The sequence below is a fragment of the Mus musculus genome, chromosome 11 (genome assembly GCF_000001635.26).
Source record: "Mus musculus strain C57BL/6J chromosome 11, GRCm38.p6 C57BL/6J".
NCBI classification, from domain to species: Eukaryota; Metazoa; Chordata; class Mammalia; order Rodentia; family Muridae; genus Mus; species Mus musculus.
In genome coordinates, this window is record NC_000077.6 from 11,927,642 (window position 1) to 12,050,000 (window position 122,359).

Below are 122,359 nucleotides of genomic sequence, written 5' to 3' on the forward strand. Positions count from 1 at the left end.
AACCACTGAGCCATCTCTGTAGCCCCAGGAGTTTGGACTTTCAAGGAGACTTTTTTTTTTTAATAGAACTTGGACTTTTACAGTGTTACAGACTTTATAAAGTTCTGCTTTGTTTTATTTTGTGATATTAACATGGATCCTTAGGGACAAACAAGAAAGGAAAGTTTATGGTTTAATAGTGATGAGGTTGTGTATCAAGGTGAAAAGAAAGTCAATTGGCTAATGTTTTGTCAACTTGATACAAAGTCATCCGAGAAGGAACTTCAAATTAAGAAAACGCCTCTGTCACACTGTAGGCCAGTCTGTGGGCTGTGTGGTGTCTTCTTGATTGATGCAGGCAGTGCCGTCTATGGGCAAGTGGTTCTGGCACAGGTAAGGATGCACACTGAGCGAGCTAGAAGTTAGACAGTGAGGAGGTCCTCCATGGCTTTTGAGTCAGTTCCTGCCTTGAGTTCCTGCCCTGGCTTCCCTTCCAAATGGACAACTGTAAAATGAAATAAACCCTTAACTCCCCGAGTTGACTTTGGTTATGGTGTTTTATCACCATAATAGAAAACACACTGAGACAAACCTGATAGTGTCCATGAAGCATTTTCCATCCTGTTCCCGATCTTTTTTTTTAAAGATTTATTTATTATGTTAGTATAGTACACTGTAGCTGTCTTTAGACACACCAGAAGAAGGAGTCAGATCTCATTATGGATGGTTGTGAGCCACCATGTGGTTGCTGGAATTTGAACTCAGGACCTTCAGAAGAGCAGTCAGTGCTCTTAACCGCTGAGTCATCTCACCAGCCCTGTTCCCAATCTTTAAGAGTGAGGTCTAAGTGCAAATGTACAAAGTCGTGTGATTGAATCTTCTACTTTAGTGTTTTCATGATCACTGAAAAGATAACCTTTGAAACAGAGTCTCAGATAGTCTAAGCTGGCTTCAGGCCTCTATTGCTAAGGTCAGTCTTGACAGAACTGTCCTCCTGCCTCTGCCGCCCAAGTGTTGGAATTAAAGGATTATAGTTATATGCACTGCTTGGCACAGAAGATATACTTTAACCACTTATGAAGCAGTGATATCAAGGTTCACATTGTGCTCAGAGCATTTTTTTCTTCTTCCCACATGTGCTGTTTTGTTTGGCTTCTGTTGGCCTATTTGGAGTGACCAAAGTACATTTGGAACTGTGGTCTGGCCATGCCATCACGGCCTTGGCTCTCACTATGACCTGTGAAGCAGTGCTGTGTCATGATGGGATGGAGGTGTGGTGCATCATTGCCCTGCCTCTGAGATTTGCTTGTTTTTGTGAGGGGACAGATTCACAGTGTGTGTGGTGTGCATGTCAAGGCCTGAAGTAGACATCGGTTGTCTTCTTTGGAGACCCTCTACTTAAATGTGCTGAAACTGTGCCTCTCACAGAACCCAAGGCTCACCAGTTCTGGCTAGTTTGGCTAGCCTGCTTGTCGTACAGACTGTTGCCTTACATGAGAGGACTGCAGAGCTGCCACACTTGCCTGACTTTTATTTAAGTTCTGGAGACCCAAACTCTGGTTCCCCATGCTGACACAGCAAGCATTTTGTCCACTGAATCATCTCCATAGTCTAGGGACTCCTGCTCTAAAACTACATGAACTAGTCTTCCAAACATTGCAGGTGACAGGGGTAGGTTGTGAAGGAGGCATGAAGACAGAGAGCCCTCCAGTGAGGGCTTATGATAGCAATGGCCAGCGTGTCCATTTTCTTAATTTGCCAATTCCTTTCAATAGTAGTATATTCTAGTTTGTGTGTATAAATGTTTTGTTCCCATATACGTGTGCCATTTATATGCCTGGTGCCCGAGATGACCAGAAAAGGGCATCTGATTTCCTGGAACTATAATTAACAGGTGGTTGTGAGTTGTCTTGTCAATGCTAGGACCAAACTAGAAGAGCAGCTGGTGCCCTTAATTGCTGAGCTGTCTTTATAAGACCCCTTAGTTTCTGATTTGGCAAGAATAGCCCAGATCCTTGATGTTTTAATACCTTGTCAAATGTGAAGGTCTGATTTTGGAGGCGTTTATTAAACTTCGTGGATATCTGATTCTCTGAAACCCTCCAAGTTCTGTGATTCCTTATGCATGCCTGTACATAGTCCTGGGTATAGAGGTGTCCATGAACAGAATGCTCCTGCTTGTGTGGAGGCCACCGGTTTAACCTTGGGTGTCATTCCCCAGGTGCTATCCACTTTGTTTTGTGAGACAGGTTCTTTGATTTGATTCAGAGCTTATCAATTAGGCTGGGTGCCAGAGAGCCCCGAGGTCAGGTTTTGTCCTTAGCACTGGGATTATGAGTGTGTGCTACCACTGGTTTCCCTGGGGGCTCTGGCTTTTTTCCCCTTTCTTTTCTTTCTTTCTCTTTCTTTCTTTCTTTCTTTCTTTCTTTCTTTCTTTCTTTCTTTCTTTCTTTCTTTCTTTCTTTCTTTCTTTCTTTCTTTCTTTCTTCCTTCCTTCCTTCCTTCCTTCCTTCCTTCCTTTCTTTCTCCAAGACAGATTTCTACTCAAAGTCAGAGATCTGCCTGCCTCTGCCACCTGAGTGCTGGGGTTAAAAGCATGTGCCACCACTACCCGGTTGTAACACATATCTTTATCTTGTGTTGCAAGCATTTTACCATCTGAGCCATCTCTCTCCAGCCCAGGCCTGTGATTCTTGGCCAAGGTTGTCTTGGCATAACTGAACTGGCTCCACACCTTGTCTAATTTCCACAGGTACTGGGGATCTGAAATCTGTTTCTCCTGTGCTCGCAGCAGGCAGGCACTCCTACCCTCTGAACTTACCCGCCCCAAGCCCAGTTTATAGATATCGGCGCAAGCATTAAAAAAAAAACACGACAGGACACCAAGAACGCTTTATTAATGTTTATTTCTAATAACAAGAAACAGAACATCAGTCCCTTATTTGTACAAAAATACCTGAAAGTTTACAATTAGGTTCACGAGCCAAAGAGCTATATAGCACAAGGTGAAGCAAAGCACGCGGGATAAAGGTTTTGTCTATTAGTTAACACCCTCTGCATTCCCTGAAAACGGTTACATGTCAGGTCATTTTACCGGTCACTGCAGTTTGCACTATGACATCACAAATCTACGATGAGCTAGAAGCGCCCTCGGAGGCACAGCGATCGAACAGGCTGTCAGGTATTTAAGTGCAGAAAGGGGAAGACAAAACATCTAAGCTGAGGCACATATTTCTTCAAAGTTTAAGCAAACAATAAAAGAAAAAAGAAAACACGTTTGGAAACTCTTAACACCTAATAATAGAACAGAGTCTACCTATTAAAACCCTAAAAACCCAAAGCATTTGGCAGTTTCCTTCTCAACTTAGTCCAGGTGGTTACACGGAGTCGTCATTTAGAAAAGAAAATCACAGGCAGAGATTACAAAGTCAAACAGGCTCCAAAACAACCCTGAGCTGTCCCCTTTACATTCATGTCAATTAAATACAAAAATAAAAGTCAATTGTCCTTCAGTCTCTGATTAGGGGGGCTGGGAACCCGCTAACCTAGGGACCAGCTGTTTCAGGTGGAATTCCCAGCTGCCTGTGCAAAGGGCTGGCGATCTCGGGGCCACTGAAGTCTGCTACACTCAAGGTGGGTGGGTTGCAGCCTTCAACAATTCACTTCGGCAAGGGAAGTACAAAGTTCTACGTCAAACCAGCTACGTACGAAATTGTGAACCAGAGTCAAGCCTATACTTCCTCTTAAATAAAATGCATACTTATAAATATGAGATCCACATCCTAGTTGTCTACTGTTGAGACGAAAGAGAAATGGATTCTGCACTGTGGGGACCGGTCTGTGTAAACTGGAAAAAGAAACCCTAGGGTTGTTTGTTGTCTGTAAAAGTTCTGACCTTAAGTCAGCAAAAAGAAATGAGCACGGTAAAACTGAAATGTCTGTTATCTGTCTGTAAGGGGAAGATCAGTGGGAGCCTGCTGCCAGGTATGAACTTGAGAATTCTCTCATTGTCAACTTAACGATTAACTAGTTTCGAAAGAAAGAGAAATGCATTTGAGCACTTATGCATAAAAAATGGTTAACTAAAAAAAAGTCAAAAAAGATTAAAATGAAAAAAAAGGAAAAAAATTCTTCATTTGTTGTAATAACATCTCGTGGAAACACGGTTGCATGGTCTGTGAACTACAGTGTTTCTCTACTGTGGGCCAGCTTGCCACTGGCCTGCTTTACAAAGCGCTGTCATATCTATCTTCCACTATGCTGTCAACCATGGCAAATCAGAAGTGGCTCCCTGGGGAGCACTTCAATGAGTCGGGACAGGCAATCTAGTGGCTAACTCAGGTATGTAGCAGACTTTCTGGGTGGTATCAAGAAAGGGAAATGTGTTCACCACCGTTGTTGTCTGTGTGTTTCTCAAGGCAATCCTGTCTGCTACTCTCATGCCTGATAAATCATCAAGGGGACAACAGAGGGTCCTTCATGGAGCTCAGGGGACCCAATGATAACTCCGGCCACCTTCTGACTCCTCTCTCTCTCTGACTCCTCTCTCTCGGAGGAGGCAAACATCATGCTCCTAAAATCTGTCCAATGTTCACATCCATTGTGAGGTACTTCTCACCCTAAGCCAGCAGAGGCAAAGCCTCTGCATACCCTGCTCCTGCTGGCTTAGGGGGTTTTCAGTAGGGTGCAGAGGCCATCAAGCTTTCAAAGACTCAAAGCCAGCTTATGCTTGTGCCTCTGCAGCGTTTCCTTCTCTTTATCACCATAGATGCTCAGAGTGACAGAGCACAAGGCCAACAAGTTGGCGTTTTTTTCTCTTTCGATCCTTTAACCCCACCCCTACCCCACCCCTGTGGGAGAAGTGAAATGACTGAGGGTACTGCAGAGGGTAAAGGCAGCGATTATTCTACAACAGTGGGCGGCTGTGAAAATGGGAGGCACAGGGCACCCCAGATGGACTGTGTGGCATCCACAATGAATAGCAATGTGTTCCAAGAAGGCTGGCTGACATCAGTCTGAAGCTGAGGTCATGCAGCTGTGCTGTGCTGGGGAACAGTGAGTTTTCCAAAGTAATGAGGTCTCCAGCACCGTGGAGAACGAGACACACTAATAATACATGACCAGACGTCAGCACAACAACAACGATGACCAGACTGTGGCAGCTTGACTGCGTCCACAAAACATGCTAGGTGTCAACTGCGGTTGTCACCTTTTATCTTATTATTTTATTTAAAAAAAAAAAAAAAGCTTTTCAAGTATAATGGGAAGGACTGGAGCCAAACCCACACTGCCGCAACCTGCAGAGAGCAGGATGTTATCTAGAAAACTTGGGGGACCCATTTGTAGGCTAAAGCCTGCCAATTCAAAAATTCTTTGTCTGATCTGAGTTGCAAAGCCACATCCTCTCCTACCATAGGCTGAGTACAACATCGACAACGAAGAAGGAGTGCAAAAAAGTGATCAATACAAAAAGTAAACATCGCGGTTTGAATTGTCAAGGTTATTCCAGGGCAAGAGTTCATTTCCAATCATTTTTCTGCGGTTTTCACCCTACGTGGCCTAATCAAAATCGTCATTCCAGTTTCTTCCCACACTTGCACTGGATCTCTTCCCTCCCCCAATTTTAAATGGCTGACGCAGAGGGAGGTGGTCCTGTTTGATCCACAGCGGCAAATCTTTGTGAAGTCCAATAACTAATTGATGTAGGTCGGTTGGTACCGATCAAAAAGCCATGTTGTTCTGAGTCCTTGGGTGGGAGTAGGTGTGTGTTCTCACCCTCATGCAGATCTCTCTTCTCCGTTCCAGTGTCGCTGCCTCCAGCCTCTGTGAGTGGGCAAGGAGGTCATAAGGCCACGCGGATGCAGTGGTGTTTCAGCTTGCAGGGCAGAACACCTTTGTTGAGCTGGTAGAAGTCGACCAGCTGGATCAGATCGGAGAACTTGGTGTTCCCATCATCCAGAGTGAAGAAGGTCTGCCCATCATCCTCGCACTGTGGGGACACAGAAAACATTTGCCATGTTAGACAGTGTGACCTTGGGGGACAACCTGTGGCCCTGCAGGCAGGGAGAGTCAGACTATATCGGCCAGTCTCATAATTTCCATGCTTTTAAAAAGGAAAGCAAAGGGGATGAGAAAGGTGTTCTCTAATGGCACAGTGGAATGGACCAAGGGTAGAACTGTTTCGTGATCCAATGACCAAGTAGGCAGAAGAACATAAGCTCCCCTTGGGAGCCACTTAGCCATCAGCAAGTTCCTTTTAGAATTCTGAGAATTCTGAGCAGCCACGAGACATATCTACTCAGGTCAGACCATTCCTGTGCTGAAAAGAGCCAATGTCAAATCTGCTGTAAGAGTCCAGGAGACCTAGATATTCCTACCTAGCTAGCTACACATAAGCTGAGGTCTCAGGGCAACAGCAGCCTCAGCAACATTCCCTCTTGGAGTCTCTTGAGAACTGCTTCCCCAGACTTGAGGCCATTGGTGCTTATCTATAAGCTTATGTTTAAATTGAAAACTGCACTAGAAACAGAACCAGGGGACTCGGAAGGGCGGGCTGATTTGAAGGCATCGGTACTTACAGGTAAGATCTGGAAGTTTTTAATCTTCTGGTGATGGCACAGTGTCAGTACGAACGCCTTTGGATTACTCTGGCTGTCACGAAGGAGGAACAGCCTGGGGAGTGGAAAACCAGCAATTTATAATTGATTCCTTTTAAAATCTAAAATGAATTGTCTATATATGAGCATCCATGTATGCATGTGTACACCAGCTGGAAGTGACTGAGAAAAATGGGCTTGCAGCCATGATACTTTGGTGTTCTGGCACATGAGTGCTAGTACCTGAGTGACTTTCAGTGGCTACAGGGGATGCAGCACCCAGAAAGTAGTCTAGAATGTCATCCAACATTGAAAGGAACCTGGGCCCTGAGAATATGGCTGATTCTGGTGAGGCAGGGAAACAATAAAGATGGAACTGAAATGTTCTGTGTTCTCTAATGTCAGAATGTCAGAAAGTGTTCAAGGATTGACAGGGAATTGCCAAAATTATCCAACAAGAGAAGCTTTTCCCTAGAGAAGATGCTGAGCACACAAGGGAGGAGTGGAAGACTAGATAGAAAGTGTCTATCTGGGGATAGAAGCATGAAAAGAAACAGTATTTCCCAGTGCCTTACTCTTGATATTTACTCTTTACAAAAGGGAAAATACTAGCTTGATGGTACAGGAATAAGACTGAGACCATCTTTATCCAGTGTTAGATCCCCACCATGGGGATAGGACACACAGTCCTCAGATGTCTCCAGCCTGGATACACTGGGGAGGCTACTGCGCCATTTCCTGTGTACTCCTGCCCCAGATATAGGAGCCGACTCTAGCCATGGGGCACTGCCTGGGTGGGGTAAATCCAGACACCACTTGTCAGGTCTGCTGTCTGCTCACAACAGGAGCCAACTATAACGCCTGTGAGGATGTTGGACGCAGCACGCGAGGTTGTGGACTTTTCCTTTTGTTATGAAGCATACAATGAGGGCTACGCCAAAACTTTAAATGTGTAAGTGGCAACTGTATCAGCGTTGGCTTCCTGGCTTTTACAATGCCACTGTGGTTATGTAAAACCACATAAAGCTTCCACTCAGAAATCACTAGGACTGAAAGGACACTGAGCTATAATTTACTTTAAATGATTAAAATAAATAAACAATGGCAGAGTGAACGTGCTGTCTTGTTAACCACTGGTCCCCGGTAAAGTTATATACTAGAGCTGACTGCATTTCTCCTAAAACTTTTCTACAACTTCTAAACAATTATAAAATAAAGTTTAAAACCGAATAGCACAAAGAAGCCTAAACTCATGCCTTCCCATACCTTCAACCCATTAGGAAGGAAGGAAGTTTCTAAGCCCTACTTGGCATTATGAATTAGAATGTCTTGAGACATTAGACCAAACTACCACCAACAGTGGTGTCATCAGCTTGTACGGTGTGATATTTGAACAGAAGGCAGTTAAATAGGACCAGGAAATCCACACCAGCATATTATTTCATGGCTTGTTTTAGCCAGGCTTATAGGGAGAATGCTTTCCTGGACCTAAGGTATGTTGCATGCTTTCCTCATATTCGGAATCCATACTTAACTATGTATCTTTATCTGTATCTACAGGGACCACATGAAATCAATGAAAGTAGGAGGCACCTACTTGGAGTCCTATTTGGTAGGGAGGAGAGGGACTAGTGGAAGACTAGTGACAAGGAAGGTAAGAAGGGAAAAATATGGAAAAAGTACAATAGCAGGTATATATTTAAAACTATGTAGTGGAGCCCATTGTTTTGCAAACCACTTTTTTTGGGGGGTGGTAGGGGACATCATCATGAGCACTATTGTTATGGAACTGCAGGCAAGATGGCATGACAAGAACATGGTTGGCTATTCACTCACTGGAACCTGGGAGCTTAGAGTGTTCCTTTCTGATCAGAGACAAGATGGTGGTTTCTGTCTCAGTCATTTATCTACCTACTATTTTTGTCTGTAGATAGGGTGCTGGGACAAGATGAAGGCAAGGGCTGAAGAGGCCACTGGGATAACAGCGCTGTGACACAGCTTGCACCCTGAGGTTCAAACTCTTGCTGGCTCTGGTTACCTTGCTAATGATGTGGATGCTTGTAGGGCAGTCTGCTACAACATGCATTCAGTCATCTAGTCACCTTGGCCAATGGCGGCCATCATCCACATCCTCTGTTGTCCAGAGTGGTTAGTAGTGAGACAACCACAGCCATCTGAGGCTGCTCTTCTAAAGTGTATAGATGAAAAGGTGTTTAATTTCTTTTTTCTCGTTGTTTACTGCCTTAAAAAGTAAAAGCCAGTCTTGTTCTTTTCTACTGACATTTCAGTGAAGAGGTAGAGGGCACATATGCATATAGCTGGAAATAACTTCTGCCCTTAACTTGGCAAGGCCATCATACGTTGCCTCTGAGCTGCAGGGAATTGTGTGTGTGTGAGCTCTGTTGCTGCAGGGAATTGTGAGTCTTCCTGTGCGGCAGAGCATGTGTTCAGCACAGCGAGACCTCAATAGGTCATAGATTCAGTTAGTGCAGTTTTCTTACCCGTCCACGAGACCTTGTTGCTTGATGATCCTGTGAGACTCCTCGCGGGAGATACGTCCATGGAACCAATGCTGAGTCCTGTGAATCACTGCAGGAGAGACGAGGAACGGACGGTAAGACGTGGCTCCTCTACAGAGACCCTCAAGAGCCCAGAAAGCAACTTTGATAAACTTGGAGCTCAACTCCAGTAGCATGGTACAGGGGTAGCTCTGCCTGTGCATTATGCACAACTTAGAGAGGCCCAGAGAGCAGGGTGCTTCTTTGCCTTTACAGATGTGCTTACCTGCATTCAGGGTAGAAGGATGCAGTGGGCTTTGGCTGCTTAGGATATTCATCCGTGTGCTCCGCTTCTGCAAAAGAAATGCTTAACGTCAGCAAAGATGAGACGTTGACATACCAAGTCACCCACTGTCCAGGACAGGGTGGCTGAGCATTGTCCCCTAACCCTTAGCCTCCAGTGACACTACCTGACTATGGAGAACAAAGAGGCTACTGGCCAAAATGGTAAATAGAATCCATGTTGGTTATGTCTAGCCAACTGAGGCTGTAGTAACATGTTTCTTATCCAGAGTACTAAGGATGCAAATCCTGGAGACTCAGCAGAGCAGCCCAGGTTAGCACTTAAAGCTCTGACAGTTCTCAGATCACTGACTGCTCTCCTGAGTCCCTGTACTGAAGACTTTTGCTCCTTTCCCACACTATGGATGAAGGACTGGGAATGTCTTCTAAGCAGAGCTCCGGGCAGGTGTTCTGCACATGGTCTTTAAATTTCAGGGAAACCTGAGATGTGAGATAATCTTTCCATCTGCAGATTCAGCACTTGAGCTTAGAGAGAACTGTTCCCCGTGGAGTCCTCACATGAACATCTGGCCCCGTGCCCTCTACAAACAGCCACTATTAACTTATCAGCAGGAACAGCTCAGGATAGACTGGTGTGGAGGGCTGACAATATGGTGGACCTTTGGGGCCAGCTGCTTCCTGCACTTACTCCCATACTCCCTTCCACCAACACCAGGAGAGCCATTCTCCTGGTATAACTTGGGTATATGTGTGTAAACAGTTTCAACCAGACTGGGGTTAGTGCCTTACACGCCAGGCATGGCCCTCTTCCAGGGCAGCACTCTGGGCTTCAGCCGGGTTATCGATCACTCTTCCGATTTGTCCAGAAAAATCCATGGCCACAAGAGAATTCTCAGAAACACTGCGCTGCAAAGCAAAGGCCACAGATTCTAAGATACAGGGGAATCAGCCAGGGCAACGTGTCAGAGACCACCCTCCCGCCATGAAACAATCATAAAACACCAGGAAGGGTGCTACAGAATTCTCTGTTTTAGGCTGAGTTATCTAAATGGATCCGCACTAAAAATGGCTTTGGGCTTTGTTTAAAAACAAGGAAAGAAGGAAGGTTGATCATCTCCAGCTCTTCACTGAAGACCATGCTTAGGGGAGCAGACACAAGACTCTTCTACAATATAGCTTGCTCTCTTTCCTGGGGATAAGTACCAAGGAGTCTTTAGAATCGCACTTTGATAATAAAGTGTACCTCTGTGCTTCTGGGGAGCAGGAGTGGTTATACTCTCAGTATCTTCACTAGAGAATGACTTTAGCATCCATGGGTTCCAAAACAAAAGCCAAAAGCAAGGCATGCTGCAATGAGGTTCCCACAGCCTTGACTGTTAAGGGTCCACTTACCATAGGTGCGTTGAAAGGAGGGGGCAGACCCTTCCTCTGTGGGATGCGATAGTTTTGGTACAGGAGCATTCCGTACTGAAGAGGAAAGACTAGGGTCAGTACCAGCACCCGAGGGCTCCCCCAGCCCCAGCCCACAGCAAACCCCACAGCTGGGAGGGCAGTGCTGATACACAAGAGCCAAGTACTCTGTCAAAGGTCCCCCACCCCACCCCCCAGGAGTGTAACAGGCTGAAGATGGTGCACATCTGTTCAGTTCTGCCTCAGAACTTCTATCTTGGGAGAGAGGGGAGCTGAAGGGAGAGGGAAACAAACAGGGCAACAACACAGTTCATAATACCAAGGTCAAGAATAATTGCCTTTCCTGAGTTCTGTATGAGTCAAATAGTTACTACCTATTTTAATGATCGATACACTATCATCAGCCCCACTTTACAGATAATGGCACAGAAACACAAAGGAAGGAAGCAAGTGATTCAAAGTGACAAGAATAAGCATTGAGAACCTGGTGCACACAGCCAGTTCTAAAGCTGATCTCCAGAGGACAGAGGTTTCATATACTTTAAACAGCCCTCAAACCATTGATTCAGAACACCAAATTAGAAAATTATGATAGCAAGCGAGCAGGCACCAAGAAGAGGAAATAAAGTCATGAAGTGGGTACACCATCCTCTTGACCTTCCTTCATGAGACACAAGCTTTCTTGTAGCTTTTGGTCCTATAGGAACACTCCTCCCTAAAGTACAAACATGTACAACATGACAAAACTATGAGTGTAAGTCTTCTCCTGGGAGAGGAGAAGAGAGAGGACAAGCTAAGACAAGTGTTTGAAGTGAAAATCACCAAGAATTCCTTCTGATTGCTGAGAAGATACCAAACTATAGAGTCAAGAATATATAAATCAGACACATCACGAGAAAACTGCTAAAAAACAGAAAAAAAAATCAAAACAAAAATGGTTGACATTTTTACATAAATGAGAGCCACAAGACAAAGGATAGTGAGAAATTACTGCTACTAGTGAGCTGTTCGTTCAATAATGTAGGCAGGACCAAGAGTTTCTAGGGTTCATATTATAGCTTGAGTTCATCTAGTTCCAGAAAAGAATACATGTTCAGGGGAAAATTTATAGTGCAAATATACAGATGATTAAAATAAAATCTGAAAATACAAAGCACAGCAAAAGGTTGTCTTAGGGATTTAACTATGCAGAGAATGATTATCCACAACATGAACATTTCAGATAGGGCACGGAGAAAACTCTTATGTCAGCCTGACTGTGGTGAAGGGATCAAGTAACATGGCTTTTTAGTAAGTTAAAGATGCATGTTGCTGTGCTGGGCTACCCACTGGAGAGCAGTGGCCTCTGAGTCATAAGAATGGCCAGACTGATAATACGTGCTTAACTGGGGCCCTAGGCCAGACCACAAAGTCTATGTTAAGAATGTGACTCATGCTGCCTCTGGGGCCATGCTAGGGACTAAGGCCAGCCACATAAACGATGGGCCTATATGGCCAACAATGCATGGAAATTGGGGTCTACCCTAAGACTTGGGTGAGCTTCCCTGGTCAGTAAAGCTTTGGGTAAACTATCATACATTTTTGTCAGTAGGTTCAAGTAGTGTGTGTGTGTGTGTGTGTATAATTCTATATATACATACACCTGACTCCTCTCTTCTGGATTACATTCAGGCCGTTAACTCACACCTATTTTCCCTTTCACTGTAATAATGCATAAGAGCTTTGCTGAATTTGTAACCGTAGCTCATTAATGGGGGGTGGGGGTGGGGGTGGGGATCTAGAGTGACACTCCAACTAAGAAACTCTAAAATATGTACTCTTTTAAGTAACAATACAGCATCTCAAGTAGAAAACCCCAAATTTGATTTTAGGATTGAATGATAGGCCTGTGTTAAAACCTAGGCAAGTGTGTAAAATTACTCCAGGCCATGTGCAAGATATATGCATGAAACAAATGTATCTCATGTTTAGACAAACATTCCTGGGTCAGCAAAAGCCAAAGTGTGCCTGGTGCCAAGTACTTTGGAGAAGGGCCTTTCCATCTGGGACTATACAAGTTTGGGAGTATAATACTCTTCAATTTCCCGTTCTCTTGCCATGTCCCTTCCTTGTTACTTGGCTTGAATGCTGTTTTCAAGACACTTAGTTCACTGACTTGAAGCTGTATTTCTTTTTTCTTTTAAAACACGTACTCAACATTAAAAATTTGTCTCCGAAATTCTGCTGTAATTTCAATCTGTGGTACTTTTATAACTCAACTGACATATCTTCTGATTTTCTTTTGCCTTCTCTCCTTGACCTATGAATTATTTTAAATAGATCGTTTCTATAAGTAGGTATAAAATTATACTTTATTTGCATTGGATTTTTAACGCATTTTTTAAAATCTCAGTTACTAAGGAAGTAGACTGTTTTCACATTTATTGTTTTTAAAGACTACAAATTCACACTTTGTACTTAAGACTATAAGGCCCTACATGGTGGTAGTTGTATTCACACACCCTCTTTAAGTTGTTAAGCCATTAGCCATTTATGTACCAGCTGTCTATAGAGTTCCCTTCTTTCATTTCCCTTTTATTTTAGTTGACTGGGCTTTAAAGATACATGTATAGTCCAATTAATGTTATTTCCTTTGTGTGCCCTAACAATGTTTCCTGCTTCATTGCCATGTAGCCTTTCACTTCCTATTCACATCAAACTAAATGTGACTCTCCCAAACAGCCGAGGATTAAGGTGACAGTGGACTGTTTTGTTTCTTTGTGTAAAGAGACAACAGCCATGTCTCCACATTCAGAACTTGCCGTGTTAAGAAATATCTTTCTGGGCTGGCGAGACGCCTTCGAGAGTAAAGGTACTTGTCACCAAGCCTGAATCTGGTCCCCAGAACCCACATGGTGAAGGAGAAGACTACCCCAAGTTGTCCTCTGACCTCCATACACATGACCACACACATTCCCCTAAGGAAACTAATTAATAAATTAACATAATAAAGAACCATAAGCACATCAATAAAGTTCACAGGAGTTTAACATTACAAATGGGGTTGAGTTTGGGGATCTAATGAAAGGAATCCATTTGCTTTGTGAATCTATTGTGCATTGACAGATTTCCTTTATTACCTAGCTTCCATTCTACCCATTAACCCTGGAAGACCCAAAACCTTGAATAAAGGGACAGATTTTTCCTTACTAACTCAGTGAGACACATGGGTTCTTAAGTGAGGTGGTAGGCAAGTTTACTGCTTTATGCAAGGGTAACAAAAGGTTTAGAATCCCGGTCAAAGAGTGCTTCAGAGAATGCACCTCAACTCCAGGAATGCAAGACAAATTTCAAGAGAGTTCTTAAACAGAAGGGAACTGTAATCTCATGGGAGGCATACCCTATTTAGCATAGATGTTGACCAGAAGCAATCTATGAAGTACAACTATGCTCAACCATTCCACTGGCCCTGGGATTAGATGGCTCATGTTCCCAGTTCAGAAGTGGCAAAAGTCATTATAGGCTTGAACATTTAACAGGGGCTGTGAGACGGTAGTCTTATCCCTTCTTCAGGTCATGGAAACCCAGTATGTAGCTACTTTCCTTGCCAAGTCCTAGCAGGCCAAGGGTAAGAAGTAAGTCTTTGCTGTTACAAGCCAATGAGACTGGAGATGCCTCCTAATTTATAATACTCTAATACGTCACATTTAAAAAAAAAGGCCTTTTATTTGCTTGTTATATTGGGCAGTTACAGATTCTGCCCTGAAATGGGGAAAAATTCTGCTATAAAAATCTTTGAAAAACACTAGCATTGGCCTCTTTTGGGGGAAAAAATGCAAGGAAAGGCCTAAACCCACAATGCTTACATTTTAGATATGACAAAGAAATACCTTTGGGGGAGGGGAAAACCTCCAGCTGCATAAGGTTTGCACAACTGATTTACCAAATTAAGATAACTACCATGTATGCACAAAAATTACCTGAAACCTTCCACTTGGTCCCAATAAGTTATAAAACAAAGGATATTTTAACCTTTAGGTAAGGAGCCGTCAGCTCAGACTGAAGGACTGCAAAGCTGTACTTTCCCTATGAGCACAAGTGGCTTGAAGTCCAATTCATCCTACCAGCCTTATCTTTTATGTTTGCCATGGACAAGAGACACCTCCTTTCAGCAGCTGAGACTGCCTTCGTGGAACCTGGGAAAAAGTGCTTGCACCCCAGGGGAGATCTCTTAAGGAGAGGCAGAGGACACTAAGCTACCCAAGTCATTCTGTGGTTCTTAGTCTGCACTCTCCCTAGCAGTTTTCGTGTTGGGCGGGCTAGGCAGGGCAAGGCTTCTCTGACCTCTTTACACCCAGTGCAGTCTTTTGTTCTACATAACCTTCTCACTGCTGAGAGGACTTTGATCCCTGCATTTAGCTGCTTCAGAGCACTGCCCTGAATTTCTTCTTTGTTTCCAACATGCTGGTCCTACTGTCAAAGTGCTTTTGCAGAGGAGGCTCCTCATGCCTCTTGGTGGTCTGCTGTCTTGCAGAACATGAACCTAATTGCCTTTTCAGGGTAGGTAATTTAAAACCAAAGCAACCACAATGACAGGCTCTTTTGCTGACTCAGCAAGACATTTTTGTGGGGGGAATTTTTACATCAGTTTAAGAAACTTTCAGAAAAGGAGGGAGAATAGGAGAAGTAGGTAACTGTTACAACTTTCTAACCCTCTAGTACAGTCCTGTGTCCAAGAAATGGCGAAGAACAAAATCTGACCCTACGTCCTGCTTTGTCCACTAAGTAAATCTGTACCACTCAGTACAGCAATGCTTTTCTCCTACACAAAAATGAAGGACATCCTAATATTGTTATATACTTATTTTTTAACTAATCGTTTTTCTAGAACATTGATCAACTTTGTATTTATTCTTACTTTTCTTTTTTAAAGAAAGGGTTTCTGTGTAAAGTCTGAGCTGGCCTGAAACTCAACAGTCTTCTTCCCTCTAACTGCTGGGACTCTAGGCATGCGTACCACACCTAGAAATCTCATTATTTTAACACATTCAAAGTATTCCTTTCACGGCTGGCTTATACCCTGCCAGTCTGATGACAGACTTTGAACAGGCTTAGAACTGAGAGTTGTCTACTGAAGGGGAAATTTCTTACCCTTTGATGTTAGAGGACATTTGGAAACATCTAGAGGCATTTTTGACTGTCTCCACTGATTGGGGGCATCTTGTAGGAGAGACCTACAATGCACAGAGCTCCGTCTTTAGCCAAAAAAGAATCGGTTTCCATCAATACTTGATATTGCTCAAGTTGGAAAACCTGGTTCTACCCTTTCTGAGATCTTAGATATGAAGAATATACAACTACAATTGATAAATCACATTTGGTAGAAATGCCATAGGATTTTTGTGTCAGGATAGACCCACATCCAGCTGCTTGCTCTGCATGTGGTGCAGCCAACTGCAGCCTTGAGTCCTCTACCTTGAGCAGTCTGAAGGCAGTCATCCAGCAAGTACGGATCTGCTCATCTTCGGCACAGAGCAGACGAAGCTCCTTCATCTCGGTCTTCGCTTTGTTTGGCTACAGGAGAAACAGAAAGCGACCAGTGAAACAGTGCGAACTCATACACTCATGTGAGAGAAGGCTGTCCTCAAGCCTCAGAAGCAGGCCACCACGGTGAGATCCAAATACAACTAGTCACTGGTTATCTGTGCAAAGGCAAGGAAGCTGATCTAGCTACCACCTCCCAGGTATCCATGAAGATTCAGTAAATGACAGTGACTATAAAAAGATAACAGGTCATAAATAGGAGTTCAGGAGACAGTAGTCACCACTATGATCAACACTGCCACAATCTCACCAAGAGGAAAATTAACATGATCTTGGCTGTGGTGTATGTGCATGTATGTGCAAGCATGCATTGCTTGTACCTATGTACACATTGACATCTGTGTGTTCTGACTATAGGCATACATCTCTATCAATGTGTCAGTGTTCTCATAAATACACATAGTGGGTAGGGAGTATTGTGGTCAACCCTCATGACACACAGACAGTACACTCAGTAGTTGCAAACAATCAGATGTCAGGTCAGGAGTTCCCTCCTTCCCCTTCTTAACCAGCTTCTGCCTCTCCTTATTATGACCAGGTAAAAGCTGTAGCTGGTGCAGGAGGCTAATGGCTACCTGGCCTTAAGTCACTGAGGCCTTTTAGTGTTCCGGGGCTATTTAAAAAGAACAACAACAACAGCAACAACAACAAAACAACCCACATCAAATCATAAGCACACAATGAGGCCAGTGTGAAAAAGAAAAAAAAAAAAAAGGTTTCTGTTTAGAGTAGAAGGATCTACAACCAAATAGATACTGGCCAGGAGAAAACTCCTCTGCACAACTCCCAGTCCCAGCTCAAGTACCTTGATGCACATCCCATGTTCATTCGGCGCGTTGTACTGCTTCTTTCCAGCAATCAGGTAGAAGATGCTGCTTTCTTCCAGGTCAGCCAGCAGCTGCAGGTGTCTGGGTTCCTGCAAAACAGCAGTTAAGTGAACTGTGAGGTCACATTTTCTGGAAAAAAAAAAGTCTGTAGTGCTATAAGCTCACTTTTTCCCCCTGGTCACACACACCGAACTGAAAGGACATCATGAAATCTCAACAGCATAAACCACAAATGCCAGCTTTGTGTTACAATAGACTCACTTTGTTTTTATGAACTATGCAATTCTTAAAATTTGCTCCAGTAGAGTGAAAACCATATTTTGCTTATGAATACAGGACAACAATCCAGCACCTATCCTATGGCAGGTAGGATCTAATTTCCAAATTATGAAAACCAAGTATGCCCCTGCATTGACTGAGTCATCCAGGAGGGTCTATATTCAGCCCACAGTAGGGATCCAGGGCTGACCATCCTAGAAGCTGCCTTGCGTTTCCATCCAATTTTTGATAGACCAGTACACTGGTCCCTGTGTGTACAGTTATTATATAAATTGACTATTAATTAGTTAAAAGAGGTTCAGGGGCTTTTAAAAATTAAGCCCAAGTCCACAGCAAGAACACCTAGTACAGGGAAAGGTGGAGTGTTCTAAAACTTACTTTTGAAGTCCCCTTGGTGGAGTAATAGAGGCCAGATCTGCGCAGGCACACATACAGCTTCTTCCAAGACTTGCGTCCTACCTCTTTCACCTGCAAGAACCCCTGGATCTCAGGGCAGCTGCTGGTGTTCAGAAAATTCTGTGAAGGAATAAATTTTTAAAATTAGGCAATATGCACATAAAATAATGAAAGCAGATAACTTATTACATATAACTGAGATTTTCTGAATCATTAAAATACTTTGGGGAAGCTTAGGCAAAATGTTCTTCCTTCAAACTTCTTAAAATCCCAACAGAACTGGTATTGTGTAGAACATAGCAATGTTGGAATAGAAAGAAGCAAATGGCTCCCACTACGGTGTAGTAGGAATGCTGCTACTTTCCTTAGAAGATGGAGCATTTTGGGCATCTGCTCCTTGTCAACTTTCCAGCAAGTTTGTTTCAGCAAGAATGCAGTGTTTGCTTAGTACCTGCAGAAGCTGCGCCTGGCCACCGTTGGACTGCTGGCACCAATTGACCATCTGATCCGGGAAGAAGTTCTGAGAAACAAGGAGAAACAAGGGTATTATAGACACATGTCTGCCAATATTAAAATTTTTCCAGGTATGATAATGATCCATTTGTATTTTAGATAACAGTCCTTCTCACTCTTTTATCAAAACTTGTACATAAGAAAACCAAAAGCAAGTGAATAAATAACAGCATGGTGATGGTAGTTCTTCTGAATTACCTAGAACTATTACATTTCTTTCTTTCCAAGAAAACAGTGAAGCAGAACCAGAACCAGAAGTGGACACTGGTCTCCCCTAGCTGACGGTCAGTCTGCTTGGTGACTCAGGAAAAGACCAAAGGCTCAGAAGTCATGAATGCCCCTTTCCTACTGTGTCACCTGACAGGCACCTCCCCACAAAGGGAAACAAAATTAAGGCGTTGATGTCAGCATACCAACATACAATGAAGAAAGTGTCTGGTATTTGCTGATTATTTGATTAATTTGTTCTAGTGTTACCATCTCTACCCTTGTAGGAAGGAGACGGTCGCCATGACATCTGGTGATGATTGGGTTGTGAGGCCTGTTTAATTAAATAGTGACTCAGCTTCTTAAACCCACGTACCCATAAGTCTCAGCTTGTCACCTGACAATCAGGTTTTATTCAACCCAAGTATAAACTCCAAGATTTCAGGAGACTTACCACTGGATTCTTAAAGAACTCGTACTTCGCATAATTCTTTCTGAATAAGAATTTGCTCTCACTTGGCATGGTACTCTCCACTTGGACCACGATCTCATGGTCCTCCAGGCACCTCTCTGTAGGGAGAACCATCACATGTGAGGTGTGACAGAACCTTCAAGGCCATTTCACAAGGTCAAGAGCTGTTTTTAAGCACCAGGAACAACACTAAATTTTACTCTTTTTAATTTGCTGATGGGTATCTAAAAGAGGTCTTAAAATTCACTAAAATGCAAAGTTCAGGTTAGTACTGGCATGTAAGTATTTCTTTTACAATTGGAATTGACACAACATTAATGAGAGAGTACAAATGATTTTGCCCTTACACTACAAAATCTCATCTCTCATTTAAAGGCAAAGGAAAGGCAAAGACAGCAAGCAGGTAAGGAGAACCTGCAAGAGGCAGGGCAGATAGGACCACTGGGCATACAGGTGGTAAGACCAGGGAGACACCATAAGCAATGGGATATACAAGGTACTCATTGTTTATACCTAGCTAGTCAGCACTGGCCATATCGTGGAACGAAGGCAGCAGCTGGATTTTTCACCTCTTGCCTTCACCAGGTAGATTATACACACTTCTTAGAACACCTTATGTAAGGATCCCGAAAGGCTGGCTAGTCCCTTTTCTAGTCTGCTTTTACAAGGAGCATGAAGGACTCAGCCTGCTCCCTGCTGATATTCAGAGGAGAATGTGCCTTTCTTCTGTGGAATGGAGATCGGAGTTCCTCCTACAGAGCTTCTGAAAAGCCATAATGGAGGTGGTAGTGACACAAAACTAACCACACCAAACAACAGGATAAACTGTATCGACAAGTCCACCCCAGGCTACATGTGTGACCTGATGCCAGCTAGGCATTCACAGTTTAAGTGAACATGGGCATTCTCTATCTTGAGTCCCTACTATCTCTCATGAAGCCAGGGCTGAATATCTAGAAAAATCTCATCTTTGAAGGAAGGGAGACCCTTAGGAAAAGCCACTTTAAAGGGTCACAGGATTGGTAGAGAGAATTTCAGGTTACAAAGGAGAACTGTGGCTACAGGCACTGCTCTGCGAGGACCGTTCCCAAGAGCAGTTTCTGAGCCAACACATCTTAGCTTCCATTTTGATACTGCGAGAAGGGGACATCTTGGCAGAAACATATTTAAAAGCAAGATCTGTTCCCACTGGCAGTTACAAATCTCATAGGGCGTAAAAAGCCATGCTTGATGCAAACCTAGAATAGTTTCCATTTACTTCTATCTGGGAGAATTCTCCCTGGAACACATGAACGATTATGTTTATACAAGGGTTATATTTCCTCAAGACATATGCGAACAACCACATATAACTTAAGCATTGACTAAAAACTGATGCATGGTTTAAAAAAAACAGCCAGGCTTAAGTTCATTCATTTTAAACAGACTTCCTCGTCCAAAAACACATCAGCGAATTCCATCAGGAGCTTTACTCAGAGAAAACATTCTAAAAGAACTTAGCAAAGCTCAACAACCAGGTAACCTGGAGGTGGTGGTTTTACAGGAGAAAATATTTTCACCATTTAAAAAACAGTAAAACAGAGAGGTAGCAGCCACCCTAGTAAGAACGCAGTGGCTAGCTCTAAATCAAAAAGTGTTGTGTTTTCTAAAGGACCCTGAGGAGGCACAAGGACCCTGTGGGGAGCTTTCTAGCTAAGGCCAATGCTGTGGTCTCTACAGCTCTGATCCTTAACAGCAGCTGCCCGGGAGAGGTCCCGGGGAAGCTGCACATATACTGCACGTACACAGGGGAGGGCTTGCTGCCCGGGAAGGAGGCAGGGGAAACTGGGCCCCACTGTGGTTTCAGGTATCCAGCGACTGCCAAGCTAGCCCATACAGCCCTGAAGGATCATGCTTTCCCCCTGCTCGTCTGTGGACCCCAGAGGGGCCTCACTGTGGCTCCTCATGCAAACCAGCTGCAACATCCACTCCAGTTTCCTTCCCCAGGAAGCTGGGAAATGGTGGAGAAACCAAGCGGTACAAGGAAGACAGGGCAAGAACACTTCTGTCACTGCTTCTCCATCAGTCCACAGTAACCACAGTAGGTCATTACAGACTCTTCTAGTGAAAAGGGAGCTGGGTCACACGAGCGCAACTGTGTCTACCTAAAAGACTTTAACTTCTGGGTAAGTTTCCAGTAGATCAGCTGCTAAAATCAGCATAGTAATTGTTTTGAAGACCTTAATTTGAGGTCACCTATGAACTAAAACTATCAGAATACTATCCTTATGCTCCCATTTGTCACAGTTTTGGGTCATAATTTGTTTTAGAATTAGCCTGAAAGACTTGCACATTGTGCTATTTCCCTGTGTGTCCTCCTCCCTAATAAGAAGGCTCAATATAGAATTGCCCAAGAGAGTTATCTCCATGGAGACGGTGAGTCCCAGGAATGTAGGGCAGGGTGGTGCTACACTGAGTATAGGTGAGGCCCCACGCCTCAGGCCAGGACCCAGAAACTCACCCTAGAGCAACATCCATTACAAAGAGCCTTCCACAGACCTGTGGTTCAGCCCTCAGTAGCAGGGCGGCTGATTCTGAGGAGGGCTTTCTGAGAGGAACCACAGAGTGAGCGCCACATCTCTTCACTAGTAGGACCCTGACAAGAGACCACTGTGCAACCTTGGCAGAAACAGGGTTTCCTTTTAAAGAGCTAATTAGCTATATTCCTTGTTTTAATTAAATGATAGGTTGAATCACCACCACCACTACCACACACACTAGCCTAGGTGGTGAGTGTTTTACTGTCAGTAACAAGAGAGGAACCAGTGTGGAAAAGACACCAGAGGGAAACCGTCTAAACACATATGCAGTTCTTCTAGATTCTGGCTTTGTGAGGCTCATTAATTTCTTTTTTGTCAAAATTTAACCCAAAGGTTCCTGTTTCTTTTAAAATAATTTCATTTATTCTTTCTTTTATATTTTCCCCATTTTAGTTTGACTTCAAAATAAAATACTATTAGTTTTAAAGTACACTAGTATACTTTTAAAATGACTGAGAAAAGAACAAAGAAAGGGACAGAAATATTGCCATCAGAAGGCTATATATGCATGGGTGTCCTCTTTTCTACTTCCTCAAATAAGGCGCTCTTGTTCTAGTTCTTTTCAAAGCCTTACTATCTAGTTTATGCACTGTATGGTGGTTCCACATCAAGGGCTCTAATCAGAAACCCTTGAATTGAGTGCAATGTCCAGGCTGTCCCTGTACAGTAAGACCTCTGTGTGTATCTGTACTGATTTTCTCAGTGCATGCCATTATACCCACAGACTGTACACCACAAGTACCTGTCACAGTGCAGTTCAGTCATTATGGAGCAGGTGAAGGAATATGGCAGAAGGTAGGTAGTGGCAATGGGAAAGGCTCAGTTGTCACACACATAGGTAGTAGATGGGAAAGATGAATGTGATGGTTAAACTTCATGTCAGTATGGCTGGATTTAGAGTCATTTAAGAAACATGCCTTTGGGAACAATGTGTGAAGGGGTTTCCAGAGGGGTTTGAGCCAGGAAGAGGAGACCCACAGTCTATATGGAGAGCTCCTATTCTGAATGTGGGCAGCACCAGGCCATAGACTAGGTCCAGAACTCAAAGGAAGCAAGGTGACCTAGCAGCCATCCCTATCTGCCTCTTCTCTGTAGATGAAATGTAATCCTGCTGTCATGACCTGTCCTATCCTAGACTAAATCCTCAAACTGCAAGCCCCCTCTCCCACCCCATAGCCCCCCCCCCCACAAACTTTCCTGTTGTAGTCATTGGAAAAGTAACGGAAACCACCCACTAGAGTTCTGTGTGCTTGCAGCAAAGCATTACTGGTATCTGGAAGTCCAAAGAGAGGTGGAAAAATCGTGGCTCAAGCTCACATCACATTATCTATGCTTAAAAACTGTATACTATCTGCTGGAAGAGTGCCAATCAATTCAACAAATATTCTAAGCCAAGAGGTTGCAATCCACTTTACTAATCTTTCAAAAGGGTTATAAGCAGAATTTAAAACTGTGAAATTTAGTATTTCTCTCTTAAGACATGGTAGACATGGGAAAATTATAGCTTAATTGAGTGAAAATTCTGTTTTTAAATACCTGCTCATGATTTTGCAGGCTTCAGACTTCATGCAAATAAGATTTTAAGCAAAAGTCTGACAAGCTTCTTTACCTGAGATGAACCAACTGAGCACAGAAAAGGGACCTTCAAATGTTCTACAGACTAAAATATACTCTTGTTCCACAGACAAGATACAGACATGTACGTGCCTGTGCACATGTGCGCACACAGTGCAGGTGCCATCTCACAAAGACACTATGTAAGCATTATACGTCTATGAGAGGCCTCTGTAATAGTATCCTGACTCCTGTTCCCTACCACAAAGGAATCATGACTCCCTTCTTCCTATCATCAGAGTGAGCTACTCTCTGATTTGGGCAGCTGTAATCCAGTGGTCAATGGGCTCTAACACACAGGTGGGCAGCAAGCTCCCTCAGGGCTTTGGACATCTAGAAGAACCTTTGACCCAGGCTAAGCCTTTGGGAAGTTATTGCTCTGAGAGCTCAAGAAGAAATTCTCAGAGTATCAGAGGGAGAGGACTTAGAAGGAAGAAAAGTGCAATTTAGGAGAAAAGAAGCGGCCAGAAGGAATGGAGAGCAACTACTGACCACCAGCCAATGTGGCAGGAAATGACACATTTACATTTGGCTGTGGCGTACCCATTTGATCACACACTGAAGTCCCCAGGTGGTATTCCCAAGCTAGGAAACCAGTCCCCTACCTAATCCCAGTTGTGGGTGGTGTTCCACCAGAGTCCAGCTGTTGTCATCCACACAGTGACTTTTGTAAACCAGCAGCTGGCACAGGTCCCTGGCTGTCATGTCGGTTAGAATCTCCACCACTTTGCTGGTCCCATCTTCACTAAAGACTTTGACATCCTGCAACACACAAACGGGACAAGAACATATGAAGCAACTCGGCAATTACATAAAGGAAAAACAGACAAGATAAAACAAAAATACACAAGTGTCTCAACACACGGACAAGTGGGGTTTCTGGCTCCACAGATGTAGGTCAAGGGCTATGGGATCCCCTTTCCTCTCTTTGGAGGAACCAGGGAACCTCATAGGCACGACAGTACACAGCCAAGCTGCCAGTCTAGCTTAGGGAGTAACTCACTAAAACACTACAGGTGGTCCCAGGTTAGACAGCTTAGACTTTTATAAACTTAGCAAATATCTGGGTTGACCCTCCTGTCCTGAATTGTGGTGACTCTTTTCTCTTTATCCCCAGAGCCCAAAGGGTCTGCAACTCCTGTTAGCTCTATACTGTTCATAGCTCCTGAGAGACAGGAGGAAGCTGAGATAAATGAATTAGGGATACACTAATATTTAGACTGATGAAAAGGGGCATGGAAGAATTTAGTCATTAAATTGCTTGATCTTTCTCCTCCAAGATTGAAAATAAGCTATAGTTTCCAGGTCCTATTCAAATCCACAAAAACCAAATAGTTCCTGGGGAAAAGGCATAGAAATCTTGGGAGATTAAGAAAAAAAAAAAATCTACCTTCTCCAGTTGATGGGGATGCAGTCTTTAGGAGATGTATTTAAACAAACAAAAACAACAACTATAACAACCCCCAACAGCAACAACAACTATCTGCCAAGGACCTTATCCCAACAGCATGGAATAGGCAGTCAGAAGGACACAGTGACAGTTTGAACTGTGACTGCCTACTGCCTGTAGATTGTTCCTGGTGTTTCCCTACCTGCTCTGAGTCTGGGCTCACTGTTTAGTAAAAGCTGCCTCTGCCTGCCTGCCATCTTACTCGACCCTGTGGTAGGAATCAATCACTTCAATAGCCTATTTCTGCCCTTGCTAGCACTGATATAACCACCTGTGGGCTTTCGTCCCTCACTTCTCTGCAGGGGGACCTGGGGCTGAGGCTGATGAGACTGGTGACACCAGCAATGACACAGCATGACTGCAAAAATCCTTGGGTGGTGAAACCCTAGTAGGCTACTCAGGCTGGAGGCTCTCTGCATTCTGACCAACCTCCTACTAATCTTTGTCCCCAACTGCCCCATCAGTGGCAACTTTAGTGCTGAGTCTGCCATCAGCTGACTATTGATTGTCCTGATAAACTCCCTCCAGGTGCCCAGTTCTCTGGTCCTGTCTCCAGTTTATGTGGTTAGAAGGATGGCTCTATGAAAGAGTCAAGCCAGCACTATAGAGGGTACTATGGCCCTGTGGGTAGGACCTATGTCTACATCATCTTGTAGAAAAGGTCCCTACTGCTGAAGGACAAGGTAGCACGAGGCTGGGTAGAGGAAGGCCATATTCCTCTGGCCTTTGAACTCAAGAAAAGTTGGGGTAGAGGTGCTTCAGGGGTTTCAGGAAGGATCCTTCTCTATGCAAGACAAGCTGGGGAACCCAAAGGGCCTCTCTACTCCTGCTACTCCCTGACTAAGAAAAATTTTAGGGTTTGCTTTCAAACTCTCTTTCACGTTTAAAGAAAAATACCACTCCCTCTTTTGGAATTTATGTCTCCGTGAAAGTTTGCCTTGACCAGCTCAAATGACTGACTCCGTCTAGGAACTAACACTTAATTCAAATCAAGAAAATATGTCTGTGGTCTCTAGGCAAGAACATTCTTTCTAAAATGCTTTAACATAAAAGAAACAGAAATTTGGAAAGTATAAATGCATTTGATATTCTGGTTTGCAGTGTACAGGGCCTCCTAAGTCAGTGAAGCTTTCCACCCCCCAGAATGCTCTCCGAATGCTCTTCCTTTCCTAAGCTTTGAAACATTTATGTGGTTACAGCAAACACTGTCTCCTCCAGGAAAGTTATGTGGCGGTGAAGTATGTGTCTCATGTCTCCCCAAGTCTACTCGCCACTTTTCCTGCCCAGATCAGCCGTGGCTCCACGCTTCAAAGTCTGTTTTCAGCCCACTGCATTTTTCTTTAAACTCTTTCTTTTTCCCTCAAATGCTCCACAGCCAACCGCTCTCCCTGATCTATATATAGTCTGGGCAGTACAAACTAACACGTACTCTGTCACAGGTTTATCGCCATTGCTTTGAGATTCCTGCAAAAAGCCAGGTTGGCAGGACAGGGCAGTACGTGATGGGCAAATAGCTAAGCCTTGCCTCCCCCTGAACCCCAAAGCCTGTGACAGGGAACAGACAGAAAAGTACACACCTCCCGTTATAGACTCTAACTGACACACCATTCTTTGGCTATTTCCCCAAACTCCACAGGGCTTGCTGCCCACAAGCCAAACAACCTCCAAGACAGAACTCTGGAAAAACCATTACACATACCAGCAGTGTTGATCTGGGTAAATGCTGGAAGCTACAGAAGGGACGTTTTGTAGCAAATATATAAGGCACAAAGCTAATGCTGTGTGCAGCTCCAACGTCCTTCCATGGAATCTTTTAAAGGAGGGTTCTAGGTGAAGCATTTTGTGCCACACTGTCATCTGTCTCTTTAGCAGACCTCTGAGCTGTGCTGGGGCTCATTAAGGAATCAAGTAAGGGTTGTATATTTCATAGGTCTGTGCAAGATCCTGGGCCAAGAGCTCCTGGGAGCAGCCTGGGCCTCTTAGGCACACTGAATGCTCTCATTTCTTACCCAGGGTGGATACAGAAGGTTTTCTCAACGAGAGCAAGGTTCTGGGCCCCGAGCGACTCATATTTCAGCAGGGTGAGAGCCATAACCCTGGCAGCTATTTTCCATGGGAGAATTGTCCAGGGCATACATGAATCTATATAGTACTGGAAGGGGTGGAAAGCTGGACAGCCATAACTTCATCCTGAAATCTAGGTAGCTACCTTAGCCTCACCTTCCTCATCTGAACCCTGAAGCATTGTTTTGACGTAAGTGGGACACACAGAGCCTGATGCTCCATGTATGTAACTTTGGCAATGGCAAGAAGTTTTGGCATGACAGTTAGGGCTGGTACTAAGCAGCAATTCTAGAATCAGAGGGAGCCACAACTCCCTTCACAAGTTACCCCACCTTTCTGAGCCTCAGCTTCTCCATCTGTGAAGTGGGCATCCGTGCCACTGGATTCACAGTGTCGGTTGGACACTGGTTCTTAGGTTGTTTCTTTGAAAATCTCGCAGTGGTCTTTGTCCACAGACCTGGACGGGTGAGTTTCGACAGCTGAAAGCCTGGAGGGAACTTGGTAGAGAGATGGGGAGGGCTCTAAATACCTGTTCACCAGTACTCCCAATTCTTAGAAAGCAGACCTCAACTGGTTAAGATGCAACGGGAAAGCATCACAAACAAACGAACCAAATACTTAATTGCTTTAAAAATAAAACAGTAATGTGAAAAAGACAGGGTACAATCACATCAACAGTATAAAACTTTTCAAGAGGGATGGAGGTGCTTTTTGCTGAATTTGCCCACTACACACTCTGCTATAAGGGCCCCATGAGGTAATAAAATGTTCCATTGTTCCCTGACTTTCTGTTGTCATTTCTTATACATTCACCATATAGAGGAAGGAACAAAAGCCCCTTTCTTTGCAGACTTAAAGGAAGGTGTTTAGTAAGAAGTGGTGTTCTGGCCTTTTGTCTTCATGGTCCCAGCAGGTGAACAGTATGGGGGTCTTTCCGGCTTCTTTGCTCCCAGTCTTGGCATAGATTCTTACCACAGCTTCCTGTAATGGGCCTTGCTGCTGCTGACCGGGACCTAAGGAATCTTGTTACTGAATTGAAAAGATCTTCTGACTTTGGTGCCAGAGGCCCACCTTATCAAAATAGAAAACAGGACACTCGAAGCTCTGTGCCTCTCTGGCCCCCCTCACCATCTGTCTGCAGTGCAAGACGTCCCTAAGTAGACGGCCTGGTCCCTGGGGGTGTACAGGCTGGTACCCCAGCATCAAGATGGTCCATTCTTCCCAGACACTGCACAGTAACTGCAGCAGGGGTAGGCGTCTGAAAGAAAAGCTTTTGGACCCTGAGTTGTCTCTGTTTAAATGATTCCTATATCAAGAGATCTTGTAGGGTCATGGCTGGATGTAATCAGAAGGCCAGAGGGGTTCTGGGGAGGGCATGCATGGGATACTCAGGGAATCCTTTACTAAGCCTCTGAGCAGTGACTGTTTTATTGTGAAACTGCAGGACCTAGAAGGATAAAGGCAGTACAGTCATGCTGAGGCAGGTAGAGGAAGCTAGCCTAAGGCAGGTGTCACACCAGCCTCATCAGAAGCTTTTCTGCAGGCAGCAGGGCTTTCCCAGTGACAAAAATAGTTAGTCCTGGGGTAAGGATTTGAATAAAGAGCTCTCTGCTCTAGCTGGCCTTTTTTCCTCCACCAACCAGCTGCTACTCAGCACTTTGAATCCTTCTTGTCACAGAGGCTCCAAGATTTTGTTTCAAATAACCAAAAATAGAGGGGGTGGCTGCCTCATGCCTTGAAATTTCAGGATGAATTGGATGGGCTAAATTAATTTTAGTAAAAAAAAATTAATTGAAATTTGAGTCTTCTTGAGGTCAGTTTTAAATCACAGCCCTGGTTTGTCTCTAAGATCTGAGGCTGAAGCCCAGGGTTCAGCGACATGGACGTGGTGGCTCTTCGTCCATAAGAACAGGCAACCCTGCTTGGCTGGTAACTTCTGCTTGCTTTCAAAGTCTATGCAGTTTCATAGAATCTTACCAAGTACACTTTTCAATAAAGTTTGGAAATATTTTAAGTCCTTGGAAACCCTTTATAAATGAGACAGTTTTAACTATCACTAAAAATAGATCTCAAAAACAGGGCTCTTGGGAGCCTTCTCTACAGTGAAAGGGTCTCAGTGTCCGAGACGGCGCTGCCCTGGTTCTGTTTCACCAGACAGGCTTATCTGGGTGAATAGATTTTGCTTTACTTATCTGTGTATTTAACTCATCTGAGATGCATAAACTCTATCTTGACAAAACTGATTTTTATATTTTGGTACCAAGTCATATCAAATAAAACTGAAAGCTACTTAGGAAAAAGAATCTGTTAGTGACCCAAAGACAAATTAGAACAAGGCTCCCTCACCTTCGTGGCCCCCAGAGCTGCCTGGGACAAAGGAGAGCACTATAAGCTACATGAGTTTTTCTATAATTGTGTGCCTGTGATAAAAGTTCATTTACAGACATGGTACGAAATTAACAGCTCATAATAACAAACACTAACAGCTCATAATAAAACAAAACAATTCTGAGGATGTACAGTGGTAAAAGTTATTCGAGTAATTCATTGCTCTTAAAAACATTTGATTTATCTTACTTACCTTGTCAGATAAGGAAAGTATTTTACAGCGTCTCTGTCACTTCCAAGTGGCCAGGTCACTGCTATTGGGCTTTAGAACGCTTATTAAATAAGACAAGGGTTGCCTGAACTCAAGAATTATGATATCAAAATAGACAGTCACGTTTGCACATGAATATACCTATACAATAGCAATATGCACACATATCCAAATACAGACATATGCATAAAACTGATGTATAAAGACAAATACATATGTTAGCTTTATGTAGATATGACGTGATTCCCATATCAAACTGGAAAAATACAGTAAGGAACACAGGGGAAATAAACTCAGCTAATCACCAACACTTCACAGACTCACTGTGACAACATTCTTCTGCCCAGATATTTATAAATAGAAACCCTGACAGAATTGTAATCATACTGCACACACACTTTTAAGCTGGGCTGTAGAGCTTCACATTACATCATAAACACTTCACCATGTCATCATGTTTCTTTGTTGCTTCAGAGCTTTCAAGGCATCACAAATGAAGACTTCTCCCACGCTGCCTACTGCCCCCCTGCTTTTTATTCTTATTATAGAATTATTAGGATGGTCTTCAAATATATATTTTAGTGCATATGTTTATTTTCTTAAGATAAATTGCTTGACATCATGCCTTGCTAAGACAGCTCTCTATTAAGCTCAAACATTTCTCAAGGACTTAGTTGGCCAGACATTTTGGGCAAAATGCTTAATCTGTTGAGGAACAAGTAACTTAGCGGACAAACCCACCTGCCATCTCCAGATCTTCCGTTTCCCATTTCCCCGGGTATTTTCCCCTGGTATCCACTTCTCACATCTGCCACACTAGACAGAAATTGTGGTTCAGTGTGGACTTTTAGCCCACATGTCCTAGACATGTTCCTACCTGCTGCATGCATCAACCCCTGTGATTGGATGTTCTTAGCACTACAATTAGGATGGTTCAACACACAGGATGTCATACAAGCAGTGTATGAAAGCACCTCAAAAAGAGCTTGCACTCACTAAGTCATTCCCAACATCCACTGAATGTTTTAATCAATACCACACACACCCTCTCAGATGGCTGTTTCTAGACTAAAACTCCAGCAGTCCAAGCAAAACTTGCTACGGAGGACACCACTGACACCATTTTCTGGCCTGCTCGGCAGATGAATCTGCTGGGGAGCAAGGAAGAAACTCAAACCAGGAAATAACTGTGTGTGCTAATTCCTTTAAACCAAGGGAATAGGGGTCTGTTGAGCAGAGCCTTAGGAGGTCCAATCTCAAGATGGACATGGACACAAAACTAATGGTACACTTTTTACTTTCTTCTTTCAAATGGTTGGTATTCTCAGAGTCAAAGAGGTTTCCAGGACAGATACAAAAGCAAATGACACTGCCTCAGATCTCTTGATTTGAGGCTGTGGGTTTTTTTTTTTTTTTTTTTTTTTTTTTGGTTTTGTTGTTTTGTTTTTTTTTGTTTTTGGACAGGAGTGGGAAGAGGTCTCCTGACTGAATACAAATGGAAGTTATCTATATGAAAAGAGCTAGACTCTAGTGGATTTATTTTATCTGAGGCCCATTCCCCAGTGAGTAGGTGGCTCTTAAAAGACCCACAGATCATTCCTAAGTGTCATGTACAAAGCCTTATCGTGCTGGGCTCTTATGGGTTCCTTCACTGGGCCTGGCCAGTGTCAGCAGTACAGACATGACTGCGGAGGTGACAGGGTGGAGCATGGGGTACATATGTCCATGAATGGAAGACAGCTCTTTGTAATGCATAGTATAACTCTAGTACAGCTGCCTTTACTAATAATCTCAGCAAATGAGAGTGAATTAAAAAAATCATGTAGCAACTTCCAACTGCTAGACTGAAACACTGCCTGAAGTTGTGGCATAACACTTTTATAACCTAGAAATCCCATCAAAGAACTCAGCAATACAGAACTACAAGTATGATTTATAACATTTCTTTTCCAAAAAAGAGGCATTTTTTTATTTGAAGTTTACTAGACTTATCATAAAACAAATCTAAAATGTAATTTAAAACTTTTTAAAAGATTTGAGTTGGACTGTGTGAAAATTTGCAAGTTATTTCAGGTCCATTTGCAGGGGATGAAGTGAGAAGTGCATTCTAAAACGGATTCCCTCAGCTGATACTCCCTAAGAACCTATTCAGTGCCAGGCATGAAGATTCTATGGATTTGCCCCCTCTAATAAATGTCTTTGGTAGATGAAGCTTCATTTAAGTGGAGGAGAGGCAGACAACAGAGGCAAAAACCAGGGGTGTCAGATGTTAGAAGGTGAAGGGGGTTAAAGACAGTGAGAAGATGTATGTGTGTATGCATTCAGGCTAGAATGGAAAGTCACTCTGCAAAGGGTTGATGGGTCCTGGGTGGGGACTTATTGCTGAGCTAGAGGTTTTCATAATGCTCCAGGCAAGCAAAATGACTTGGCCTTGAATCTGGAAGGAAATTAATATAAACATCAAAAATTCAAAGATAACCTTCTTGTAGATGCAAAGAATTTTGGTGGCCTGCTCTGGTGATGTCTGTCACCTTGTGTGTAGACAGGGCATAGTTTTGGTTTTATACAGAGGGCTTTTTGTTATTTTTATTTTTTATTTTTGGTTGAACATCTTATTTTGTAATACTTTGACACTTGCACAGATGTTTAAGTAGTATAGATTTCTGTATGTGCTTCATCAGGGTTCCCTAATAGCAGCCTCTGGCCTCATTTACTTGCTCATCTTTCCATTCTCTTCTCTGTCTACTGGGGTCTGCTAGACTATGTGATTTTTTTTAAACTGGAAACATTCTTATATAACTCTAGTTCAATGATCAACAGCAGGGAATTCTCAGTGGCCCACATGACTGTCTAATTCATGGGCCCCGCTTGGACAGAGCTGTACCCCATTAGGTCTCTTACTCTGTAGGTCTTTATTTCCTGGGACTTTTCTATGGTCTAAAAAGTCCTGAAGAGCTCTGGCTGTTCAGTAGAACATATCCAGGACCTGGTTCAGGGCAGGCAATACCACTGAAGAGATGCTGAGATCCCTTTGGGTCACCAGGTCTGCTGTGCCCCACTCCTGGAGATGTCTATTGGGACCACACACTCAAGGCTTCCTGATCTCCATCTTCCTTCCTTTTTCTGCTCTTCCAGCGGCCTCCTCCATCCTCGTTATACCTTGCCTTTACTATTTAAAAAACTTTATTCCTTTTACTGGGGAGCATGTTTAGAAACCAAAAACAGAGAGAAAGTGCCTACTGTCTTACTATTACAGTTTGAGCTGAGTGTCTGCAAAGGTCCATGTGTCCGGGACTTGGTCCCTAGCCTGGTGAAGTTTGGAAGAGTGGGAGCTTTGGGTGGTTCTTCAGCCCCTGTGGGCCCCTGTGGGCAGCCCCTGTGGGCCTGCCTGTCAAGGAGACATTGTGGCATTGAGCTCTTCCTCTCTGTGCCTCACTTGACAGCAGCACCCCCACTCCAAGGAGGGCCCTTTATAACTCTGAGTCAAAAGAACCTTTTTATCCTTACGGGTTGGTGCCTCAGATCTATTTTGCTGCAGTGGTGGCAAGCTTGTTAAAACACTGTTTTGTTGTGACTCAATGCTCAGAATTCATATTTATATTCCAGAGTTAAATGAAAAAGGAAAAACTGTCGCTTCCCCTTTCAAATATTTATGATATTGCTGCCGCTGATCTGGTTCCCTTCCAGGGCTTGGTGGGGAAAGTGGGGACGGTGTGAACAGAAACACTTTCAGGGATAAAAGCCCAGGAATGAACTGCACATATAAATGAATCCAAGATGCCAGAATACTATAAAACCGTTAGGAACCTACTGCTTTGATTTAGCACGGAATGTCTGCGGATACAATTACAAGAAGGAAACTACTTTGAGGTAAGGTGAAAGATAAACAAGTAGTCATTTGCATGTAGTTCTCTAGAGAATCTGAAGGCATGTAATTATTAACCTTTCCAGATGAGGTCAACATCTGTACTCTCTTTCCTAGAAATGTAGCAACTTGGCACTCGTGGTCACAGGAGAGGAGGGTGTTTACCCCATTTCCCTGCTGAAGACACTCAAAATACCCTCACTCGCTTCCCTCCAGGGAGTCTTTATCGTTTTTATGTTTGTCCTGACTCACTCAGCCTAGCTAAGAGAGTGAGGTGAATGTCTGGGAGACAAGTACCCAGACATGAAAGAGGGAGGAGGGAGGTGCCATGCTGGGCAAAAAGCACAGGCACAGACGTGAACAAGGCAGCTCAGCCGGCAAGGAAGGCAGTTTTATACTCAGACTAATGCCTGCTACGAGAGTGAAGAGGCTAAGATTTAAGGCTTGGTAGTGTCGGTGAACATTTTCCAGTTGTATGGAATACCCTCAGCTAAGACAAAAAGCTTTCAACTTTATAATTTCATGAGACACCTCTGTTCTAAACCAGTAGGACCATCAGAGGTATGGAGTGTGGGGGGAAAATCCACCCTCTCAGTTGCTCATAGATCAAGTGTGGCCTACCTTAAATGTTTGTGATTTTAAGTTTCTTCAGTCTGGGGACTATCTGCATTTACCCAATGAGGTTAACTGGGGAGGAAACCAAGTCTAAACCTAAAGTTTATGTTTCAAGAGTGGACTAATCCTTAGGGTGACGGTTCTTTTGTATAATAAAACAATAATTTTAATACGTTAATAGTTTAATGAAGTAGCAAAGGTGGAGTCTTCTACTTGTGGCCTCATGTTGGAGTCTGAAGCATTTCAGATTTCACTTTTGTGTGAGTAATGTACAGGCTGCAGCTATGAAGAGCAGACATTTTCGTGTTGTGGGTGTAACAAGCTGCTTTCCCTACAAGGTGAACTGTGGATGCAAACACAGGGAAGAGTGCTGCTTGAGTTGGCAAGCCAAGCCATCGCAAAAGGGATGCTAGCCTGTTTTCTGATGCTGAGATAGAACACTGACCAAAAGCAACTTGGTGGGAAAGGGCTACTTGACTTATAATGTCTAGGTCCCAGCCTATCACTGTGGAAAGTCAGGCAAGGGTTCAGTATGGGAACAACAGGAAAATTCACACAGCCAGCTTCCCTTATATAGCTAAGACTCGCTTACCTCTGCATGGGGTTGCCTAGGCGTGGGCTGGGCCTTCTACATCAGTCAGGACAGTCTCACACAGACATGGCCACAGGCCAATCTGATCTGGGCAATCTCTGAACTGAGCCTTGTTCAGATGACTCTGGGCTGTGTCAATCTGACAGCTGAAGCTAACTAGGACAGAAGCTAATCAGGTAAAAAGTTCACTAGCTGGCGACCTTCCCATTTTCTAATGAAATTTAAAGCTGAACCATCAAGTAAGAATTCGCAAATCAATTTTCCTAGGAAAATGATTTCTGGTTTCTAGCAAAGTCAGAGGCTTTTTTTTTTTTTTTGAATCATCAATATTCAAAAAATAAGCCCTTCCCCTTGCTGGTCACTGACTCTGCAGAAGGATCTTATCACCTTGGTCCATGTGCAGGGAAGGCACAGACTCATTCCTTGTAGCTAAAGGCTGGTGGTTCTTTCTACAAGATAAAATTTAAAGGTTCATGTTTGCAGTACTTTTTCAAGATAAGAGAGATCTGAGGCTATAGTAATCAGCTAGGCGTCTCAAATTTATAGAATTTATATAAGATATTTATAGTGTAGAGAAACACTAGGCTGGGATTTCACATGAGATTCCTGGGATGGTTTCCTGTCTCATTTTTAGCCAAGCACATGGTCGGCTCTAGGTCACGACTCCCTGCTGTGATTGCATCATTTGTTCAGAGTTGAACAGAGACATGAAGGTACTGTCACGTCGTCCAAGCAAGAGGATTATGCTCTGGCTCCAGAGGCTGTAATGCTCGGGGCTCTGAGCACTTAGTAACACCACCAATCAACTGTGACAGTCAGGGGCAGCCTTCACTTTTATCTTGGGCAATTTAGCACCATATTCAAAGTAGGCTCAGTGGGAACTGTTTTTATGTATTTTTATAATATGTAATATCTAATAAATACTTAAAATATGTAAAGTTTTTTTAATTCCTTCAAAAATTTCTAGATTAATTTGAGTTTTCTTTGTTCACTTTTTCAGGTCTTCTAAGATCAAGTAGGAAATGTGAATTCCCAAGAACGTGGGGGAAAATGCAAAATTTCCCAAACTATGGAATAAACATGTTTCCTAACCTACAGCCTTGTACTTGCTAGACAAATGCTGCACCACAGAACTATACCCCCAGCCCAAGCTAGTGGTTTTGCCTGGCTGCTTTTGGAAAACTCACAAGGGTACTCCTAATGAGATGGTATACGAATGTTCAGTTTCCTCAGGGGTGTTCTGCTACTTGGGATTTGCTGTGGCACCTTGCTTCAACAAAGGTCTTACATGTGAGTGATCTCAGATACAGATTCTATTCTTTTGACATTTTAGTTACTGACTCTGCAAAGTGGCCTTGCCCTTCTTGGGTCTTGGCTGCTGTTTGAGCAAGTCTCTGGTGGTCTGTTCTATTCCACAAGAGAAGAGGGTAAAATAAGCACCCACAGTGGCAGCTGTGGCGTTAGGTCTTGTATCAAATATAGGAAGCAGCTGCACTGTGCCTACATTTTCCTATGTGCTGAATTAATGTCACCACTGGTCTGAGAGGCTAGGGTCAGTGACACCAGCCTCCTCAGACAGATAGGGAACTGAGATGCTGCTGCTCTGAAGGGGCCACCAGCCCTGCCTTACTGCATGAGCCTGGGCTCACCCTCTACACACTGGGCTTGCCTCTTACAGAGGAGACAGGCAACCAGGCAGGGCCTCCCTGGAGAGATGTGAGTGAGTAGGAGGTCAGAGGAGAAAGGGGTGGTGCCAAGCAGAGGGTTTTATCTTTTGACACAGGATGAGCTGATATATCTTACGCTGGGCTGTCACGGGATACTGGCATTGTCTCTGTCTCACTGGGCATCCCCGTCTCATTTCTAGCTACAGTCCAGGGACTTCTCTAAACAGCCACAATTTGCCTCAAGCTGGGATCCCAGAACTCAAGTTAAACCTCGGCTAGATCTAGGTCTCCATACTTCAGATCTCAAAAGGCAGCAGAAAAGATGACACACCTAGCTGTGAAGGCACCGAAAGCAGGAGGACTAGTAAATGTATGGCTGAGGCCTTCGGGCAGAGGAGAGTCTACTCTGCACATAGTAGCCGGGATTAGATTTTCCCACTATACAGAGGTCTCGAGTGGCAGTGCATTCACAGAAGAGCAGGTTAAGCCTAGGCAGACCCCGGAGGTCATCAGTAAGCGCAGAAGTAGAATCCTGCTTAAGGCCATCAATTCAGTTCCAGAAAATTAATGTTTAAAATGAAGCAAAGAGAAAAGAACTGTTTGGAGTTGAGGCAGTATTTATGCACCATTAATGATGGGGCACAAAAAATTATGAGAGTAATTGTGTTTAAATAGCAAAGGGAAAAACATGCTCTAAGGAGTCAATGTGTGGTCTGCCATTGCTGAGCTTGTTATGAATTCAGAAAAGGTCCCATCTACAGCACTACCTAGCATGAATCAGACCTCCTCTCCTATAGCACTACCTAGCATGAATCAGACCTCCTCTCCTATAGCACTACCTAGCATGAATCAGACCTCCTCTCCCGAGTTCCCTTGATCCCCCCAATGTCTTAGAAGCTCTGCCCTTGAACAGTACAAGTCAGCAATGGCTATGTCTGGTGCTATGTCTGGTGTGTCAGCATACTCCAGATAGGACCTCAGTTTCCCTTGTCACCACTGCATGTGTTCAAGCCCCTGGTTCGCCTACTGAGGTGGAAAGGTTGTGTTTAATGACAGGCCCAACTTTGGTCACACTTGCTCTGCCTACAGAGATAGTGTCTAAGTTCCACAACAGGGAACAAGGTCAGGGCAGCTTCTGCTTTCTGCCCCAGATATCCTACTCCATGAAAGTTAAGTGTCCTCATGAAGGAAGCCAGCCAGGTTTGGTTTTCTGCAGCTAAATATATCCTGACAGTGGCTGAGACAACTTGGAAATGCATACAACCGGTAGCCATTTTAGTGCCATTGTCATGTGTAACTATGTCAGTCCTCAGTGAAATGGGGTCCCTCACACCCTTCCCAATTAAGGCTGTCCCACCAGGCTGCTGAGTACACAGACCTCCAGACAAACTGTACTCAGGGCAGTGTTTGTTGGATGGTAGCAAGCGGGATTTAGCTCACTTTACACTATCGGCATAGCCCCTGTACGGGATGACTTTCTTCAGTGGTGTAGCCATTAATAAGTTGCTCATGCTTGGTAAATAACCTTGACCCTCAGTAAAACTCAGTGGATCAGAACAAAACCAAAAAGGCTGGTGAGATGGCTCTGCATATCTGAGCACCTGGGTACTACTCTGATTTGAGCCATGGATCTATATGAGAGAAGAGAACTGAGTCCTTAATTAATTGCCCTTTGATGTCCATACTCACTGTACTGCATGTGTGCCCCCCACTAAATAAATAGATATTGATCAGAATATATAATTTACATGTATGATGTTATCAAAGAATAAATACACAATAAAACTAAAAACAGCCACAAAGAACAGCAGCCTTCCACAAGTGAGAAACACCTTCCCTGCTCTCACTGGTCCCAGTTGGCTTGAGGAATCTGACGACAAACACGCCAGTGCACTGTTCTCATGAAGAGCCAACTCTGATCCCAAGAAAAACACGAGCAGGCAAAATTCCCGGGTTTCCTTATTCTTACAAATTTGGACAATCGGTGGGGAGGAGGCTCATTTTCTTGCTAGCCAAGGCGAGGGCCAGACAGTACTTTTGTGGTCTACTTCAGGACAGGAAACTTGTAAACAACCTCGGGGACAAACCATGCACGATCATCAGGATCCTTACTCAAGGCAGAAGGTCACCAGGGAGGTAGACAGCCCAGATGCACTTCAGCATGTGACCCTGTGCAGAAGCCAGGACAGTGCTGGCTCCGAGACAAGGGACACTGACCTCACCTTCTAAGTCTGACAGTGCTGTAATTCGGGCGGCTCGAGAGGCACTCATGGGGAGCAGTGTTCCAAAGCCAGCAGAGTATTAGAAAAAAGCCTACTGCTGGAGAGCCTGGTGCTGTATGCCACTAGACTGCAGAGAATGGGACTGGCTGGCTCCGCCGTGTTAGAGAACAGCAGAGGTGGGCAAGTGGAAAAAAATGGGTCTAGTGGGAAAACACAGAATCTTCTAAATTGCAAGTTTTAAAGAGGCAGCTAAGGTAGCAGGAAGCCTGTGAGGACTCTAGGCCGAAACACTAGGTCAGACACAACTGTATGCTGACACCAGCCTCACTTTACTGTAGGTGACTGACATCTGTACTGACTTACAGCAGTAAGTGAGTGAGCACCACAGCAGCCCATGCGCTGCACAGAGCAGAGCCTCCATGTAAAGTCACTGTCTATGTTCTACTCCCTGCAGCAGGCAGGGTGTGGTATGCTGCTGAGCCCTGGGCCATCTTGTTCCTAGCTCACTGCTAAAGGGAGTTTGAGATGCCACGATTCCCCTGCTCATGTCTCTGATAAGCTGAATGGCTGTCACTGGGGAGTTTCTCACATGGGGGCAGTGACTAGCTCTCTACTTCATAGTACCACTTCAAATGAGAAACAAGTTTTAAAAGGGCAGTTATTATCTCCTGAGTCAAGTGGCCATTCTTTGGCCTTGAGCAGGCTGCATTTGAAGTCAAGACCTCAAGATGGAAGCTCTGATTGTATCCCATACTGAAGAGTGCCTGCACAGGAAGGCCCAGCGGTGTGCCATAGCAGAAAGGCTGATTGACCCGGATGACCTGGTCACACAACTTCTTTAAAAGAGCTAAAATCATCCTTAAACATCAAATCATTAATTAAAAAACAACAGCAGCAGCAAGAACAACAATAAATAACAACAACAACAACAAAACAATCAAAAGATTCTTTGAACACAGTGATGCATTCCTCAGTCTGGTGAGAGGCTAAAGACACTTGGGTGACAAGCCCGAGGACCTGAGTTCAATCCTCCAGGACCCGTATGGTGTAAAGAGAACTGACTTATGAAAATTGTTCTTTAATTTTTTTTTTGTTTTGTTTTTCGAGACATGGTTTCTCTGTGTAGCCCTGGCTGCCCTGGAACTCACTCTGTAGACCAGGCTGGCCTCGAACTCAGAAATTCACCTGCCTCTGCCTCCCAAGTGCTGGGATTAAAGGCGTGTGCCACCATGCCCAGCTGTTCTTTAATTATATATATGCATCATAGCACACATGTTGTCCTCAGGAATAAATAAATAAATAAATAAATAAATGATACATAAGTGCATAGTTAATGTTTTGTTTTTTGTTTTTGTTTTGTTTGTTTGTTTGTTTGTTTGTTTTTTTTTTTTTGCAAAATTACCCTGATACATTCCTAACTTAGTAAATTGAATTTTGGCCAACACATTAAAAGAACTCATGAAAAAAAAGTTCAGTATCAACCCAAAGAGGCTATCTTAGAACTTCTGTCCTTTTTCCACAAAGAAATGCATCATTGTGTTGTAGTCAGGGACCACTTACATGCTTGGCAGGTGGCTGGCTCGGAGGAGGAGGTAAGGAGCTAGGAGCAACCGAAGGAGGGCTCCCAGGGGCCGCACCAGTGAGCTCCGGAAATGGGTTGGGGATGGCCGGAAGAGATGCAGTTCTTAACTGCTGGTCTTCCTCCTGAAGGCGCCTATAAGGAAGGAGTCAAAAACTAGTTTGCCATCCTAGCACACACCTGCTGGGTCTACGCCCCAGAGAAGGAAATGCTGGGTTTCTGTGGATGCTGGTACAACCATGTTCATGACAGCCTTATTCACAGTGGCCCAAATCAGGAAGCAGCCTAATTGTCCAACCGTGAATGGGTGATGAAATATCATGTAGCCTTAAAAAGAAAATTATCCAGACAATAAGGGAAGGGAATTCTGACCTATGCTATAAATCCAGTAGCAGAAGGACACACACTGGCAGACTCCATTGTACAGGGCATACAAAACAGTTGAATTCAGAACGTAGAATGGCAGGGGCAGAGGAAAGAGAGGGGGGAGCTGCTATTAAAGAGTTCAGTTTCTGTTCTCTAAGATGAGAATATTTTGGGGATTGGCCATTAATCCCGAGTGTTCGCTAACACTTTAAAAGGTGGCTACTATGCAACATATGCTCTGACTTTTAAGATACCAGCTCTCTCAAGGAATGAAGGGAATCTGTGTTGTGATACGTGAGGAAGTCGTTCCTATACCAGTCTGATGATGTGGCAGAAAGCTCATTTTTTACTGTTAACAAATCCTGGTCTTCCTGTAGCAGTTTCAGCTTCACCATCTTTGATCTACAGAACCAGACAGGGCTGTTTCTGATGTTCCAGCAGCCCACAGAATCCTCCTTCTTTATTAGGGTGTATTGAAAATTTATAAATTATTTCCATTTTTAACCTCATTAATTTTTTTAATGCTATAACATTTCACAGACACTGCCCAGAAGTGTAATTAAGGGGCATTATGAAAAGATGAAAGCAATCCCTGTTACAGAGGCTCACATCAAAAGAGGCTGTCCCTGAAGCTGCAAAATGAAAGTGTCTGTGGAGAGGACCCAGGACCCAGAGATATCAAGATGGCTACAAAACTGCTAGGACCTGGGAGGTGGAGGTGTCTGTGCTTCCAAAACCTTGCCTGGTTCATCCACTTGAAAATAATTCTCTCCCTCGCCAAAGTCCTCCTCCTGCTCCATCATTTAGCCTGTGGGATGTCTGGGCCTCCTGCAGACTTTTCCTTTATATCTTCCTCCACTTAGCTCACCCAGCCTGTTGTAATCACCGGGAGCCCCTCAGCAGTGTGAACCCAGCACCCACATCCTGGGAAAGGACACCTAGGGGAGCTGGTTACTGAGGCTGAAGAAGATTTAATGTCAGACCATAAAGAACCCTTTTAGACGGTTCTGGAAGCAGGGAGGAGCAGAACGTCCCAGAATAGGCAGTGCTGAGAAAGTACAACCGCTGGAACTCCAGCTGGACAGAGGCTGGGCAACAATCCCAAGCATAGTCGACTGCACACACATCTGTGAATTCCCAGCGAGGCAGGGGCAAGCTTGTATTAAGAGCTCATGATCCTTGCTCGGTCATGCAAGCCTGTAACTCATGGGATCCTGAGAAGGAGCCAGACAAAGGCAGTGCTCCTCAAGCACTCCTTTTCTCAGCTTGCTTTTATAAACCAGAGATGACTATAGGCTCCACATCTTCCTCTCAACAAAACTATTATCTACTGAACACTCTTAACTATGCTGTTTGCTTTTGTTCAACACAACCCAGCCGCTCTCCTATTCTTCTGTGCTCTCTAACTCCACATAAATGTCACATACTCGCAGAGCGTGACTGCTTCTTGCTCTGCAGTGCTGTCACCTAACTGCATCTTTCTTCATATCGGGGCCCCATCACTTGCAGGCCTGTAGGTTCTTCAGATGGCTTTCATGTCACGACATACTCTGCAGCCATGTTGCTCTCTCTTTCCTGCCCCTTAACTCTCCAAGTCAGAATTGCACTACCTAAACCAAAATCTATCCTTTCTTATATGTTCTAATCTTCTCCTTGCCTCCACTCTCCAACCTTCCACTTTCTGACTAGCTTGAACTCAGATCAGAGATCTGTCACCTCCCAGGAAGTTCTCTCAAGGTTCCAGGACTCTCCTTTTGCTAACACAGCTATGCATTTCTGTTCAGTTTCCTAGGGATAAGAACAAAACAGAACCACTCTGGGGACTGTACATTTTTGAGTAGGCCCTGGAGGACACTGTAGCTGGTCTATAGACAATACTCTGAGGAACATGAACCTGGAGCATGGTTAAGGAATCTGCTGTGAATCAGGAGCTCAGGAAAAGGTATAGCTGCTAAGCCAGGCAGCAAGTTCACACCAAACGCTGAAATGTTACACAGCATACCCAAAGCCATTGAGAGCTGCACTTTTAGTTCTTTGAGGTCAGCTGGCAGAGGCATGACTTGAAAATTCTGATGACATAGCCACAGATGGTCAACAGCAGCCTTGTGTATCACAACAACTATCCCACTTTCTTCCTTCCATCTTACCACTTTGTGTCACTTCACTATCACAACAGGAAGGATAGAACTCACTCATATGACTTCATTAGCATTATAATTGTTCTTTTGTACTATTAATTATTGTTGTACATATTATAGTGTCTAATTAATAAGCCAAAATTCACCATTGTTCTGTGTGTGTAGGGAAAACTACAGTAAACAAGGGTAGGGGGCAGGACTGTGCTTTGGCTTTAGGACTGCGGGTCGGCTTCCTCAAGATTATAGGGCAACAACTGTAGCTGCTATTAAGAGAACAAACTCATCTAACTTGATTTTACAGTCACTGCCCATCACCATTTGGAGAGCAGAGCGCATTGTCTGTGCAGACAGCACATGTTCTGGCCCACCTGAGAATGTGCACAGGCTGCGAGCGTTGCATTTTCTGCCTCGGGGACGCCTGTGGCTGTCCCCGGGAGCTAGATGCTGCTCCCTGGTTGCTGGCATGCTGGCCATCCTCAAGAAGTGGTGCAGTATCAGTATCAGACTGCATGTTGCAAGCTGAGTTAAGGCTTTCCACGGACGAGTTAATATCGTTGTTCATTAGTACTTGAAGCCCAAGACCATGCTCTGTACATAAAAAATGGCAAGAGAAGAAAAAAATGTCAGTGAGGGTATAGAGTTCCACCAAAATGGTTATCTTTGGATGATCAGGCTCCTAAACCAAATAGTATTTTAATATTACTATGAAATCATATTAGTAACATACAATACAAGTTAAGTCTGTGTGTATACATACTACATGTATAGTTCAAAATGAAGTTATTCCATTTGGGATGGCAATGCTTCCTGAAAAAGCTATATATTATCAAATAAGCATGAAAAAAATCTTTTGGGTTGTTCATCAGGGGAGTCCAAGACACCCTCAGAATAATACAGCTATTGCAGCTGCTATTGGTTGCTTCTGGAAGCTGAAGGTACGTCCTTATTGCTAAAGATACCATGAAGTTTAGACATAAGATCTGGAACACCCAAGCAGGATCTGACTTGAAAATCTCCTCCCTTAGGAGTAGCTTTCAGAAGACCAAAAGGTCCTATGAAAGCTATGAAGCGAACATGGTGACCAACAGTCCTACCAGCTATAACACCCATGAATCACAACAGTGACCAGCATGGCAAGACAGTAACAGTGCAATAGTGGCACCCATATCTTGGTGGCAACCAATGATTTCTCTAATTTGACTTAAGACCAGTGCTGGAAACCTACCCAATTTCCCAGTACAAGTTAGTCATGGATATTAGAGATTTTTTTTTTAAAATATCACTTTAATAAACCAGCATAGCTTCTAATTGGATTCAACTCATCCTTACACCTACAGATAACTATAGCTCTCACCTCTTTGCAACAAATAGAAACCATTACAGAAAGCTAGCTAGACAAAATATAAAGAACTGATCATGGGGTGCTCAGTCTCTACGGATACATCTACAATACAACTCTTGTTCTTAAGGGAGCATTGAGGAAGAAGGGGTGGAAAGATGGTAAGAGCCTGAATAGCAGAAGTTGGCTGTGAAGGTGTTTCCAAAAGTGTCAACTTAACAATAGGGTAAGAAGTGACCTAAGCTGATTGTATCATAGCATTTCACAAGTTGTAAGATATGGCCAGGTGTGACAACCCCAAACAAGGTTGTCACAGTATGCAAGACAATCACTCTCACAGAGGTCAATGCCTCCAAAGTATAGTAAGAAATAAGAGAAGGCATTTTGAACCTGCTTGTCATGCCCAGATTGCTTTTACAGCTTCCATGCCCAGGACAACATACCAGAGGTTTTGGTTAGAAGTCTCTTCAAGTATAATACAGAGTTAGCAATATATCCATCACCCAGGGGACTGTTTTATAATAGAGTCTGATACAGAATAAGCAGCTCCATTTCACTTGTTCTTCAGAAAAACAACACAAACAAGCAACTGGTCTACCAGCCAAGGAAGCATGTTTAAGGAATGAAGTTACTTGCTCCCCCCACCCCCCAAAACCTTAAGCAGTAGAAAGCATCTTGGATTTGATAATAGATTTAGATGCTTGTTTGACCTGGGCTATGAGCAACAAATGGGCTCAAGGATCTTTCTAGATCTAGCTGGGCCACTAATCCACTAATTCTGTGGTAGTGTCCTTGCCTAGGATTTTGTTCTTCAGCACTACGATGTCTTAGGTGGCCTTTCTTTCTCTCTTGTTTCTTAAGACTAAAGGATGTGACAACAAAAGATACTAAAACCCACTAAAGAATACCTGGCTTGGTGTAAGAAATAGAAAGAAACTGTCCATTCCAGGGATTAGTACTTCTCTGGTGGGTGAAGGAACAGAGCACAATTATGGGAATATACAGGCAGAAGCAGAACATTGAATGGCCCCGGTTTGGCGATATAAGAGAGAACATTATGGAAACTGAATAGCGGAAGTGACCCATGGTGCATCTAGGCAGTTCAGGTTCCAAGGTCATTAGGAGAGTCAAGGTAGCAGGTTGCTGAAAATAGTGGTGACTGGTATAGTCACTGCTGCAATAAGAGCAGACACCATGTGTAAGAGATGCTGACAAGGAGGGAGGGAGCAGTGGGCTGTGGCCCAAGAGAGAAGTAGTTAGGTGCACACAAGCATTCGGATTGGTAATGAAGTCAAGGACCTGTATATAGATAAAGCAAGGAGGGGAAAGAGGATCTTGATACAGCAAAGGTTCTGAGTAGTCACATATTAACCCTATAGTCAGGTACTAAATGGACAAAAGTGATGAACTGATGAACTGGTAATTAATAATGACCAAAAAACTAAGTATCACAAAGGGAATTGCTGAGGGTCAAAGCAGAGCACTTGCCCAGCTAGGGGTTGCCTAGGTAACAAGGATCTAAGACTCTAGTAGGGCGGGTAGGGGTTACACTTTCAGGTTCTGCTGTCTTCCGAAGGGACATGCCTCTTAAAGGCCTCACCAGATATAGTAGTGGAGCAGCATTTAGTTCACTTATGAAAGGAGGGAACCAGAGGATGGCTAAGGAGAAGACCTCAGTGGGAACAGAAGTTACATTAGAGTTCATAAGTCTGGCACTGACAGGACAGTTCCAGAATCTGTGCCTGACACATCTACATTCAGGGTTAATTAACATATTTAAATTATTTTGTCCCCCAAACAATTATTTTGTTAACAATGAACCATTAAGAATTACCCATGCTTCTACTCAAAAGTAAGCATTTCTATGATGACAGATCATTTTGGAAGCAACACAGGGTGAAACGCAAAGTTCACTATACTAAAGAGTGTGTGTGTGTGTGAGAGAGAGAGAGAGAGGTCCATTCACTGACTAAAAGAACCAAGTTTTGCTCCATGCAGAGCTACTTCCTAAGCGTTTAGACAGAAAAGAGCCTTGTAAGACACCGAGCCCTCCCTATTTCTACTGCTCTATTCCTAGAGAAACCCACTGGCAACACAGTTCCTGGTCCGACAGCGCTCCCAGCCTCTGAGAAAATGAAATGGCTTGGTTCGTGCTGGCAGATTATCATTCATGGCTATTTTTCCCTGGGCTTGCTGTAGTCTTTGGCTGTGCCGACCCCTGGTGGCAGTCCCTGGTGTCTCCTGTCCTATTTCTTTTTTGGGGAACAGGTAAATTCCTGGGTTGGTTCTCTGTAGTAAAGCCAAAGCCAAAGCAATTCTGATACTATTCAAATATTATTCATATAAAGCAGGTAGATTCTAGAAGAGACAACACGTTCAGATTGCTGTCCTCTCCTCTGGAGTGGGTAATTTCTTCATCTGAATATACTGTACTGGGTGGTCTTTGAAAGGATACCAGGCTAATCTGAGAACATCCAATTACCAGGTTACGGTCTTCACTAATCAAATATAGCTGCTATGCTCAGATCCTCCAAATCTTTAAGCTTTTCAGAGCTGTCAAAATGAAAGTAAAGCCTCAAAGTTCTACAATGGTTTACTCAAAAACCAACTTTAATATGTCCTATGAGGACAATTACTAAGTTATATGTTCGGATTTTTTTTTTTTTTACAATTACTGATAAGACTTTACTTGAAGTTCCTAAAATTCAAATGTAGACTAAAAATGAAATCTTCTAAATTATGTTTAAACAGCTGATTCTTAAGGGTCTACACTAATTTTATTTTTTAAGTACTGGAGTTAGATATAATAAAATTATATTAGATTTTTTTTTAGAAAATTATAATATTTACTTATGGCAAGGCATGAATCACAGCAGTTGGGTGCTGGATAGAGGACAACGTCTAGGTTGATTTTCTCCTTCTAATTACAATGTGGGTCTGGGATTAAACTCAGGTTGTCAAGCTTGGAGGTGTCTTTCCCCGCTGACCTATCTTACCAGCCTCACTTTCAGTTCTTGTAAATGTTCTACAAGCTTATATTTTTCTCAGTGAGGACCTTGTGTGTCTTTTCTACCCGTGTGGCTAACTGCTAAACTGTTTTGTACTCCCGTGAACCTGAGCAGAGCTATCATAAACCATTTGGAAAAGGCTTTCTTCCAGTGAACAGAAGTGGAAGAAGGAGACAGACTGATATGCTCTGATGAAACAAGTTCCACAAGGGTACCTCTTCAGAAAGAATGCTAGGAAAGAAAAGAAAAATGGCTTCATAAAGGCAATTTCACCTCCAATGAATTTGTAAGAATGTGTTTCCTGAACAAACATGGCTGCCAAATAAAACTCTTAGTAGCTGTCTCCCTTCCATAAAGAGCCAAGTTGCAACTGGGCATGGACTTTGCCCCAAATATTTGAGGTCATCTGATCTAAAATTCACATCTCTTCTTGCTTCACTGTCATTAACAAACTCAAGGCTAGTTCTGTTTGGAAATATTGGAAATACATATAAATTTAGTTAAATAAATTCTTATTTGGCTCATAAGCCATGACTGGCAAATATCTCCCCCAAGTCAAGTGAGGTGTGCTGATCTGGAAAGGGTACGGAGAGGGGAGAGGTACAAGCAGAGGAGGCTCTCCCCGCCCGGGCATGCGGGCGTGCGTACCTTAGTACCTTAGCAAATAACACACTTCTTGGTTCATAGCACCATCTAGTGTCTTTTCTACGTGAACTGGAGCTTAACGGTGGTTCTGGGTTTTCTTCGCTACATTATTTTGTCTTAAAGACATTTGCATTATGCATGTGATGTATCCATTGTGGTGGCCCAATCTTCACAGTAAGCCCCCCTCCACGCCCCCCAGGAACACTCACCACCTTCCTTGTTTGCCCTGGCTGTACATCTCTTGGGAAATGAAGAGCTATAGGCAAGCTTGTGTGTCTATGTGACTTAATGACAGGGAAGGAAGAATTAAAAAGCATGTCTACCTGAGAAATTTCTGGTACTTAATTTTGGACCATGTTTTTGCTGCCGTTTTCCTGGACTTGAGTCAGATACAGACACACAGCACGTATTTGGTCTTTCTGATTAAGTGTGTGACCAGAATTGGTGACAGCACTTTGTTAACTGAACATGTTACCTTTTGTCATCCTAATAAGAGGATCTTCTTCTTTAAGCACCTTCTGTTTTTGTAAAGTCTTTTAAAAACTCAGTTACAAATCAGTATATATGCTACTTTGTTTGTTTTCTGATTGGTCATTTTGTGGCAATTGGTAAAAAGGCTTAAAGACAGAAATGATTATCAACACTCTTTTAAAGTACACTTGAAGCTAAAAACAATGACCTAGGGAACAATACTTCACTATAAAAAACAGTTGTTGGTATTGAACAACTGTCATTGTTCACACTCCAATCTGAGGGGGCAGAAATCAATCAATTAAACATGTGAGAAATGTTACAAAGGGAAGCACTAATTCACTAATATTTTATTATTAAGCATATTTAATAACTAAGTGAAAGATGTTAAAAAAATAAATGAAGGTACTATTAGTTTCCTTTAAGATTTCATATGTCCATGGATTCAAGTAACCACAGAGCAAAAACATTTGGGGGAAAAATCTATACACGTACATTAAATATCTGCAGATGATTTTTGCCATCCTTCTAAAGCAATGCAGTATAGCCTATAGCCTATAGTTCTATAGAATTAGGTGTTATAAATAATCAAGTAGTAACATATATAAAGTGTTCCTATTTTATAAGCAAACCCAACACCATTTTGTACTTGAAACACAAGCATCTATAGCTTTTAGGGATCTTGAAATATATGTGTACAAATGAAAAAGACTACACATATCTAGAAAGAAAGAGAAGGGAGGGTTTGAGGTGGCCAGAGTCTAGGGGGAGAGGATAAGGGCTGGCATTTATGGGTTTAGAGTTGCACCTGGAGAAGAGTTCTGTGGCTAGACCTGGGTAATGGCTACACACCAATATGACTACTTTTGCTTTGTTTTTTTGAGACATGCTCTGGCTATCTATTTCAGTTTCCAAGTCTTTGGAATATAGGCATGTACAACCACACATGGCTCTAACAGTTCCTACATTAAAAAAAAAACAATAAAAAAGCAATTTTAAACTTAAGACTTTAAGATACCTTCAAACATGGGCAATTAAGGTCCCAGTCTTATTGCTTTATTTAGGCAGGCCTCTGCTAGAATTAAGCAATGTTCCATGCTCAGACTTCAAAGACAGAACCCTGCTCTAGCCTTATGTTACCTTCCTCTCTCAGAGCTGCTCACTCACCACCCAGGGCCCACTTGTTCTGGGTTCTTGATCCTAGCCCCTGTGCACTTGATCCTTGTGTGGAGCAAAACCCTAAGAGTCTCTTTATCCCCAATTTAGAGCCACTTCCCTATTTTTTTTCTCAACTTGCCCAGCATTCCCCTCTCAAACATGCCTCATCTGAGGAGATTGAGGCAAGACAGGCATGGATGTTGCTCATGATGGCTATCATAGGTCTGGACTCATGCAAGTCAGACTTCAGAATGGCCTCAGGTGAACAGTGCTGATACCAGTGCAGCCAGGGAGAAATGTCACAGGGAATCCTTGAGAAAATCAATTTAAGGTAATGAAGGAAATCCTCAAGTTAGGAGACAAAACAAGAACAGGAAAAACCCTGAGGCAAAGGAGTCTTAGCCTCTCCAGGTACTGAGAGCACTGGCTTGCTACAGGGGCACAGAAATGCTGTCTGTTTCTTAAGTGAGTTACAGTTAGCATGGGATCCTCTTCCTCAGAAAAACGAATCTTCAGTATAAAAGTAATGCTTGGTCACTACTCAGGATAGTGGCAGGAAGTGGTTGTTTAAATCACCCACCTTCTAACAACAACAACAACAACAACAACAACAACAACAACAAAACAGTAACAAAATGATTAATTGATTTGTACTTTGATTCCTATGAGATTTATTTTTAAAACTATGTTTTAGGGATCTGTAAATAATTCCATTTAAAATAAATAAGGAAAGCTACTTATTTTACTCAATGATTCCATTCATTAAAGCTAAAGAACTGGCACCCAGTGTTCAATAAGTGTCCCATAGGAAAGTGTCCTTCCTTGGATTTTATAGTATCCTCTCACAGTGCTCAAGGAAGCACCTGGACATTACTAAGTCTCTTTCCAGTTCTTTAAGGTGACTTGGATTCTGCACCAAAGACCCATACAACACAGAAAAGGAATTTTCCACTACCAAAATGTTTCACCCTGCCAAATGAGAACCAAAGACCTGAGCTGCAAACTACATTTCAAAAGCACAGATACAGCCATGCAATTTCTATTTTTACTTTTAGAAGATATCTTGTATGTATGCACAATCTACAAAATAAAATTCCAAAAAGACAGCGATAAACTGTGTCTTTCAAGTCCTCCTTAGCAATTTAAACTGTTTCTTTTCAACCTTCTCATTTCAATTTCTACTTTTTCTATTACATCATAAATCAGGCAGAAGCCTGGGTACAAGAAACCATATAAATAACTTGTCACTTTAGAGGTTTCCATTTTCCATCAACCCTAAAAATATTAGTTTAAGAACACTGAACTGGAAAAGGAAACTCAAGGTTATGGCCCAAAAGTCTGTCACTCATGGGTATTGAGCTCTCAAAGAGTCAATGTTTTAAAACCAAACGAGACACTAAGGAATATTTATCATCATATTAAATAGAAACACTGTACACTTAAGAACTTAACTCCATAAATTCAAAATCTATTCACCTACCCAATGCTGCCTCATTCAACACATATTTAAGTGAGTACAAACTACCTATCCAACCTCTTTTAGGTACTGAGATACAGATGTTAAAATAGACAAGCTCCATGTCTCTATACTATTCATGAAGCATTTCGTATTTTTAAATGCCTACCACAAAGATTAATTATTTGAGAAGAACGTTTATCCTGACTTGAACATTATACAATGTATGCATGCACTAAAACATCACATGGTACCTATCAATATGTGTAATGCTTATGTCAGTAAAAAAAAAAAAATCCAAACATAACGAAGACTTACTCAACAAGCATTGGAAAAGAGTTATGGTGTTAAATATAAAGTAGCAGGGAAGGATATGAAATCCCTTTTTTTTTTTAAACAACTTTTGGAAAAGTAATTCCATCTATGAAGTTAAAACCTGCTCTAGGTTAAGTGGCACCTATCAGGGAGTAGTATGTCCTGTAGGAATGTGAGCATGGACTCCCAACTGAAAGGGGTCGGCTCAAGAAGGGATGTTTTTTGGCTTCAGCTTAGGGGGAAGTGGGAAGGTACAGCAGGGTTGTATCCTCAGATGAAGGAATTCTTGGCAGAGTGAAGTTCTTGGTCTATAAACACACTCCAGAGGCCAGCACTCCTCCCAGCATGGGTCTGCTCAGTGCTTAAGAGAGAGAAGTTGACGCCACCTCTGTTTACAGGCAAGGCAGTCGTAGAAAGGGCACTCGGCTCTCAGAAGAGTCTCAGTGTTAAGGCATCAGAGGCTGAAAGCCATCCCAGGAAAGCCCAGAACCAAAAAACCCAGGAGACAAAAGCTGGCTTCTAGAACAGACTAGACTGCAGCATCACCAGCAAAGCAGGTTCAGACCAGGGCTGTGTAGACTAGAACACCCAGAGCCACCTCCTAATATGCCCAAAGTGCAGGATCACTTGGGGTTCATGTTTACAACATGCTCTTGGAATGCACTGGGAGGTATGAATCCCACTCTCTAAGGCTTAGCTAAGGGAATACTAGAACGGAGTTCCTGCTAAGGTCTGAATGGTACTAGAGACAAGTTCCATGGTATTGGTGGGTGGGACCTCTGGTAAGTGATTAGGTCAGGAGGGCTTTGTATTAGAACTAGGATCAGGTACATATGCCCTTCCCACGGCTGCAAACACAGCCAGAAGGCAGTAATGAGGAAGGTGCTGCATTTGCAGAGGCCTCCATCTTGGACTTCCAGTCTGCAGAGGTGAGTGCAGTACATCTCTGTTACTTATATGCCACCCAAGCTGTGGGACTGGCTTGTAGTAGTCTGAAGGGATTATGACAGTTACTAAACGAATGCTTGCTCTTTTCAGAACAGTTTTTATGTTATGAAAAATAAATACATGGCCCTAAGCAGCACCTAATTTTTGTTTTTTCCAGATACAGGGTTTCTCTGCGTAGCCCTGGCTGTCCTGGAACTCACTCTGTAGACCAGGCTGGCTTTGAATTCAGAAATCTGCCTGCCTCTGCCTCCCAAGTGCTGGGATTAAAGGCATGAGCCACCACAGCCAGGCAAGCAGCACCTTCTTAAAGAATTGACTCAGGAGCAAAGGCTCTCCTCAGAGTGTGACAGATGTGTATCCTGATAGAACAAGTTCCATGCAGACCTCATAAGCTAGATGCAGATAGGAAAAATGTTTTTTATTTCTGCCCTAGGTTGCAATTAGTAATGACAAGGACAAAACGGAGCTGCCATTTTCTCTGTACCTACAAGGTGCCATTTCTATGTGGCACATGTCACAGGTCAGGCTATTTTTCTAGCTATTTCTAATATTCCTACCAAACCAGTCAAGTTATCATTTTTCTACTTCTTTTTTCCAGGTAGAGAAATGGGGCTGAGTCATTCAATTACCCCAATGGAGACTAACAAATGACCTATGGGCCATTTGAAAGAGAAATGCCTCCCACTTGGTTCCCAGATGGTTATACCATTTGGAGAGTAACGGAACCTTTGGGAGGTGCAGCCTTACTGGAGGAATCTCATCACTGGGGGTGGGCTTTAGGGGTTTATAGCCTCAGATCACTTCCAGCTCCCTCTTTGCTTCCTATGTTTGGTTAAAACCATCATTCTGCTTCCTGAGTTTTCATGGAAATTTGATCAGCCAGCTTCCTGCTCTGACTGACTGCGGCTATGCTCCCACCATTATGGACTCCCTTCTGGAACTATAACCCAAAATAAAGTGGTCTGTAAGCAGCTTTTGGTTATGGTATTTTATAGTAAAGAATAAACAATGTATCACCTAAGTCAAAAGTTGGACACATTACCTTATTACATGTTAATTACTTTCTTTAGTTCCTTTCTCACCTGACATGGATTTCAATCTTCTATCTCCCTTTGTCATTAAACTTGAATTTCTAGACAGCTGGAACTAAGTTCTTTCATTTTTGCCTCATCACCTAACAGTGGGGTCTGGCACACAGTAGGTACTAAATGGTGGTTAAGTTAATCAAGCTACAGTCTTTCAGGAAGTTAGACATCCAGTCATAGTTGTCAAACTCTGTGGTTAGCTACATCTCCACTCTTCCATTCCTTAGAAAAGTGCCACAGGGTAAACCATGAGGTAGACAAATGCCAACTCTTTCCATTGTCCTTACATTAGGAGCCAGGATGCAGTCATTCACTACCCCAAAAGAAGCTATGAGTTGTGCAACCAAATTCCAGTTATTAGGCATGAAAGTATACTATTTAAAAAGATAGCCAAAAAGATAGATGAGTTAAGGACCCGTGCTCTAACTTCATCTTGTAGAATTATTAAACCAGAGACTTCTAGTATAAAATAAAAGTTGAATCTAGAGTCAAAGTGGCCAGCCACATGTGTGCTAAGTGGTAAAGCAGAAAATGAGGTAGTTAGCAGATGCTAGATTCTAATAGCTATTGATTGGTTATCTCTGCTAACAGTGCTTAACTCCACTGAAATGTCTTCTCTGTGAAGACTCACTGCAGACCAGCATGCATCAGTGTCTTAGAGAAAGTCTTCACTGTGGAGTAAACATTATCTATTCTAAAAGAAGTGATCTGAGGCTCTCCTCTAGTGTTTCTCAAGACAGTAATTCTGAATGGCCTCTAGTTTAGAAGAGATTTGAAGAGACTGTCTTATCATTGATCATAATTAAATGAAAGAATTACTTATTTCTAAATTGTTCCCTGCTCCACTTGAAAGGGACTTTATTGGACAAAATGGTCCACATTATATGATTGGTAAGTTAGAATAGTGTGAGGCTCACTGCTGCATCCCTGTTCCTCACATGGTCTTGGTAAGCAACAGATACTTGTATCATAGAGGAAGAAGGGATTCATGAGTAGAAGTCACAGAAGAACTTCCCAGCAAGCAATCAGAATGAAAAGTAAACCTGCCAGGGAAACAGGAAGAGTTGCTTGGCTCAAGCCCTCTACTAAACTTTGAGTATCCTGACAGTTGAAGGAGACACGAAACATTAATGGAGCCCAATCATCTGCTCAAAGGGACAAAAGAGTGGAGTGACCTGGCAGAGCAGCGCAGACAAGGCCCAGAACAGCTAAGACTTGAGAAATGGCAACAGATGACAATGTTTTTTATCAGTTTTGCTCTAAATAAGGACCAGGAGCAAGAGTTCGGCTGCTTGCTTGACACTAGCCAAAGACAGAGAATGCAAACTCCTCAATGCCTGTTTGTCCCAATCTTCCTTATGAAGATAAATGATCTTAAAAGTAGGAAGGAAGAGGCACAATTAATGGGAGACCACTGTTTACTACTGTGTAGAGGTGACAGCAGGGATGGGAGACATCTTCTCTGCTGCTCGGAAGAAGCCCATGGTCAAAATCTTACTGTGAGCCACATAAAAATCTCAAAAATCAAAAATGAAGGAAAGCAGTAGTGGATTCAGATAAGGAACAAGTTCTAATATGGAGACCAGAAAGAACAAAGGGACAGACGGTTCAGAGAATGGAGCCAACCAGCCTGGGTTCAAGTCTAACTCTGGCACTCACAAAATGGTGGGGTCTGGACATTGCTCCTAACTCTGGCCTGTTTCCTCCCTATAAATATGGCCCTAGTAACACTTCTACTTCATAGGACTGCGAGATGGATTCGATGAACTAAACCATGAATCATACGTTCTTACTAGCTTTGAGAACTTATTTTTTAGAACAGAGAGGTCAATGTAGATGACAGCAAAGAAGTCATGACAAATCTAAGAGTTTATAATTCCTCATGTTATCTGATACCAGAACAATCACCATGATGTACAAGTGTCATTATCTGGTATGGCAAGAACTATTTAATTTTCCATAATGCAGAAGGAATGTAGACACTAGTGATTTGGTGCGAAAAGAACTAGAGATGATTCACTCACGGTTTTAACATCCTGACTCTAACAAAGGTGTTAGGCATTAGGAAAGAAGTGAGGAAAATTCTGGCAACCCTTAAGTATATGCCCATGAGACTTGAAATCTAGAGATTTAAACACTCACAAGCTAACTGAATAATCATCTATCTACAGATGAATGGAGGTAAACATGCCAGAATATTATTTAGTAATAAAAGATACGAGGCTATAAGTGAACATAGACTAACTTTAAAATTCAGAAAGACAGCACATGGGCTAGAGGCTATAAGAGGTAGGAGGATTTATTGTTTAATTGGCTCAGAGTTTCTGCTGGAGTGCTAAGAAAGTTTTAGAAATAGATATTGATGATGGTTGTACAACACTGTGAATAAAAAGAGCAGCACTGAATTATATACTTGAGATGGCTAGAATGATAAAATTTAATTTTATATATTTTTCTATAAGAAAGAGGTTTTTCTTAAAAATTGTTAAGTAGTTTTAAGTATTAGAAAATGAGCCAATTTTGAAGTAAAATGTAGCCCTTTCTGTTGGTGCAGCTAAGAAATACATGGAGTGTTTTTAGCAACTGCCACATAAAAATAAGCAGCTTATGTTAGGAATGAGATAACCAAACAGGAACGACAAATCCTCTTTGCCAGAGAGAAGTAAGAGGTCAAGGAAAGGCACAGCTAATCTTTTATTCTATACATTAGGTCCCTTGTAAGGAACTGGCAACTCTGGGTCCCACATATTTTTAATCCTAAAGTCAATATCAGAAATTAAGGAAGCAAGAAGGAATAACATAGTGTCCTAGTCCTAGTCAGCCAAATAGCCCGAGAACCTTATACACTGAATTTGGTTCTGGCTATGGGGACAAGAGGATGGTGGTTTGGGGAAAGCCCTAGGAAGGCACCCCGAAGGCTACTGTGGGGCTTCGTGATTGCCTGGAGACAAACAGATCCACTTTCTCCCAGGAAGGGAACGGCCTCTGTACTGCACGGCCAGAGAGCTGTACATCCCAGGACTGCTCACCACACTCTCAAGTGCTGTGTGTGTGCCAAGAGGGAAGATGAACATTGCACTTGGACACACTTGAAAGAGGGACTGTGCCCTTGTATTCCCTGAAACCTCCCTCAGAGCATCGGCTTCCTTGATTTCCACTCAGTTGGTTTCCTTAGTTTTAGTGTGAGATGAGTGTTCAGAATCCGAAAGGAAGACAGCATGCTTGATGCTTCTGCAGATCGCCTGTCCAGGCTCTTTGCTACCTTTTCTACGTGACAATGTCTTTTCTATTTACAAGAGCTAAAGTTTGTTTGTTTTTTAACAGAAGAGAATAATAGCATGCATGCTACATGCACTGTTCGCTCTCATCATGAGGGAGGAATTTGATCAACTAGTGAGTTATTTAGATTTTAAAAAGTGTTAAAATATGAAACAGGCCTATAATTTTGACTTCTAGTACTATTTCACACATACTTATCAATACGCTTCCAGTAGGAGTGTTTTTGTGCCTATCTCTCTCTGAAACAGTCTGCATAGACAGGTCATATGTGTTCCTTCAAAATTTTGTAATAGTCATCTGCAAACTCTGTACGTGTTATTGAAGGAAGGAGTCTTGATCACCGATTCCCGTTCCTCCAGAGCTATTTAAGATGTTTTGTTTCTGGCGTTAGGTTTCAGCTCACTGGTAGAGCACTTGCTAGTATGCCTGGGGCCCTAGGGGTTCAATACTCAGCATCACATATACACAAAGATTTGTCTATTTCGAGAGCAGCTATGCTTTTAGACTGTTGCAATCATTTATCTGTACTTTCACATTCACTGCTCAAGATTTTCCTCTTTCTAAAACCCCAGCCTCTACTGATATGGTTTGCTTCCATACAGGCCTGCGTACCGTGATATAACTGTTTATTTATTAACACAAAAGACTAGCTTTGCTTCCATTGTTGTCTACTGATCTATTTTTGTTTCAATGAGTTCCTATTTTAACTTTTGTAATTGCTTTCTTTGGAACTTCTCAGACTTATTATTATATACGTTCTTCTAGTTTCAGTAATCCTCCTTTGTGGAACACGGAGGTTAGGTTGTACACAGCCTTGAGCAGCGTGCAGACACACTTTCTCGCTGCCATGCACTCGTGCCCATTCCATTCTAAACGACTAGCATTTCCAGCATGATTTCCTGTGTAGGCCATGAGTGAAATAAGAGTTTGTTTTAAAGTTTCTACAAACATGTTACGTGTTTTGTTTTGACATTTGATTTAATCACACTAGGTCAAAGAACGAGGCTTGCGTGAAATGGATTGCTTAAAATTTACTGCAACTTTCCATATATGGTCAACTTTTCCGAAAAGCTACACAGGTTTAGAGAAGATTCTAGAGTGTCTGCTGGGTGTAAGGGTTGAGATGAATCTTGAACGTGAGTCTGTGAATACGGTTATGGGTATGCTTGGGACTATCCTACTATCTTGTATGTTCTATAGGACTTCATTTTTTTCTTTCCTGTCTTATTTTTTTCTTATTTTTCTATATGGCATTATTTGATTTTTTAAAGAAAAAATATTCTCAATTTTTTTCTGCTCAGTAACTATATATATATATATATATATATATATATATATATGTTCTTTTAGTAAGTATAGTCAACTTTTAGCTGCATTTAATATTTTCAAATGCATAATCAAATTTACCTTTTCACAAATTGTTCGACATTTTACTTTTCTTAACAAGATTCTCTTTAGGTTTGACTCATACTCCCTGAAGACTTCCAAAATCTGTGTACATGGTATTCACTTTGTCCCTGTTTCAACTATTTGCATGGTACTGCACTAACAATATCACACTAGTTTCTCTCCACTACACTGTTTCCTGCTTGCCATGTTTCCCTGAATGCTCCTATTCCCCTTTCCTGAAGTAACATTTTTGACAGCCTTTTTCAATATGAGAAATAAAACCCTGGGCATATGCCTGATAAGCAAGAGCTCTACTACTCATTTATGTTTGCCCAGCCCTGAATCCTTCTTTCAACAAAGCTTGCCAGTAACTTGTTTTCTGAAGAATTGCTTGAAAAAGTTTCATTGTGTCCTACTAGAAAGGATACATTGGTATAAAATTCTAGATAGTTACCTTTCCCTCAGTGCTTTGAAAGTAAGTCAGATTATTTGACATCTGTTGTGTTATGCCCAAGTAGGTTATCATCAGTCTCATGGTGTGTTAGAGGACATCTATTTCTTCCCTTTAGACCTTCTTTGGCTTCATTACTTTGGACTAATCTCTATTTGTTCTTGTTGGTTCTGTGGCTACACTACCAGGCCTTTCTTTGGCTCTCTGGCTTTACATGCTATATGAAGAGGAGGACCAAGGGAAGCCAATGTCACAGGTGTGCTTAAAGGTTAAAACTCTGAATAGGCATTTCATATGAAAACACGATCCTTTTCCCTTTAAGTCTTATTTCTGGTTCTGTGACACATCAACATTCTAGCTTCCACTGGATGCTACATACCTCATAAGAGAAGCAAAATGAACTCACAGGAAGCCAACTCTACAGACTGTCTATGAGTAGTTGAGAGTAGAATGTAAAGACAAAGGAAAAGAGATAAGTTCTTGAGAATTCCAGATAAGACCTGGATGGAATATCTCAACTTCAATGAGATCATTTGTTAGTGGTCAGCTATACTGAGTTAAAATTCAAATCTGTCCTAACAAACATGTACTCTTATACTTACATCTTATATCTATCTTATATAAAATATATTATACTTATTATTTGAAAATGTTCTGAAGTGTGAACCTGTGTTTGTCTGCGACAGACTATGTCTCTTTTATGAGCTGCCTAATGCTTGAGAAAACACTTAGTTAATTACAAGGTACACCTCAGCATTTATTTGTTAAATGTCATCTTCTTTTTCAAGAAACAATTAAAAAATATGATTACTTTAGCTCCTATCTGCTCCAAACCATATGACTTTTTGGACTTAAACTCACCAGCAGCCCAACAAAGGGCCATGTGCATTCCCCCAGTTTCATGTCAGGATCAGATTCTTCATTCTTGATGAAAGTTTCCATTTATCAGATCTAATTTACCAAATTACTTTTGTATTCATATAGAGACATTTCCTTCTTTCCCAGAGTGATGCTTTCAGAAATCCAACAGTATATAGAAGGAATGAGAAAAGGGAAGAGAGAATATATCTCTCTTCCATCCTAGAGTATATACATGCAAAACTAGTATAGCTGAAAAACACGAAAAGGCCCAAATGCACAGGATTTTGCTGTGGAGTTATCCAACAGACAACTCAGCAGTTCTCAGGGTGAAAGGACCCCAAAGTTAAAAGAGAGGATTCCCTGGAGAGGGACCTCAATAGGCAATGGCGAGTTGCCTTTCTGCAGAATCCAGTGAGAGGTGAATCCCAGATAACTCCCACAAAACAGAATTTAACCTTTGACTCACTGAAGTTTGCTCATCCAAAGAAAATATATAGGGCTGGAGAGATGCCTCAGCAGTTAAGAGCAGTGGCTTCTCTTCTAGAGGTCCTGAGTTGAATTCTCAGCAACCACAGAGTGGCTCACAACCATAATAATGGGATTTGATGCTCTCTTCTGTTATACAGGCATACAAATAGAACACTCATATATATATAAATAAAAAATAAGTCTTAAAAAAGAAAATATATAATTTTATGTATTTTAAATCTTTTGACCTTAAGAGAAAAGGAAGATGCTAGAGTTTTATTCTATTAATGTCAGGAACATTTTAGAAAATACAATTGGATTTCTGTATCCCTAGGATTTACAATTATAGGTTCAACCAAGCACAAATCAAAAATACTTGGAAAAATTCTAATCGTATTAAACACACAGATTTTTTTTCTGTGCCATTGCCTCCCTAAACAAGAGTGTGACAGGTGTTCCAACAGTGTCACACCGTATCAGGGATGACAAGCATTGTAGCAGATGTCCTGTGCATGGGAGGATGAGCACAGGCTTTGAGTTTTAGTACACTGTGTAATAAACACTCAGTCACCTTCACATTTTCCCATCTACAGGGAATCCTGGAACCTCATGGATACCAAAGACAACTATGAAATTCTTGAGCACTTGTAAGGTTAGGCTGTTCTTACCTGGTTGGCTTCTTTGTTGTGGCGAAAACCCAGACTTAGCTAGGTTTTCGGGTTTGGACGTTGACTGCCCCACTTTGTCCTAAAAAAAAAAAAAGAGAGACAACAGAGTGAAGGGAGGTGTCGCACCCGCCTGGCTCCTTGTGTTCAGCTACTTCTTCCCTTCCAATTTATAATTAAAAAATTTTTTTTAAATATATACTTTTAAGAGAGTTGAAAAAGCGCCGTGGAAGGCAAGCAATGGTGGCAAATGGTAATCGGTTGTCAAGGGAGTTAGAGGCTGGATTTTTATCTCTGTTGTAGAATTCTCTGAAGAGTAATTAAAAAGGACAGCTGTCGAATGCTCAGTACGGGCAATGAATGTCAACAATGAACACTCTGTGGAGCACACACACTTTCTAGAGCTGCTAAGTATCCAACACTGGCGTTCCTGGGCCAGAAACATCCAGAGAGGAATCATAAAGAGCTCCTTGCAAAGGACAGGGAACTCAGTGGCATGCCGAATGAGGACGAAGTCTTAGGCAAACATTAAAACAGCACATATATAATTTGAGAAAAGTATCTTCATAGAAATACCTCAAGATGGTGAAAGAAACGTTAAAATATGGGCAGAAATATGCTACTTATATCCATATGCTTACAAAAAAAGAGCAGTGATTAATTCTTGGTAGTCAGATGTCAACAATCTCTTATAAATCTTTAAAATCTGTGAACATTTTGAAAACACATGTACTACTTCTGTAGTTAGAAAGGTTTTGAATTGTGCCAAAAGCACATAATGTTCGTTTAAGTCTACTTAATATATAGTTACAAGCAGGGCACAGATTCCACTTTGACTGCAGTGGGCTCATATCCCAGTAGATTCAACCTACATGAAAAATGTCTGAGGTGATACGTGCACTGAACATATCCAACCAACTTCACGTTGCACCTGAGACATGGATCACTACAGAGGACTTCTTGTTTCTCTTGACCCAGAGACTCAGCAGGAACTGTGGCTCATATCCACTACCCAGCATAGCAAGACAGCACCATACAACACAGCATTAGTCTAAGAAATGATCCAAGTTTAAAATTCAAAGTGTCTGTTGAATGCATATTGCCTTTACACAACGATAACGTCAAAAACCTATTAAGCAGAACAATCATAGACTGAGGGAAGATCATCTACAACTGATTAATAGCAACCTTGTACCTATCCATTGTTCCCAGCATGCCAAACTGCTACAGCATGAGATTCTTACTCTGTTAGTGTCAAGAATATTTCAGAATATACAGTTGGCTGTCAATGCATTTGGTCATGCCCCCCACAGATTCAAACAACTAAACTAAAATGGTTAGGCAGCAGAAACACCTCAGTCTGTGAGCCTATGGACTATGAACAAACACAAAATCCATCATGGTTTATCCACTTGGCAGTGTCTCATTACTCACAACAGGAAATGGAGCACTGCAAGGGTTGCTGAGTTTCTTGGGACTTGACCATAGGTATCAAGTTGCCTAAGAACTAGGACTGTAGCAACTCCAACAATACGAATAGGAAAGGGGGTAAAAAACAGAGAAGTCATACTGGCCTCATTTTCCTAAATTTCTGTAAGTTTCTCTTTGATCTTTGCTTACACATAATTCTTCATTCAACTAGAGCTGAACTCATGTTTTCAATATGAAGTTTGCTACTCTATTAAACCCACTGAGCAAATCTCAGAAGTGTATCTCAAAGTAAGCATGGTATGCCTGAGTTCTTGCTCTAGTTGGGGTGCGATTTCACAGACTGGCCATTTACTTTCATCTTGAGAATTGTCTTTCTTTAAATCTACTTCAACTTTACTTTAATTTTCTTTCTGACTTGATGAACTACTCTTTTATATATCTGACATTTATTTTGGTGATCAGTAGGTAGAGAGATTTCACAGATATTACATAAACCAAATTGTATTTGCTAGTTTTCTGTTACTATATCAAACACCCAAGATAACACTTATTATGAGAAAAGATTTAATTTGACTCCAGTTCACAACTGGTTGGCTCCATGGCTTCTGAACATCTAGAGATGACAGGTGGCAACCGCAGGGAGTCCATGGTGACCCGCTCACCTCCCAGCCAAGACTTTCAGGAAAGTGGAAAAAGAGAGCCAAAGACAAAGAAGGGGCTCCCCTCAAGGGCAGGTCCCCATCATCTCCCCCTAGGCTTGACCTCCAGAAGGTTCCACTAACTCCCAATGGTGCCACCTAGAAGAGAAAACCCTTAACAAGAGCCTTCGGGCAACAAATCACTTGCAAACTACAGCACTATTTGTCACCCAATCCTTCCTTTTGCTCTAGGTTGCTGGGTACACATTAATTACTGCTCACACTTGCACACCCTCTCGCGAGAGCACCCACCCACCCACACCCGTCCTTCTCAGCTCCCTACTCATCAGTTCAACACATCTGTCTGCTTTTGGGTTGACACCCTGCATTTTCCACTCACACAGCCTGCCAACAGGTTTTTATCATCAGCAGAGTATTTCCTTTCTCACTTCTTTTACATGAACATCTTAGTCATTTTCTTCCAAGCAAATTTCTGAGCCAGGAAAGATTTAACACAGATTTTAAAGTCATAGAGCACATAGCTTCATTCATACAGTGTCTTACAGTGGCTATACCATACAACCCAAGTATGCAGGGACCTCAAGCAGTTAGCGTTGTATAACTATATTCTATGATGTTTGTACAATGATAAAATTGCCAAAGAATATATTTCTCAAAATATATCCATGGCATGGCTTTAATTTTAAGGTTTATTTGAAATGTTAAAGTGTCTCATCTAAAATATGTCCTTGAATGAGTAGTACCACCAATGGAAATACCACTATCGGACCACTAGCTTGGAAGTAGTTCACAAGAGCACTGGGAAGCATAGACCAAGGTATACAAAGCCATCATTTCCAGGAGACTGGTTCAGATCTCATACAGTTGTGCTTAAATATATCCCCTCACCACAGACGTGGCTCCACCTGACAGCACCTGGCTGTGTCCTATAAACACTCAGGTCTGAGACCCTCTCATGCATTCAGCACAGCATTTCCTCTGAGAAACCTCAGGCATCACAAGCGCACTGGGCTACATGGACGCACCTACTTCAAAGACAAGCAGCTTGCAAACAGAACGAAGGCAATAGTATAAAGTAGACTTAGAAATACAGCATGCCCAGTTAAATCTGTGATCCAGAGAGAAAATTATTTGGTATAAGTATACAACCAAATATTACATAGTGCTTACTGTAAACATTATCTGTAGCTTATCTACAGCTTCCCAGGATATTTTCTACTTCATCTGGCAACACTCATGTTGTCGCAAGCAACTGTTTAAATGTGATGTAATCATGAAATCTCACTGAGAACTGCATGTGTTTGTAAAATCCCAGATTGAAAAAAAAAAAAAAGACACCCTTTAAAATTAAGAATTCTGTCTCTATAAGCTAAGAAGACCTAACTCAAGGTGAGTGAGCCTTAGTTGAAATGCCGGAGACTAGTTTTTCATGTTCAAAAAACAATATTTTGGAGTATGTGTGCCCAGATAGATAGATCTTAGGGATACAATTCAGGACAAAACACGAATTTAGTTATGTGTCACACACACCTTTTTCTTACAGTAAACATATGCCATACTTTTATTAATTGTATACAAGGGCAGGGGCAGATTTTCTGATTGCACGCTCTCTCTCTCTCTTACAGTGAAGTTTTTAATTTTAGAGCAGTTCATATTTCAGGTTTTTCAATTAGAAACAATAAGCTTGTGTATTAAAAATTATGGCATTTTAAAAATGAAACCAAACCCCCAAAGACAGAGGAGTAAAGTTACCTACTGGCTGTGGCATCAACACCCACAAGCTCAAGAGCAAATGTCTGCCCACCATTCCGAGGCAAACAATGTCACACTGCCAGGAGTGAGGGAACGAGCAGCATGGCTAGACGAAAGGTTTCCTCTTCAGGGTAGTTTCTGTTTATCTGTATGTCTGCTTCCTAACCTCCTGGCCTCCACCAAGATAGAACTGGGCAGGGGAGAGAGAGGGTGGCCTGTGGCAGGCACAGTCTGCCTAGATGGGAGGCCCTGGCGGGGGCTTGAGAGGGAAGCTGGGGTTCTTGTTTGAAGGATAGGCTAACAGTAAATACTTTTTAGACTATGCTTCTTAATTACTATGCTGTCTATCTCCAGAAAAAGATGGGAAGATTGGGAGTGTGTTTCAGAAGTTCTTGACCTGAAGCCCTATAGGGCACTTTCTTAGTTACTGCTGGACCTTCTCAGATTCATGTGGTTTTGGAAGTACTTACTAAAGTAAAATCTGGCCTGCCAAGCACATCCAAGTAGTGAAGCAAAAGAAACAAGTCTTTGTGAAAAGGGTACAGGAAAAGCCCACCTTCTCTTGGGTGGCTCAATCTGGGACACTACACTAAATGGTGGAGTGGGACTCATGTAAAAGCCTGGAATAGGACAGTGAAGATGGTCAGCTCCATTCTGTCTCAGTGGTAAGACAGCAAGACTACCTGGGCTGTACCATCAGATCCCTGGACCTTTAGCTTCATGAAATGGTGGCCAATGGAGCAAGGTAAGCCAAGGATGGACAAAAGCTGGGAAGTGGCTTGGTTTTATAAGCCAGATTAGTGTGCTGTGTGAAGACCCCTTTGGAATTCTTGCTGGCCAAAGTCTGGAGCTCACCTGCTGGTCTCCTGACTGTTCTCAGTTATTCCCAGCAACTCTCTTCCTTCTGTCCCTATCACAGTGCCAAGACCCTAGCCTAATGAATAGTTTCTTCTACTCTACTAGTCTACTATTCTTCCATTCTAATATTTCTTCTAGTCTACTGATCAAGAACCCAGTGTTTCAAAGCTTGGGAAAGTGACTCGGGAAAAAAGGACAAGTAGCAGAAGTTGGTGTGGGGCCCAACTCAAAGGAAAGGTCAGTACCTACACACTAGCTGTTATCCTTCCATAATGTCTTGGTTTATAACCAATGTTTGAGCCTCTATGCACTTTGGGACATCAGTTAGGATGACTGGTACACCATGCTTGAGTCCCCACCAGGTTATTCTGAAGATGGCATATGAACTCCAACAGTGCTGGGTTTTTACCGTGTTCCTTCAAATGCAGTTAAAGTTGTAGGAAGATTCAAACTGAAAATCTAATATATAAGGCCCCCAGTGACAACTATGTAAAGCTCATCTGCTGCTCTGTAATCTGCTCTCTCAAAGGTAGAAAGTCATCCTCACTTCTCTTAATCTCCCTTCAAGTGCCAGACAGCCATGTATACCTTCTATATGTAGCCTATTACAGGACCTACAAAAACATCCTGACTTATTTTTGTTTAAAAGAATTAATGTAAAAACCACGGAGCCCCTTTACATTTTCATGTCCACTGCTGTTATATAGTTCACATTAATTCTCATCTAAGCATTTTCTGGAAAACATATTGTTTGGTGGCCTACCAGAACAAAGGTGGTGGTGAGGAACAAAGGGATTTTGTCCAGGTGTCCAGTCCATAATTCACAGGTGTAAGTCCATCTACTCTTAACAATAGAAGATGTCACTGTTTCTACTTTCCCTACAATAACAGACAATTTGGTGAAAGCTGTAATTGTGGTGCTCTAAATCCTCTTCTGGTAAGATGTACAAAATCAGCTGCCTCAATGGCTATAACGCTCACCACAAAAGATCTAGAGCCATGCTTTTGTCCCACATGGTCCTGCCTATTTAGATGACACACATAACTATGTAAAGGCAAAGGAAGGGAGAGCAAAGACTTATGGCAATCAGGCATGAAGCCCAGGCCAGAATAGTTTCCAAGAGCCAAACGGAGAGAAGAAAAGCTCAGCATGCCAGCTGTCTCTATCAAGGAGGGAGGGCAATAGTTTTTCATCTGTAACTGTGGGAATTACACTTTTTGCTCATAATTCTATTTATATAAGCTGCTGAGTCTAACATGAAAATGTTTGGGCCATTTCTGGCCAGATTTTAAAAAAATTGTCTCATATGTGCATATATGTGTATATATGAATAGATATGTGCTAAGACGTGTGGGTGTGTACATGCATGCATGCTCCGTTCTCACTTAGACCTGTCTACTAACCTAACTACTATAACCTCTTAAAGGCATAGAACAGCCCTAGTACTCAACATTTGGCATTTCTTCAACATAACTATCTCCAAAGGAGGCTATTTTTGACAGCATCAGCAAAAGCAATTTTCAATGGCTTAACTTTAGCACCCATTCTGCTACATTAGACATACAGATATCAGATTCAGTTTTTCATAGTAGAGTTTGATAACGTTTCATACTCCTACACTGAGATGTTACATAGCTTAGCTTCCTCTGTTGTACGTGTACAATCCAGTGTGTGCTGGTATCAAGACAGAGAGTACAACCCTCACCATGTTCTAATTTTAGAATATTTCCGTCACTCTCCAAAGAAACCTTGTGTCCAGAGCCTGTCAATCTTGACAAATGGTTTTCCCAAAATAAAATGTCTTTGCCAAGTCAGTTTCATTCCCGGTTTTAGATCCGGCATTCCCACATCAAGGAGGTGGCTTAGCCTTAAGGTGAAGGACACCAGCTCTAGAATTTCTGCAGATGAGCAGCTACATGACCTTGGGGAAAACTCTACAACCTTAAGAACTGCTATGGAGATTTAGTGTGATCATGCCCATAACAGCCCCTCAAAGCACATGTCAGCTGCTGCTTTCAATACAAGCATTGCTGTACCGCCACCTCTCCTAGAAAACCTCCACCACCAGTTCATTGCACATCTTCCTCCATCTTCTCTACCAGCACCACCTTGATCATCATCACTCCTCCATTACGCTTCCATTTACTCCTTGATCAATCAGTGTTTCCTCTTCCAGTGTCTCCTCTACTCTACCACCTCCGACACTCATCTATCTCCCTTCCTTCACCTCCACCTCCTCCCTCACTTTCAAAACTTCTACCAATGTTCATCTTCCTGCACCATTTCCATCTCTTACACTACTCCCTCTTCTTTTAGTGTTGCTTCTAGTTCCCACCATCTACTAGCATTGATACAGTCTAGGCTTCCATCGTAACTCCCAATGAACCCCACTGCCACCTTTCCTTTATGAGTTTGAACACCTTCAACTCACCATTGCTATAGCTTTTCATCTTTACCTAACACTATCTCCAGCATCCTCCACCTTTAATAAACCACTTCCCTTGTGAAAAGGCAACTGAAAAGGACACCAAAGCTTGCACCTTTAATTACCCAAGGCTACTTTGTTAGATCTGTCAGCAAGTAGCACCTTAACTTACTGTGAGCTCTATAGTAACTTCAGGCAGGAAACTGGAAGATGTACCCACAGAATCTCTACCTACATCCCATAAATATCTAAGCAGTAAGAATGACAACTAAAGCCCTTAAATTATATAAGACTACCAGTCAAGGCACAAATAAGGGCATGGATATAATTGGAAAACAATGGATTTTTAAACTGAATTAAAAAATATTTTGATTCTGACCTCAAGAAATGGTGGCCACCATGATTTAAAGTTTTGGAAAAGGGGGAAATGCCACTTTCTACTCTCTGAGTACTTCTCCCTATCTCTTTTCTCTCCCCTGTCACTGAAAATTACTACATATATTGAGTTCCAGGGATCCTTAAAGAACCAGGCTAAAAGGTCACAGCCCTTTGGAATGGAAGAATCACCTAGCTATATACATACTCATAGATATAAAATAAAAAGGAGCAAAGCACTAGTTAACAATTAGAACAATAAACTGGACAGAGCTGTCTTCAGAGTAGAGTACCCGGCACACAGCAGGCATTTCATATGCTTATACTCTGCCTCTAGTTTAGCATAAGGAAGACAAGCACCCCTTCCTTGAACTTGCTCAAAAATAATCTCAGAGCTTGGAAAGGGCTCTCACTGTCCTGGCTGACTGGGAAAAGGCCTCAGGGTTCAGTGTGATGTAATCCTTGGTAGTGGTTCTTCCTCATCTCTAAGTCCCTGTAGAGGGCAGAGGGCCAAGAGTAAATCTTAGCTCATGGCCAAGAACCCAGAGGTGGAATGAGGTTGGCCCAGAGCTTACCTGGACCAGGTGTATTGTTCTTCAGTGGGTAGGTATGTGTTGGAGCATGCTGAAGTTCAAGATGATCATGGTTCAAGGTGATACTTCCTTAAGATCTGCTGTAGTTTGAGTATGAACTATTCTATCCTATCCTTGGGCTCATATATTTAGATACTTGTTCCTTAGCTCATGGCTCTATCTGGGAAGGTTATAGAACCTTTAGGAGAATGGAGGCTTGATGGAGGAAGTATGTCCCTGGAGGCAGGACTTGAGGTTCAAAAGCTCATTCCACTTCCTACCTTTCCTCTCTCTGTTTCTTGTCTATGGATACAGTGTAGCCCCTATGTTTCCTGCCTGCCATGCTGGGCTCTGCCCCTTTGACCTGTAAACCAAATAACCCTTTCTCTCATAAACTGTTTTTGTCAGGGCATTTTATCAAGACAACAGAGAGGAACTGATATAAAATATATTTTGTCTTTGAATAAAGTATGGGCCTAATATAAAAATAACATAAAGGCCAAATCTCCAGGCTTTGCTCAGAGACTGTCTTTTCTCTGTAAGACAAGCCAGCTTGCTTCCATAGTAGGAAGGATGGTTCAGTTCCTCAGTGTGGGCCATAAGAAGTTCACCTCATCCTTCACACAGGAAAAAAAAATCTTATTATAGTATGAATCAAATGTTTGTAAGCGACAAGTGTGGCATACTAAATACTGTAAGCTAACACTTCAGTGCATGGGCTATTTCCTCACCTGGAAAACAGGACCAGTACACTCCCTTCCAGTTCTAAGACAGGACTTGCACATTTTACACAAATATTCCCAAGACTCTATTCTTAGAACCACGGTTAAAATAGTATTGTGAGCTGGGTACTCTACTGCATGCCTACAATTCCAATGCTGGAGAGGCTCAGGCAGGATCACAAGTTCAAAGTCTGCCAGGGATACATAGTGGGATCCTGTCTCAAAAAATTCCTAGGAAGGTATGAACAATGGCCTCAGCCCTGTCAGTCACCACTGCATCATTACCTGTAGAGATTTTTCAAGCTGTAATGGCCCATTAAAGGAAAGTGGTGGAGACTAGCCCTAAGCTTGAGTCCTAATGCTGCTTCCTGCCTGTCTGACATCTGGTATGATTGAAGGGAGCTGCCTTTATTTCCTTCATCAACACACTTTATAGTTGGTCCATCAAACTACACCAACCCAGGTTGAGCTAAAAGTTGACACCTTCACATCAACTTGTCCCGGCTCAGTACGTACGTCCTGAAAATCTAGAAACTTCAGTTTCATTTGCAGACAAATTTGGACAGTAACACTAATAAATATGCTTATTTCAGAGAGTTTGTTGGGAAGACATTGAGCTGAGGGATAAACAGTCCAGTTACAAAAAAACAAACCAAAACAAAAACAAAAACAGGGCAGCTTCTCTGGCCATCCTGGAGGAGATGGCCTCCTTTTCTGTCATAGCCTAATATGGGCTGGGGGAGAGGTGGTATTGGGCCAGGGGCCAAGAGAAAAATCATGGAGGCCTTCACTGTTCTTTTTAATAAGCCGTACATACTCTTCCATGGTTGAATAGGAGTTATAAATGGCAACAGCCTGGCTATTCATAGGGCCACTCCAGCTTCAACAGACAGCAAGGAGGAAGAGCCAGCTGGCCTCCATCACAGTGGCCCAGCTGCCAGGCTGTGTGCTTCTAATACTGTCAACAAATGGAATGACACTTGCAAAAGAAGATGGAGGACTGTTGGAGTGAGTGTATGAACTTATAGATGTGGTGTGTGTGTGTGTGTGTGTGTGTGTGTGTGTGTGTGTGTGTTGCACTTAAACTATTCACACACAGGTCATCTGTAGTTACCTTAAGCTCTTCCCTTTTCCACTATTAAAGTTGCATACCATTTCTCTTTCTAGAGACTTTCCCCCAAATTATAAATTGATTCTGCCGCAGGACACCAACGACAACACTGTTACTTACTTGCTTACCTGCTATCAGCTACACTTGAAATGTCTTCCTCCTCCACTTAAGGCTTCCTTTTCAAGAATGGGGTTGAAAGGTTAATGAGTCCCTAGCTCCATTTGTTGACCTTGTTCTAAGACCAGTATGTGAAAGGACCTTTGAAGAGTGATATTAAGGCCATGGGCAAGTTTTCAGCTGACAGTATCCCAAGCTACATGAGATGGAACAGTTGAGAACAAATGAGGCCACATCTTAACTCCATAGTACTCTGCTTCCCATGTCATTTTTGAGTCCACTGGAGGGGTGACAATGAGGGCTCTGTCTGCTCAAACATTTCCTGCACAAGAGACCAAGTGCTAGGATGCAAATTGTGGGGAGAATTTCCAAAGTGGAATCCAGTGGTTCACACAACTGATCCTCTAAGGATGTGATTTGACATATCTCTCTTAAAAAAAAACCTACTGAATCAAGTGATCCTCGATGCTATCAACGACCCTTCCAATGGTCACTAAGCTGGAAATCGTAATTGCCCTAGACCCTTTCTAACCAAGCACTTACCTTCCTTTCTAAATACTTTCAAGAATATTCTGTTTCTCCCTTGTTAATATAATACAAAGGACGAGGCGTGGTGTGGAGGGAAGGATGGAGGGAAAGCCCAGCCACCTTTTCAGGATCAGCACATGACTATTTAACATGTCTGGGGAAACTGTCAATGGGTGCATTGATAAACAGGGCTGTGAAGCCCAAGTGGAGCCTTTTGATAGAGTGCAAGAGCTGAAGCCACACTCCATGCCCCAAACATGAAACTCAGTAAGCACTACATGTTCAGGGAGAGAAAAAAAATACAATAAGCATGAAGGGATTCACACCTGCAGTTAAAAGGTCCCATGTGACCATGGTATAGAAACATACAAATGTAACTGAAACAGTACCTAAAAGGCCAAACACTTAAATAGGAAATTAAATAAACTCATGTTTAAATTATTCTCCTTTAATAAAGTAAGTAATTTAAGGTCCCTCTTAAAATGTATCATTTTTAAATGAACAATTGCAACTGCCTAATTTTTTGGTCTATTGATATATAATGATTGCCTATCTAAAACATACAATTTTTCTTTGTCTGGTTACCCGAAGCACTTAGAGTAAGTATCTAGGCATCCCCACCCCTTCTGCATCTAACTAAGGAAGGATGTTTTACAGCACCTGAACCCAAGCAAGTGAGATTGTCAAAATAAACCAAAGTAAACACATGCTTCATCCAGAGAAGGGATGCCCCAATTCACTGAAGTGTCACAAACTGTTAACACAGATGCCATGCGTACTGCTTGCCACACTTGAAGAATTACAGCACAGTAAAGGTACCCAACCAGGAATCTATTTTAAACTTTCTCGGAATACAGAAATCACTGCAGGCCTCTGTGCCCAGCCAGCTCCACCCATTGCCAAGAGCCAGCTGCTACCCACCTTCCTGAGCTGGGAACAGGCCTAGACTGGGGCCCCCACAGTGCAGAGCCCAGGCTGGTTGCAGACAGGGCTCAGTGTATACGTGCAGAAGGAGGTACTGGCCAGGACTTCTGTCCACATCCTCAATAGATTATTTTTAATTCTTTTTTACTCATCTGAGGTAAAGTCAGATCCCAGAGGATTAAGTTGTTTGTCTAGATTCTCTGACATTCACCATGACATAGGCTAAAAGGCTACATTCTGTCTCCGTGAAGATGGAAAAATATACATATCCCTCACATATCAGAAGTCCGATCCAAAGAACAATGGCAAGACTTCATATGTTGGCAATAAAGGACATTCATACAAAATTTACTTTAGGACGAAGGCAGTATGGAGAGCACAGAGTCCATTTTGACAAGAGAAGTGAAAAGCTTTCTAGGTTCAAAGCCCTTGACAGTTCAAAGTTTTTTGTATTTACAGAATTTCCCACTCATTCTGTGTTGAGTGAACTGTATACTCCTCTTCTGATCATCAACCCCATCCATCATGTTTGGGCCTTTCATATTTCACACTCTTCTGCAACTCATCAAACTACCCTCAAATGCTTGGGAGACCCCTTCCTGGGTCTCTCATGGTATACTAGGCCTATCTTCTTCCTCAGGAGGCATCTCTGACATCCCCTGCCCAGAAAGCCCACCTTCTGCCAGATTGTCCTTACTGTATTTGTTTCATGATTATTATCACTGTTCATAACTATTTCCTTTGTCAATAGCTCCATGTCTACCTCTTCCAGTAGAATTTGTGAACCTACTTATTTGTCTAGTGAGGTCCAAAATGGCAACCTGACCCCCAGAATGTGTTTAGTACATGGATGATACTCAGTATCAACTTATAATCTTTGATTAGCTTCTAAGATGTGGTCATCTTGATGCTGAGTAACTTCTAAGCATTTCCAGGTGCCTATGACAATTATCACATTGTTGACTAACAGAAGAACAGAGAAGGTCTTTGATTTTACCGAGATAAGAGGATAAGATGTTCCAGATTGAAAAGGTAGAGTCTAGGCCTTCTATGTGAGACAAGTCAGCCCCTGGCTGCTATTGCCCTGCCCTACTGCTCAATTACTACCTCCATCATACAAGCAGAAAGAAGGACCATTGGATGCATGCAACAATTCTGAAGCTTCTGTATGTATAAAAAATTCACCTATCAGTGACTCATTGACTGAATTATAGATCTGATCCAAGCCACAGCTATTAGTGAACACAGCTAGAATCAGAAAATTATTTGTATGTAGAAGATTTTAAGAAGAAATTTTTTCTCTCCATAAAACCCTGGAGATTTATCTAATTGCTGTAATTGCAGATTGCTCAAGACTGGAACCCACTGTAAATCATCTTGTTTTCTGAGAAATTCTGGAACTGTCATCTAATTTTCCAGGAACACTGAATACATACTGCCAAGTCTTGATGCTGGATTTTTATAAGAGTAGACAGTGCCTTCAAAAGCCACTGAACAGCATTGAACATATCCTTAAAGTATGACAGAGGAGAGCAGAGAATAGTCAGTATTGGTGCGTTCCTGGTGTCCTGGCTCCTGGGGAAGCAGCCTTGGGCACAGCAGCATCAAGGACAAACACCCAGCAAGTCTACAAAGTAAGGCATTGATTGGAGTCTGTGCCGCTGCCATTTCTGTATGTACCAGCAGGAAATGGAAAACGCCAGGGGGAGGTGATTGAAAAGTAAGAGAGTCTTTGTGTCTTTACCCTTCCCTGGGTCATTATTTGGCCCTCAAAGTCTATCCTGTACCTAGCTGACAATGACACTAGTAAAAACTTAGAGAGCCTCTCTCTTGGGATATCGTCTTCTGATTCCATGCTGTGTTCTCTTGGGAAGAAGGAATGAAGGGCCACACAGCATGCAGGGGGAAGGGTTGTAGTATGAGTCTAAACAAGCCAAAGCTAACTGGCCACATGACAATCAGGCCTGTGACCCATGGATGTAGCACAGAGCTTCAATCAGCCATAGCCTCGTTAAGAACAAGGAGACCAGTATGTATGAGGCACAGGGAACTGGATTTCTGCACAAGACCTCACCCACTAAACAGACTTGCAGGTTGCCGCCAACCTTCACAGTTGGCTACAGTTTTTTTTTTTTTTTTCCTTTTCTGGCATGTAACTGATTTTGGCTTTACATCAGATTCAATAATTAGAATGAATGGTATTCTTAATCTTCAGCTCTCTCTGCAGATTTGCTCCACTTGGTGGATGGGGAGAGATGAAAAGGATTTCACTCTGCAGCCATGGCACTGTAGGCATATACTTATCATTGTAGCTAAAGGGAGACTTCAGAGATAAAGGGGAGGAAAGACATATTCAAAGAAGAACGAAAATACGATTAAGGCCAGTACATGTGAAAAAGACTTCAAAACCAAGGTGGAGGGATGAAGGCCCAAGAGAGATGGCACAAGTACATCAAATGACATGAGTACTGATAAGCATAAAACAAGAGTTCCTGCTCAAATCTAAAGAGCCAAAGACCAATCCTCTAGGCTCTATCCCCGCATATACTTAAAGCAAACGTTGGAACTAAAGTTTGTTTCAGAACTTGAAGGACATTGTAGATGAAATCTTTCTGGTAGCTCAGGGAGAGAAGCTGGAGAAATGGAAGAGATAAAGATGCACTTCTCCCCTAAAATTCTACTTCAGGCCTCTGAGGAGAAAAAGAGCCATGCTGTGGAAAGGAACTCATCTGAGACAGGCAGCTGACAACCAAGCTGAGCAGCCATCTTCTAAGAAACAATGTATCCCTTTTTCATCTCTCCTCTTTTGCCTCACAGACTCATGTCTCCAGCTGAATGCCCTAATGTGTGGTAGCATTCCAGTGGGCCATTTGGAGTTTTTAAGAAGGTAAAAACACCCAGTTCATTTGAATACCTAATTTTGGGAATCAATGCACACATTTGTGCTATGACAGAACTGTCAGGAAGAGATGCAGTGATTCTTTGCAGGAAAACAAGGGTGGGCCAAGGTTTTCTGCATTGTGGAGCCTTCTACTTGCCTCTAGTGCTCCCTTGGTAATCTGCTAGTGAAGGAAGCGGCAGAAAAAGCAGAAAGTATTCTGGTAGACATTGGTTCCTTGTGTCTTCTTTAAATTGTGTCTGGATTACACAGTGAGACCTTATCGCACAAGATACAACAAAAAGCCAACAAAACCAATCAAACAAGAACACAGAAAAACCTATTACAGTACAATGGAAGCAATTTGTAGTGTTGGCATTTGTGTGGCTGAAGGAGAAATACACAAGTTTGAGGCCAGCCTGGACCACGTAGGGAGACCATGTCTCAAAACAAAGCAAAACCAAAACAAGTAAAATTTCTTAGAGCTAATACAGAAACTTAACTTTTGTATAAGACACAAAAAATTAATTGTATTTGTAGCTTAGAACAGTTGAATACTTTAAAAAATTAAAAATATTCAATTTATAAGAATAATAAAATATTTAGGAATAAGTTCAGCCCACGAGGTAAGTGACCTAGATAACTGAAAACTATAAAATGTTGTAAAAGAATATAAATTAGACATAAGTAACCAAAGATGTACCATGTTCATAGATTGAAAGATTGCTAATATAAAAATGCTATCAAAAATAAATCTTCAAGATCAATACAACCTATTATCAAAATCTACTGTTAGTCCTTTTTTTCCCTGAAAATCTAAAATGTTCTCAAGGGAGTATGAATAGTCAAAACAGTATTAAAAACAAATAATATAGTCTAAGTATTCTTGTTATCTGTGTCTAAAACTTACCACAAAGCTACAGTAACTAAAACTGTGCAGTGCTAGATAAGGTTGATGACCAGAGTAATAAAACAGCTCTGAAATAAACTCTTGAGGATATAGCTGATTTTCAACAAGGGGGACAACAGGAGAGCGTATTCAATATACTTCTGGGAAGAGAGGATGATCTACATGTTGAAGAAAAAAATGGATCCCACCCTACATCATGAACAAGTAATGTGGATGGGAAACCTAATTCAGAGCTAATAGTAACACATAGAACTCATGGATGAGACAGAGGAAATCTTCATGACCTAGTATTTGACAGTAACTTCTATGATATAAAAATCAGTGGAACAGGTACTGGGGAAACATCACAAAACTTACATGAATTAAAGGATATCACACATACTCAGAAACAGACTTTGCCTAAGGAATGCATGAAAATACGTTCTGTATCACTAGTCATTAGGCAACTAGAAACCAAAATGATATTGGTATACTAACACACATACACACCACATGCACACAGAGGAGGGGGAAATCTATCAAGTGTTAGTGAGGATGTGGACAAATTGGAGCCCTGTTGCATTGTGAGTGTAAATGTAAAATGTGGTGGTTGTTGTTGCTTGTGATCGCACCAAAAGCCATCCTTGAGTTAATATATAGAGTTTCATACCATGTTCATAGACACTGAAGAAATCACTTATAAGCCTAAAAATGTACAGCTGATTAGTATCTTAAATGCTACCAGGATTTCTCATTAATAGCTATAGAGTAACTATAGAAGTATATCAATAACTGGGGCCCATTTTTCTTCCCTGATTTGAGGGCCTATTGACAAATTTGTCTGGCTGTTTTGATTTCATGTGTATACCCAATGTTAAATCCTTCTTTGTAGACTGTCATTATTTATGATAGTCTGTTGGTCTTGGCTGAGTTGTGACCTCATAAATACTTAAATAATCGTCATTATAAAGCTTATTCTTCTTTATTAAAACTATAGCTTTGAAATACAATTAAGACAAAGTCAAGAGTTGGATGACACTAAAGTCAATATTTTTCTTTGAAAAGTCAATATTAATATTTTTAGATCCCACAAATGAACTTGAATACGCCTTTGTTCTTTCGGTGTTATGTCTTATTTTTATATTTTAGGGGCCATTTGTACCTATTAAATTATTTTCATAAGTTTGAATAACACTTTTTCTGAAAACTGTGTTGGGCATTCCTCACTGCCCTGTGGAGACTGGAAGAGCACAGATGACACCTGAACCCTAGCTACCACAGCTAACTGTGAGTCCTATTCATGATGGACTTCATCTGTATGTGTACACACTCCTATCCTACTGTTGGTCAAGTTGACAATCCAAATGCAAAGCAAGCAAGCAAGCAAGCAGTTGACTAATTGACACTCTGTGACGAAGCCTGGCTTACCTCAGTTGTCTTTCAAGACAAGTATTACATGACCTTTGGCAGTATGCTCAGTGCATGGTAAAAAAAAAAAGAAAAAAAAATCTCTGCAATCAACTTTTATTTATAAAGCTTTTCATTCCCTTGATTTTAAAGCATGATTGAAGGGGTTGGCTTACAACCTGCAAACAGGGTCTTGGTGGAGTTTGGTTTTGTGATAGTGATGCTTGTCTCCCTTTCAACATCCCCAAGTCCAAAGACCACCCTCTGGATACCCAGGCCATATCTAGCACATTGGGATGGCAGATCTACTGGGCTTCCGTCCCTTCTCCTCTTTTGGCTGGATCAGGACCTCAGCTTGCTCTATGCTGTTACCAGCTAACAGTGTGGTCATTATGATTGCCTTTTCCTTCCTCTGACCTTTTCTTTTATAAAACATCCCACATTTGCTTAAGCACAACTAGCATGGGTAAACTGAGGTGGGGGTGTCATAGAAATACACATTGTTTGGCTATGTCATATCAGTATCTAATACATTATGTTCTAACTTAAAGAAGAAGGAAGTTCAAAAACAGCTGCTTATGTGAAAAAAAAAAAAAGGAGAAAGTAATCATACATTGGTCAGGGCAGCACAGAAGAGACCTGGTGTGACCTTCCTTGCTATGCCCTGAATGGCACATAGTAATGGAGACTCAGGATAATCTAACAAATAATAGTTGTGTTTTGTTTTCTTTCTCTGTTTGCTTGATTTCTTTTTTTGTTTTTGTTTTTTTCTGGTAGCCCAGGGTGCCTTCACATTTGTGAAGGAGCCACTGATGACCTTAGCTTCTTATTCTCCTGCCTCAATTTTCATTGTGCTAGGATACAGGCTGGTACCAGTGTACACAGCTTTAAATAGCATAATTGTTGACAGGCAGCTTAAGTAATACAATTTAACTTAATAATTAAAATGAAAAAGAAATTTAAGTCTTAAATTATTACCACAAAAGGTTGTACCTTCCATAAAAGCTGGGAAAGTCTATTCTTTATGAAGAGAATTGAGCAATGTTCATGATCTATTAAGATAATCACATTCACAACAAACAGCAGAACATTTGTGTTCTCAATCTTAATGAAAGGATAAAAAGAAATGAATACTTTAAACATCAAAGGGAAAACAGAGAAGAGACAAATGAAGAAACATTTAAAGCAGGGACAATTTATGATAGAAGATAGATGGCTTGTGGCAATGAATGTCAACTGCCCAATTACCTCCTGTTCAAGACATTATTCACAAATATTCTAACATTGAAAAAAATATTTGAGGCAAACTGTAATAGAAAAGTTTTAAAGAGACTGAAACAGAGCAGACACAAAAAAAAAAAAACAAGCAGGAACACAGAATCATTTAGTAAGACTCAGGGACAGACCAAGAAAAACTAATTCAAAATTTAAAATGATACACTGATAATAACTAACATTGTAACTTCTAGGAAAAGAGACAACATTAGGTCTCTATCCTTAAAACATCCAAAAATTAGCATTGGAGAGATGGCTTTGGGGTTAAAAATGCTGGCTGCTCATATAGAGGACCTGGTCTTGGTTTCTAGCACACACCTGGAGGCTTCCAACCATCTGTAACTTTAGTCCCAGTGGGTTCCAGCTCCCTCTCTGGCTTCTGTGGGTATTGCATGCATGTGGTGCACATACATACATGTAGGCAAACCATGCATAAAGTAAAATTAAATAAACTTTAAAAATAACAAGTGAAGTACATGACGTTTTAAGATTGAGGCTAAATGTGGTAATGCTTTTATTCCCAGCATTCAGACAGCAGAGACAGGAGGCTCTCTGTGAGTTTGAGGATAGTCTAGTCTACATAACCAGTTATAGGCCAGTCAGAGCTACATACGAAGACACTGCTCTTAAAATAGTAACATAAAAGAAGAACAAAAGGAGAATGAGTGTTCAGCTTCAATAAAACGTTTACAGAACAAACAAACAAACAAACAAACAATCAAACACCATAACACCCTCAAGGAGAAACTGAAACAAAACAAAACAAAACGCAAACTCAAAAACCTGTTACTGGGGACTTTAGCTCATCCTATAGGTGAAGGGAAGTGTAAAAAACAGTAAACGCTAGTTTCTTCAGTCCAAACCTCTGCTGATGACAAAGAATTCAAATCTTTTTATCATTGCCATCCTTTAAGTCTTTTTATGTACATTTAAAAAAATCTTCTCACCTTGTAAATTCCTTATGTAAATGCTTTATCCCCAGCTCCATCCAGTAAAACTCATTTTCCTGCCATAATTTTAGACCTTAAGTGGCCAACTCCTTTGTTTTCCTTGTAGTGATTCTTTCAAAACCCATAAAAGGCAGTGAGGTCAGATGCCACCCAATGGGGAAAAGACAAAGTCACCATTTGTGGCAGAAAAAAACCACGTGAGCTTCCTGTACCACGCCTCTTGCTCTTCCTCTCTGTGAATCACTCACCCTTTCCATCACAAGTGTTGCCACCTTGTGGAGTTAAATTCATCAGAGTGATTTTGCGTACAACTCCAAACTTATTTCTAACAGAAGGAATAAACCTGAGTTGGGGTTAAAGAACACATGATTGCATGCTGGATACTTATGGAAAAGGGCATTTGTGAATGTTGTCAAACACTTGGATGATTTAAAATAATTAAATTACAAAGAACAGCAATACATTTTGTAAAAAATGCAAAGATCTTTGAGGCTCAAAACTGTGGTCCTAGGAAAAATTGTTTCTAGGATTGTTCTAGAAGCTCAAGCAGTGCTCAATGGGGTCCAATGAGGATTTGTAGGCCAAGTGGCCAGAGGCCCCATGCTACCCAAACACAACAGGTCAACAACAACAACAACAACAACATAACCAAAAGAAACAATAAAAGATTAACCAAAGGAAGACAATAGTAAGAGAAACTGTAGGAATATTGGTAAATAAATTTGTAAATTTTAATAATCTTTTTTGTTAAAAAAATATACTAAAATCAGAACAAATCAAAACTCTAGAAAAAAGTGAAGATAAAATGGAGTATACCCTGTCTCAACTTTGATCATACAGAACACATGTACTGGCTCTGCTCCAGCCTGTCATTCTACATGTTACGTTTCTAGCTGTACAAATGTAAGGACTCACTCATTCTTGCTCTGAACTTCTATGTCTGATCATTTCTCTCTGCTTCCTTCTCTTGGATCCTAAATGATTTTGTACATTTCCCATATCAGAATGAACGTGAAGTCTCCATGTCTGGCCACTGAGAAGACCTATTGTGATAGAGTCTAGCCCCCTAAATCAACAGTCTCTCAGACTATAACATATCCAATGTTATAGACTCATATCCAATGTTATAGACTCTCAGACTATAACATATCCAACGTGGTTCTTTCCTAACCTAACTTAACAGCCCTCTCTTCATAGTCTCTGTAGTTTTTCCACCTACACTGACTGGCAAACAATCTCCTAGATTTGTACCTACAAACTTTAAATGCGGTCTTCCTCAAGGCTTCATTTGTAGGATTCTACAGTGGAAAGACTAAAACTGGGATAAACAGGGACTTTGTTTTAAAATAGCTACACTGTGAACAGTAAGTGGGAGAGATTCTGAAGACTTTAAAGATTTTAGTGGTCTTGTTGCTCTAGATCACTGGTGGTGGGTGGGGCTGGGGAAGGATGAGGGATCAATCCTCTTCAAGTCAGAGATAGCAGGTAGAGAATTTAAGCCCCAAAGTTGGCTGGGGCACATACTCTTGATGAAGAAAAAAGCAGAGAAAAAAGTCTGGAGTCCTACATTCCTTCCAAATCCACAAAACAGACAAGGCTTTATAGTAAAGTAAGTTTGGGTTTATACAAAGCCAAATGCTTGGCTTTCCCCTAATATGTCTTTGAGCCTTTAATCTAGCAAGGCAGTTCTCTAAAGCAAGGTGAGAGGAAGTGCTTTTTCCATGATTTAACTCCCCTCCCGTGCTTTGCGCTTTCTTTTCCGAATCCTCCTCTCCACCCTACCCCTCTCCTTACTCTCTTCATACTCTTCCCCTTACAGAAGAGTTGGCTGGGCCAGTGGGGTGGAAAATCTATTGTGAGGACTCTGCCCAGTGAGAGTTATCACAAATATGTGAGTTAGGAAGTCAGGGAGACAAGACAGGTCCCCATCTTACAGGGTCACTCTAGGCAGAGACATCATCTGAATCCTTTGCCTGGACCCAGAGAATGTAGAACGAGGATAAAGATCCTAGATCATCTGAAAGACACATGTGAAAGTGTCTAATGCTGCATCTGAGCACTGAACAGGGCATTTCTGTTGAGAAACGTAGGGAAAGTTTGGGAGACAGTATGGGAGGGAGGTCATTCTCAGTGGAGGCACCTCACTTAGCAAAACCCCACCTGATGAGAACTTTCTGCTTCATGGATACTAATATTAATGACATTCTTACTTCAGTGGAATGGGTGGGATGGATCTACCTTATATATCAGACTTTGAGGTACAGCAACCAGGTCTCATGGAGGGGGTCTGAGGTGTGTATAATATCGACCTCCCCAAGGCACATGGACTCGGTGCTCCATGCAGCAGTGTTGGGTTGTCCTTGTTTCCTCTGATAACCCTGTAAGCCAGGCATCTACTGTCTGCATTTCTCCTGGCCTTCTAATCGTCTAAGTTCTAAGTTCTAAGGAGAAAAGCAGTGCTTTTACAGCCTAAATATTTTCTCATTGACCCAACAAAACAAGTGAAAATAACTTGGTTACATTCTTCCTGTGTCCTGAGAACTTGTTTCAGGCTAAATTTAAAAGTATTAATTTCTTTAGCAAAAAAACTTTAAGGTAGCATTACATTCAACCTGTGGCATGATTATCGCTTACTATTCTTACCTCAACAGGGAGAAACAACAAATGGAATAAAATTAAGTTTAAAACTATGAAGTTTGGTGAGTAAAGTATGTGAGCAAGGTTAAAGTTTCAAATGAGGCGTGTATACGCACCAAAGCATCTGTACTGAAACAGAAGGAAAGACACCTGCAGGCAAGATCCTGCCCATAGAAGCTCTAACTTGAGAAAGGGCAAATTCACTCAAAAGGAGAAAGCCTTTTGAATTTAATGTTGCAGAGGCTTCCTGTTCAGCAGTGACTGTCTAGGGAAGCGTTTTCCCCAGGCTAACACAGAGAAGCTGCTGCAACTGCGCTTTAAGTGGACTAGCCTCCACCCATAACTGGGAGAACCAAGTAGCAATGTCATCCGTATGCTCCATCTTTGCAGCAAAAAAAAAAAAAAAAAAAAATTAAAACTGGGGAGTTCATGGAATCTTGTTCCATGGTTTTAGAGAGCTTTTAATGCCAGGCAATGTGTTCCAGGATTGGAAGGCCCTGAGAGGCCATTATATGAACTTGTGAAGGAAAAAAAAAATCGAACTTTCAGTGAATACCCCTGACCCTCAAAATACTGTAGATGCTGAGACAATAGGATAACCTGCTAAGACAACAGCAGCCACGAATGAGCCTGGAAAAGGCTCATAGGTATATGGTACTTCTGTGAGAGGTCATAAATATGTCAACACTGTATTAGGGCCATTTTAACAGAAAATTTACATAAAAAACTCCCTCCAAAATAAAACAAAACAACAAAACCCAATACTGACAACTAGGGCATAGTACAAGCATTGGCTTCCAGTATAGAATCCTTGTCTGATCTCCACTGGAGTGCATGCTTCTTATTCCTACACCTGTGACTGGCCACAAAAGTCTACAAAAGAATAGATCTGGAAGCTTCAGCGAGTAGGTGAATTTACAAACATAGAACCTCAAATAGGAAGCAACAAGAATATCTAGGTTCTGAGTGTTTGGGTGTTGCCCCCTCTACACTCTGGAGAGAGATTAATTATTGACCTGTGTCAATCCATGGGTGATCAAACAGACCAGCACCTTGCACAAACTGGTGTGCTGTTGCCGCTCATCCTTATCTGCTCTCTGTTGCCATAAGAACCACCACTGCACTCTTTGGCATGTACTCCATGCAGTTATCTACTTCCTCGCACACCAGTCCCAACATCTATGCACGTTCTGAGCACCAAACCACACTGTATGACATCAGAAGCTACAGAGATTGTGCACTGAGACTGCTGGGTCTGCTCTATGTAACTTATCTTACAATGCCAAATCAACTGCTTTTTCACTTGCACTACATCCATCCTACTGCAACAGTAGTATCACCACTGCTTAAAAACCAGCAAGCTTAAGCCTTATCCCTAATGACCTAACACCCCATACTGCCAGAAATGTACCAATAATCATGAATATTTCAATATGTGCACTCTACAGGTCAATAGGGAAGCTGCTCACTAAGAGTAAGGTTAATCAGGATTCGGAGATACAGGGTGCAATGCCTAAAATACAATGGAGAACAGCCCACCAGACCAAGAATGAGGACAATGGCAGCTTAACTGAGAGAAGAGAACAGACAACAACATCAAGATGACAAGGACGATTTTAAATAAGCTACTGTAAGAATGTTTGCAATCAGAATAGCAAACACTCTTGAAACAAACAAAAAAAAAAAAAGAGCTAAAGTGCTGTTATTCACAAGTGGAGTGACAGATGATCTTGCTGGCTAATCAAGGATGTCAAGGCAAGTGAGAGATGATCTAGTGTGATCTATAAGAGACAGGGTACACAGGAAACCACCAAGTCAGGGCTAGCCAAGAACAGTGACTCAGGTGAGGCCAAAATAAAGTAGTAAGGGAATTCCACAAAAGAATGAGTCTCCCTCAAAGAGAGACCTGTTTGCTGTTTATGGCTTATGGGGTTAGTTCATGGTTGACAGCCTCTATTCCCCTGAACCCCTGAGAATATGTGGGAGGAAGCTCACCTCATGGTGGTTGAGGAAGAGAATGAGACACGGAGAGAGGCTAGGACCTAGATATACCTTTCAAAGGCACACTTTCAGTGACCTCTTTCCTCTAAGGCAGACCCCATTTATTCTGAGAGCCATGAACACATCAAGGGAATAATCCATCAGTTCAGTCAGAGCACTCAGCATGTAATCACTTCCCAAAGCCCGTCAGCTGACAGCCAAACTTCCAACACATGAGCTTTCAGAGGACATCTCAGTTCAAACCACAGGCTTTGCCCACACTAGGCCTGGATGCCCTGGTCTGACACCGCAAAGCCATTCCTGGCTGACAACAATCTGCCCCTGCCACAAATCCTGATTCTATTTTGTGTCATCCTGCCGAAATGCCAAGGGACTGGGCTTCAATCAAAGCATAAATTCTGAAGAGAGCATCTTTCTATTCAATGTATCCCCTATATAAGGGGGGCTGTGGAATCCAGGACAGTGCGCTGTATCAAATGGGTATTCATAATAAATGTGTGGAATGGATTTTTAAAAAGTTAGGAAAGTGAGACCAAATCTACTAAGAGTTTAAAATGCACTGAAAGAATACCTAATCCAATGAGTCTAGTTTCAGGTCAGATAGCCGCTTAACAAATGGGCTCACAGATGTGAGGAGCCTTGCCAGGACCTCCGGTAGACTGGTATTGTTTTTTGGAAAAGATATATATATATATTCTAGAGCAGAGCGTCCACACATCACCATCCCCTACCTTAGCCATTTCCCCATCACCAAGAAGTGCCTGGTTAGGATTTAGGATAAAGAATAGAACCAGGAAACACAGGTATAACAACGTTAACCGGATTTCTCTAAAGTCTAAGACTTTCTACCCTGGACCTAGACTTAAGAAACCACAGTAATCAGTTACCTCAGTGACTAGTGTGTGGAGCTTCAGACCAGGCAGTGAGGCCCACAATGGACAGTTATGTGAGTTTTGAAAGCTGGGCATGTTTGTATATACCCATAATTCTAGCATTCAAGAGTCACTGGCAGGAAAACCAAGAGATCAAGGCTACCTTTGTCTATGTAGTAAGTTGGGATGGTCTCAAAACAACAAACAAAAATACCCCAAAAATTTATGGCCAAAAAAGTCTGGAAATTACTTCCTCAATCAATGCTTGGTGGGACATACACTATTTACTACCCACTGACATTTGTGAAGACTCAAAGTTGTCAATCATAGCAATCAGGTTCAGAGTGTGTTGTTGGTAGAGTGCTTGCTTAGTATATGTAAATAAAGTCTATGGTTCAATAGCCAATACCAGAAAAATCAAAATAATTATGATAATGGATAAATGTAGACCCAGCTCTTGGAGCTCAGATAAAAAGTAGGGCCTGTCATAGCACCAGGTCTTTCTTGCCAGAAGGCCCCATTCCTTAAACTGCTATTGATGACCACATTTCAAGCCAGAAAGGCCAACTGTGAAAAGCATCTTCATTTCCATGCTGTGTCTACATCAAGCAGTCCTGATCAGGCTATTGGAATGCAGAGGCTTTGAGGAAGAGCTCCATTTGAATGATGTAACCAGAAAAGAAAAACACAGGAGATACAACTTGGTCAGATGATCCTAGTGGGGCCAGGAGTAGTTATGGATGGCCTTCTGCCTATTCAGATGTGTCTCTTCAACCCTGAGAAGGCATGCCAAAACAAAAATAGACCTACACCTCAAGGAACCTCCATGCTGCTCACAATAAATTCTTGTTGTGGAGAAAGACTCTGGTAACACTACGGGGCAGAGAGATCCAAGGGGGCTTTTACTCCTGGATTTCAGACCACCAGTTATAGCCTATTCAGGATCATTCTCACTAGGTGTATATGCACCTGAAGCTGTAGACACTATGGGAACAATCTAGAAGGAGCAACTGAAAGCTAAAACAGCCATTTTATAACTATTTCCTGAGGATTTAGACACCAAAGCCCTAACACCCATACGCAACTGTGCCATTAGGAAGAGGGTAAGGGCCTCTGTCTTGTAAAAACCAGTCTGTCTCTCCACACAGTGTGTCAGAAAGACAGATAATGGCTTTAAATCATTTTTTAGAAATGACATCACTTCTAATTCTTATATTTGGAGATTTCTACCTCTATTGGATCTATTCTTTTCCTGGATTCTGGTTGAATACCCCAGACCCATTTCCTAATTCCTCTGCCACATATGTACCTTCAGATTTAGAGACTTGCTTTTAAAGTGTATGTGGGCACAAGAAGTCAATCGCTAAGATAAAACAAAAAAATGTGGAAAGTCACCACATCAAACACGTTTGTCTATTTAAAAAAAAATGGATGTTAAACTTTGCAGTCGGAAAAACAAACAGTACACTTTTTAAGTCTTACAAAATGAACTAATATACAACCCACCACAATGACCTCAGGGTTGATCCATAGCCACAGAGACTGTATAAACACTTCTCCTGGGCATTGCTTACCATGATCCCAGACAGTACCTACAGCAGGCTCTGGTAATGTTCCAAAGCAGACCAACATGTCATGGTCATGGGCTGACCTTGACCATTCCCGTGGGAGCCAGGCATCTACTGACTCCAGATGGAACTCCTTCATCTGTTTTCCTTTCAGTCAAGAGAACATATCTCATGCAGCTTTATAGTTAGACATGACAAAAACTTAAGATCTTATTAAGGAATATACAAACCTGGTCAAAAACAGATGTCTTAGCTTATTCCAAGATTTTCTAGAAACAAGGTACCTCTTGATTCTTGTTTGGTATCTTTGGTATCTTCCAAAAATTCCTGAGCTAACATAAAGTGTTCTTTCTGTCTAGCGTTCACACACTAAATATTTAGAGTAATAACAGTAACTATTTAGACACGCAACAAATCCCAACTTTCACAACAAAGATATTCAGCCTGGTTGGCCGCAGGGAAGCCTAGGCCTTCTTGAAAGGAGACAGACTAAATTTAAAAATGCAAATTCCACATGGGAAAGATACAAGAGACTACCATGATTTCGCAAAGTAAGGTACTAATAGGATAAATTAAGAAATACACGAATAAGTGTAGGAATGAAAGAAAAGGCAAAATTTTAAAAATCAATCATGAAATTTTAGAATGCTATGGCTAGAACATATGGGCAGCTTCAATGTGAAACAACAATTAAATCTAAGCGATGCAGTATTCCTTGATGGCAGCACAATGACTTAGCCTCTGTGGGGCCCTGAATTTGAAAGCTAGCATCTTTAAAATATAGAAGTGGTCTCGGCAGATAACTCCATTGACAGAAATACCTGCTGTGCAGGCAAGAAGATCTGAATCTGGATTTCTAGAACCCTTGTACAAGGGCACACGTGGGAGCCACAGATTCCATGAGAGAGCCCGCCTCAAAAAACAACAGGTCAAGTACTTGTGTGTATGTATGTGGTACATAAACAGGAGTGTGTTCATGTGTGTGCGCATATGTGTGAGCACATGGAAAAAAAGAGGTCAATGTCAGATGCTTTCATCCATTGCTCTCTATCTTACTTTTGGTGACAGTCACTGTGGTGGTATGAGTGAAAATTGTCCCCCACAGGCTCATATATTTGAATTTTGGTGTCCAATTAGTGACCCTGATTTTAAGGTTATGGAACGTAAAGGAATGTAAAGCTTTGCTAGAGAAGAGTGTCATGGGGGCGTGGGGTGGGTAAGAGTTTATAGCCTTGCTCCATTTCCAGTTCACTTTTCTGGCTTCCTATGTAACAAAATGTGATCAGCTAGCTTTTTGCTCTGGCTATCTGCTTCAGTGCCTTCTTCTCCATCATTATGGACTCTCCCTCTGCAACTATAAGCCCAAATAAACTCTTTCATTTGTTTCTGCCCATGATATTTTATCACTGAACAGAAAGGTAAGCAATATCACTCACTGAACCTAGAACTCACCAGTTGGCTAGACTAGCTTGCTCAGCAAGTTTCAGGGATGTTTGTCTTTGTCCCTAACACTGGGACTAGAGATGTGCATGGCTAGGCCTGCTGTATGTGAGTGCTGTGGGTCCAACTCCTGTTTGCAAAGTAAGCATTTTACTGACTGAATCATGTCTCTCACCTTATTATTATGATTTTTTTAAAAAAATATCAGTTGGTAAGAGAAAAAAAATCTCCTGCTTGCTTGAGGATTTTGGTGATAAAGTATGAAACAATACTCTTAATCTTATGCATGGTATATGCCTTGCATAAGCCATATTCCAGCAGACAAGTAGTTCAAAAAGAAAAAAAAAAGAGCAAAACAAGGCCATTCCCCTTACATCAAAGGCAAAAAGCCCACACACCATGAGCCCTAACTACCCCAGGGGCCAAAGATCACATGGTGAAATAATAAACAGAAATGCAAAGGGAATGGGGAATAGGAAAACAGATTTTGAAAAAAAAAACATTGTTCTTTACAGATGAAATGAAGGACAATCTATCAGAACCAAGGTGAACATTCAATAAGGTTGTAATCTGGGAGCAGGCTGTAACCCCCTCCCACCCCACTAGTAATGTGGCAATTAGAAAGCTGATGGTAAAAAAATTGTTTCATTCACAAAAGCATTAAATATTCTCCAGACATAAACAGGCATGAGATTCTTTGAAGAGAATGGAAGACTTTTATAGAGGAGCCTGAGAGAGCTGATGTAGAAACACACTCCTTTCACAGGTTGGAGGTACTTCTTTCACCACTCCTGTGGGATAGGGAAACACAGCTCATTTCACACCCAGCGTACAGAGAGTTCCCTTGCTGAGCTGGCGCTTTATGCCCACAGAACACATAGAAAACTTCAAACAACCTAAATTGGCCCTCTGAAATCCTGCTTTCCTCTTCCATTAATTCTGTTCACATATTGGGCACCCATCAAAGTACATCATGGACCCTCCACTTTTCCTATATGCCTTTCACCCTATCTACCAACCTAACTAACCTTAGCTATAAAAGCAACGAGAGCCATCTATTTCTACCTCTACTGCTGACAGCAGCCACCCTTTCTCTTCAGATACACATACTGTTTTATTTCCCAGAATCCTTGTTACCCACCCATCCCCCAGCACTGCAGGGCCCATGAGCTAAGAAGCATAGACGTGCCACCCTTACCCATCTTCTGCTGAGATATCAAAATATCTGAGCCTAGATAACTTATAAATAGAAGTTTATTTGCTCATGGTTCTAGATGCTGCCAAGTTCAAGTGCATGGCCCTGGCATCTGCTTGGCATCTTGCAAGGGCCTTTTTGGTTCATCAGAACATGGTGGCAGCACCACATGGTACAACTCAACAGATATCCCAGCTTGCAGCTAGCCTCTTCTTGTAAACTCACTAATACTACCATGGGAGTCTCCTATACTCATCTAAACCTTATTACCCATCCAAGGACCTCTGAGCTCTATATAATACTGACATAGGAACTTAGAGATTCAGTTCTCAACAAAGAGACATGCAAAGGACAAATTCAAATCATGATACTTATTGTACTTTGAATTCACCCAAACTGCCTGTGCCCTTGAGTAGCTCTCCTTTCCTCCTCACACCTAAACACAGCGGGCCAATTAAGTGCTTCAGTCTAAGTCACATGAGTTATTATTAATTACTGAATTATAATTTTCTGGATCCTCACCATATTCTCAGTCTTAATATCCTCAGTTATTTCTACATCTTCAATATGAGCCCTAACTTTGCTTCCATAAGCCTAGGGATACAAGTCATGAGTACTGTGGCTAACTCTTATCATTGCTCAAGACCCAGGAATGAAGAGTATGGAAAGACAAACAGGTTGTGGCATGCATGGTCAGCCATTACGTTTATCAGTTCTGCAAAAACTGCAGGTAAGCAAGTGTTTAAATGTGTTCTAACTGGGCTTGCCCTCAGGGGGTCCGGAAGGGAACTTAAGCTGTTGACCTTTGTTCTTCAGGCAACAAAGCCTTCTGATGGGATGTACCACAGCTATACCTCTGTGGCTCTGAAAGACTGCCCCAGACAGGAGTCATTGAGGGAAAGCTGCTTTCTTTGCAACATTCTTCCTTCTGAACCTCTAAAACTTATAGCCCTGTGGACAAAAGGCCATCTCATCACCCCCTGGTCACCCCCATCACTGCCAAATAGCTACTTTGTTCTAAAGTATTCTCAGATGGTATGGGAATAACTCTAGCATTGATTTCTTTGGCCTCCAACTGATAAGAGTGATTGAAGATAGAGCTTGCCTGTCAGTAGACCTGTTCATATCAGGTTCACTATACAAGCTTAGCAAGTACGGGGCAAGGAAGAGTTAGTTACCTGCACTCAAGTGTCAAGCCAGGATTATTTTTAAGAGGCTATAATACAATCTTTCCAGCCTCCCCCTCATTCTTTTCCTAGGATAGGTTGATTGTTCTGGATTCACAGGGCAGCCTTCTTCACTTGACACTAGGACTTGAGCAATGGGCTACCTCAGATTTTTTAATACTGTACTTTCTATAAGTGACATTATACTTAGTTTGTTTTAAAGGTAGAACAATTTAAAAATATATCTTTGCTTTGATGTCTCAAGTGGTAAATACTGGCAGATATAGCTCATTTGGTAGAGTGTCTACCTACCATTCATGGCCCTGAATTTACACCTCACTAAAAAAAATGTACAATACATTTTTAAAAAGCTGGGTATGGTGGTATATGCCTGTAATGCTAGTACTGTAGAAATAGAGGCAGGAAGAAAAGAAGTTTAGGGTCATCCTTAACTAAATAGCAAGATTGAAACCAGAATATAAGGAGTGTGTGTTGGGGAGATGAATATCAATTTGTGTAGCCGTTTAGCTACAAGTTTTTAGGTCCTTTAGTCATTTTTAGTGGAGAGATGGGTCTTGGGATCTACAACTTAACAAATGTTTTGTATACAGTGTCCTTTGCCTCCATAGCCCACAAACCTAAAGCAGCTCCCCTGGGAACCAAGGTTTCACCAGTCAGCCATGAAGAACTTCAATGCATACCTTAGCATCTGAAGGTAGTCAAGCGGCTTGAACTCAGTTCTCCAAGTCAGCATGGAGCAAAGGTCTCATAGAATAAGAACCCCCTTGAGTGCTTTGACTTCTTCAGAAAGGTATTTCTAAAACAACCACACTGGGTTTCATAAATTTTCACCTGATACCCAGCATGCTGCACATGGCCAGTGGCCCAGGGTAAGACAATTCCTTCCATTCTGCTGTCAGGAGGCACCCAGAGGTCAGCACCTTGAAAAGTGGCTCAGCTGTGCTCCCCACACCCCAGCCTGCATGCTGATTCTGGCATGGTGTACCATCCCACCATGGAGAATGTTCTTTAGCTGCCTTCTGGACAAGTCACACACATGAGGAGAGACACAAGGAAAATGTGTCACACTTCCAGTATTTCTAGTTTCCAAGAATTTTTTAGCCTTACCCCTTTGTGAAATGCAGCCTCTTTGGGGTGGACAACACCCAGAGGTGGCCAGAGCTTGACGATCTTCTCTTTGCCAATATGAACTCAGAGGCTAAGCGTAAAAACATTCACCAGAGTCCCGGAGAAGATGTCCCCAGCCACAGAGGAGCAACAGTGCCCAGCTTATACGGACACACCCTATCTGTATTAGTCTGTTCCAAATGTGTGACATTAAGAATTTGCTGCCTGTGAGGAATGGACCGTGAGGCTCCAGTGAACAACTGTGTATCCCAGGCCTCCCAACGGGTTGGAACATCCAACCACGTTCTGTCTGTGGTCAGGCCACATCTGGGACTGAGCACAGCTCTTCAAGGATCTATTTCTGACCTGGGAACATGAGGCACTTTCCAAATGGGGCAAGGGCCTTATCACACCTCTTACTTCTCCTGAGGACTTGGTATAGTATAGTGTACAATGTTCTCCCTTGAAAAGCCAAGGATGGCCCTGAGAGAGTAGTATAAACTCAACCTAACTTTAATGTGATAAGGGTATACTAACTCTGAGAATAAACTAAGAATTGTTAAACAACTGTGATGTTGGGGTGTATCTCTAGGCAATCTTACTTGTCACTGTCACTACCTCTATGACCTCAAGAATTAAAAAATAGAGCAAAGAATGTTGCAAATTATGCACACCTGTTACAATAGGCCACCGAACAAAACACCTTACAAGTAACCACAGGAATATCAAAAGATCTCCGTTCTTCCTTAAAAAGTATCCCAGGGGAAACAAATTAAACACCACTATCCTATAGTGGGCTAAGTACTGTGAAAAGCCTATAAGTGATGCCATGCTCCACAGTGAAAGCATTTCCTCTAAGATGGAAAACAAGACAGGTCCTTCCCTTTACTACTTTTTTGCAGCATGGTTTAATTTGAAAGTCCTATCCAGGACAAGTAAGAGGAAACATAATGACAATACCAATACAAAGCACCCAGTGGGAAAGGAAAAAGTAAAATATCTATGTTCAACTATGAGACAAAAGCATGGGAAAAAATCTTCTCGAGGGGTTTGATAATGGTGTCCTCAGATATGACACCAGAAGCAGCACTAGTAACTTCATCTAATAAAGCGGTGCTTAGCAAGGTAGCTCAGTGGTAGGGTGCTTACCTGAATGTGTGAGGTTCTAATGTCAACCCCTACCCCACTCTCACAAGTATCCCCTAAGTATCACAGTACGTTGAAGCACAGTGACTTTTCTGGAAAGTGCTGCCACAAAAAAAAAACCATTAGCTTCCTTGCTTCCTAAGCTTCTTTGGCCAGGGACCTTCAGGAAAGTGCTGAGTTGCTCAATATCCCAACATAAACCAGGATGATTCTTGATAAAAAGGTGACAAGGAATGGAACCCAAAGTCCAATGGGCTCTATTAATACATCCATTGAGCAACTAGAACAGGCATGAATATGAGCAGGCATGAATACAAGAATTTAGTAGTGCTTTTATTACCCAGAGAGGTATTTTGATGTCAGATTTTTTTAAAGGTAGCACTAAACAAAGTAGAGGAGTGAATTAATAATCTTAGAATGTAGTCACATGTTCAGATAAGATGAAAGCTAATTTTTGTCACTTCCCTTAACAGGGTTACTAATGAGACAGCTTAGACCTACCTTTCAGGATACAGCAGACTTCATGCTGACATGAGACAGGGCAAGAGCCTCAGTGGGACATCTCTGTTGTCGCGTAGACACATTGTGAAAGGCCCTTCCTAGTCCTTACCTTATTAAGAGGTGAAGACAGTATGCAGGGGCCCCTGGAGAAGCAAGGTGTTAAAGCGTACAAATGCAAAGCAAGCTACTCAGTGGTTGAGGGCTCAGTGCCTGAGGCCCTGTTTTCAATCCCCCCACATGGCAAGGATAATAAAGAATGCACCAGCTCAAAGAAAGGCACGGAGAGTTTCCTAATCCATTCTAGATTCCAAACGTTTATGGGTTTTCTCAGAGTTGCACCAATCTAAATGAAGGAAAACCTACTACATAAAACCTACAGGAATGTAAATGAATTTGCAAATAGGGTACCTCAAAAATATATAGGGGAAAAACAGATTTACAACTTAGCACATCTAAGAATGCTACTTATGACAATGCAGGGCTAATGACAGAAAAGACTTCACTAATATTCCTGGATTAATAGCACTACTAATGATAGCATGATGTACCTTTAACAGAAAATTTCTAGAGAAAAAAGCACTGGGGGGGGGGGGATAACTAGAGGGAACCACAGTAAGATCTCCCTGCACAAAGCCTGGACATCAAGTAGCACACTGGTCAGAAAACCAAACCTAGGCCCCATACCATGCCTAAGTGTAGCAGATTTCAACGGGGCCCTGAGAGACCTGTGCATGTTAACTGTAAGGAGCACCACTTTCAAACAGTGGAACAGTGTTAAATATTAACCGTTAACAGTATTAACATTTAACTTGTCAGAACTGAAACTTGCTAGCTCCCTTCAAGACAATAAATAAATATTAATAGCAGCCCTCCCTCCTTGCTATAGCTTTATTTTCTGTGGTCTTAGTTACCTGTGGTCAGCCAATATCTGATGGTAAATGGATAATTCCAAAATAAGCAAACTGTGCCTGATTCATAAATCTCACCACAGATGTATATGTGGACAGGCTCAGTACTGCCATAGTTTGGGTCTAAATGTCTCTCAAAGAACTGCATGTTAAAACAGTTGGCCCTTACCTTGGAGCTATAGAAGACAGTTGCAACCTTCAAGAAATGGGGCCGATAAGGAGATTTTTGTCCTTAAAGAGCTTCAAATACGCCCTTCTCCTTCTCTCTCCCTATCATTGGCCACCACAAAGTGAACACTTTGCTCTGGGATATACTATTCCTACCATGATGTACCATGCTGCCATCGGTCCAAAAGAATGGGGACAAGCAACTGTGGAAGGAAATCTCTGAATCCTTGAGTTAAAATTAGGTTTTCATCTTTTTCGCTGATTCTTCCCAGTATTTGATAGAAAGCTATCTAACTCAGTTCCTATCAAGCCTCCTCTGGAGGTCTTAGGGTGCACTCCTGTGGATGAGGGGAACTCCTGTGCCTGTATTTGTCAATCATTCTGAGCTATCCTTCCACTCTTTTTCCATCATTTATTTTTCATTGTCCCATTTAGCTACTTTTTTCTTAAATGTGTTACAGTTGCTGTGACAAAATGTTTGACTAAAGCAACTATGAGAGGAAGAATTTGTTTTTGGCTTACAGCTTGAGAGGGTACAGCGGCCTGTCATGGCAGAGATGGCACAGTTGGAGGGGTAGCTCAGTGCTGCAGGAACATGAGGTAGCTGGTTAAATTACCACAAGAAGCAGAGAAAACTCCAGCAGTAACCAGGTCTAGACACTACCTGCTACTAGTAACCTACTTCCTTTGTTTGCTGAAGGTTCCACAATGTCCCAGTGCAATGGTGCCAGCTGAGGACCATGTCCTCAAACACAGGAGCCTATAGGGAAACACTTTGCATGCTAAATGTAGCTGGTTTCAACCTAAGTTTGGGAAAACAGACAAGAAAACAGATGGATTCCTCAAACATCTGTTGAATGTTGACAGGAGAGGGTCTTGTCAAAAGCTATCAAAGTACTCCTTGCAATTTTTGCCCCACTTAAGTTCTAAACAACTGCCATGTCCTGGCCATGGCTAGCAAAGGCAAAGAGCTCCTGGACTGGCTCCAAAGTGGAGAGAAATCATGTGTAGGTGACTTAAAGTCCCATTTATACCATCAGGATTTTCTTTCCTCCCTTCTATCAATATCAAGTTTCAGCCTGAAGCATCCTGAGTTCACCCCTGGTGCTTCCTGATGCCTGCAGGAAGTGCTCTACAGACTAGGAATATGCTCCTGAAGCAAACAGTCCTAAAGCCCCCCTCCCCATAAAGCAGAGCCAAGTAAATGTTGACTCGCCACCTCCCAACCTCAACTCACCATCTCCTTACTCTTTAACTCCCAACAGTCTTGAGGGAAAAAAGCCCACTTAGCTGGAAACAAGGAAGGAGAATACTGGAAAAGAATCAAATAATCACCTATAGAAGGGGTCGAGGCACTGATGGCTTCAGGAATGAGGCAAAACATTGGGTTGTGTCCACCTGCATACACAATCCTTGACTGGCAATGGCTTGTAAGTTTAAAATGCTACACTTGAACAGCATATAACATACCCACTCTACAGAGCAAGCCTGCAACTCAGTACACTGTGAAGTGTTAGCCTTATTTCTCAGCATATCATGGCTAACTAGAGCTCTAGCCTCAGCCAAAGAACATGGGAGAAGGGAGAACTTCTAGCATGTCACTAACCCAGGAAGCAATCAAAATTCAAAGTAGGGTTTCTATTGAATGTATGTTGTTTGCATAGCATCATAAAGTTAAAAACTTACTGCCTAGATTAGAAGTGATAACTATTGTAATTCACTTATGAAACTATCAAAAAATTTAAATTAAAAAAATTGAGTCAAACTATCTCCAGTCATGTACCCTCTATAATGTATTCTATGGATTACAAGCAAATGCAGTCCATTCAAACAATTTTGGATGTGATGAGTGGCTGTACCAACTGTCAGATTTGCCTTTCAGTGTCCTGCACTGGTGGAAGCTGGAATCCTGGGGCCCAGGTCGACTTCCTTTTTAAAATGGGATGAAATAGAGAACAAGATGGCTCAAACAAAGGAACTCTTATGACACTCTCCCAGACTTCCCAGAGTCCAAAGGGCTAAGACTGCTTCCACACCACCCCTCATTTTGCTGTTGTCCCTCTAGTTAGGCAGTAACTCTGCCAGAAGAAGTTGCCAACCTTTTGCCCTAATACTCCAAAGCCCACGTGGTTACAAGGCCCAGAACACAGCATCTCTTCTCCAGCTTCATGTCCATTAGGAACCAGCCATGGGGGCTGGTGAGATGGTTCATCAAATAAAGTCGTTTGCCATCAAGCACAGCAACCTGGATTCAATCCCTAGGTCCCCCATGGTGAAAGAAGAGGACTTACATTGTCTGGTAACCTCTACGCATGGTCTGTGCCTGAGCCACCCTCTAAATAAAATGTATAAATAATAATAAAAAAAAAAACTAAAGAATCTCCAACGGGCCTCACAGTGATGGTAGTAGATTCCATTTCTGATGCAGCAAGGGCTAAATGGAGTCTGAAGATGTGGGCTGAGCAGTATGTGCTCCAAGGTCATACCCCTTCCCACCTCTGCCTAATACCCTGCTACCCTGGGTATCATCAGACCACAGTCCCCCAGGTCTACAATGGCACGTTCACCTGTGCTAACCCAAGAAAGCTTCATAAGGCATTCTTTCTACGTCATAAGTATGGAACTGTCTGGTTTTTGTGGGACCACAAAGGTTGAAAGTCAGTGAATTCAGACTGTCGCCCAAATGTCACCTAATTCTAAAATTCAAAAGATGCACTGTTCTCTGAAATTTCCAAAGCTCAGTTCTGGGTGGTAATTACATGACACTGAGAAGTGTAACCGGTGATGGAAATCCTTAGGAGAGGGTTTAAGAACAAAAATAACTCACATTTTAATTCTACCAATCTGGCACTACTCCTACCCCCTTCAGACTGGTAGTGAAATTGCCATTAACTCCATCTGCTGCCTTCTTCTAACCGTTAGTACGCAATTCTTAATACTGCTAGGCAGGAGCTATAATCCCTGATTTCTAGTCCAGACATGGGGAGTGGCAAGAAGCACAACAGGAATTCAGTTGTAAGTCTACATGGGGACCTCATACCTATCCCCACAATTAAGTGCATAGTTGTGTGAAACCCTAAATGGGAAGTGTCACTTAAATGGGAAGTCTTGCTTCTCAGGACTGATGAAAAGGAAAATCTCAGTCATCCCAACCCCAGCCCATCACCTCCCCATCCTCATCCCAGCCCATCACCTCCCCATCCTCACCCCAGCCCATCTCCTCCCCATCCTCATCCCAGCCCATCACCTCCCCATCCTCACCCCAGCTCATCATCTCCCCATCCTCACCCCAGCCCATCACCTCCCCATCCTCACCCCAGCCCATCACCTCCCCATCCTCACCCCAGCCCATCACCTCCCCATCCTCACCCCAGCCCATCATCTCCCCCATCCTCACCCCATCTGATGGATATGAGGGGCTAAAAGGTAACGCACAGGACCATTACCAAGTATTCCACCCCAGCCAACACCACCAAACGCAAAAAAACAAAACAAAACAACCCCCCCCTCCAAAAAAAAAAACCAAGACAAAAACCCAAAACAAACAAAAACAAAAAACAAAAAACAAAAAACAAAAAACAAAAAACAGGGACATGCAGAAAATGAAGGCCGAGGCTGAAGGCCCTGGCTACCAACAGGTCAAAATCCCTGCAGTCATTCACTACATTCCAAATTCAGACAGAACAAAAATGAAAAACACTCACTTTTTACTCACTGGTCCAGAAATGAAACTATTTGCTAATACAGACAGCAATGTCCCCAGCCAGCAGCTGCCTGGGTGAATGCTCTGTCCAGGCCTCTTATCAATACACTGGCCGTGGCTCCTGCCATCAACAGGAAAATGGCAGCTGATGAGAAGGGCAGTCAAAATGTAAACAGGTGATCTGACTGCTTCTCTGAAGATCTACGTCAATGGGGAAGGAATAGCGGCTATGGTCATGTGGACAATTTGTTGAGCTCAATCAAAAACATAGAAATGACGACAAGCTTTCTGTCATCCAATTTTAATTAATTGACATTTTCTTTCATTGAAATAAAAGGTTTTATGAATAAAGATTTACAGTGCCAATGTGCATTTATCCGAGGCTCCTATACTAGACTATTCTCCAGTGAGGTTTAAAAGATGACCAGGCCAACCTTAGTATCCTATTTCTAAGGAGAAAAAAGGTTCAGTTACCCCAGATGCCCATGTCTGCTTACAGCCCAAGCTGGTTCGCACAACCGCTGTCTACCACTTGGCTGAGAGCAGACGCTACGTCTCCACGTTCCAAATTTTCAGGTCTACGTGGGTACAGTTACTACTTGTTACATAATATCTTAAAAATCGAGATTAAAAATGGTTACATAATTCTATCCTACGGCTACGGTCCACCCAGGCTCGCGCGATCCCGGACTGTAGGCGAGCCGGGAGGCGAGCCGACAAGCGAGCGCCGGCAAGCAAGCGAGCCGACAGCCAGCCGCGCAACAGCGTGCCGAGCCCGAGGCCATTCGTGCTCGCGAGCTCGCAGGAGCTGCCCACCACTTGGACCATTGCAGATTTCGGGAGGTGAACCCTTTCCAAACGACCACCATGACTTCAGCATGTCTTCTCTTACCCCGAGTCCCCCGGAATGTTGAGGATGGCGGAGCCCACCTGCGTACCTGGAGAGCCGGCTAGCACAGACTTCGCCACACGGGGTCGCTGCGTGCGCGCTACCGGGGCCAGTGGACAGCTCCCGAACCCGGCAGCACCCAGCGCGTGGACAGCGCTCCTCATGGACAGCGCTCGGCCCCGCGGCTCGCTGGGGTTCGCCAAGGCTCCGCCCCAGCTAAGGGCCTACGGCTCAGAAAAAGGGCTCTGGAGCCTAGAGGAGCGCGGAGGCCCAGCAGGCACGCACCGACATGCGGCAACATGCGCTGACACGCAGCAACACGGGCCAACACGCGGCAACACGCGCCAACATACGTGTTACATGCGCCAACACTGGCCCACAGGCGCCAACACAAACCGGCACAGCGAACTAGCTCCTAAACGAACCGACAGGGCCGTGCCGCTCAGAGACGAATGATCGCGGCAGGCCGGCACGCGCCAACATAAGCCGGCACGCGCCAACACAGGCCTGCACGCGCTGGCACGCGCCTACAAACCAGCACGCGCTTCCAGAAACCGGCACGCGCCGGCACGCTCCAGGACAAATCGGCACGCGCCGGCACGCGCCAACGCGAGCCCGACACGCGCCAACGCGAGCCCGGCACGCGCCAACGCGAGCCTGGCACGCGCCAACGCGAGCCCGGCACGCGCCGGCATGCTCCGGAACGCGCCGGCACGCGCCAACACGGCTGACAGGCGCCCACACGCACAGACATAGGCAGACACGCGCCGACACGGGCCAACACGCTAAGCGAAGCAACACAGCCTCCCGAATAGCCATCCCAGCAAGGGGGCCAACCCCCCTCCACCTAAAAAAATGCCCGTCTGGACCCACCCCCATTATAGCCCAAGTGCTGGGAAGCCTGTCCTGCTGAGCTGGTCCCTGGTCCTCTACGGCTCTTCTCAGCTTCCAGGGAATTGACTGGGCACCCCTGACGACCGGGAGGACGAGGGACGCGGCTGGTCCTTGCGCACTACAGGAACCCTAGGACCAAACCCATGTGACGCAGCCACGCCCCGAGGCCCAGCGGGGGCCCTCTGCTGCCCAATCCCCGGATCCCTGGTTCTCATGGCAACCCTGAAGAACCTCTTGCTCCTAGCTTCTCGTCCTCCCCTCCCCCACTTCCCCCTTCGCTCTGATGGGCAAGAACAGGAACGGCGCCTGCAGCTCTCATGATGCCAAAAGTCCACCATGTCCACTGGTTAAACCACATACAGAGCTCAGGAATGGGTGGTGAATTACACCAGAAACACCATTTTCTTCACCTGCGAGAGGAGGGGAGCTCTGAGTGACCATGGCTAGAGAACCTCAGGATCCAGAATCATTTTCATCTCAAACCCTTCCCCCAAAATGTCAAAGCAGGAACATCAGAAAGGAAAGGCTCCTTTTGGAAGCCAACAAACACCCACCATTCTATCTCAGTGAGAAAGTGTGGTGCCATATATAGAATTAGCTAACAAAATAATACTCTATAGCAAGCATCTGCTATGCACTAGCTCTGTCTCTCTTACACATACACACAGGCAGACAGACAGACATACAGACAGCTGCAACAAAGGAAGCAACATATAAGCATTTAAGAGGATAGGAGATACTTGTGGTTTTACACACACACACACACACACACACACACACACACACACACTGCTTGTTAGTATCCTTGGGAGATTGGTTCTAGAACCCTACAGGTATCAAAATCTACAGATGCTCAAGTCTCTATAAGATAGATTTTTTTTTTTACATACAGCCTATGAGCATCTTCCCCATGTACTTTAAACCATCCTTAGACATCCCTAGATTTATAATGTCTTACACAATATAAATGCTTACAAATACTTGTTATAGTATATTATTTCTACATAATGACATGAAAAAGTCTGAGCATGGTCAAGAGAAAAGCAATTTTTCTGAATATTTTTGACTCAGTGTTAACTCAATTAGTGGATCCAGAATCCACAAATACAGAGCACCAAAGACATAAGACACACACGCTCACACAAGACACACACACACACACATGTTTACAATAAAGAAAGTAAAAAAGAAGGTTTGGAGAGATTATTTCTGACTCTTACCAAGGTACAGAGCTAGGACGCAGTAGATTTCACACTCTCCTCTAACAGACAGAAACTGTAGATGGCGATAAAAACAGTGGCAGCTACCAGTAGACCTCCGATTCCGAAGCGGAGGTAGACTACGCAATAATCAGATCTGCAAAGGGAGGAGGGAGCTCTGAAAACCCTATCTAGGCACCTTCTGAGGCCAAACAGAAACGTTGCAGTAAGGCAAGTGGGCTGGACGTCAGCTCAGGTCCCTAAGTACCACGGGGTGGAGGGGTGAAAAATGGGCAAACAGTAGATGCTCCCCGGGGAGCAGAGGCTTCAGGGTGGTCATGCTATAGAATCCTTTTAAATATAAAGTCAATCCAACAGAAGCAGGTTTGAGGCTGTTCTCAGTGTGGCATCCAACAGTGCTAAGCCCAAATCAAACACAGCAAGCCCTGGTCTGAAAACTTAACTTTGACTGGGTACTTCTTTTGTGGAGATTCTGAGCAAAGCAAACACCACCAGGGACAAAATGACAGACAGAAGCCAACTTTAAATTGCAAAAGGGAAGGAACACACTTCAGCTCATGTCTATGCTTAAAGTACAGTCAGTCCAAGGAGAGAAAACCTGGGTTCCCGGGGTATGTTTAGTTTGGACAGTCAACTCATATAGGTATCCCTGGGCCCCTCTGCTTGGCTGCTCAATGTTGGGGGTAGGTAGGATAGAGGAACTCCTTTGCCTGGACAGGACACCTGCCCTACAGCTTCCTGGTCTAGAAGAGCAGGTCATATAGGACAAAAGCATCAAACCCCCACTCTTCTCTATTAAAAAAAAAAAAAAAAGCAAAGGAGAACAATCTAATGATTACTGAGGGGGACTCCAGAGAAGCCACGCCTGTGCCTTCTAGCATTCTACACACATGGCCAGTTCAGTTGTAATATCAAAGCCAGTGGAGAAGGCGTAACTGACTCATCAAATGCTTAAGAGTTGAAATCTAACTGGAAATCAGGGATGAAACTTGAGACTCTGTGGAAGTCAAAAAAAAAAAAAAAAGAAATCTCAGAAGTGAGAACCACCATTACTCCTGTAAACACAAAAAAGGCAGATCCAAAGCAAAAAGCAGCTCTGGATGTCTTAAGGGGAGGTTAGACCTAGGGATCTCACCCCCTCAACAGACTTCTCTAGAAGCAGTGGGGAAAGGCAAGCCATTGGTTCCTGGCTAGAAACAATGGATCTAGTGAAAGTTCCCAGAACCCCTTCCCTTCAGAGCTATGAAGAACTCTGAAGATACAGGTATCAGGCGTGCCTCACACACTGGGACAGAGGATCAGTTAATGGCACCATACTGTGTGTGCTCCACAGGCTACTCAGGCACATGCTTTTGAAGTGGAAGAACAGGAAGGACCTCAGGGGTCCAAACATAGCCTCTAAAATGAGACAGGGGACCCTAGCAGGGGCAGAAGCCACTCCAGCTTTTCATAGGTAATCTATGGGCAACAGCCTCCATGGGACCTGTCTACACATCATTGATCTAAAACTCCTTTAACTACACCCTCGTGACCCACAGTATACACGAGAACCACTGTCCTGTCTACTCAGTCCCTATAGGCATCAATGGAGTACTAGCTGGCTGACAACAAGAGGTACCAATTAGAGACCCAACCTTGGACTCCAGCTTGCCCAGTTTCCTAGTCAGCCCAAGTGAGTGCTCACTGCTGCTGCCCTCAGCTCTACTCAGTTTCACAGTGGCTCACTAGGCCCCCTACTTCCTACCCATCTCTAGGCTCACTTCACTTCCCATTAAGTAGGATGCAAAGAAGCTAAACAAAATAAATATGTAAATGAGAAGAAACTATGCAGGGAAAGTTCTTTAAATTCTTATTTCTAAATGAGATAATGAGATATTGCACAGTGACCCTAGACTGTTATGCTGTGCAAGAAGAATGCTTGCTCTGGGTATAATAATGGGCCAACACAAGAGAAATAGCTAAAACAAATCTATCACTCTGCTGTAGGATTTGGCACAGTAGCAGATGCTGGCGAAAGGGGCCATGTAGAAAAGCTGTGTCCACTGAATTAAAATATATCCTGAACCCTAATCACTACTGCATAATCTAAGAGGGCTGGTGGGGGGGGTATTGTCCAGCATATATGAAGCCCTGAATTCAACCTCCAGTACAACAAATAAAAGAACAAAGAAGTCCTTTAAGGTTAAAAATGAAAACACAAACAAAAGTTAATAGCAAAGTCACAGATAAAACTAAGGATATTATGTAAAACATAAAGCCCCATGACACATATAGAATTGTGAATCAAAACTTTTAATAAGAGATCCGGCGAAGGCTACAAGTTCAGTTGGTAGAGTACTTACCTTACAGGAGCGAAGGCTTGAATTCAATCACCAAAGATCAAGTGTAGAAGGCTAAAAAACCAAATAAGTAATACCACTCTTGGAAAATAAAGGAATTAAAAGAATTGTTTAATTGCCCAAGACTTGGAAAAAAAATATTGCTTCTTGCTTGAAAGAGTCCTCAACTTACCCTGTTGATTCCACCAGGTCACAGCTCCAAAAGAATTCAGTACACAAAATGAGAATCCCTAAAAGTTTCCAGACACAACAAGAACAAAGCCAAAACCACCACAATCCCCCAAAACAAACACTTTGGTATTCTTTCATTCAAAAAAAAATTAAAAATTAAATGAGCTTCATTCTTAGCTTTCCTAAATCAGTAGCTAGGCTCAACTCTTTGAGGGAAAACTAACTGAAAATTAGAAAGGGATTTAACAAATGAGGCTAGAATGAGGATACTCACACATACAAGGCAGCTCTTCTGAGAAAAGCTGATGTAGACTGCTCTTCAGCAGATTTGATAAACCAAAAAATTTAAAAAAAATTGTGGGACCCATGAGAAAAGCAAAGGCCATATTAAGGACAATGCAGAAGGAAGACACAGGATTGGCCATGTACAATGTGTAGGGAGTCTCCAGTGACTGTAGACATGGCCAAGGGTAGCTAAAAGATTGCTTGCAAACAAACAAACAAACAAACAAAAAAATCTGAGAGATTATCAAATGTATCTAAAGGTATGATCTGTGTCTTTTTGGGGGCAGTAGACAACAACATAAAAATACCTGGGGGGGGGGAACCCCTCCCATAAAAAAATGAAAAAAGAACCCCTCCCATTACCCCCCCCCAAAAAAAAAACCTTACAGCAAAAAGTATGTCCTGTGAGTTTAGGTCAAAGTATCCACCATAAACTACACTGCCAGAGATGTGAGTGGCACTTATGGGGCTGTCCCCACTCTGCACATGCCTTATCTGGCCAAAAGAAACAAAGTACTCAGGTCAGAACAACAAGGCAAAAATCTTCACCTTCTACAGTAACAGAAACTGTAAAAACCTCAGCTCCAGCAGGGAGACAGGAGTTGGGGGCAGGGGTAGATCACAAGTGGTTTCTATGTATCATTTAGCCTCAGTTTATGAAGGTAAATGCGAGGACTGCAGCTAAGTCTAGGTTTTTGAAAAACAATTTAACTTTGTTGACCCTACTAATGGCTTATTTACCATTCTGATTAAAAAAACCCAACAACAACAACAACCCCAAACCAAACAAAGAACCCCCTGCCTTCTCTGATCTGATAACTGAGGAACTGAGCCTGTGTCCCTCCACACAGTCATCCAGAGAGCCAGGGGACAGCGCCCCAGCCTGTGTGCACTTGCAGCCCCGCAGGCTACAAATTAAAGAGAGAAGGGCCAGGCACAACCTGATATCTAGGGATGATCCAACAAGGAAGGGAGGCACTCCTTTTATCACCTTCTCCCTCCTCCTGTGCTCAGTCACCACAATGAGGAGGTGCACAGCACAGCGCATAGTGTTCCCATCTCTCTAGGAACATTCTGGAGTGGTTTCTGTAAGATCCACACAATTTTCATCGAAAGAGAGCAAGCAGCTCCCTAGAACTGGCAACCAGTAGGCTCTCAGGGAAAAGTACACCACAGCCTGTGCTGGCCCAGGAGAAGCCAAGGTGGAAAGAAGGGCTCTCCAGGCTCTGGGTGAAGCCAACCTATAGACACACTCAGAAGACTCTCAACTCACCTGGCTCTGCCTCTACCCAATACCCCAACACAAAGACCTTCTTGGTAGCAGTCCTCCTAAGCAGGCCCCAGATTCAGTGCAGGGCACTGTCCTCAGGCATGAGGCTACTGTGCAAACATTTAATTTAAAAGTAGCTCTACTCATAGTAGTTTTTGGTTATTATTAGTTTCCTGGAGCAGAGTCTCCTAAAACTATTGCTAAAAGTTTTAAATTTGGTAGGCAGGAGATTATTTATTTGTTTGGTTTTGGATTTTAGATTACTTATACACCGGTAAGCTATGTTAGGAATGAGACACACGTCTATACATAAAATGCATCTGTTTATTATATCTATGTACACATGGTCTGAAGATAATTTTATAAAACACTTTTAGTAATAACTTTCACAGGGTAGGAATGAATGTCTACTTATTACAGTATTAAGTTACCATTCAAAAACACTCAGATTTGTGAATTCTGATTTTCAGATTACAGATGGTCAAACAGTATTACACATAAAGAGAGGCTTTTATACTGAAGCGTATCTTAGTTGTAAACTTACCTGTGAACTCCCAGGGACGATACCTTAAAATATTAAGGTTAACATCTAGGGCTATAGCTCTACAATGAACACCTTTTTAATGAGTACAAAGTTCTGAGTTTGATCCCCAGCACTTTGAGAGAAAGAGAAAAAATAAGCAAGCCAAAGTCTCAACAAATATCAAAACTGAAGGCAGTATGTGGTTAAGCCATCTTCCAGTTCATGGCTGTGGGCTCCCAGGGGACAGGAGGAAAGGTAGGAAGGACCTGCAGGCAATCCAGCATGGTCTTCCTATTGTCAGAAGCTTACACAGAGCCACCAGAGAGCATGCTTGATCACACTGGATCACCAGGCAGACTCCACTCTGTAGCTGTACCTGCTCTGGAGGCACAAGTGAGAACCCCAGGCCTCCAACTGAGCATGAGCCGTGATGACAATGATGGCAGGCAGGGTGATAAGGACCAGCAGGGCTCTTTCTCTGCCATGTGCTTTAGGAGCACCCTGTTAATGGCAGTTACTCAGGCCTAATTACTTGGCTCTAAACCCTGCAAGGAAGTCAGTGAGGGGTGGGGCTGCCCACCAGCACAGCCGTGGAATGGGCTGCAGCCACTCCCTGGGGGACGTGGTCAGCATGTCCAGGATAAGTGTACGTGCGCATTTCAGTCCCAGCTGGGATAAAAGACTCTATGGAGTCCAGATGCAAATCTTTATAGAGTCTGAGGACAAATATTAAAGGCTTCTTATGCCTGCAAACTAGAGACCCCTTTATATATACCAGCTTTCTGCCCATCTGAGCTTGTATCTTGTGAGTTTATGCTCTCCCACAAACTTCCATTCTACAAAGGGGGCTAGCTAACTTGCTCAGACTCAGAACTGTAGTGACTTGTAGAACCAAGAGACAAAGGAACTGCTGGTCAAGCAAATCATAAAGGGAATGCCATGGTGGGAAAGGCAACTCCTCTAAGTACATTCCTATTGCTCCAGTAGATGTGAACAACAAGAAGTCCTGCTTGGCCAGGGTCAGATCAAGTAACAAGCAACTCTAATTTAGGAGCTGAACAATCAAGAAAAAAAAAACTTTCAAAATTCAATGAGAAGTAAATGGCTAAAATTAAAGAATATTCTAGCACAGGGGGGAAATAAAGAAAACCTTTTATTGTCCACCCCCAGAGCAGAAACCAGAGGCACCCATCTCTTGTTCTGTCAGATGCTTTTTTGATAACTCTAGAAAATGGTTTGTGGTTGATATCTCAAAGGACAATCATGACATTTTCACTCCATTTTTATAAACAAGCTTTCAATCTGCCTTTTCATTAGCACACAAACCCTGAAGTCTATATCCCAAGTCCCAAAGCACCTATTTGCCAGTTCTCCAAGGTAATTTGACTGCCTCAAAATTTCCCTATATTCTCCCACATTTCTGAACTTTTTAATAAGAAATTAATGACTGCAGTATCAGACTTTGTAGGATGCAGCCAAAACAGTGCTTACAGGGAAACACCTAGCTTTAAATCCCTGTATTAAAAAAATGAGGTTTAAAAATCTGTGCTTTAAGATTTTTATCTAATAAATTCTTAAGAAATAAAAAAATTCCTACAGCTTTAGGATGAAACTGAAGGCACAACAGATGTCTTTGTTGAAGCAAAGTTCAGTTTCTGAACACTGTAAAGTCTGTGACTTCGATGGAACATTGAAATCAAAAAGCCAAAAGAGGAGAAAAATAAACTTTTATAGGCAAGTGAAAAATAAAATGGTGGGTAAAAACCCAAAAAGAAGAAAAAAGGAAGAAAGAAAAAAAAAAAAGAAAAAAGAAAAAAAAGAAAAAATGGGCTCCCCCCCCCAAATGAAAAACAGCTTCACTAACGGAAAAGATTTAAATTTGAGCATGTGACCAACCACCTAAATGAAAAGCAAGTAATATTTTCTCCTTTCAAAGCTCTATACTGCTGTGGGTTTTTGTGAGGGGAATTTTTGCAGGGAGGAGGATTTGGTGCTGGAGTTAAAGCCAAGGCCTCCTCATAGCTCTACACTGAGCTGCTTCATCTGCCCTCCATGTTGTTTTAACGGACTGAGAAACAGACACTGGATTATGTACAGGCTTCCCTCCTAGGAAGGTGCCAGCACTGAAATGTCGGGCAGGCGGGCGCTTAGCACTGAGTCTCCATAGATGGACAATTGCCCCCAGAGTAGTTTCTTACACGTAGAACAAACTTTTAAGCAAATAGGTTTCCCAAATTATACCATTTATAAAATACTTTTTTTTTTTTTTAAAAAAAAGATACACCAATCAAGAATCTGTACAGCTCTAAAATGAGCTAAAGGCACATGGATGTCTTGGTTCAACCCAAGCTTGGCTTCGAAACACTGTAAAGCCTCTGACCCAGCGGGTTCAGCAACACCCTAGGTAAGTTCTGACCTGGATCTTTGGTTCTGATTTTGCTCTTCGTGCCCAGTGGAGGCTAACTGGAGACACAGAGCTGCTCTGGCTCCCAACCATAGCCGTAACCACCATATAAAGTCCCAGACAATTAGCCACCAAAAATCTGCCCTGCTTTCTGGCTCCCTAGTTCACCTACAAAATCCACTTTGACCAACCCAATATTGCCTCACAAGCAATACAGGCCAAGTAATGTGCAGTAGGTAGTGATTTAGGGGCCACACAACATTTTAATTTAATTATAATGAACAAAGTTACCATATCAAACTCATGATTTCATGAACATTGAAGTTTCTTCTCCAAATAAATGAGTATGTAAGTATAAAAAAGAAGAAGAAAAAACCCAGTGATAATTGCTTGGTCTACGTGGCATTAATCTTGGAGGGCTGGGAGCGACTGGTCTAAGAAACCAGGCCCCGTCCTCCATTTGCTCTGCTGTGTGTCAGGCAGGGTGTCCCTCCTCCACACCATTTCTTCTAGAAGTGGACGTGCTTTTGCAGACGTGTAAAGCTCGGGAGGTCTCCCCCGAGCTTTGTCCTTTGTTAGCTGGTACGGCCCAGGGCATACCAGTTAACATCCTGAGCCTTGGTTTCCAGACCTGTGAAATGGGGACCGTGGGGACCACAAAGTGGATAAAAAGCAACAGGGCTTTTGAAAGTGCCTTGTAAACTGCGAAATGCTACCTAAGGATCAGTGGCTACACTTCTCAGTTACGGCAATGCCTGCTGGGCTGCAACTCCGTCTGTCCTCAAATTCCCTCCCTGTAATGTGGCGACTGGCCCGTGCCAGTCTTTCAAAGGTTCCCAGTAAAACTCAAAAAAAGTATGTTCACTAATCTTAAAGTTTTGATTTTTTTTTTAAGATCAAAATTTGGTAGGCAAGACTCATTCCTGGGAGCACATTTGACCGCAGCACTCTTGGTGAAATACTCTCAGACTCCTTCATCCTTTGCCTTACACAATTCCCTCAGCTGCAGAAATCCAGAACTCGAGGTCCACTTCTGTAAAATAGGAACCTCACTAAAATATTAGCCTTAGTGTGTGCCCGCAGGGGTGCGGGGGGTGGGGGGGGGAATTTTAATGACTGGAGTTCTGGTAAAGCAGGGCGAAACGTTAAATTGAGCACCATTTCTGAAACTCAGGGGCTCCAAATGGCTGAATCAGCATTTTCTGAAACAAAGTCTTCTGGGCCTGGCCTTTTAAACAGCCGCAAAGGGAAAGTTGTGCAATAACACATATTTACTCACTAATGCTACTTGTTTTGGACTTATTCTTTGCATCTCTTGAATGAAACAGTTACAAAAAAAGAGTTTTTCAAAAACATCCTAAAGGACTAGAGCCTTGTAAAAATCACCTGTGGCTCTCCTACTTTTCGGTCAAAGCAAATGAAAAGAAGTTCGCGGGGTTTCTTCCAACGCCAAGAAAAGACAAATACATTTTTTTTTCCAAAGTGAAGAATACCCTAATTTCCATAACGCACATGCCGCAGGCCCTCGCCAGGCAGGCGTTTGGAGAGGCAATCAGCAAAGGCAGAGAGTTGCATCAGAAATTTCCTTCTGCAAACGGTACCGCTCTTATCACGTTTCCACCGCTGGCGGGCTGCTAGTTCGTGAGCCCTCAAACTTGGTGTTAGGCCCCAGCGACGGGTAGCGGGGCCACTAACAGACCCGAAGAAAGAAAGGGGTGGGGGTTGGGGAGTGTGTGTGGGGGGGTACGGAACCTCGGGCCGCGGTCCGGGCCGCGCTCGCTTGGGACTTGGGAGTGTCTGGCACCGCTGCCCGGTCCGCCTGGCGCGCGCGCCGAGGCCCGGGGCGCAGCGGGAGCACCCGCTTCTCCGGTGACCCCCGGGCGCCCACCCTCCTCCAGGGCGGTGGCCCCTGAAAGCGCGGCCGTGACCGCAGCCCCCGCCCGAGCCCCCCGAGCCGTCGCCGTCGGACAAGACGGCTCAAGAATGTGCCGCTCGGGGCCCCGCGCCTCCCCCCGTGGGCTGGAGCGCAGGGGAGAGCGTTGCGGGGCGCCGCAGCCGCGCGCCCGCCGCCCCGTCCCGCCATCCCGTGCCGCCCCGCCGGGGGCCCGGGGCGCCGCAGCCCCCCAGACCCCCCAAGGCGACGCCCTTCCGCCCGCCGCGCCTCGCGGGGCCCCGCGTCCCGATCGCGGGCGGCCCCGAGCGCAGACAATGACGGCGCGGGGAGCCGCCCGGCCGCCGGGCCCCGCGAGGCGCGGACCACAAAAGTAACTTGCCGCGGCTCCCCGCCCAACTCCTACCTGACGTGCAGCTCCTCGTCGCCTCCGCGTGGCCGCTGGCCACACGTTGCACGAGTCACAACGGAGAAAAACCGAAGGCAAAGCCGGACACTGGACGGTCCCAGTCGCCGTGCGTGAGACGGTGCGCGGAAACTTCGTGCTCCCGTGGGTCTCGGAACGCGAATCCCGCCCGCCACTGGTCGCAGCGCCCTTCCCTTCCTGCCGCCTCCCCGCACCCCACCCCCTCGATGGGCTTTAAACTCTCCGGGCCCCGCCCGCCCTCCCCGCCTCCGCCGCCGCCTCCGCCTCCTCCTCCCCCGGCCGCTTTTCCTGCTCCTCCTCCCGCCGCCGCCCGGACCGCTCGGCGGCCGCCAGCGCGGGAGGAGCCGCGGCCTGGGCGCAGGGCGTGGCGCGGGGGGCGCGGGCTCGCGGGGTTGGCGTGGCACGATGCTCTCCCGCCCGGGCGGGAGCGCGCCCACCATGCTTGCAGCGCGCGGGACCCCCGGCGCCACGCCACCGCCCCGGTGCGCGGCCGCGCCGGCGGAAGACCGACCGGACCTGTCCCGAGGGCCATTCGGAAGGGAATTGTTCGAAACTCAGAAAGTACTCCCCAACCGCACAGTTCAAACTCTTCCTGGGCTGCGGCCGCCCGACACCGTCGTGGGCAGCCCCGGGCCCGGACAAGGAAACTCGGGCTTGCTCACGGCGGGTCGGGTCCGAGCCTCACCTTTCTCAGCCTCAGTTTCGCCAGCTGCGTGTGAGTAGCCGAAGGAGGGAAGCCTGAGAGGCCCTTCATTGTTTTCTTGAGGCAGCCGAGCAAGCCTCGTGTCCTTTACCTCTGAAGTGGGGCCCTCGTGAAAGTAAAGCCCAGACGGGCCGTGCCCGGTTTCTAAAGTGACCCACGAAAAGGCAACGGGCTAATTTGATCGGCCCCTTCGAAATAATTCTTAATGTTGTGTCGCTTTTCTAGTACAGATAGGCTACCAATAATTACACCTTTTTCTTGAGTTTCGGCTTTGTAAAAGCAGCCCTGACCGTAAATCACCGTAGTTGAGAAGACACGTGGTGTGAAACATTTGTGAATTCTCCTTCTTCTCCCTCACTCAGGCCTCTGAGGTTTGTTCCTAGAACAACTGTAGAAAGTAGAGAGACTGAGCCTAAAAAGTAACTTCTTAAAAGTAACTTCTAGAAAGTCGAGAAGCTGGGAGTGGGCTCACAGCAAGGCAAAGATTTGAAAGCTGTGCTGTGTGCATTGTCCGACGCTCTTTTTGAGCACGGCTCGGTACCTCTTGCTTTTAACAGTGGTTTTTCCGACCTCAGATTGATGTAATCAATGAAAAGTTTTTCCTTTCCTATAACTGAACACTCACTCTTATTTCTGGCCGTTGGTCCAAGACTCAGAAACCTACAAGGTGAAAATCCAGAGAAAAGGATGTGAATAAGTCTTAGATTCCCGGGGAAAGGAACACAAGAAGTCTTTTGTAGACAAAGGACTCAAAAGCGAACCGAAGCAGAGAAAACTGGGCTAACTTTTCCCAAGTTGATTGGCTTCAAACTTTACAGTTTTCCTGCAGGGTCTCACCAACGATCCATACTGCACCGGACACAAAGCCTGTCGGGTCAGGGAACTTTTACAGAGGTTTGAAAGTTTCTACATACTTTCGCAATACTTTTCCCCCCTGAATCGATTTGTTGGTAAGTTCCAAACAGTGTGGACCCTTCAGCCCTCTACATATTGATGTTGCCTTTCCAAACATGGAGATGTTTTCTTATATAACAACCACATACCTTTCAAATCCACAGATTTATATTGGTACAAAACGTGTATTTAATCTAGGTTTAAACTTTTTTTCCCCCTCAGTTTATCTGATAATTTAGAGCATTGCTTTTTCTTACAAGACCAGTCCAGTGATCTAGGTGGAAAGTTTAATCTGTGTTTCTCAGGCATTACTACTAACTAGAATGGTATGGAGATAAATGTCAAGTATTTTCTTGATGTCAAAGCCCTGGACAGGCCTTCACCCCCAAATTTCCTGGATCCCTGTAGACCCATATAGCAGCGTTCTGAACAAAGGTTTTTGCCTTATTCTTGCTGTAGCCTTAGGGTTACAGTTAGCTCCAGTGTCGAGGGAGGCCCTGGCCAGTTCTGTGAGCAGATTACACTACTTCCATCTCATATCCAGACTCCCAGCGCCCCCTGCCCACACATTCCCCAGCAGAGGTATTACAGACTCACACATTGTAAGGGTAGCAGTGTATAAATGAGCCTGGAGAACCCAGCCTCCTGGGCAAGACAGGATGGCTTTGTAGCTCACAAACTTCCCAAAGGAGTAATATATGAACTAGACTTGGGTGTTAAGGCAGGAAACGGGATTCCCTGGTAGTGAGGAATTCCATTATCCAAGTGTGAGCTTCAGGAGGCTCATTCAGCCGAAAGTAGAGAATCTGATGGACTCTAATTTTAAATTAGTAATGAGTTGATTAACATGTCTCCCTACTAATTGTAGGAATAGTGTCACTGGTAACTATTTACCTTTTGCTAGTGTCCTGCAGGCAGCAGGGGGGCTCCTGGTCAAAAGAAGGTACTAAATGGAATAAGTCATTGGAAAAATAGCAGTCAAATGTATGTCTCCATAGTGTAAATGAATGGAGTAAGGAACGGAGTGATCTCTCTGCCCCAGGCATCGTCTCAAATGTTGCCAGTAGCTTTGGCAGAGGGAAAGCATGGAGGGCAAATGGCATCCTGACAGATGCTAGTCCTGCTGCTCCGTCCTCACTGCACATGGTGCCTTCTGGAATAGCTTAGAAGGCAGAGCTGGAAACCAGAGACCAGCCAGTCCGAGGACAGTCCAACAGAACACCCTGGTGGGTCAGTGAGTGATCTGCAGTCGTAATGAAATCACAGTGTGTTATGATTTGTATATGAAACACCACTCACGGCCCTGTCTCTCTTACAGGCTCCTGTATTGAGCACTGATCTTTAGCAGTGGTGCGGCTTCAGGAAGGAGGTTGTGGACACTCAGGAGGTGGAACCTGGATGGATTCTGAAGTAGGTCTCTTGACATACAACTTTAAGGGTAATACCTGCTTCTCATCCTATCCTTTTTCCTTTCCGACCACCATGATCGGAGCTTGCATGCTTTCCCTGCCATGGTGGAAGAAATCCTTTGAAGCCATGAACTTTAAACCCAAAACAACAGTAACAACAACAACAACAACAACAAAAAACAAACAAAAAAGAAAATAACTCCCCACCCCACAAAACCAAAAACCAAAAACCAAACCAAACCAAACCAAACAAAAAAAAAAATCATCCTCTTGTGTTTCTAAGATGTTTAAAAACACAGGGACACAAATTCTGGCATAGTGGCTGCCCCAGAAACCCCGAAGACTATTTACACTGCTTTCTAAATCCATCCAGGCGACGCAGCAAGCACCTCCATGTGTTGGTTCTGTTTCAGGATCCTCCTATCTCAGTGTCTGTATAGCTGAGGTTAACTCATGAGTCTCAAGTCTCAACTTGATCTGCATTTTTACCTGCTGTGCACACATGCGCATGAGTAGTACAAATGTTGCAGGTCTCTGAGCTATTTAAGACAGAGAGATACAGCTTCCCCAGAGTCTAGAGATGAACAATCCAGTGGCATTCAGAATTTTTTCCGGCGGAGGCAGTGACCCCAAAGAATCTAGAATCTCAAACTTGGAAGGTGAGGCAAAGAGGAACCTAGAAAGGCCCAAAGGCTTTTGGGAGCTGAAGCTGCTGCTGGGGCCGAGGGTGAGGCTGAGACTAGAGAGGAAGACTAAAGGGGTAAGGAGCACCTTACTCTTTAGGCTCAGGCATTTGGATTTAAGCTAAAGCCACTAGAAGATAATGTGTGTTATGGACTGTCCTCAGCAGTCCCGACTTTCTTGATCTCTGAAGATTGAGGATAACACCTTGAACAAGGGGTCTGTCTCCAGGCATGCTCTTCAGTGGGCAGAGTGATGAGAAGAACCATCAGATGCTATACCTGGAATTATAGACCGGAGTATTGATAGGGTCAGAAATAGGAAACAACCTGAGGACAACAGAATGGGACTTTGTAGACACAAATAGGACCCTTTACTTCCCACCTTCTAGGCTTGGGACAGTATGATGTCTATATAATTCTATTTTCTGATCTCTTAATATAAACTCTACTTTTCTTGAATAGCTAGACTCAAAAGGACTTTTCAGAGCAACACGAGGGAGCTCCCTGAAAAAATATACCCTGAATTCCATCTATTGAGACAATTTGCTGACGGGAAAATTTACTCTTTGTAAAAAGTACGTGTGTGGAGTTTAGAATGGTACACAGTTGTGTAACCGGTAAAGATAGTGGACAGTATTGACCCCAAAAGGTTGCTTCATACCCCACCCTTGAAGTCAACCCCCATCCTACCCCACCCCCTGGGCCCCACATCAGATAACCACCCACCTGCCTTCTGACCTTGTGGTTTTGCGATTGGAGATGGACAGAATAGTACAGAAAGTCACTCCACGTGGTGCAGATGATGTTCACCTGTGTTGTTTTCCAGATGTAGACCTTGTTCCTTTTAAATACAGATTAGAATACCATGCTATGGGTGTGTGTGTCCATTTCCCCACTCTCACCAGTAAGGAGAAATTTGGGTCAATCTCTGTTTTAGGCAATTATGAATAAAATTGCTAGAATTCTTTGTGAAAAAGCTTTTTGTGGAAACACAAGTTTTCATTTCCCCTGGGTAAACAGCTAAGCAAATCAGAGAGGTCTTGTGGTGTGTTTTTATCAGAAACTTGCAAATTATGTTCAAAGTAATTATACCGTTTGCGTTTGCACTGAAAATCTCGATAGTTCCAGCTGCTCCACATCCTCCTGACTTGCTCGTCAGCCTTCTTGGTTTTAGCCATCCATGTTAGAGGGTAGTAGCATGCCTTTCCTGCTTTTAGTTTGCATTTCCCACATAGTTAGTATGTCAAGGACATTTCCCCATGCTTACTTGTTAGATCTGTCTATTATTTTGTGAACTGTCTGTTCAAACCAGGTTTCTTTTGGGTTGCTTTTATAGTGTTTCAAAGTTTCTTTAGTATAGGTACATGCTTTGCTGATTCATTCTCTCTCTCTCTCTCTCTCTCTCTCTCTCTCTCTCTCTCTCTCTCTCTCTCTCTCTCTCTCCTCCCTCCCACCACCTCTTTGATTTTAAGCATCAAAAGGAAGTTTTTGTATTTTGGAGGCTAAGGCATCGATTTATTGTTCATACTTGTCTTTTGTGTCCCATTTAAGAAATCCATGGCTCGCTCCATATCACAACAGTGTTCTTGTATGTTTCTTTTTTAGAAGTTCTGTCATTTTAGGTCTTACATTTACACTATTATCTGATTTGAGTTCATTTTTTTTTGACAGGTGGTTTGAAAGAATTAGGTGACTACAGTTAGTTTTGGGAAACTCCATCTGACTCCTCTACAGACGGAGGGGAGTAGCTGAAACACTGATAGGGAAGGACAGTGGTCACTATGAAAAGACTGCTCAGCATTAGGCATGGATTAGACAGGAGTGGTTGAGTGCCATGTGGTGGGACTGGAGTATTGCTTGGCCCTGAGGATGGGACATGAAGGAAGAGTACACTCCTTGTGGGACTCAGAGAAGGTCTTGGATGAATGACCTGTACAGTGAGTTGACAAGGGATGATACGTTTCTTGGCTTTGTGGGTAGGGATTGGGGTTGAAGAGAGCTCAGTTTATATGCTATTTAACATTTACAGAAAGAACTCAGAGCCTGGCTCTTTGCTACAAAAATCACACTTGACTGGTAACAGGGCCACCACTATCACAGTCTCACATGGGAAAGGTAGCTGAGGTAACCTCACCCACATACCAGTTCACAGAGGAGCATGCAGGTAAACACTAAACTGCTTTAAGGAATTACTTAGTAGTGTTAGCTGGAGCCCAGCAGCCTTGCCACAGGGCCTAGACAGCTAGGTTCAGTCACCTGGGACCCAGGCTCTGTATATCTGGGGCAAGGATCTAAGGATGCCTCTGAAGGAACTTGGTGCTCTGTATGTTTCTGAAGGTGATTTTTCCACATAGAAATGGGGATCATACATATATGCCCCTTTGATGCTCCAGGGCATGGAAGACATCACAGAGTCCACAGGGCAGCAAGCACAAGATCTGACACAGATAGGAAAAGGTTTCAAGGAGAGCCACTGGAGGAAGATCTCACTCTGGGACAGGGCTGGCACCCCACAAGACATCTCCATCCAACTTGGAAAGCTGATCGTCCATTTACATGATTTGGACAACGAGGCTGACCAGTCCAAACCCCAGGAATTTCCAGTTTTGGCTGATCAACTTCAAGGTTCTGGCTTCACCTTAATGTTTGTCCCCAGTAATGTAGACATGGCTCAAAAAAAAAAATCAGTGACTCTAGTGACTCTATCCAAGGAACCAAGGAGAAATTTGGCTTCTGCTCATCATAGAAGCTTCTAGGAAATTTCGTTTTACATCTTGTCTGGAACAAGGTCCTAGCCTATATCCTGAATGGAGGAAGGTAGGCTGTGAGCATATGGGACTTTAAACTTTGATGCAGCATGAAAGAAGGTCCAAGGAGTGTGTTTCTGGTCACTAGACAACCAGAAGGACCCAAACAAATGTGTATGGTCTTTACAGCAGTGAAAATCCAGGGTCCCATCTTAGTCAAAAGTAGCATTCTAATAAAATTCTACATGGAGTTAGAACATGAAGGCTAGCATGCAATTATAAACTCTAGTTTTTACGTAGTTGTGCCTCCAAAATATGGGATCCTTTTTAGCCTCAAAAAAAAAAAAATCAACTCAACTCCCTATTTCAATTACAAGTTAATTAACTGCTAATGTCATACAAACTTCACTTAATGAAATATATTTTCATCCAATGCATTTCATGGTTTTAATAACATAATTCTCAGGGCTAATAGAAGGACTCCAAATAAGGGTAAAATTACTTAAGTGGTAAAAATTGTTCAGAGCTACTGGAGTTTTCGTATCAGCGCACCTTCCACAGCGTGTAAGGTGGGTGAGGAAGACTATGTTTTTACATCAAGGAAGAATGCATTTTTAAATCAATGTCAAAACTCTTAATAGTAGAAACCCCTTCTGTTGGATAGTATATACTCATGTAGAGGATTAATATTTCAACAAAATAGTTCTGGAAATGTACTTGATAAAATATAGCACAGTTGGGCTTACAAGCACAAGCTGCCCTTTGAGTTGGAGAGCAGTGCTCTAAGGGTCTGCGTCCTTTGGGGTCCTTGTGCCCTCTATTGGCCAGGGGAGCATGACACGTGCACAAGACTTGTGCTTTATGGTTTTTAATCTTCATTCTTGTGTAGGGGTAACCAAGAGTTCTTGTGATTGACAGCCTGTCTGAATCAAAGATGCATCGACTGCATATGGAAGATTTTTTTTTCCAGGAAAAACTGTGTTTTCTCATCTTCTACCTACTTTTTATTCCGTCTTCTCCTTTTTCCTCTTCTTCCTTCCCCAGACAAGCACCTTTGAAGCGTCTGCATCATCTTACACATGGACAAATGTTTTACGTAAACACTGATTTTACATGCATGTCTCAGGTGATACTTATAATATACTGTGAGATAAATGCTACTAGGGTCTTAGGTTATAATCCAGGAAACTAATTTGGAGAAGCGAGATACCTCAAGGCTACTTAATTAAGAGCTTCTGTTTCCAACTTGACTGACTCTGTACCGATACATCTCTTTTTTCTCTATGCAGAGTTGCCTCTCTTGTCATTTTCTTGCCATTTTATTATTTTATTATGCAATCAGTTATTTCAACCCATAACCTCATGAGGTATCATTTATGTATAATTCTGTGATTAGATTGTAATATGATCAATATTTTCCTTTTTAGGAAAGGTGTTTTTGTTTACTATTGGGTGGTATAATGTGATTTTTATTTCTATTTAGACCTGTGTCCTAGATCCAAGGAGGAAAAAAAAAAGGGTGATAATGAAAAGAAGATATAAAGTCCATTACTAACCAGGGTTTAACCTATCTTCCCCTTCTCTCTTGATTCCTTGTTTTTAGAGAATTTGAGAACTTGGCTATGAGTGCCATCTTCGGAATTCTGACCTTTCAGAGCCCAGAGATAACTACAGGCTGGGGACCTAACTTTGTTAGGTAGCTTGAAGACCCACCCAAAATATTGTGGAAGGAGGGCATTGAATATGCAGGTAAGCAGTGTATTCAGAATGTCTGAAAGAGGGAGGTGTTTTACTGATGAGCCATGAAACACCAGGTGTTATTCAAAACTATAATGTATGTCAAGTGGATGGAGGCAGCTAGTAAGGGGGTGAGTTTATGGAATTACATTTAGATCATGGATTCAAGCCCTAGACATAGAGACCTTATCAAGCAAGAGGTTATAGACTAGGACATCAAGATTCATTTACAGAAAAGGTAAATACTGAGATGTGATTGATTGCCACAGTACAAATGGTCTCCTTCAGTTTACTCTTAGATCAAACAGAAGCCCCAAATCCTAGGGGTCCTTGATGGAGGTGAGACAGATGGTCAGTGGGGCAGAAAGTGGAACCAACAGGAAAGCCTGCATTCCACAGCAGCAATGGCCTTGGAGTTGACATCTTCATTTGACAAACATGGCGAAATTCTGACTTTGAGCAAGGTTATTGGATACGCAGGTAAGATATGCTTATTGACAGCCTTCTCAATACCTCAGGGTGCTGCAGCAAGATTCTTGGTGGGGGGCTGTAATGCCCATATCAAAGGTACCCAGGAGTACCTCATGGATCCTCTAAACCACCAAGGGACCCTAAGCATCTGAGTATAGTTGAACTATTGTTGAAGGAGACTGGGATTTTGTAGAATACTTGGCACAGACAGCAATTATCAGGTGCTTTTTTTCTGAGCACTACCATCTCTGTGTGCCCATAAACTGCTGGTAGCCATTGGGAACTTCTGCAACAGGGGCCGTCACTCTCAAGAGAAACTTACTGGGCACCATGGAGATGATCCTGTTGGGGCTATGTGATTTGTCCTGGAAAAGGCTTTGTGCTTTAATGTCAGACAGGAATAGGTGCAAATTCTGACTTTGCTTCTTACGAATTGAGCTTGAACAAATTCCACAGACTCACTGATGCAGTTTCCTCAGGATAATTCTTACCTGGTCAGGTTGTTTTGATGGGTTTTATATTGACATGGTTGTGGCCCTAATTATTCAATAATATAATGTAACAAACCACTCATATTTAATCACATATAAAAACTATGTGTGCAGGATTGTAGATCAGGAATTTGGACAGAACAGCAAGCATAGCTACTTGCCTCTTACCTGTACTAGCTATCTTTACTGGAATGACAAAATTCCTTACATGGCAGCTTAATGGAGAAAGGGTTTATTTTGTCTGTGGTTTCAGGATGACATTGTCCTTCAGAGAGGAGAATATATGGCTCAAGCTGTGGATGTGGGTGAGTCGTGGCAGATCAGGATGCAGAGAATGAGAACAGAAGCAGGCATAGGCATCTGCAAAGCCCATCCTCCATGACCTCTCTCCATTAACTAGACCTCAGGATCTTCCCAAACGTCTCTTTGGCTGGGAACCTTGAGTTTCAAACCATATCACACTCTACTATGTGAGTCCATTCATAGAAGGGGATACCTGAGGCTGGGTAACTTTATACAGTTTTATATGTTTGCTGTTTATGTGAGACCCCATTGTGAGAACTAACCCAGCATTTCTGGGACCTACCTTAATCTCTTTGGAGTGGAGCTTCCAGTGACTTTCCATTAAGTTCTACATCTGAAAAGTACCTCAACCTTGGGAAGACAAACCACATTTAAACTACTTACAGGGGTCAGCAAGATGGCTCAACAGATAAAGCTTGATGACCCGACTTCAAGCCCCGGGCATCCACATGGTAGAAGGAAAGAGCTGACTCCCGAAGGTTTTCCTCTGACCACCACACACCTGCTGTGGCACGCCTGTCTCCCTGAATGAGTAAGTAAATGGGAAAGCATTAAACCACTTGCAAACCATTGAACTTTGTCAATTTGAACACCCAGGGTTGGGTCTTAGACATTAAGCCTTAAGGGTTCTCGGTTATAGTGTGGGGACTTCTAAGTTAATGGGACAGTTAACTCACATGATGTCAAGACCATAGCAGGTACTCACAGTCAATGGGGCTTTTATCATAAGCATCATCTGGAGGCACATGAATCAGCTTAGTTCCTGTATGGCCTCTTGGTGGTATACCAGTTCTGCCTTTTTTCATTTGTGGCCTGGGGAAATAGCAACCCCAACTTCCTAAGGCAGTATCTCAGAAGTCATTGATTGTGTGTATGTGATTCTCAGTGGGCCTACCTGTCACCATCAGCAAATGGTGGCATAGAGTATGATCTGCTTTCATCAGAACTCATGTTGAAGTTTAATTCCAGATGGAAGAAAAGCCAGCAGACCATCAGTATCTCTATTTTCCACTGCGTGGCCTGCTATGATATGAGCTTGTCTGCTCTGCCACACACTACCCACCATGATGGACAGAACCCACTGAAGTCACGAATGAAGTAAGTCTTTTTCTCAATTAAATTGTTTCTGTCAGGTGTTTTCTCAGAGCAGAGCAATGAACAAAATAAGTAATATAAATTGGGGCAAAAATGATTCTTCTGAAGAGTTGGCTACAAAAAACCAAACCAAAACAAAACAAACTTCTCTCATTGCCTCTCATTGCCTCCCTTTTCATGTGATCTCCCCCCTCACCCTTTCTCTTCTCACAGTTAGCTAACACCTGACATGGGATGCAGCCAGGGGTCCCTTATCGAATATTGCTCCGTGCTGTCTGGACCTTCTAGCCATCAGAATCATGGGTCAGGTAAACCTCTTTTCTTCATACATTGTCCAGCATAACAGATTTCCAATGACAAATCTCCAGAACCATGATTGTTCATGATCACCCCACCAGGAAGGGAGCTTTACCTATGAGGCTCTCAGTTGTTGACTTTCTGGGGAATAGGAGACACAGAGCAATAGCCCAGACAGTCAGATGACAGTGCAATGACAAAGAATGCACACCTGAATCTCCTGCATAGTACAGGACACACTGTCCTCATCCCCACCCTGTTCCATCCACGGTTTCTTTGAAGGTCTGATCTGGGTGGCCTGCAAGGTGAGCTTTGAGCTGGTCTGCCTGCTTCCCTCTTTATCTCAGAAGCACTCTCTACACCCATCCTGGGGGCAAACATCAAGCCCTTGTGACATCCAACCCTGAAGTTTAGCAGCAAGCTGGTGAACTCCATGGTGGCTTTGTTCCAAAGACAGAAAAGTAGAGAGTAATGCTGTGTGGCTCAAAGCATCTTTTTTTTTTTTTTTTTAAATAACCATCTGTGAAAAGATAAATTTCCCTTATATTTACAAGTTGACAGGAAAAGTTAAAAAATACTTGAAATGTCAACTATTTATATAACCTCTGGCCTTTTCCCAATACTGTGATGTGCACACTTCCATCTCAACAAGAGAGGAGTGAGTTTCCTGTCTTGTTTTGGTTTCAGCTGCCTCCAGGCACCCCTTTCTATGAATTGGCACCCTCACATGCTTGTCTGTTGGGCATTTGGCCGGTTTCCAGCTTTGGGCTGCTATGAATAGCATTACACCAAACACCCTTGGGCGAGCTGTGTATTTTTTCTCTTCCAAAAAACATATTCCCCTTAGAAAACTGATTATTTTGCCTTCTCCCTTTTAGTAGAATCAAGAAAGAATGATTTTCTCAAGTTACCTTAGACACAAAGGGCTCATGATGGAGAATATACCTGTGGTATAAGGCAGAGCTTGGTGTTTCTGGTGGGCTATGCTCATGGTGACTCTGATTCTCCCCATCCCTCCTCCTGTTGGCTGGTTCTGCCCACATGTGTGGGATGTATACCTAGCTTTCCCCAGGACATTATGTCTCCTCTCACATGGACCATCCAGTTTCCCCACAGTTCCAATGTCCACCAGGTTTCATGTTTACATGCCAGAGTTCATATTCCTAAACAAAGCCATCTCTTTAGGCTAACCCAGATTTCACACAAGGTTAGGCTGTAGGTAGAGCCTCTCATGAGGCAGTAGGACTGTATCTTGAATGGAACTAAATACAGTTTATTCTTCCTTTCCAAATGGAATCTTGTAAAACCATTCTCCAGTCCTAGTGACTATTGTGGTCTAAAAAGGAAATGCCCTTCAGAGACTCATGCTTTGATTATCTATAGCTTGTAGTGCTATCTTTTAGGCTTTAGGTGTTGGGAAACTCTGACAGTAGGCAGCTAAAGGTGTGCTTTTGAATATTATATCTGCTCTTGGCTCTCATGAACTTTGCCCTTTTGCTTCCTGAGTCCATCACGGTATAAAGAGACTCTACTACACATGCCTTCCACACGAACTCTGTCTTGCCTGCCATGATGAACTCTATCCTCTGAGACTTGGAATCAAAATGAATCCTCCCCATCTTAAGTTGTTTCTTTCCAGTGTCATGGTCATAGCAACACAAATGTAATTAATACAGTGATTTAGAGCTAGCACCCTGCTCTAGCAGGTCCTAATGGATCAGCCTTACAGGGGTTCCTTCATGCTGTAGACAAAAAGCAAGGTGGACTGGTGTTTGCTGGGGACAGGAGAGCCATAGCAGCCTGCTTTTGCCTTGAACACTGCATGGACACTGAAAATCTGTCACAAACTTTGTAATTCCACACTAGTGTCTTTTCATTTCTTGTATTAGTCATTATACAGATGGAAATGGTGGCAGTCTCATATGTTCATGCTGTAACAAAATACTTAATCCTGGATA

At 42.9% G+C, this 122,359-nt stretch overlaps 1 protein-coding gene and 2 long non-coding RNA genes across 8 annotated transcripts, besides 2 other annotated features; all 3 read right to left on the bottom strand.

The window, feature by feature from the left end:
* Positions 1-2,857: 2,857 nt before the first annotated feature.
* Grb10 (growth factor receptor bound protein 10) lies at positions 2,858-109,787 on the bottom strand. Of its 4 annotated transcripts, NM_001370603.1 has the most exons (18): positions 109,551-109,779; positions 59,955-60,033; positions 42,782-43,001; positions 39,891-40,044; positions 30,111-30,185; positions 27,103-27,267; positions 23,862-24,018; positions 19,046-19,161; positions 18,323-18,391; positions 17,854-17,991; positions 17,175-17,285; positions 16,241-16,339; positions 10,769-10,843; positions 10,166-10,282; positions 9,360-9,426; positions 9,077-9,164; positions 6,558-6,651; positions 2,858-5,968 (listed from the first exon to the last, which is right to left on the bottom strand). In NM_001370603.1, exons 3-18 carry the CDS (start codon positions 42,973-42,975, stop codon positions 5,822-5,824), a joined length of 1,866 nt encoding a protein of 621 aa, NP_001357532.1. In that variant the 5' UTR covers positions 42,976-43,001; positions 59,955-60,033; positions 109,551-109,779; the 3' UTR covers positions 2,858-5,821. The 4 variants fall into 4 exon arrangements, with proteins under 4 accessions (NP_001357532.1, NP_034475.2, NP_001171100.1 ...); NM_010345.4 differs by lacking the exon at positions 30,111-30,185; NM_001177629.1 differs by lacking the exons at positions 27,103-27,267; positions 30,111-30,185; positions 109,551-109,779 and adding an exon at positions 100,262-100,330.
* Positions 29,101-30,102: an enhancer, noted in NCBI's record as "VISTA enhancer mm154". NCBI's record gives its function as "enhancer in: heart[4/9]" and the evidence as "EXISTENCE:transgenic organism evidence [ECO:0001131][PMID:17130149]".
* On the bottom strand, positions 30,765-39,884 carry LOC102631979. Its single transcript, XR_381046.3, has 2 exons — positions 36,912-39,884; positions 30,765-36,875 (listed from the first exon to the last, which is right to left on the bottom strand). It is a non-coding gene; the product is annotated as an uncharacterized LOC102631979 (long non-coding RNA).
* Positions 34,215-34,980: an enhancer, noted in NCBI's record as "VISTA enhancer mm178". NCBI's record gives its function as "enhancer in: heart[4/10]" and the evidence as "EXISTENCE:transgenic organism evidence [ECO:0001131][PMID:17130149]".
* A 3,257-nt stretch (positions 109,788-113,044) lies between the features above and the next one.
* On the bottom strand, positions 113,045-121,437 carry Gm30423. 3 transcript variants are annotated; one of them, XR_003949849.1, is made up of 4 exons: positions 121,347-121,437; positions 119,394-119,533; positions 113,987-114,101; positions 113,045-113,539 (listed from the first exon to the last, which is right to left on the bottom strand). It is a non-coding gene; the product is annotated as a predicted gene, 30423 (long non-coding RNA). The 3 variants fall into 3 exon arrangements; XR_872245.3 differs by lacking the exon at positions 121,347-121,437 and adding an exon at positions 120,613-120,695 and having other exon boundaries at positions 113,999-114,101; XR_381048.4 differs by lacking the exon at positions 121,347-121,437 and adding an exon at positions 120,613-120,695.
* Between the last annotated feature and the right edge of the window lie 922 nt (positions 121,438-122,359).

Coding starts and splice junctions, on each gene's coding strand:
- Grb10 (NM_001370603.1), bottom strand. CDS start 42,975: ATGAACAACGATATTAACTCGTCCGTGGAAAGCCTTAACTCAGCTTGC. Junction 10,844..16,240: donor CTGCCTTCAGACTGCTCAAG/GTAGAGGACTCA, acceptor TTTCCTCTTCAG/TACGGAATGCTCCTGTACCA. Junction 9,165..9,359: donor TCCTTCTACCCTGAATGCAG/GTAAGCACATCT, acceptor TCTCTCCTGCAG/TGATTCACAGGACTCAGCAT.